At 29.7% G+C, this 126,791-nt stretch overlaps 3 protein-coding genes across 5 annotated transcripts; 1 reads left to right on the forward strand and 2 right to left on the reverse strand.

Moving 5' to 3' along the window:
- Positions 1–8,046: 8,046 nt before the first annotated feature.
- On the forward strand, positions 8,047–26,816 carry LOC142322913 (uncharacterized). The gene is made up of 2 exons (XM_075362001.1): positions 8,047–8,447; positions 26,499–26,816. The coding sequence occupies exons 1-2, from the start codon at positions 8,104–8,106 to the stop codon at positions 26,554–26,556; spliced, it is 402 nt and encodes a 133-aa protein (XP_075218116.1). The 5' UTR covers positions 8,047–8,103; the 3' UTR covers positions 26,557–26,816.
- Positions 26,817–35,219: 8,403 nt separating this feature from the next.
- On the reverse strand, positions 35,220–76,451 carry LOC142322914 (uncharacterized). Of its 2 annotated transcripts, none has more exons than XM_075362002.1 (2): positions 72,833–73,198; positions 35,220–35,394 (listed from the first exon to the last, which is right to left on the reverse strand). In XM_075362002.1, the coding sequence occupies exons 1-2, from the start codon at positions 73,063–73,065 to the stop codon at positions 35,331–35,333; spliced, it is 297 nt and encodes a 98-aa protein (XP_075218117.1). In that variant the 5' UTR covers positions 73,066–73,198; the 3' UTR covers positions 35,220–35,330. The 2 variants fall into 2 exon arrangements, 1 of the variants encoding a protein (XP_075218117.1); XR_012755960.1 differs by lacking the exon at positions 72,833–73,198 and adding an exon at positions 76,324–76,451 and having other exon boundaries at positions 35,275–35,394.
- Positions 76,452–108,153: 31,702 nt separating this feature from the next.
- On the reverse strand, positions 108,154–118,915 carry LOC142323742 (uncharacterized). 2 transcript variants are annotated; one of them, XM_075363905.1, is made up of 2 exons: positions 117,947–118,915; positions 108,154–108,389 (listed from the first exon to the last, which is right to left on the reverse strand). In XM_075363905.1, exons 1-2 carry the CDS (start codon positions 118,858–118,860, stop codon positions 108,323–108,325), a joined length of 981 nt encoding a protein of 326 aa, XP_075220020.1. In that variant the 5' UTR covers positions 118,861–118,915; the 3' UTR covers positions 108,154–108,322. The 2 variants fall into 2 exon arrangements, with proteins under 2 accessions (XP_075220020.1, XP_075220019.1); XM_075363904.1 differs by having other exon boundaries at positions 108,154–108,392; positions 117,947–118,912.
- Between the last annotated feature and the right edge of the window lie 7,876 nt (positions 118,916–126,791).

Raw genomic sequence — 126,791 nt, forward strand, 5'->3', positions numbered from 1 at the left:
GTACTTAAATACTTAACAGTTTATGAGTAATCAAGACCGATTTTCCTGATGTAATTGCTTGATGTAAAGCAGTTTTTATTACAGTCTGAAGTTTATCCTAGAATGATTTCCACAGATATCCAAATCAATATTATTATTATTATTGTGATAGACAATCAAAAACAAATCTCTTACAATATCTAACTAAACTCATTGTTGTCTAAAAATGATAAAATGATAACAAAATAAACAATTATTTTTATTAATTAACAACGTAAATTTTTCACTAACTAGAATGTAATTTCCATAGATAATAATTTATTTATTAATTTTTATATATATATATAATATACCTAAGCACATTTTATTAAAAAAAACATTTTAATTTTATAATCTTTTTTAAAGTAAATTTTGACCGTTAAATCTGGAACCGTGTAATAGTATTTAAAATTAAATTTTATTACGTTATCTAACATAAAATTATGAAGCATTTCTTTACTAAGTAAGCTATTATAGTTTCGATATAATTTATCACGTTAGCCTAGGTCAGTTCAGTCTATATTAAAACTATTGTATTTTTAAACATAAAGAACTATCATGGTTTAATGTTTAGTAATCATAAAAAAACACACAAGAAAGAATGTAAGAAAACATCCGTTGGACTATATATTTTTCTGTGAAATTTAATCAAAACCTTATTTCAGTAATATGTAAATTCTGATTTAAAATATTTAATATATTGAGCATATTTAAATATTAATTGTTAATATTTATTAAAACAATAATCAAAATAATTAGAGAATATTTAAAAATAATTATATTTAACTAATTTTTAAACCGTCAAAATGGATTTTTTTACCCTGTTTTTACAGACTTTTGGAATTAAAGTACGATATTACTTTCGGTTACATGGTGGTAATGGAGGGAAATGATTTTTTTTTTAATGTTTTGAGGTATGAGGGGTACGAAAATACCATTCAATTAAATTGTGGTTTCCTTATATATTTATTTATAGGCCTATGTATAAACGTTTGTGGCTCAAAAATCTCCAAAACCACTAGATCAATTTCATTGAAATTTAGATATGCTGTAGTAATGCATCTGAAGTTGTGCAAGTAAACATTTGATGAAGGTTGTTTGAGTCTTTCTTAAAATACGCTCAATTTAAGGTAGAAAAAATTTGAGCGGAGCAAGTTGGAAGCGTAATTCTTTATGATGGTGCAAGTTGGAACGTTGACTTTTTTTATCTGCGGTATCTATTAGCAATATTGTTCGCTGTATTCAGGTAACGTTATCTACTTTGAGGATTATGATGATTAGGTGTATATGTGTTTGAGCGGTGCAAAAGGAAACAAAATGAAATAACGAAAAGTCGGTCTTCTTGCGCAGAACTACGCAAGAGGTTTTTCTTGATCTCTCATTTTTTTTAAATCCTTAAGATTATACAAATATATATACACACGGGCGCGCACGTATTCATATACACACTTATTGTATTTTTTGTAATAAAATACAATCCTCTAATTAATTGGAATAATTTACGTAAACAAATAATTTACAACAAATTTTTGAAAAAGGAGCAGCTTATCGTGCATTAAAAATTATAAAATCTAAATAATCATTCTAAAGGGTACTAAATTCGATTTATTGATCATGGGTATACATCATAATTCATAATACAAACAACTTAGTATTAAAAAATAGCGGAAAATAATAATTTGTAAAATATAAAATTAAATTGAGAAAAAAAATAGAAAAAAGTACAAATTTAATTAGCTGAATTTTTTTTATTTAAAAATAATTTTTCGGTTTAATTAACAATCTTCATCGTTCGAATCAATGGTACTTAAAGAAAACATAACTTTATTTCATATTTCCTTTTTCACAGAATTTCATGTCCTGTCTACACAGACATATGTTAAATATTTAATACATTTTGAATCCTTAAATGATTGATTTAGAGTTTACTTTCCCCTTCTCATTGAAGCGATCTATTGATCTATCTGTGGATTGTAGGTGGTGGATTGGAAGCGTCTTGGGCTTTTATCCGGTGGTCTCGGGTTTGAATTTCGTATTCCTACGGCACAACTTAGAGCTTTAGTGGAGTGTTAATCATAAAAAATATAACCAGTCGTTATAATTCATCCTTATGTCGTTTCTAAAATGTTTACGAAAACGAGAACTTACAGCTGAGATGTCATTCCGATTAGTATAAATACAATAATTTCGTTGTATGGCCACAGAATGTATCGAAAATACATAAATCTTAATCTTCGGTAATTCTTTGATCTTTTTCCACTATACCATATCGAGCTAGTCGTCCATTAATTTTTACATCTTACGGTTTTCTCCTGTACTCGAAAAATAGTCGCTGCCAGCAGTATTTACTTGAGAAGATTTTTTTCTCTTTAGAAAAATGTATTTTGGTAATTTATAACCAGTTATTGTGACAGCAAGTATCACTCGAGTTTTCGTTCCATATTGATTAACAAGAGCTGATTTCATTTCCGTTTTTATCTAATTTTACGTTTGATTGAAATATTAAAAAATGGTATCCGGTCAGCGTTACACATATTACCAATAGTTTTATGAATTTTACAAAATTTATAACAAATCTTTGATAAGAGCAATTTTTCAATAAATCAGAAGGTTTACGCTAAGATAGCATTGTTCAACCTCGACGCCCGTGACTCATTTTTAATTTCCTTATGATTCTACACACTATTCCACGCTTTCTTTGTTATGAATTCATAAATCTTGTGCTGTCCCTAAAGCTTTATTTGTAATGGCTTCCCTATAAAAAAATGGGATATTCATTGTTTTGTAACGACGAAATCTGAAACAATTTCGTTGATTTCACCAAATTTTCTAAATTTTGGTCAAAAGAAGAATTTTCTTTGGATTTCTCCATTATGTGACATCACTTTAAAAACCAGTTAACAATGAATCATTTGTATATCAGCCACGGCATCATTTCCCGTTAGTATTTCATGTTAAAATAATAAAACTGAAGTTGTGTTTTGCTTCCAGACTGTGGATATCGTAGGCTTATTTCTTATTTTTAGTATTTTGTACTATTATACTTATGAATTTAATTCGTTTAATCGAACGTGTTCAAGACGAAGACGCCGAGATATATTTCCTTCAGGAATATGGTATTTTAAAAATTCCGAGAAGCGTGATCGCATTCATGATGTGATTTTAAGGACGGCGGTATGAGATCGGCGGATTTGTTCAAAATGCGACTGCAGACAATATAAACGATTAAGAAGCGATACGTTTTTAACAGGTGTAAAGTCCCTTTCCTTAAAATTGTCTTAGTTATTTATTGTTCGGCTAAGGAATTGTCAACTGAAAAATTTTGCGCGGAGGAGTGAGAAATAAATAACAATACTTGGGTTAAATGGGCAAATTACTTACGCAAAGTTTATGCCCATATTGTTGCAAACAGAATTTAATTGGTGGTGAAGGGTTAACGGCCGAATAGACCGTTGAATAGACCGTTTCCCTGCGGGTTCTCCCGCAGGAAATACCACCCTGGGTGTGTTCTTCCACAATAATTGTAGAGTATTGTGTTTTATGATTACGGTGGAAAACAGGAGCCCCAAAAGTTTAATTCCAATAATAAAGCAAAGAACACGACCAGGTAAAACCATAATTTCGAATGAATGGCGCGCTTAAAGGGGCATTCAAAGTTTACTGTAAAATTTTAATCATAAAATTGTAAAATACACATATAATTTCGTAGATCCACAAAAACGAGCACGTACCCAGACGATTGAAAGCACATGGAGACTTTCAAAGAATAGAAATAAGGTAGAATGTGGGACTGTTGTAAGGTAGAGCACTGCTGGATTGCTATTTGGCGAAGTTGATGAGGAGATAGTGTAATAGTAGTCGTAATATTTTCAACCATTTATTTTTTGATATTGTCGCCTATTGGCCTCTAATGGAAGCCAATAAATAATAATAAATTAATTAAAATTACTACAAATGACCTTAGGGTTTAGTTAATTGCACCTCAATATCAACCAGTCTCTCACCAAAATGGTGCCGCATAATGTTCAGATCCTATTGTTTCAACATAAGGTTCAGATCCTTTTCTTGAAACACTAAAGGTAATAAATTTTGGTCGTTCATGAATATTTATTTCTATTACGGATTTTTTCTGCTTGAACACTGCTAGCTTTTTAGTAGTTTTTATGACTTACACGTCGATTTTGTATCTTTCACGAACGTAATGTAAATACCGAATTTGGCAAAATATTTGTCAGATTAATATTTGGCAAAATTTTATGAAGGTTTCTATGAATTTTAAATGTTTGATCAAAACCTAATCAAGTTACTAAATGGAATCTTAAAAACAATCTAAAAATTGGGATTTTAATTTAAAAATTTATGTTTTAATTCTTAAATTAAAAATTTTATATAAAGTACAATTTGGAAAAACGTTTTGAATCTTTTAAAGACTAACGTTTTGTTAATTGGAAGGGAGATATTGACACCTTTAAATGTAGTATAGTTGATTATTTGTTTATATAGACCTATTCATTTTGGAAGCAACAGGCTACCATTTACACGCGAATTTCAAAATAAAGAGAAAATCGCGGTATTAAATAAAAATTTAAGGAAGAGCTGGCAAAATGCCTTGTTTGAAGAGTGGCAAAGTATGGTGATAATACTAGGGAAAGAAAATGAAAGAAGTGTTGGAATATCGGATCTGGAAAAAATGTAAAGAATCAATTAGAGATATAGAATGTTACTTAGTTTTGGAACTGGGGTCCTATAATTAATTGCCTTAATTTGAATAGATGGGACTTTCCTATACGATTTTCTTCCGATTCGTGTGTGTAATTTGACAGTACCTTGCTCCCAAAACCGGACCAGAGTAGAGAGAGATAGGGCATGCTTTCATTAGAGGTTTATTAAATGTGTGAATCTGTTTCTTGATTTAAGTAAATCAAAAGGACTTTGAGAAAATTGAATTTTAGGACAAATTGTTGCCATCAACACTTATTTTGTTGGCATGAAGATAGTATTTTTGGTGTATAAAGTATCAGTCAAGTAATGAATGATTTAAGTGCATAGTCTAAATGAGGTTGGATGTAAGAAGAGTTTTGTGTAAAACCTTCGGTGTTAGATGAAGGCGCGGGGATCGCGCTTCTGTGAATGGGTTTGTTTGATAGTTGAGTGTTGTAAGTTATGGTAGGTAGTCGTGGTTGGAGAGGCCATACAAATGCGATAGAAGGTTGCGTAAATACACTGATGGAAATGTCTGCCGAGGCACTTGCATCGATGGCATCCTGACAGTGGCCAAACTGATGACAGTGTTGTGTTATCAGGTTTAGAAGGTCTAAAAGACGACCTCCGGTAAAGCTCATCAGGGCTACGAACGGAGGGGTTGGTGTGGCGACCAGGATCTTCACAAGGCGGGTGTCTATCCCTAGGGGGGGTCAGGATGTTAGCTCATAATGACATGGAGATAATACAAAGGGTTCTTTTTATAAGAAAAATGAATTTCATGAGCAGTGGTGGCTCTTAATGGGGTAACCAGAAAAGGCTAGTCCAGTTTGAAATCTCGAACTGGACTACCCTGGTTTAGAAATGGTTAATTCATCTTTTCCTTAGGCGGTATAAAAGGTTTATTTAATAACGAATAGACAATTCATAGATTCAAAGCATGCAATTTAAAGCATTCTTAATGAAAGAAGTATCAATTATCTTGTAATGCATGCTTTACTCTACCAATGAACGCTGTGAGAGATGCAGTATTGACACTGTGCTACCTAGAACAGCGCAAGAAGTTAAAAAGCATTGAAAGTCAGCCAACTATTTAATTATTTTTCTTAGTACCTTTTGGCAACACAAAATCGAATTACTATAGTCCTACCAGTTGTACAGTAGGTGTACTATTATGATAACTATTCCTATCTTATCGAAGATGCTTCTATCTTTAAAATATTATAGTTTTCGAATGTACGACAAAATATACGATGCAAAAAGATGGCTTGTAATTTTACCGAGATGATAGCTGATGATGAATTGCCAGATTTTTTACTATCAGGAGATGCTTGAACTTAAATTGATTGTGATATCTTAGTCAGTGCTTACAGGCCGAAATATGGTTCAGTAAACTTCATGGGAGACCATGATAGATAAATACAGTTAGAATATATGTCGTACTACCATTACCCAAATAAAACTCGTCATTATTCACGTTTCAAAAAGTATATAATCAGACAATCGTGGAGAAGATTGTAGAAGATAGACGTATTATTGAAAACATCCGAAGAAGAAAACTGAATTGGTTTGACTGTTGGATAAAAATAAGTATCCTTTGATGAGGTAAACTGAAGGAATGTTGTATCTGGGAAAAGAAAATGAAAAAATTAAGTTTGTTAGATTAAGTTAAGGTTAATACGGTAATAATAATAAATTTAGAAGAACCTTGTAGTAATGCCTAAAAATGATCCTTAGAGGCACAAATGAGTTATTAGATTAGTATATCGTATTATTTCATCTAAAAATTAGAAAATCAAATTTTGAATCACCAAATCAATAAAGTTGAAATAAAAAAAAAAATTCCTCGTACGAAGTAAAGAAAATATTGTGATCGCGAAAATGTTTGGTTTTCTGGTTTCAGCAGAAATATCCATTTTGACTAGTTTCGGCGTGACGTCTGTACGTACAAATGTATCTCGCATAACTCAAAAACGATTAGCCGTAGGATATTGAAATTTTGGATTTAGAACTATTGTAATATCTAGATGTGCATCTCTCCTTTTGATTGCAATCAACTTGACCAAAAGTGTCCAAAAAAGCCCAAAATCTGAAAAAATTGGATTTTGAACTTATTCTTAAACTGCAGTAATAAGTTCTCATTGAGAGCTTTTCGACGATACCATAAATGGTACTTATTTCCATTGGTTGCAGAGTTATAGCTAAATAAAATGTTAATTAATGAAATATATGGATCTTACAAGGGGAAGGCACATCGGTTCAAATCCGATTTCATCCCCGTTTTTTTAATTTTTTTTTTTTAAGTATATTGATTTATTAACAATTATTAACCTCTGATTTAAAAAAAATCTTTACAATAAATAATTCAATAAAAAAAAATAATACGAAAAAATATCAGAAGTTATTAATGAAATAAAATTTTATGTATTTTTCATTTAAAAAAAAAATGTGTATACGAAATTTAATAGGCGTACAAGGAAGTCATGTAGTGTCCACATGAGATCTTTTATATATGATATAACAACACATAAAAATAATTTGAAAATCAAAATTATTGTGATTATTTGAACATTCTGGGTATAAAATTTGAAAATATGAGTTTGATTTCCGGGATTTTTCATATCCATGAAAATTAGAATATTTGTATGTTCAATAATTATATAAATTATAACAACATATTTTAGAATTGATAGGTAGCTCCGTCCGGCAGAAATTTCTTTGGACCGTTAAAAGAAAACTATAAATATTTTTACTCTTTATATAATATTTTTTAATTAAATGGAATATTCTGATTGATAAACATCTAATCTAAATGTTTTGAATCGTTCGTTTTTTTACAGAATTCTTAGCGTCTGGAAAAATAGAGCAGGACGGCGGTCTAGGAAAGAAGAAATATTTTAAAATAAGATAAGTAGGTAACTACAAACAATGTTGTAGTAGTACCTGTAACGTGTGTTAGTTTTCTATTTTATTTTTTATTAAAATAATAAAATATTAAATAAAAGGAGTAAATAGTTTGATCGTTTACTGTGCCAGATGACGATGAAGTTTTTCAATACAATAGTGAGTAATGCGGCTATGAGATGTTTTGGGAAAAAATTTAAATGGGATCTTGTGAAAGCATTTATTTATCGATAGATAGATCAATCAATCGATGTTTAGATATAGATATATCGATTATTTTTCCAGCCTACTACCACTACTACTGTAGTTTAAAGAATATTAAAAGAGGGATAGGATTCGATGGATAAAAGCAAAGCGTCAACGTACGAAGGTGACCTTGGCGGGTTGCACGTATTCTGAATCCGTTAGGTCAAGATATAAAGAGTGGTCGTATCATCGACATCTGGCCACTCTTATAGCGTCTTTCCTTTCATAACAATCATGAAAAAGCATCATCCATTAGTACCTTTATTAGGTGTATTAATCGGAGGGGTTGCGCTTATATTAGCAGCACCGAGTTCTGATAACGATTTTGAAGATGTTTTTTACGATCAACGACAAAACGGTTCAGAAAATTTTCGAATACATCTTAATGACGTAATGGTAGTCGTTGCACCTGCCGAAGCATTACTTAGCGTAGCTGCCGGTTCTGAACTTTTAAATCCAACCCCTAGCGACAATGTACCTTTAGATGATCCAGATAAATTACCTAAGGAATGTAAACCCGGTGGTAAAGGAAAATGTAACAAACAATCAACAACTGCTGGAAATGCCGCTACAAAAAGGTGAGCTCAATATTTATTTATTATTTAATTATTAATAAAGTTTACTACTTTTATTTATAGACAAATAAATTAATTAAAAAAATTGATCTCTTTTCATATATATATCTACATATATATATATGTATATATATATATATATGTAGAGTACACATATATTAAAAAATGTTGTTAAATTCTTTTATTATAATGTTTTGTTTTTTTTTTTTAGAATAAAATATTAAAATAATAAATTTAAAAAATATACTTTATTCATATATTTTTAAATATTATACTTATCTAAGTAAGCAGTGAAATATTTTCTATTTGTACATTTTTTTGTACCTGCAGTTTAAATATGCTTTATATTGGACGTAAGGCAAATGAGTAATAATAATAATAATTTTATTATTATTTATAATAATTTTATTTTATTTATAATGATTCAGAATTCGATGGTTAAATTATTGGAATAACATTTAAAACACTATAAATATATGTTTATTTTCTTATATATAATTTGACAAAAAATATCACTTTAGAATTTATTAATGACACTATCTCAGGATTTAGTAGACTGAGATATTATGATTTAACTTGAACTATATTTGAGCTTGATCTTTATATTAGATGGCGGTAAAATTTCAGAATTATTCCAAATAATTTATCTAGCTGACAATATTAAGATATAATTTTTATTTTCCTATTATCATAGCTCTACAGCTATGCTGCAAGAAGACTATGGTAATCAATAAAAAAGTGGGGTATGGTTTTTTTTTGCATTTTTCGACTTTTCATAACCTAGGAACCCCCACTAAAAAGAAGTAGTGGGCAATGTTCGTACTTCCATATACACATGTGTTGGTGTGTTTGAAGCTTAATAATGTTTGACTGGATAAACAGATTTTGATAAAATTTTGTAAATTCGTGTATATGGGGAAATCTGGTGATAAAAGTTTTGGTTCAATATCTCCAGGGGGTAGATAGTTTTTAGTAGTAAATTTTCCCAAAATTTTGCAAACATAGTCCCACTTTACATTAATCTCAGTACATGCATGCATGCCTATCTTACCATTTTAAAAAAATATCTTGTGATAAAATTCCCACTCTTTCCCCCAAAAATGAAAAAATATATCTTTTTACCTATTGCAAATTTTTTAACTGAAATTGTGTATATTATCCTAGGCATAGTTGTAGTGCAACTGACCTCAAAAAAAATACTTTGGGGCAATATTGTGGGTCGGGGAGTCAATCAAAGTTTAAAATGAACTATTTTTAACATTTTTTAAACTTTTTTGGTTTATTTAAGCATATAATGATAATTTTACAATAAAACTTCATTATAAATTAGCTCCACCCCAAAAAGAAAACTTAGGTAACTTTTTCCATGTATAATTATTTTTTCGCTATATAAGAATAAATAACTAATGCCAGGAAAGTATTACAACTTTGTTGTCAGCTTTTTATTCGATAATTTCAAATTTTAATTTGTTATTATACTGCGTTATTGTTTAATAATTTAAAATTAGGTTTTTTAAAGTTATAACTGATATATGATGTTTTTATAGTGAGATGAAGTATATTTTATTATGATTTCTATTAAAATAAAAATAAAAATTGAAGGCATAAAATCATGGACTATTGAATTACACCATAGTCTGATAGTGATTTATTTTTTCTTTCCGGTATAATTCCAGGTCTACCATTCAATTACAATTACCTTTGCTCCCTTTTTTACACTGACAAGATATAGAACTTGTATGGTATGAAAAAATTCCAAACTTGATTGGATTCGAACTTGTATCTTTTAGTATAAAAGAAAGAAACGCTACTACTCTGCTACGGAGACGGTTAAGTGATAATTACTGTAATCTAATATTTGAAATATTTTTTATTTATAATTTTTTATATTACTTTTAAATATTTTATCTCCAGTTGTAGATGTAAAGTGAATATGTAATTAACATGTTTAACAAGTTAGTGACCCAGTGAACCAAGAGGACTAGTGACCAGTTTTATTCTACTACTGATAAAATAATTAGTTACAGTTATAATTTTGTAACATATATTTTTATTATTTCGTTTTATTTTATTATTAATGCTTTAAGCTATAAAACTTGATAGCTAATTTCTATAAAACGTAATGGGAGGTGAATCAGATTTGTTGTATACGCTGTTAATCTTTCTACTGCTATACATTGTCTTACATTTTCTCTTCTGACGGGAAATGAAAGACCCTCCTATTTTATATAGCATTGACCATTACACCTCTCTGGTGCTTTATAGGATTTATATACTTGAACTAAAATCACACAAGAGGTCAACAAAAAATAATTGGATCATAGATATGCATTAACCAACTCCATTAACCGGTGTCCTCTGGATATTAGTTCTTTCTTAAAAAAATTTATGAATTAGTTCATCACAGAAGCCTTGAAGCTTTTACATGGGAATATGGAAAATGGAATTTTGTAGCGTATGAAAAATGCCATATCTAACTTGGATTCGCACCCGGGACCCTCAGACGAAAAGACGAGACGCTACTTCACCGCCACGGAGATCGGTATTTGTTTTGATTCTTTTTCTTCGAAATATTTATCAAAAAAAAAGATTCGCCCAGCGAATAAATCATAAAACAAAACTATTTCTGTGAGATGGAGTTGAAATTTTCTTTTGACGTTTAAGAAAAATTTCTTACGACATTTATTAAAAATTCTAATGTTAAAATATATTAGGGTACAAATCGTAAACATTTTGTACCCAGAGGAAATTAGACGCCAAAAATTAAAAAAAAAAATCTATCATTTATTAACTACGAGAGGAAGGTACTCATTATAAGGGATAACTCCAGCTGATCCAGCCTAATGGAATTATTTTTCTTTGTGAAACATATTTTCCCATTACATTTTTAATTCATATAAGCTGGTGGTTATAGATAGACCACTCGGCCAGTTACCAAAAACACAGTAAAATTCATTGTCTCAAAACAGGAAAAACAGAGTGTCAACGGGACTTCCAATCTGTTTCTGGAATAACAGATATACAACCAATTCATTACTTCCCAAAACTTATATTCTTTCTATAGTCCTGTTGTAATTTGACAAAATAAAAAGATTTGGATGAAAAAATTTTCCCATGAAAGTTGTTTAAATTATACTTTATGTGTATTTCTCTTTGTATTTTTTTTAATGTACCCACTTTAGCGTGAAAATCACAAAAAGTCTTTCATTATATGAGGCGGAAAATTTATTTATTATATTTAATTCTTGATTTTACACAATCTTTTTTCTAGGATTTATCATTAAAGTAAGATTTATCAATGAGTAAATTACAAATAAAAAAAAATAAAAAATAGCCATAAAAGAACTTGGAACTCCAGTTTAAATTTTTTTAAAAAAGTTGATTCAAAGTTGATTTTTTTAACCGCTCGTAAAAATGTTGCTCTTCTTGATATCAACCTACTAAAGGTTGACACACCTCATTAATGTTAATGAACTAGGTCATCTCTTCATCTATGTCCAGTACTTGTTTACTTTTACCATCCTAGCATCGTAGCTCTAGAGCTATGCTGCAGAAAGAAAAGTATGTTAATGAATCAAAAAATGAGGTATAGGTTTTTGAATTTCTCAATGTTCATGACCCAGGAACCCCAAAAATATAAAAAGGGGGTAACGTTCGTATGAACGTATGGATAAACCGATTTTGATGAAATTTTGTACAGAGATCGTGTGTATGGGGCAATTTGTTGGTAAATGTTTGGGGTCAATATCTCCAGGGGGTTTTTGGGGGTCAATTTTTTCAAAAGTTTGCAAACAAGTTCATTTTATGTTAAGAACAAAATATCGATTTTTTTGAATTTTTAAAAACTTTTATTGGATTATTTAAACTTTTAGTATTATTAAAAGTTTAAATAATAAACTTAGTTATAATATTACAATAAAATTTCATCTTTATTCACTCCCACCCCTTATCACCAAAAAATAAATCTTTGGTAACTTTTAATTGGTTGTTAATTTTTTAATGGAAATCTTTTTTTAAGTTTCTTCCATTTAACATAGAAAATGTAGAAAAATTAAAAAAAAATTGTTGGAAGGTGATTTTAGAGGTGGGATAGCAGAAAAACCAAAAAAAGAACAATTTTTTCAATTTTTGAAACCTTTTTTGGTTTATTTAAATAAACCATATTTTAATGTATAATGATAATTTTACATTAAGACTTCATCATAAATTTCTCCATTTTAAAAAAGAAATCTTGAGTAATTTTTTCATCATAATGTTCCACTATATTAGAATAAATAACCAATTCCAGGAAAGTATTACACTTTTGCTGTCAACTTTTTTCTATATAGAAAACTTTGAATTGAATTTCAATGAAGTAAAAAGAAAAAAAAATCAAATTTAATGGTAATTTTCTAAAATATTGTCTTTTTACAGATTTTTTTCTGAAGTGTACGAATAATGTAGTATTGGAAAGGAGCCATGACTCCAGAAAATTTCTTTTTTACTCTTTTCATTTTGAATTTAAAAATACATTCAAAATTTGATGTTTAACCGAACTTTTTATTGTTCTTTAAATTTATATTTTATCGTGAATTCTGATTAGTAAAATTATTATATAACTTGAAATCGGAAGCTTTATAATTCTATTACAATCAAATTGTTTGTTCCATTGTTTATTATAAAAATTGAATTGAGAAATAAGATTACATAAAATTTTAAGTGGTAAGTGAAGAATTAACTTCATTCCATAGTTATAATTATAACTTTGGAACTTTGGAATGACGTTAATTCTTGAATAATTAATTATAAAAGTATTTTTATTTTAAATTTAAAAGAATTTTAAAATAAGATTTTTACAAATTTATTAACATTTTTAAAAAGTTTAATGTTTTAAACTTTAAAATTGTATTATTTTTCAACATAAAATGAAAATTTGGATAAGAAATATTTCTTCTTTGAATTGTCAGTTTTTGATTTAATTCTATTAAGTTATCTCTTGCTAGATTATCTGTCGTAAATTTTCTTTTTAAGATTTAAAAATATTATACTTATTATTATCTTTACTAAAATCTATTAATATTAAAATATTGGATTAAATACATCCATAACAAAGTATTATTATTTAATCCTACAATAGTATATTATTACCATCTCTAATTATCGTAAAAAATCTTATCATGTTTCATTAGATTTAAAGTAGATCAAAGCTGTATTCATTAAATTTGTTAAGTAATGACTTGAATAATATCAATCAATCAACACTTACCGACTATTAATTTGGCACCGTATTTAAAAAGGTGAAACAAAAAAAAAGTCAGGAAGTATTATTATTATTTTACGTCATATAGTGTTTTTTTTTAGAAGCCATTCTTACTTTTTTTACGTTCAGACTACCTAAGTGTCACGTTTGCATAATTTTAGATTTTTTCTTTTCTCAAAATTTTCATTCTGATTTTTTTGTTGTGGCTCTTTCCTTTCTTCCGTCCATTTTCTTTCAGGCTTAGATTGTTTTTCTTTTTCTGAAACCTTTTATGAATTAACTTTTTAAATTCGTCTCTATTTTCTATTTTATCTTTTGTGATTCCTAAACTTCTAAGATCTTTATAAATTTCTGTGAACCGTTTAGGTTTGATTTTTATTTTATCAAAATGATTGAATATTTGTTTAGTCAATCTTATTATCTTCCATTATGTAGATATTACCAAAAATCCTAGCCTTTTTTTTATTGTTTGTTCTATTATTTCTAGATTTTAATAAATTTCCATGGTACTTAGTCTGTATTGTTGATCTTCGTTGGGCCGTATATTTTCCTTTGGATTTTCTTTTCTAATCTAAATATTACTTTACTAGAGAAGATTTGTAAACAGATCCGTATAAGACTTCGGGTAGAATTACTGTTTTATAATGTCTGATTTTTAGATGAACATTTTTTGTTATAATGTACGTTAAGTACATTATAATTCTATTACAATCAAATAATAAACGAAAACGAGCTTTCAGTCGGAAATATAATTTTCATACGTCAAAAATTAATTTAAACATTAGGAAAGCATTTTTGAAAGTATATGTTTGGAGTGTAGCTTTACATGGAAGTGAAACTTGGACGATCGGAGTAACTGAGAAGAAAAATATTACAAGCTTTTGAGATGGGGTACTGTAGGAGAATGTTAAAAATTAGATGGGTGGATAAAGTGATAAATGAAAAGGTGTCGGGGCAAATTGATGAAGAAAGAAGCATTTGTAAAAATATAGTTAAAAGAGGAGACAGACTTGTAGGTCACATATTACGACTATTCCAGGATTATTCCAAGAATGGGAGGAACAGGTAGATGGGTAAGATTGTGCAGGCATGCAACTCTTGCAATATGTAAAACAAATTGTTAGAGATGTGGGGTAAAGGGAGTATACCGAAATGAAACGACTGGCAGTAGATAGGGAACTTGGAGAGTTACATCAACCAGTCAAATAACTGAAGAAAAAAAAATTATTGTAGGGCAACAAAAACCCTATTTGTATGAAAAAAAAGCAGTTCACAAGAAATGCGAAGGCAAGAAACTAGAATCTTAATAAAAACATAAACAAAGTTAAACAATTTAAAGAAAGACTAACGTGTGTGAACTAAGGCGGTCTGGAATGCGGGAAGCTCAAATTTTCCAAATAATTTTTTTTTAATAAAATTTATGTAAGGATTTTTATGAGCTATTTAAATGTGATTTTTATCCCCTTTGGGATGAGTTTGAAAAGATTTTTAAATGGCAGTTTATCGAACCAATATAACTATCTGGTTATACACTAAATAGATTCAAGTTTTTCCAACTCTTCCGTTTTTAGTTTTTTGTCTTTTTCTAAACTTTTTAATTTTAATCTTTTAAGGGTAGTAAATACAAATATTTTTTTTCTTGAATGTAAAAATAATTTTGGTTTGATTTAATTAAAAATTTTTCTGATGAATGATAATTCTAAATTTCAGCTTTTTAGGTATTTAAAAAAATAAAGAATTACTATGAGTGAATCATTGAGGATTTTCTTATTATTTAAATGTTTTCAATGTATACCTTCTTAGTTTATACATTTATTGAATAGAGTATATTAATTTTAGGCTTAGGCTGAAATACAGCTATCTTTCTATTTTATCTTTTTTATCAAAAGAAATTAATTTGGTACGTATGAAAAATGCTTTCTTGTAGCAGGAATTTAAACCCAGAACCTTCCGGAAAGCCTTACCTTTTGCCTTAGAGTATTTTGTGAAATTTTGAACGGATTCAAACCTGGGACTAGTACAATCGTTTAGAATAATAGTAATAATTTTTATTTAAGTAATATTTTATAATATAATAAATTATTTATAAAATATAATCAGGTTATAAATTTTACAACTGAGATTTAAAATATATATATTTTTTTGTATGTTCAGACCATCTTCGGACCACGTTTACATAATTTGGATTTTTTTTCTTTTTCCAAGCCTTCCTTATTATTTCTGCTTGAATTTTCTTCTTATCGCTTTTATCGTTTCATTTAAGATTTCTTTTAGGTTATCTTGAAACTTAGATTCATCAACCAATTTTCTAAATGTATTTTCACTTTTTTATTATTAATTCCTCAAGGTCTTTCTTATTCAATCAGTTTGAACCAATTTGTTTTTTTTTTTTTTCATTTATCCACTTAAAAATGTTTCTTTTCAATCTGCTATTGTTCATTCTATATAGATGTAATATATATATAAAATTTTATATTTCTTTTTCTCATTGGTGATTCAATATTTTCTATTTATTGATATAACTCTTCCGCTTTTCTTAATTGGTACATTCCATCCTTATATTTCGGACCGTACATTTTTGCTGAGGACTCTTTTTTTCAACTCTGCTAATGTTTTGCTGAAGAATTTTTGTTGTGCTTTTGAACCATGTAAGGCTACTGGAAGGATTAATATTTTGTAGTGTCTTAATTTGGCTTTTACTGTATGGATATTTTGTTGTATAGATTTCCAATTAAGTAACTTTTTTCCATTTTCTGTACTCTACTTTCATTCATTTTTTTTCTAGACCTGTTGGGGTTATTACTGCTCCTAAATAAAATAATTTATTTATCTTTTTGATTATTTTATGATCTGCTCTGCTTTAATTTATTTGTTTTTAATTTGAGTTGGAGAGCCATTCTGTTTAATCATATGAAACTTGTATACCTATTTTATTTGCGTATATTTTTTAAAATTATACTTTTATTTTAAAGAATTAAAAATAAATATTTAATAAAAATAAATAAATAAAATTGTCTAGATTAATAATTAGGTATTTTTTTAAAAATAGTATCTTATCCTGTTCAGAAGTCAAAAAGATGTTACATTGTATTAAACAATAGAAATAATTAGTGAATTTAGGTCAGGTCATACCCAACGGGGTTAATTATTGTCATCTGATGAATCGATTTTAAGCTATTCTACCTCCTTAAATAAAAGATATCTTTATCATTATAATTATATCAGATATATTATACTTATCATGTAAATATTTATATTTTAATGAATATTATATTTTAGTGCTGTTCACAAAATTGGCCTTCATCGTTTGATATACTCTTTTTATAAAAAAAATTGTTTTGTTTATTGTTTGAAAAATATTTTGATAGATCCATTTTATATACTCAAGAAACCGAATCAAAATTAAAACAAAATTTGTCGATCTTAAAAAAATTGGAACTCATGTGTCTTGAAAATTGTTCAGTTGATTTTCATAAACATACTGTATTCAAAAGTTACCACTTTTTCATAATTGGACCATTTTTTTAAATAATTTTAAAGCTAAATCTTAAAAAAGAGCTGACAAAGTATTGCATAATTTTTCCGGCTGTTAATAATAAAAATCGAAAGAGTTTGAGTCAAAAAACAAAAAAAAAAAATATTATTTTAGAAGTTGGGAGTACATTTTAGGAAAAACTTTCCTAAAAATATTCATATATAGGTTAAGCAAATTTACATAATTAAACTTTTCTCTAAAGCTAACATCCCCCTTCAATAAAGGCAAAAATTAGAAAAAAAATTTCAAAACAATATTCTCCATTTTAGGTCCTGGGTCAATAATTTAAGAATATTGTATTCATTTCTTGATAAATCTATATATGAAGTATAAACTTACAAAAATTATTGAAAAATATTTAAACCGAAGGGAGGAAGAGAAAAAAACAGAAGTATATATTTTAATTTTAAGAGTTAGGGGTTGATTTTTTGAGAATTTTTTTGTATGCATGGTAAGTAATAAATTTGCTTTTATAAATTTTCTCTAAAATTCCGCTGGAGAAAATCAAAATTAGTTTTTTCACTACATCCCCCTGAAAGAATTAAAAAAAAAAATTAATATGATCAGTGCTCCATGTATAGAAATATTTGAGTTAAACTTGAAAAAATCGGTTCGGTCAATTCTGAGATACAAGGACAAAAGCAATTCAACGCACAAACATATATGTTTGGTTCTAGATGAACTAGTTGGACCCTAAAACTTAAAGATTTGCAAAAAATCCGATACTCCATTTTTGACATGATCATCATACTTTTTCCTTTAATATAATAGCTATTCTAGCTATATTAGCCGAGAAAGTAAAAATGATTTGTACAATTTTGGTAAAAGTTTTTATTTATTTATTATAATTTTTGTACAAAATCACTTTTTTGAGTTCAATACACCTTAAATTTTTGTATGCCACATTAGAAATATTGATAATTTAATATTAATTTAAAATTGATAATTTAACATTTTAGCATAAAAAATTCATTTAAAATAAAATATAATTAATTAGTTAAAATCTGTGTAAAAAATATTTTGTTTGAGTGGGTATATCCATGTAATATGAGATCTTACAACAAAGAATCGCGTAGAGATTTTGTAACATAAGAAAATTAATATTCATCTTTGGTATTTGAACCAGAACCTTTAGATGAAAGAGTGAGATGCTACCCCTCTACCAAGGAGGTCAGGAGTAAGTGTAAATAAATAAATTTTGTTTACATTTTACTCTTTTCTCATGTTTTTTAATTAAGAAATTATTTTATAAAACCATTTTACATTTATCGTTTTGTTTTCATTAATCCTTAATTGCAGTATATGTTACAATTTTCTTTTTATAATTTCTTTTCTGGTAAATGAGAATGAAAAAGGAGGGGAAGTAACTATGAACTTCTTATATATTTCTTTGTGTCTCGAACTTAGTTTTGCTTTCATCTTACACTGCTTAGTACAGTTAAAAAAAAAACGTAATTATTATTACGTAAAAACTTAATTGTTTAGAGAGAGATTGCCGTGCAATTTGGATTTATCTGTATGAATAGTGAGATAATTTTGTCACGCACATTATGGTACTATACACTATAATTCCATTATATAATTATCTATTTTATTTATATTATAGATATAATATTGTATATATAATTATGTATTAGTACCATTTTAATTAATAATAATTTTTCTCGTTGTAGAATATATTATTTAAAAATAATTTGATTTTAAGGGATAACAACAAAATTAATTAATTATAAAGTTATGTAACTTTATTTCCAATTTTTTAAAACTAAAATATTAATTTCAGCCTATCCACATCGTAATAATTAGATCTAATTTAATCCTTGGTTAACTCTCGAGGTTTTACTTATTAAATATCTTTCAGTTTCTAAATTAACTATTCCTTGGGTTTGTTAAAATATGATATTTCTTTTACTGAGACGTTACCACAAACTTTCCTTCGATTCATTTTATAATCTGATAATTTTTAAATTTATCAGACTGTTTTCAGGATTTTTTTTTTTGATTTTCATTCTCCATTTTTTTCCGGTACTATTGTGGTGAAATAGTAATGTCTCTGCCTTTTATCCGGTTGGTTCTGAGTTCAAATCCCAGTCACGCTTGGTATTTTTCGTACACTCTATAAAATTCATATAACATCGAAATATTGTAATTAGCCCTGTATTTGCTTAAAAAAAGTAAAAAATAAAGTAATATTTTGTTGAGGAAAATAAATTTAAAATGTTTTTAATTGACAAATCTACGTATTCGAAAAAAGTTAACTACTTCTGCATAAAATCTCTTATTTCTTGTATTAACCTGCATTTAATGTCTTTCTTACATCATTTGTCCTTTACAGTTTTATTACCACAAATAAAAAAATACTTCTGAAAAAAGATTTTATAATTTTCCTTCTAGCGATAAAACAATGTCATTTAGTAGCATTTTCCTTGTTGAATCATAAATAAATCTTAAAATGTCTTTATTTTATTCTTGGATTATTACTCTACTATAATTTTTTTATAGAAGAATATATTTAATATTTTATAAAAATTGATTAAAAAATTTGATATATCGAATAGTAATTATGATTTGTTACTCTCAGCACTGGAAATATAATTTTTTAGTCTTTTATTCTAACTAAAACAACTTGATTAAAAATATATCGTTACTTTAATTTTATTTAGTTCTTAATTTTTATTTTATTGTTTAAAAGGAATTTAATTTAACCTTTTTGTTCAACAGATTTTCTTCCATACATTTAAAATATTTTATCATAATATGCCAATCTCCGTGACGGAGTGGTAGCATCTTTGCCTTTCATCCGGGGGTCCCGGGTTCAAATTCCGGTCAGGCTTGGTATTTTTCATACACTATAAAATTCCATTTCCATATTCCCATGTACAAGTTTCTATAGTGAAATAATTAATCAAGCAAAAAGAAAAAAAATATGGTATTATAAAATGCAAATATAATTTTATTCCAGTATTACCAACGTAATGTGAAAAAATTACCGTTAGTTTTACAGAATATTAAGCTAATAGCCTATTAAGTGACTTTACTAACGGGTTTAGTCATTCAAGTGGGTAGATTAAAAAGAAACTTTATTATTATTATTACTACTACTAATGTTAGATTGTAGGCTAAAAATAATCAAAAATCATTTGTCATTATAAAAATAATAAATGGCTTTAGTATTTATAAACGTGCTAAGTCATGCTATTAAATTAACTAAAACCATAATGGTGGTGTAACACGTGCGCTAATTCTATCTTCCTAATTTATTAGATAGGATTAACTTTATCGTAAAAGTAGAATTATTCTAAGATTATAGAATTTATAGATTATTATTACTGACTGTTACTCCTTCTGATTGAGAATAATTTAAATGACTGTCATTTTTAGTGAGGGTTTACGTAGTCCGAAGTGTTCTACGTCAAAATATTTGTTTTGTTGTACCCTTTAAAGTGATTTCACAGCTTTATCATGACCATTTAACACTTTTTTTGAGTTGCCTCTCACTGGACACTTGGGGTGTGCTGATTTCCTATTTAAAGTGCATTGTTTCGAGGTAGGAACATTTTCAAAATGCGTCTTTTTTTGTTTATCTGTTGCAAAGTTATTTAAGGGTTGCCGTACTTTGTTAAAACCTTTTTGTATATATATATAAAGTATAAGTTCAAAATAAAATTTATGCTGTAAAAGAAAACTACAGGCTATAGGAAAACGAACAAAATGATAATTGAATCCGATGGGAGACAATTTTCATTAAATAAAATAACGTCGGTATAAATCGATCGGTACTTAATTCTGGTTTCTCACCAAAAATATTTTATAATAACCATTTAAATAACTTCAATATACTTTATATGTTTTTACCCGACTACGTCCATAGGAGTGGTAATTTATTTAATTGTTAAGTACGTTTGTTTGTTTATTCCCTTCTTTAGCTTCACAGATCCACTAATTACAACCAACTTTTGAGTAGTAACAGGCTATCTTAAATAGTCTATCTGTAGAAGGGGACGCTGCACTGGGGGCCAAAATTTAAAAAATACGCTATTTTCAAATTTTAATGGTGGCACTCTATATAAAGATAAAAACAAAACACTTCTTGCCTCTTGTAATGTTTTCGAAAAATTCATCGTTCTCGAGGTATAAGCGAGAAATGTGCTCAGCAAAAGGAAGCAGAAATGCATCGCGGCTAGCGCCCGCCTGCGCGCTGTATGTTACCGATATGCGTTGCTTTGCATCGCTATTAATAATGAGGTCAGAGCCTGTGCGTGATATCTCTATCTACATCATTGTACGAAAAGTTAGAACCTTTCCGAGATTCCTACTCTCATCAAATACTGAATTTAATTAAAACAATGTAGCACGTACTTCCGAGCTCCGATTACTATTTTTATTTTATTCTTCCTGTTACTGACGTTGTGAAATTATTAAAGCTGTTTTTCTTAATATTTTAATTAATTATTCTGCAATTACTGTACTGAATTATCATAACGTTAAAAAAAATACCAATATTGTATCTAGATAACTACTATATTGAATGGTAAGGTTATGAAAACAACAAAAAAGTGCTAAAGAAAATAATTATTAAAAAACAACAACAAAAAAACCGACTACTAATTAATTGTACACATTTATCAAGAATAATTAAAAAACAAAGTACCAAAAAATAAATAAGTTTTTCTTTCTTTTCTTATAGGCATTTTTTTCAGGATACAGAGCTAATATAGGAAATTTATTATTACTTCTACATTATATGATGTAGTCGAGTACCTGTGTAGGCTATATGAGATGGTGATTTTAATGGTTTCCACTTTGTTAAGACTAACAGGCGTCCAAATACAACATAAAATGTAGCAGTAATATTAAATTTCACATTACTGACTATCTTACTGTATTCTGACAGATTCACTAAGGGAACTAGGAATAAATTTCGTTGTTGCATATAATATTTTTGGTGGTATGTTATTTATTCAATTGCCTCGATTATCATGAAATATTTACGTACGAATTGGCTCCGTAAAGTGTAGACCTAGGCCCGAGGTTCGGGCTTTCGCGAACTCGGTTAGCTAGTTCAGAGTAAAACGATGTAGAACATTCAAGATGTCCGTATGAGGCCTGAAGCGAAGGCAAAAGCTGAATGATAAATCACTGATGTAATTGTCTACCGAGGCATTTACAGTGGTGGCATCCCAACGAGGCCTGGCTTATTACTATGAGATGTAAAAGTTAGTGGGCGAAAGATAACTCCCGTTAGCCCACCAAGGCTATGAACGGGGGGAGGTGGTGTCGCGACTGGAAGCGTCACAAGGCGTAGGTATCTTCCCCTACAGGGTTGGGATGTATTCTGACAGAGGCCATTCTGATGACTGTGATGTGCTATCAGGTTTATAGGGTCTAAAAGACGATCTACGTCATCAGGGCTAGGAACGGAGGGGATGGTATGGCGACCGGGATCGTCACGTCGCGGGTGTCTTCCCCTACGGAAGGGGGTCAGGATGTATCCTGAACAAATTCCTGTAAAAAAAAAGAAGAACAATTTGTTTAACGATTTTTTGTTCGTTTTTCGAAATTATTCTAGGCAGATATGTGCAATTAGTAGTCGGGATTTTTGTTTTTTTAATAATATTTTTATTAATACTTTTACTTTTTTGAATGCTTATATTTTTTAACTGTATTCTCCGTTATAATATGATTAAAATAAATAGCTGCACTATTTTTTGGGAAAATATTGTTCTGTTAAACTACATTACCATAAGTAGATTGCTATTGACATTGATAAATAATTTTTTTTGTCGACAAACTGATTGATCGTACAATTGAATAGAGCGTGGTAATTTCAATTTAATCGCTTTAACTTTTAACCATGACCAATTATAAATATTCGCTTATCATATTTGTTTATTTTTTATTTAAAAACGTTTTACGGTATATTAACCTGCTTTAAATTTCATCTATTTATTTGCAAAATAAATCTGGTATCCATTTTTCCATTATATTCTTTTGATTTTTTTTTAATAAATAAAGGATATTTTATTAAAGAATGTAAGAGTATACCTTTATACATTTTTTTTGTTAGTAATTTAACTGGTTTAATACAATTTTTTATAATTTTTTACTACTGGTTAATCATTTGACCGCAAAATAGTAACTTTTTTTTTACTGAAGAATTAATTTACCACAGAAGTTTGCAAAGAAGCTTGTACGTGGAAATATGAAAATAGAAAATTGTAGCATATGAAAAGTGTCATACCTGACCGGCATTCGTACCCGGGACCTCAGGATGAGAAGCCGAGATGCTACCACTCTGCCATGGAGTGGCAGAGTGGTCTCACATTATATTTATTATCTTATTCATGTATTCTGATTCTTTATCTTTATTTTTTTTTTATTCTTACTTTTTTCGTATTTTTTTTTAATAGAATTAATTATTTCTGGTCATAGTAATTTATAAAGTAAAGTAAAAATTATCTTATACATTTATTGTTGAAAGTATTTAAATGTTTAAGAAAATAAGGCATACATTTTTGATACATAGATTCTTCATGATATTAACTGAAGAGCAACTGATTATCGGCAATATATTTGTTTCTTATCTGCAAACGATATGATTTTGTAAGGTGAAAAAGTACTCGGTAATGATACTGATGCAGTGAATAGATTCTTATTTATTTAAGAACATATTTATAGGTTTTTTAATTTTTTTTAAAGTCCATAAAATAAGCCATCAGATTTAAACTGTTGAATTGATAGCCGATTTATTGTTTATTAACGGAGATTGCATCCTCGTCAGTAATATTCTATTTTGTTTAGTAAATTCAGCCGTGTGACTAAAGTTAAAGAATTTAAATAACATAACTATGGTATATATGCAATATTTACAGTTTAATAAATGAACCTTTATTTAATTTTTTCTTTTTTAACCGTTTTTTGGTTGTAAATGAGCATATTTACCACTGAAAAATTCCTTAATTTAAAAACAAACATTTTTTTTCAAACTATAATATAAGTAGGGGTTTTAATCATTCTTGTGGGGTTCTCTTAGAAATTTACTTTATTGTTCTATTTCGTAATATCTTTATATCTAAATTAAATTTATTTTGTTTTCTTCAGGTAAATTGTTTTTAAAAAAATTTAGATTTTTTCTTCCTTTCCCAATTTTGGATCGGCCTTCATCTTAAAAACGGTAGTTAAAGCTATTTATCCGTGCTTTGTACATATAAAAATGTATTTTTCCCGGTTCTTGATGTTACTCGACAAACACTACTAAGAGGTGACCGAAGTATGGTCACCTCTCATTTTTTAATTTTATGTTTTTTAGGCAAATAACGGGAGGCTAGTGCAGCCAGTCGCATTGCACATACAGTAATAGTGGCAGTTGCTGTGCTGGTTGAACCTTCGCACCCCTTAAAAAATCAACATTAAAAAAAAAACCGAAAATGGTTTTTAGATATTTATCTGAATAGTATTTACAAGCCTCAGTCTAGTGAATATCTCGTTCAGTATAGTCAGAAATGGGGAAAATATGCAATTATTTTTCAAAATGTTTTACCTTTCTTCACCCCTTTCAAGGTCGAATTTCGAAAAAAATTGTAAATTAGTTCTTAGATATTCACATGAAGACTGCACACGATAAAAATCAACAGAGAAAGAGATATCAGTGGTTAATTCCACGATTTACGTGACTGATTCACGTTAATTTTTATCTAATAAAAATTGAAAGATCATTCTAATATGTAATATAAAAAAAAACTACTTCCGTTTTTATTAAAATTATTTGTTATATCCCTTGAAGACTCAAGGGATAATTGAATGCAAGTGAGTCAAAAGTTCAACTTAAACTTATTCCAAAAGCTATGAATAATATAAACTGTTTATTATTGGTAAAAAAGGAGTTCTTCACTAAAAATAGTGAACTAGTAGTAAAAACTAAAAATAGTAAAATAGATAACCTGTTTAAAAGGTTATTAAAATCTTCCAGAGTGCAATAAAATCAAAAATGTAGATAGGTGAATGATCACGAACCTTGTTCATTACTCACACAACCCATTGATATTTGTGGGTAATTTTTTCATTATTTAATAATATATTATATATTATTATAAGATATTATAATTCTGAATTGAAACGATCACTTAGCCGATCTCCGTGGCAAAATGGTAGTGACTTTGCCTTTCATCCAGTAGCCCCTGGGTTCGAATCCCAGGGAATTTTTTTTATTTTTTTGGATTTCTCAACACCCTGAAAAAATCTATTTCTCATCAACCAGTAGTTACTTGAACGGTTAGCCAGTAGTTGCTTGGAAAATAAATAAATAATTTTAAGATAAATTTATAAATGTTTGATTAATTAAAAAAAAAAAACTTTTGTTCAATTTCTGATACCGTCTATAACTTTGATAACATTTTTATTCTAAAAGTGTAATAGGTTTAGGAATCTCTTGAAAAGAAATCTTAAATACTTACTCTATCGTATCACTGAAAAATGGATGATATAATGCGTTTAGTTTGATTATAACTTTTATGATAGTGGAACAAGTTACATAGAAATGAGTAATACTGAACAGTTACTTTCTATATATTTAATCATTAAAGACAATTAATTACATTTTTATTTTTAGAGTATATTATAGAATCTTCCATCGCGGCTTCGCCCGCGCTGTCGAGAAATAGTTTTTTAGTAATTATATGTGGGCTGTTGCTCTCAGAGCTTTCGGTAGTACGGATAAAATTTATGGAATATACAATATACATATATATATATTTATAAAAATATATATTAATTTGGATGAATCACAACTTTTCAGCTGTGAAATAAATGAAATGGTTGTCATTCGCTTTAATCTTATTATCAAACTAATTTGGTTTTACGTATATTACGATAGTAATACAAATTGATGTTTTTCAGAAAATGACATTAGATTTAATAAATCCCATAATAACTGTCTGAAGAAGTCGATATTGATGTAGACAATGATCGATATAGACGATGATGTTAAATTTATTAAAAGAAGTTTTAGTTTATTTATTTATTTATACTTTTTTGTCATTTATGTAGTAGTGAGATTGGTGAGGTTTGAATGTGGTAAACATTTTGGGAGTCATAAGAAGGTTATAGTTAAAATTTCGTAAACTCTGGTTCAGTAGTTTTCACGGTTAGCGAGAACAAATAAAAAAGACGTTCTCTTTATTTAGTAGTGAAATATATATGTATATTATTTATTTATTATTAGAAATAATAATCGACTATTAATTAATTAAATACTAATTAATTTATTTCTTTTTATTTTCAGGTCCAGATTGCGTTTATCAAATTTATTAATGCCGTTTATAAACAGGGCTCATCATTAAAAAAAAATCATCTGAAATTTTATTATAAAAAATAAAATAAAAAAATAAATCAAGAACATCGGTCAACAAAAAGTCAATGACCTTATAAAAATCAACAAATTGTAAAGTCATGTAATTTATTATTTATTTATTTAAAAAAAATTATGTGATATTTTAGTATAAATAATATAATTATAATATAAATTGTGCAAATTTTATTTATTATATCATACAATAAATTCTTGTTATGGTTATTTATTTATTTATTATTTAGTTATTGAATAAAAGATAGAAAAATGTATTGTCTTTATTTATTGATGTTACTATTACATTTTTAAAGGAGCATTTGATATAAAGAAAAATCTGCAGTTCGGTTATATTATTGAAACCTATTTGTCCCGCCCGGCTAATCTAGTGATTAAACTCGTCATCGCAAAATCAGCTGATTTTCAAAGTCGAGAGTTCTAAGACTCGAGTCGTTGTAAAAGCAGTTGCTTTTATATGGATTTGAATGCTAGAACTCTGGGTACAGGTGTTCTTTGGTGGTTAGGTTTCAATTAACAATACATCTAAGGATTGGTCGACCTGAATCTCTTTCTAGACTACATGTTTAGCGGTACATTTACACATACACTGCACTACATCTGCAAAGCCGGTAGCAGTAATCGCATTTGCTTATACACACACATCCAGACCCGGCAGTAACTGGAAAACTGGTTGGAGAAAGCAACGTAAAAGAAATTTTCAGTGTATTTAGAGATACCCGATTTTATTCCGGACTATAGCCAGGATATTTGGAAGTGGTTCTGCTGCCGCGGCGTTAATTCGAAGTTTTAGGTCAAGATCAGCAGCCAAAGGTGGTACATAAACACGATCTTTAATGAAACCCCACAAGGAAAAATCTAGCGGGATCAAATCTGGGGAGCGAGGTGGCATGAAACTGGATCTTCATGACCAATCCAACGACCTAGGAATCGAATATCAAGAAAATCTGGGACTTCTAGACAGTAGTGATAGGTGCTGATAGTAATGGCGTCCATCTTGGCCATCATCATCTAACTGAGGAATTACAAAATTTGAATCATGTTCAGATAAACGATACCATTTACAGTTGTCTCCTGGAAGAAAAGCGGATCGTTGTGCCTCTCTATCTTTTTCCTGTTTAGTCTCCGGTAACTACCGTTTCGATAATTCTTCAGAGGATGAATGAGGATGTTATGTATGAGTGTAAATGAAGTGTAGTCTTGTACAGTCTCAGTTCGACCATTCCTGAAATGTGTGGTTAATTGAAACCCAACCACCAAAGAACACCAGTATCCACGATCTAGTATTCAAATCCGTGTAAAAATAACTGGCTTTACTAGGACTTCAACGCTGTAACTCTCGACTTTCCAAATCAGCTGATTTGGGAAGACGCGTTAACCACTAGACCAACCCGACGGGTTGGATCGTTGTGCATGGAAAAAGAAAACCTGTCTCAACGAAGATTTTATGCCAAGAGTAAATGGTATGCCTAATAGTAGGCTCCCTACCGTACTCTCTAAAATTACATTGAACTGCAGTTGCTGATTGCAAATAGTGAAACCAAAACACTTAGCGAGCACGTTCCGCACCAGTAAATGTATCCATTTTTAACAACACTGGTGGCCAAATTTGGAAGTAAATTGAAGTATGTGAGTCAAAATTTGATGTGTTTTGCTACTAAATGAGACCTCAACCGAATCTGTAAGTTATCTCAATAAATTTTTTATTTTTTTAAAGTTGTGAAGTCCTTTTTGAATCACTCGATATTACATATTTACTGTTTTATATCTCAATAATTTAGAAATGATTTTTTTTTTATGTATGATATCTTTTGAGTGGACCAATCTGTTTAATTAGCATAAGTATTTCTTTTCCTTTTTAATTTTAATCGAAAAGGTTTTATTTTTGTAAGGATTTATTAATTTTGGGATATTTGGTGAGTGAATATTAAATAACAATAATAAAATATAGTTTTTTGTAATTGATTACTTAAATTTTATATTATTACTTTTTTCTTTTATTATTGCGATACTAAATTTCCTTTTACATAAGTATTTTAAGTATTCTAAAATCTTTTGGAGGAAAATTCAGGAATTATATATTTGCAGCATCAGTTTAAACACTGATAACGTTGTCAAAGAATTGTCGGATAACAGATTTTAATTAAATCTTTTTTGCTGTTTTTCATTAAAATTCTTTTTATTCGAAAAAGTAGCGTCAGAAGTAAGTCATTAAAATTAAAAAAAAAATTAAATTATCTTTTTTGTTTGTTTGTGTGTGTGTGCGTGTGCGCGCGCGCTTATTTAATTTATCATAATTTATCTAACTTTTACATCTGATATAAAAACTGTTCGTTTCTAAGTATCAATATTTTATAAAAGAAGATATTATGAATTTTTTTTGCAGTAATATGCTTTTCTACAAAAAATAAAAATAAATTTACATCGTTGATAAACTGATTATCATTCAATAGGAAAAAAATGAACAATAAATTTTCACTTTTTATTTTGAAGTTTAATAGAAAGCGTAATAAATGGCGCTCCTTCTTTCTTCCTTTTTGTAATGTATATTATATGTATGTTATTGGTGAAAGTTGTATAGAAAAAAGTAATCTTCAAAGACGTGTAAACAAATTAAAATGTCTTGCTATTTACTTACTAAACTATGTATTTGGTTGAGTGGTTGAACAGGACCTCTCGCCTATTCACTTTAGTCTAATAAAAATTACTTCATTAGAAAATGAGTCAAATTTTTTTTTTTTTTCTAAATAATTGTTATTTAAATTAATCCTTTTTTTAAATAAATGATTAATCTATTTATCAATTAATAAAGCTAGTTTTTCTTAAAATATTAATCAGAATTTGTAGACTGATTTGATCCTTATGGATAGTAGTTGTCATATAAATCCCAGGAAATACATTTTTCATAAAAAGTTAACATATCTCCACCAGTTAATTAATTATCATTTATATTTATTATTTCCTAAAGATAATCATGTCTCTAGGAAAATTATTAGTTTATATATGCTGAGGTATTACTCGCTGAAATTTAATAAGTGTAAATACAGAGACGCAATAGTTTTTTACCTGGGGCATTTGAAGCAGTATTGTGGTATTGCTAATGTTACAGTGGTGTGGATAATGTACTGCAACAGATCATAGGTAGCAAGAAGCCAATCGCCGGTCTAGCATCCTCATTCTTTGCATCAGCTGAGCTTTCTGAATTTTTTTTTGTTTATAACCTTCGGGACCACCGTTAGGTATTGCTTCAGAGGATGAGATGAATGATTCGTAGCGTGTATGAAAATGCCATGCTTGACCGGGATTCGAACTCGGAACCTCCGGATGAAAGACCGAGACGCTACCACTGGCACCACGGAGGCCGGCGAGCTTTCTAAATTTAGATGAGTAATTCATTACTCATTCAACTTTCTTAATTTAAAAAATAAAACAGATTTAAAGGATGAATATTATTCAATATTAAAAAATAAATTACTGTTTATAGTCCTACATTAAAAATGCTAATTCTACCTTTTAAAAAATAAATGTAAAGTAATTTTGAACATTAATATCTGTACATCCTAGTAGTTTTTACTTTAGTTTATTAATTAATACTTTATGAACTTTATGAATGTCATCATTAACCCAAAAAATGATAATTCATTTTTAATACATTACTAAACTTCAAAGTATGACATGAAATTATAATTAATAGTCATCTGGGGATAAATTGATGAATAACGTTGAGGTAATCTATGAATATTAATAATAATATTTATTGATTGTCAACTGAAAATTACATATACAATTTTATTCAACATATTTATCCTTGACGCAGGTAGCAAAATAAATCTTGAGCGCTACCCGCGAGTTCATATCATTATAATAGGATGATTAATAAAAGAACTAATTAAAAATACAATATTTAACTAAATAATGATTTTGGTAGCATGATACATAAAAAAAACAAATAAACATAAAAATTAAAATTGAAAAATTTAGTTAAAAAAATACATAGAATCAGAATATAAAATTATTTAAGTTTACACTGAAATCAAATAAAATAAACTAGAATATAAATCTATCAATCAAATGGGATGATCTACATGGTGGAGTGGTAGCGTCTCGGCCTTTTTTCCGGCTGTCTCTGGTTCATATCCCGATGAGTGATGGCATTTTTCGTGTGCTATAAAGACTTGTTTTTTTAAGCTTCTGAAGTAAATTTAATTCATCAAGGAAAAGAATTATACAAACTTAATTCTGAGTTTTTTAATTTTTAGATATAAGTTATGCATATTAAAATAGCATTTATTAAACTCTCTGTCTTACGAGAAAACTACAAACTTAGAAAATCATTAATATTTTCTATTGTGTGGATAGCATTGATAAGTGTTTACGTGTCTTCCATGTCATAAATTGCTATATATATATATATATATATATATATATATCCACACACATCTATATTAATTTGATTTTTAAAATAAATCCATTTTTTTTATTAAACAAATTCTTTTTATTTATATACACTTTTATACTATACATAGTAATTAAATAAAGGCGAATTATGAAGTTATTAGTAGCAAAATATTAAATTATTATAACATTATGACAAATTATATGTCATTTGTATATTTTGTATTCATCAAAGATAATTTATAAGTACTTAAACTCTAAGAAAAAAAAACAACTGAAATTAGGACATTTAGATTCCTTGACTGAAATAATAATTACTGAAACAATAAAAAATTGATTTTTTCAATTTGAAGACGAAAAAAGGGTTTTCCATAACTTATATATAAATCAAGTATAAAACCTTAATTATTCAAGCATTATCAAAAATGTTTATTATTAATTTTTTCTTCTTTTACCGACTTTTCGAAGAAAAGTATGATATTACATTTAGTCACACGGTGGGAGTGCGGGTGAAAATGAGTTTTCCCTACTTTTTGAGGTATGAGGAGTACAAAATACCATTTCCTTCAAATGGGACTTCCTAATATTTAAGGAAATATACACATATAGGTCTACGTATAAAATTTTGTGGCTGAAAAATTTCCAAAACTACTAAATCAATTTAATTGAGATTTAGTTATGCTATAGTAATGTATCTGAAGTTGTGCATATGAAAATTTTACGAAGATTGGTTGAGTCGTTCTTGAGTTATGTTCAGTTTACTGTAGAAAACATTTGAGAGGGGCAAACAAAATAAAATGATAAAAAGCCAGTATTATTGCGCAGAGCTGCGCAAGAGTTTTTTGTTTAATTTAAAAAAAATAAAAACTATAGTTACAAATAATTGGTCTATTCTTCTCATATTTTAGACAACGTGAGGTAAGGTAATACAAATTGATAATAAAAAAATTAAAAAAACGATTATTAAAATTATTACATTAATTTTTTTCATATAACCGAAAAGCAAGCTTTCATATAAATAAAACCGTTTTCATATAAAAACCTAAGAATTGAAATTAAGAAACATGATATAAAATTGATAAATTAATAGGTGATCATTCATTAATATCATACATTTTACTAATATCCTCTAATAAAATAATATTAGGAAGAACAGTCGATCGTAAAATTTCACTAAATTCTGAAAACTCAGTAAAGAGAGGTTAAAAAAATGTGCGTAAAAATTATTCTTTGATAAAATCGCAAATTAAATGACAAAAGAAATAATAAATGTCATTTACTTCTTTACAAGCGATTCTTACTTGGGAAGACTGAAACTTTCCACACAGCAGCGGAAAGTTAAGGAAGAAATTAATGAAATCTTTTATTTGGAGTATGATGCTCTATGGAGCTGAAACGTGGACGACGAGAAAGAGAGACAGAAAACGAATTTAGGCATTTGAGATGTGGGTATGACGCAGAATGATAAATTTCAGATGCCAAGAACATGTAACAAATGAAGAAGTGATAAGGAGAATCGGAGAGAACAGTAAAACGGTAAATGCGATTGAATGTAGGAAAAAGAACTGGCTAGGACATTATATGAGAAGAAGGTTTATTAGTGGATGCGATTGCAGATTTGGTGAATGGAAGAAAAAAAAGAGGAAGGAACAGATTTCAAATGATGGATGGGATTATGGAAAAAGGAAAATATTCTGAAACAAAGAGGTTAGTAAAGGGTAGAATAAGGTGGAGAGCAGTAGCCCTGACAGGACCTGCCTAATGATAGAACACTATGAATGAATGAACTTATATCTTCTTACTTCATGAGCCCTTTATTTGCCTTTATTTATTAATATATGTCAATTTGGTACTTTACATACTTAGATTGCTTTTATTAATAGTATAGTCATTTCTTCTTTTATGGTTGATGATTAATTCGCAACATAAGCATAAAGGTTGTGCCTTGGAATATGGAATAGAAATTTTGCAGCATATGAAATATCTCACGCCTGACCGGAATTGAAATCCGGAACCTTCCGGATGAAAGGCTGAGACACTGCATCTCCATCCATGGTGGTTGGTGGAGTGGCAGTTCAATGAAAATTGTATTACTTTTAACTTTTAAAGGATTTTATATAATGAATATTATATAAATCATATAATATTATATAAATAATATGAATATTAATATAATATTATATTCATAATATTATGTGAATATTATGGTATTTTAACCATAAAATACCTTCCTTTTTTAAATTTTCTTATTTATCATAAGTCATTACTCTGTTTAATGTATTTCTTCGTGCTTTTCTATTCTGAAATAATATCTAAATTTCAATATATTTATTACATACTTCATTCACCCTTTGTTTCTTTCTTTATGTGTTTTTTTTTTTTTAAATGTCTGTCTTTCCTATATTTCTTTTAACTTCATTATAATTTTCTTCTGATCTAAAGATAGTAAGTAATATTAATTGTTCTTTTTCAGTTGATCGAAATTATTATTTTTTAAAGGATACACAATAATAAAATTAACGATACATCCAGTTAAAACATTTTGGTATGTGGGAAACTCTATTTTAAGAGTTTACCACATAAAACGCAATCTATTGATAAAATTTCAGCCAAATATAATTTATCTACGAGGATAAAAGTCAAAGGATTAGTCAGAATCCTTTGCGTACGAGTATATTAAAAACAAAATTCGATGCTTTGGAATGCAACCTGATTGATGGGAATTTGTCTGTGCTACTAGATCCAAGCTTTAGAGTACTAACGAATGTAATATTTTTTAGCAGGATTTTATTAATCATATCGATCGTAATTTCCTCTAATTACCTTATGAAAGCGGTGTTTCGTTTTCCATGCAAAAATCATTTACTCAACTGAAATTTATCGACAGTTAATTGAAGTGTATGAAGAGATTGTGTTAAGCTAAGGAAATGGTATCGGTTATTTAACAAAGGGAAAACAAACATTCTCTACGATAACGCGCTTCTTTACTTTGCTTATAAAACGGCAGAACGGTTGCAGGTAAGTTTGGATGGAACTATTAGACTGTCTTCCACACACTTCTGATCGAGCGCCAAATGACTTTCATTTTTTCCTGAAATTAAGATATTTTTGAGTGGAGAACGCATTTAGACCAATGACGATGTGTATCAAACTGTTACTGATAAATCGGAGGAAGTACTGGTAAAGGACTTCAACTAGGGAATCGCTTCTCTATCTCAGAAATGCTTGGATATAAATGGTAATTATAATAAAAATAATTTAAGATTTATTTTCATTGTAAAAAAAAGAAGTTTTAGTTATCATGAATTACTATAAGTTTACAAAAAAAAGGATCCAGACTTTAAAAAATGAACTACAATTAATTACATGAACACCTCTAAATGGAATCGAGCCTGTATTTATCTTGGTAATTACGACACCGTGATCAGTATTTGAGTTGAGGGTTAAAGATGGGTTTTTCACAAAACATATTTTTATACTTGTGGCATATTTCAGGTTGCTATTTATAATTGCAGAATAGGAATATCTTCTCTATTAGGTAGCTACCCAAAGGAATCATATTTTAATAAGATATCAATATTAAGACGAGAAAAAGATTTAAGTAACAAAGAACAAAAATATTTGAGAATAACTGTGTACAAAAATAATAAGCGATATCATCTACCACCTGATTTTCTAGGTACGATAAATTAGTAATATCAATAATAATAATAATAACATCAATAACAATTAAATTTCCAAGATCAGGCAAAAAAAAATGTTAAACGTCAATTATACCGAAATCAAACTATATCGGATTCTTACATAGAATAAGGATTAAATTCTATATAAAATATCTTAGAGTAAAAAAAAGTACATTAATTTGTGCTTCACATTAGTCTTTCATGTCATTATGACGTATATAAGTATTTTAAATACAATAGAAATATCATGATCTTTTTCTAAAATGAAAGACTTGATGAGATACATGATGATTATGATCATTCATTCACACTTAACCGTTGCTTGTAGTAAGTAACAAAGTGAAATTATAATTTGAGGACTGAATACATCACCTGTATTTCGATAGGTCTAGAAATTATATATTTGGACCACTGAAAAAGATAATGAGAAACTCCTTTATTAATAAGTCTAGTATAAGATAATTATTATTTTTGAAGATAGATTTGTATTTTAATAATTTTAAAATAAAATTAAAATCAAAAGGAAGTAATAAAAAACAAACAAAATTATAATTAATTTTATTATTAACAAGAACAATAATTATTTATAAACAGAATATAGAATAATATTATTAACAATTAAAACAAAATATATTTACACATTTATTTGACATTTTTCATTATTTTTCAAAATTTAACGATGAGAATTAACTTGTTGAGCAAAATATGGCATCAGTAATAGAAGTCGATCAGTAAACCTGAAAAAAAAAAATTATTATTTTACCACTTAATTTAGATTTAGCCGTGCATCATTCTAGATGAAAAAATTTTCTCACATAAGTGTATAGAATAAAGATATGTATGTGCAAAGTAACAAATTATTTACACTGTATTTTTTCAGACTTTTTTTTACTACCTCAGAGTTAAAATCTGTAAAATAAAACAGTTGTTCCTTTAAATTTAATTTAATAGTTCAGCTTATACAGAGTGACACAGAGGTGTATAACCATTTTGGAATGTACCGAACACTGTTATCATTACTCCAACCTGTAATTTGTTTGCAAATTGACGACGATTATTTCCTGGTCATGTAGTTTCCCGGTTCGGAGGTGTTTCTTGGCTCCCTCTATCTCCCAACCTGAGCATGTGCGACTTCTTCCTGTGGAGATACCTAAAGAAGCGGGTGTATATCGAGAAACCTCGTACATTACAGCAACTGAAGACCGGTATTCGTAGGGAGGTACACCTTATCACACAGGAGACACTATAACGGTGTGGATCAGCTTCATTTCTCGACTTGAAACATGAATCAGCGAAGATGGTCATCACCCTCCAGATGTAATTTTTGCCACCTGACATAAATGGCATCCGTTTCTCCAGATATTCCAGCCAACATAATAAAGTTTGGTGAAACATTTCCTGTATCGTGTTTATTCCAAATGGATATACATCGCCTGTGTCACCTTTTCTAGTCTTTGACTCAATCAATGATCAAAAACACTATCTCATGATTACTTGACGTTGAAGTTGGATAAGAACAATTGCCGAACTGTGATTGGCAGCCTGTTGTAAGGGAATAAAATAAAACAAAGAATCTTCTCTTTCCAGTAGGAATACACGTATATTAGTAAACTGGAATCAGTTATACAATACTGACCCTCTCTCTTTCACTCTCTCTCTCTCTCTCTCTCTCTCTCTCTCTATATATATATATATATATATATATATGCCAATCTCCGTTGATGAGTGGTAGTTTTTCGGCCTTACTTCCGGAGGTCCCGGGTTCGAATGTGAAAGACAAAAGAATAATGAGGAGGAATTAAACATTAAAATGTGTGGTCATAATAAACCAGAACTTAGAAAAACTTTGTTATTTATAGGGTAAAATTACAAATGATGAATCGAAGTAATGCAGATATCAAAATCAAACAGCAAAAAGTAAGAAGAACTTGCTTAGGTCTGAAATTATCAAATATAGAATTTAATTTATCTGTGTAGTACGTAACTGTTTAAGTAGTGAAAAATTGAAAAAATATGACGTCACTTTTTGCGTAAAAAATTATTATTGTAATATACCAATTTTATTATTGAGGATTTTGAGAGTATTTGTTAGGATTAAAGATTTGCGCAGAATAGAAGGAATGCAAAATAACATCAAACCAATCAACTGGTTTGAAATAATGATTTCACGAAAAAACTGACAAAAAGTTGTAATAATTTCCTGCATTGATTATTTATTCTTATATAGACTAGCGGAAAAATAATTATTTATTCTCCGTCGATCTCCGTGGCGGAGTGGTAGCGTCTTCGACTTTCATCCTTTCGAATACCGATCAGGCAAATAAACTACAAAAATCCATTTCAATATTCCAAGCACAAGCTTCAAGCTTGTGGCGATATAAAAAAAAATTACGTGAAAAAGTAGATAAACATCTGAAAACCATTTTCGGGTATTTTATTATTTTATAGGGTAAAAAAAAGTTTTTTACATTTTTTCCGTTTTATGCTGCCGGTATTAAATCAGTCTTTTTGAGATTTGGTAACATTGTGATGATAATTTGTGTTTGTAATTCTGATTATGTATTTCGAGAGAAAAGTCGCGATGGGAAAACTAAAAACCTGTTAGTGGGTTCTATACTGACCAAACTGTTACTCTGAAGAAATTACAATACACTGATAGTTTTTATAAATTGACAGGCTTTAATTTTTATGTATTATTATTATTCTCACAAGCATAAGGGGTCCAGGGGGCAGGGCCCTGACCGGCTAAACAATCCCTGACCGCGACGGGAAACGCAAGTAACCATGTAGTTCGGGCGAAGCAACGAGGATGCTGATATATATGTTTTTTTTTCTTTATTTCAATGTGAAATAAGACGAATTATTTTCCGAAAACTACGTTAGAATATGTCTTAGGAATAATAATATTTGTAAAATGTTTGTTTTTATTCCTTCTTAACATTCTTTGAAATTCAGTCAAGTATTCTTTTCTTTTATAAAAAATAATGCAGGTGTCCATGCTGAGTATCATTATAAATGACTTCATCTACAAGGAAATTTTGCCCATTATAATTTAGAATAATGTCGTTGTTATTATTATTACAATAACAACAAGGACCTATCAGAAATTTTATAAAGATGACCGACAAAATTTTAAAAGAACCGGATTTGATGAGTTGCAATTCCTTGTTGGTATTATAAGAATACTTTTATTAAATATATTGACGTTAAACATTTTCTATTCTTCTATTGATTAAACAGACAGGAGAGTACTTGTGCTATTAAATCAAATAATTAATTCGGTAGTATGATAAAAAATATACTTTAAAATAATAAATTATCTTTATAAAATGTTTGACTTGGCAGAAACTACCGAACAAAATGAAACTAAGATATTGCGTTCTAGTTTAATCCCCTTTCATTATCTCAACAAATTACTGACTATTATTTTAATTAACCTTGTCGAATATTAAACAGTTTTTATTGTCAAATTAATATTTCTCATAAATTCATTTCTTCCTTGGCTATATTGTTAAAATTTAGGTGTATAATATCATTTGTTACTCATTAACTCTGGCAGTCATTCTCTCTCTCTCTCTCTCTCTACACACACACACACACACACACACGCGCGCGCGCGCGTATCCCTAAGAGAATCATCCAATTTTAAAGTTTCCTAACTATTCAATTTTTAATCTTTTTGATCGAGGAAAGTACTGTTAGAAAGAAGGAATCTCAAGTTTCACGCGGTTGCCGCTAGTTAGCACCAAAACTTCATTCACGTCTGTGTAAGAGAAAATGGTGATTCCACACAAGAAATCGTTATACGCTTCGCGCAGTGTGAGTCCGTAATTACTTTACAGAGTGATTTCCATTGTGAATACGGTGCTGAACCTCCTACCGCTCAGTGCATTAGGCGATGGTATACACAATTTTGACACGGGTTGTCTGCGTTAGGAGAAATCAAGCGGTCGACCTCGTGTATCAGACAAAGATGTATAGCGCATCCATCAGAGTTTCTCACGTAGCCCCAAAAATCAACTCGCCGTGCAGATAGAGAACTAAACATTCCCAGAATATCTATGTAGGATATTTTGCGTCGACGTTTGCTTATAAAACCTTACAGGATTCAGTTACTTCAGGCTCTTTATGGAGATGACAAAAACACGACGTGGGGAGTTTTGTGAATTCGTCCTTTACAAGGTGGCAGAAGACGAAAATTTTGTAACACACTTAGTGTTTAGTAACGAGGCTACGTTTCATTTAAATGGGAAGGTAAACTGCCACAATCTTAGAATATGGGGTACGGAGAAGCCACGTGAATTTCTACAGCATGAGAGAGACTCTCCCAAAGTTAATGTTTTTTGTGCAATTAATTGGGAAAAGATGTACGGACCCTTTTTTTCTTAGAGAACACTGTTATGGAAACAATTTATCTCGATACCCTTGAAAACTGGCTTTTCCCTCAGTTAGAGTTCGATTCGGAAGATTCCATTTTCTAGGAGGACGGATCACCACCTCACTGGAGACTGTACCTTCGAGAATCTTTGAACTAGAATTCCTCAACGATGGATCGGCCGTATGGGGCTAAGGATTCAGCTTTGCATCACCAAACTCCCAGATCACCAGACTAACTGTGTGCGATTTTTACTTATGGGGGTTTTAAAAGATTCCGTCTATGCGCCTCCCCTTTCAGATACACTCTAGAACTGCGGAATCGCATAACATCAGCCGTGATAGCAGTGAGTAGAGAAACGCTTGCTAAGGTGTGGGACGAATTCTACTACATGTGGACGTATGCCGTGCATCCCAAGGGAGGCATATTGAGTACCTATAACTTTTATGTAAACAAACTTCATGAATAAACCTTTAATACAGAATTAATTTTAAGTTTTTATATTCAATAGTTTCCAAAATATAAACAATTCAAATCGAATGATTATTTTAGGTGATATAATTTTTATATGAATGATATATATTACTTGAATGTTAGGAAGGTTTTTATTATAATACCTAAATTCTATGAAAATCGTAACGTGAAATTACAAAAATGATTTTATCTGAAAATAAAATATTTTTTCACATATTTAATACATAACGCAAATTTTTTCGGTAATGTATAATAATCATTAAAACATTTACAGATCTATAATAACTCTTAATTATAATTGAACCGTAATTTATCAAACGCATTAAATCGCCACTTTATTATAAAATATGGGTATTAGACTGAGATGAACTAACGAATAACAGTGTTGGTAAGAGGTTTTATAAAAGTAGAAGGTAATTCGGAAATATCAACAAAAAAAAAATTACGATTTAATAATAATAATTAATGAAAATACGTTAATGAGAAACTATGGTAAATAGTGTTATAATGTAAAGTGTAATTTAATTAACATACTAATAAATTTTGTATTAAAAAAAATCTCTTTCGCACTAAGTGCATCAGAAGAGTGGATTTCCGGTTTTAGTTAAGAAAGTAAGAATGTAGCACTGCTGTAATGACTTTTGAAAATAATATTGCTTTCGCTTTTTTTGTATTTCATGTTATGCTAATGTAATATGACGTTTTATAATATGCGAGATACTGTCTATTGTCCAATAAATACATTATTCTTGTACATTTTTATGTTTTTCTTCCTCCTTTTCACATAGTTGTTGAGTTATGACTCTATCAATTGCTTAACACACTGCTACCTGCCAACAACCCACTCTGATACTGTTACACATCATTTTTGTGATTTTGGTGCCGTGATCAAAAAAAAAAAAAAAATTAAAATTGACCCAAAACAGACTGAAAACGATTAAAACTTCAAAACTTATTTTTGGACATAACCCCCTTTCTTTATACTAGATAATATTTTGGATTTAGAGATATTGCGAAACGAGAATAACAGAACGAAACTAGCTCAAAAAAATCTAATTTTGGGTTCAAACGTGATATTTTTTATTTGATTCATTGTAAAACTAGTTTGCACCTGGTGGTGATCGCAAAAATCTGATTTTACCTACGAACTTAATGTTTTGGGACCAATGAGAAGCACTGTTGGTGCTTGCAAAAATTTAATCTCGGCTTTCTAACATGTCCCCCTTCAAGTTACTACATGAAAACATATTCCATATTAACCCACATTTTTGCCTCTAACTCCGGTTCTGCGATCCGATTCACTTGAAAGCAATCTATTCTCAGTAGGTTTACATCATCCTACCAAATTTCATCAAAATCGGTTAAAAATTACGCCTAGTAGAACGAAACAAACTGAAAATTTACCCAAAAATTCAATTTTTTTGCTCTAATTCCGGTTCCTGTGAACTGATTCGTTTGAAAATCAATGGAGCTCTATTCCCAATAGGTTATCATCACCCCACAAAGTTTCGACAAAATCAGTTAAGATTTGGGTCTGGTAGAGCGGATGACAAAAAACCTTATACAAACGTATGTATATAAACACTGCAAAATTGCTTTCAGGAGACTCCAAAACGTAAAGAAAAGTTGGTCCTACCTTCCCCACATAGAAAATCTAACCGAGCACAGTATCAATATCTACAAATTTTTGGAAATCCGCTAAAAAGCCATCTTATGCAACTCCTGATACCGAGAATTTTACGCTCGACAGACTATTATTAATTATGAAAAATTAAAGTATATAAATATGCATATAAAGAATTATATAACAGGATTATTATACTCTTTAAGTAAAATTTGACATAACCCCCTCAACCAATTGCAACGAAAATTAAACGGCATCAGTGACTCATATTCTGAAGTCATCATACAAAATTTCATTAAAATCAGTTAATCCATTCTCAAAATATCAAGAAAAACAATTAATGACGAGAAAAAAATTAGACTTATTATTCCCCATTCCTGACTGAATTTGCTCAAATATATAACCAAGTGATATACATAACATGTCACACAGTAAATTGTCACGTAATTGATCGTGCGCTTATGTTAACTTCCCTGAAAAATCTGATATAAAATGTGGGTGGCCAGAATTCTTTTCTTTTCATTGAAAAGATCGTTTTCTCCAACCTTTCTTAGTATTTTTTCTAGTTGAATGTTTGATTTTGTTGCAAGGGTATGTAGCTTTTCCATAGACATTGGCTGTTGTAATATCAAAAAACCAATATCAGTCAACCCGGCGTAAAATTATCAAATCGTTAAACAGGAACAAAGCAACACCGTGGAAATAGGAGGAGTTTGAATGTGATGTCTAGGCTGCTCTCTCTTTGAGAGTGAGTAAAAAAGATATAAATTCTACACAATTCGGCAACTAGACAACTACGTTATTGTGCCTAATCCAATTTTTCCATTCATCTAGCATTAAACTTTTTGAAATGTAGTAGTAACATTTCTTTTACAAATTGTCTTCTTTTATTACCCTTCACAGAAAAAGTTATTAAGAAAATTTTTCAATTTGAAATTAATATTATTTGTATTAACCTGATTTTAATGTAAATCTTAATTTTATTCTTTTAAAATAACGAAGCTTTTAATAAATGATAAATAAAGATATTTCATCTGGAGGTGCCGGATTCGAATCCCGGTCAGGAATGACATTTTTTATACCCTACAGAATTCCATTCCCGTATCTCACGCACAAGCTTCAAGATCATAGACAATATTATCAAGCAGTAAAAAAAAAATATTATTATAAATAAATATTTACTCTAATCAGTACAAAATAATACCTTATAAATAGAACACTTTAGGTATGGGTAGATATGCTACTCCATAGAGTTTGAGTAGCTGACGGTTGATGAAAAGTTTCTAGAATGAGTACTCCCCAAAGTGAAAGGCATACCTGATCATTTAACGTGTCTAGTAAATTTAATAGTGCACTGATCAGTAGACGAACTATTTGTGAAAAATTGTACGAGTTCGCGCGATTTTCTAATGTCTTTTTCGGGTGTTATAGTGTTTTTTATATTATGTATGTGCGACCACGTAGAGCGGAAGTCTAGAGTTTAATAAGGTCTGTCAACCTTTAGCGGGATCTAGACTGTGTGACCAGCTGATCGGCTTCCCGCCTGAAGGACTTGGAAAACCTTTCGTATATTTCTTGGTGAGTACCTAGTTGTATTTTTCTAAGTGCTACGGTCTATATATAGTAGGCTATATAAGTGCTACTGGACGAATGGAGATTTTTCTTGCCCGACTACTAACATGGAGGAATCATCGGAAGGCATGATTGAGAGCACTCCGGAGCCGTCGAATTCGTGTACGACAGTCATGGAGGTACCCCTTGTCCAGATAACTATTGGAACGCATTTGGCAGAAGTACTACCTGAGATGCTTCCCCCTATAACAACTACCGACTGCGGGAGGGGAGCTAAAAGATTGAAGGCGAGACAGTCCTCCAAAGAGGAGGAGGAGGAGGAGGAGACGCTTACAGAGATGGAGGAATTGGTTCATAAATTGGAGCGCCTGGCCAAGGCACTCCGCAAAAATATAGACAAAAATGTCAAATAAAGAGTGGTTAACAGCGCTTATGACCGTATGTTCAAGAGACGGACTGCGGAGGTGAACACTCAGACGTGGGTTGCTACTGGCTGCCCAAACATGAATGCCCTGGATAACGGGGTACCCACTGCTCAAATGATCGATTTTATTAAGAAAGATTGGCCTTGGAGTGCATTTCATAACACTAAAATTGGTGCTCCAGGTAGAAGAATGGGCGCACTGGGCACTGTCGCCATATTGGATAAGCACGCTGTGAAGGAAGGCAGAGCTTAAGACACACTTGCAGCCAGGCACCCACACCTGGTCTGGCTCTTGGGGAAATCAGATATCGGAGCTGGAAGTGTTGTTTCGGCTACATTGGAGGCACGGCTTATTGGACATACCAAGAGGAGACGAGACGTTATTTTCAAACATGTTTCATGTTGCCTGCGTTGATTCTGATGACGCGGAGGATGTTGTCGGGGCTTTCGTGGACGTCTTTAACAGAGTCAGGGCAAATAGTGGTGGCTGCTTGGGGAAAATACAAACGGAGATCTACAGGCAGAATACTGCGATCTTCGTAGGAGAGATACTAGAATGTGAGGGCAGAGCGTCTGGGCGCTGTCTAATATAATCGGGCCGGATGCCAGATTTTCATCTGCTTGGAGTACCGATTCCCTTCTTGATGTCTCCCAAGACGGAGACTACGACGATTAAAAACACTACGGCGACTTATGCCAATTTACTCATGGGCACACTTAGACCAGTGCTGGTGGCAGGCGATTATAATTCCTGGTCGACCGAGTTGGGATCTGCCAGGACAAACGCAAGAGGTTCGATGCTTATGGACATGACTGTGACACTGGATTTAGTAGTCCTAAATGTTGGCGATGCATATACATTTTGGAGAGGATCTTCGGGCTCTATAATCGACGTGATCTTTGCTTCCCTGAGCTTGCTGCTCGCATTGCAGACTGCAGAGTATGGGAAGGCGACACGGCCAGCTATCATCAAGAGATCTTGATGACGATCGCTGGCACCGGAGCTGTTGTGATGAACCACCTATATTCACGGGCTGGAGCACCAGGGATTTCGACCCTGGTGTTTTTACCAAACGGCTTGACCTACGTGTAGTATATCGGGTTCGACATATGTTTTTCTCTAGTATGTTGGACCGACCCTCTGGAACATGTCTTATAATGGAGTGTTCCGGTTGTTCTCCCACAATCGCTTACATTATTTGGCTACGCTGATGATATAGCGTTGCTAGTGGAGGCAGAAACAATATATAGGCTGTAGGCAAGATAACTGGAGTAGTATACAAGGTTTAGTGAGTGGATGGTTGGGGTAGGACTGAAATTGGCTCCTGAAAAGACGGAGATAGTGGTGATCTCTGCCGTCAGGAGGAGGCCAACTTTACGTCTGAGTCTTGATAGCAGAGATATTGTGTCCCAGGTGGCCATAAAATACTTTCACTTCAGACTAAGGTTTAGCACTCACGTACTTCGGGCTTGTGAGAAGGCGGAGAAAACGAGGAGGCTTATTGCTAACCTACTCCCGAATATAAGAGGGCCCACCCAACAAAAGAGAAAACTGCTTACTGGTGTGGTCTATTCAGCTCTACTATATGGCGCTGAGTTGGGGGCGGGCGTTGTTAGAATTGTCAAGTACAGGGGTAAATTAGAATCCATCCACAGGAAGTGTTACATCAGAGTAGCTGCTGCCTATAGGACGGTGTCCAGGGAGGCGGTTGAGGTGATTGCTGGACTCCCGCCTGTAGACTTGATGATAATGCAGCGTAGCATAACTAGGGAATTGAGGGTATTCCCATTAGATGAAAGGAAGCGCTTTGCTGAAGAACTAGAAGAAGAGATCGCATTATCATAACAGTAGCGGTGGGACCGGGCCACGAAATGTAGGTGGACTCATGACCTTATTGGGGTCAGAGGGTGATGCCGGAGAACTCATGGCAAGCTGGGTTTTGAGTTAATACAATTCCTGGCAGGTCATGGGGGATTCAGATCTTATTTTTACAGATTCGGGCTCGACCTGTCTGAAAATTGCCTGCGAGGTAGAAGAGAACCCCCCAACATGTATTCTTTCTGTGGCCGCTATTCGCCATAGAGCGTACAGAGATGCTCAGCAACCTGAGGTGTGAGCACATGTTTCGCCCTCAGGATACCTTATGGATCTTATTACAAGGTGAGGCCCAGTGGAAGACTGCGGGTTGATTCGTTGGGACGGTCATAAGGAAGCTGCATTTATATGAGGAGTCCCGCAGAGGAGAATGGCGCCGGAGAGCCCGGGGGCGGACAGGTTCTCGGCTGAGAGCCTAGGGGGTCCCCAGTACGTGTGCGGGTTGCCTGGGTGCGATGAGGTCGGGGATACTCTGCTCGTGCGTTTGATGGTGGCCACTGGTAAGTGGTGTGACTGTATGAGATTTCTGTCTTGACTGCTGTGTGGGTGTGTATTACGTGGGTGTTATGGATGTTAAAAGCTTTGTCCTGTTTTCTGCATCATTCTTGTGCGAAGTTGTTGCCGCTGTTTGTATTTGATGTGCTGTATGTGTTGTTTCCAGTAGTGTTATTTGTGTGGTATGTGACATCCTGTTGGTTTGTTATGACTGTGTGTGCGGGCGATTCCCCTTTCTTCTGATGAAATTCTTTTATAAACTAGGAAGGGGGGAGCCAGGGGTAGAGGTTTAGTCGGTAGTGCGCAGGTATACGTACGCCCTTGGTTATAATTGGCGGAACCTGTTAGCAAGCCCGACACTGCTTAGGCGCTCGTAAATGGGGTTCCTCCACTTCTTAAAAAGAAATGAAATAATATGCTACTTCATGGATAGAAAAAAAACTGTCCCAACATTTACCTGGATGGATCAAGGTAAACTTTAGTCAAGGTAAAACCTTGAGTATCACAGAACACGAAATTAATTATAGAATAAATATACATACGATTAAATTCAATATTAATAATTTAAAATATAAACACATGAAATAATTTTAAGGCAAATTTAAAAGATATAAAAAATAATTTATAAAGTGTTAATGGAAATTATTGCACAAATTTATGAACACATTGAACGGGTTGTAGAAAATGCAGGGTTTTTTTTATAATTAGTATTATTAAAATATTCATTGACAGACTAATATTACTTCTGGAAAAAAAATCTTTTAATTGTATTTTAAACACAATTAAAAGGTGGGAAGATTTAAAAAATAATAATTAGGTAATCTGTTAAAAATGGCAATGGAAACAGAATAAGACCCTTCCTCGTAAGCTCAAGTATCGTGTGGAGTTCACGAAAACAGTTTTATGTGGTTTAGTAGAAGAGAATTCGTTATTTTACCTACTTTTCGAAGAAAACTACGGTATTAATTTTGATCGCATGGTAAAAGCGAGGAATGAAAATGAATTTCCTTTTACGTTTTGAGGGAACGAAAATATCGTTCACTTAAGTTGGGGGTTTACTTATTTATTTATAGGCCCATGTATATAATTGTGGCTCAAAAATCTCCAAAATTACAAGGTGAATTTCATTAAAATTTAGATACGCTCTAGTACTTTATCTGAAGTTGTACAAGTAAAAAATTTGATGAAGATTGAGTCATTCTTGAGTTACGCTCAATTTAACTTCTAAAAAATTTCAGTGGAGCAAGTTAGAAGCGTGGTTCGTTATGATGCTGCAGGTTGGAACCTTAACATTTGTTTATCTGCGATATCTATTGTTAACAATATTAAACCAAATTAAAAAAAAAAAAATTAAAATCAAATTAAATTGTGCAGAATTGCGCGAGAGTTTTTTTAAGATTAAATTACTATGCTCATTAGCAAAGTACATTTATTAATATAAAAAAATAATTTAAAATTTTTATATTTTTTGGAATTTCGGTCTATGTGTTTTATGTAAGTTATTGTTACACATTTAATTTATCATTTTTCAATATCGTTTACGAGCATATTACTCCTTTTGTTTATTGATAGTTCTCCTCAATCTATACTTTTCAAAATTGACTGTCAAAATTTTTTTACATATTTTTTTGCAAGAAATTCTATTTATGGAAGTTAAAACAGAGAGGAAATAGATCATTTATTTACGTATTGTAGCTTACCTATCCAGGCCTTCTGCTCAGGTAATAATAATAATTATATATTATGAAATAATTTTTTAAGATCTACGATATACCTACCTATGATATACATTTTTTTCAGTTTGCTAAAAAATTCTACCAACTACTTATAAAATTAGAGATCTAATGATAAAATTAGTAAAATTCTACTAAGAAAACAAGCTATGAAAATCTGATAAATTACAACACGTTAATAACGTAGTAATTTCTTGATTTTCTAGATAAAGGTAATTTCTTTTATATTTGGTCATCCAAGTAGAGAGAAAATATTTAAAACATACCAATGCAATTTATTATTCTGTATTAATAATTGTAATTATAACGTGTTTTAAATGTTGTATAACATTTTATGATATCCACTTAATGTATCGGATATCAGTTTATGATATCCGATACATTTTATGCCTTCGTTTATGCAAAATTTCACCAGAAAATTATGGTTTAGAATTTTTTTTTGTAAGATTTTGTTAAATTTCATTAAAAAAAGTAATTATTTACATAATATAAGTCTCTGGAACGTAACTTCCGAGAAAATCAAGGATTTTATAATAATTTCTTTATTGTATTAATGTACTTAACGATTTTGGTCACTTATTTCATCTTGTAAGTCGAAAACCTTTTATAAATTTTCAACGAACGAACATTTCGTTATTGAATTCAATATGTTTGTGTGTACACACTTTTTGTTTCGGATTCGGATCGTAGAGGATTACAGAAATACACGTGTGGTTGCGATCCGCCATCGGGATTCACCTAAAAATGGCCGCCAAAATTAAATTTTTGTAATAATCATTACGTAATAACGGTGTACGCTATCAAGTTAGTTGAAATGTATTAATGTGAGGTTTACTAAAATATATAAATATCAGTTTTGTAAATCAAGTATAAGACCCCAAAATGGAGGAAAAACTAACTTTTTAATAATTGAAAAAAAAAATGCCGTAAGACCTCCGAAATACGAGATAAATAAATTACATAAATTTAGCGTATGTAAAACTTGAAGATATCAATTATGTTGGAAATGAGTTAATAATTGAGAGACCAGTAAAGTATGTAATTATTCAAGGAACGTGTTTTAAACTTTGTATAATATTTTATGAGATAATGATATAATTACAACGAGATTATATGGTTATTGAGTATTAATGATTTAATTAAATAAATGGAAAAACAAGAAAACTCTAAACAATTTTTATTTAAAATGAAAAAATAAGTTATTGTTTACAATAAATTAGTTTATTTTCCAATTTATCATTCCTCAAATCTTTTATTTTACTGCTTTTTTTATTCATTGATTTTCCTCAGTCTATACCGTTCAGTTTCTCGTTTTAATGAGTAAATCGTTTTTTTCTTCTTTTTAATTCGACAACCAAAATTTAGTTACAAATTCTGTTGCAAGAAATTCTTTCTATTGAAATTAAAAGAGTAGAGAAAATAAATTATTTATTTTACTTTTTAAAAATTGAAGAAAAAAAATATAAAATCGCCAAACACGAGATAAATAAATTATATTAACTTAGCGTATGTAGTGTAAGTAAAAGTTAGATATAACTATATTAGAAATTAATTAATTGCACGTCCCCAGTACAATATCTTCTCAAGGTAGATAAAAACATTAAAGGAATGTTTTAATACTAAATTTCCCTCTTAACTCCCGTTAAGCTATCAACTCCAAATTTTAATATCAATAATTATCCATATATAGAAGTCGACGTGCACACAAACAATCGGGGTTTACTATTAATACTATTTTGGGTTTATTTTGGATTTACTGTTTTTGGGAAAGTCTTATTAAATTTTTCATTAATAATTGATTTAATCTGTCATCTTCTTGTTTTTAGATTTTTGTAAAAACCTTTTTACTTTATTTTTAATAAAAATATTGCTCAAATAAAAATTTTAGGTTTATTGAGAATATCATAGATTACTTTTTTAAATCTGTCTTATTTTAATAAAGTAGAAATGAGAATGAACACTCAACGTTTGACAAAAATGAGAGGAACAGTTTTCTGGCTAAAGAGAATGCGAGGGCAATATTTATTGATTATTTTATTTTACAATTAAAAATGTTGATTTTATAATGTTTCTTAAGTATTATTTGGATATTATTTAAACAATTTTTTTTTAATGTTAACTATTTCCTTTATATCAAATGAGAATGATCGTTTTTCTTTCGTAATAATCATCAAATTTATGATTTTAAATAAAAATTATAGATAGTTTTCTTATTTTCCTTCTTATTTAATTAATTCATTAATTATTCCTTCATTTACGTATTATGTATATTTTATTATATGAGCCATCATTCTTATATATATTATTACAGATAATAAAATAACGTTTCATTTTTCTTTCTTATGAAGGATATTTTGTTCTGCATGAACATAATTCTTTTAGTAGATTGGTGTTATTGTATCCTGCGGTTGTTGTTAACCTGTTTTAACAACTAGGAAGAAGAAATTGTTGACACGTTATAAATACTGTTAACGCAATGGGAATGTTGTACGTGTCCATGTTGTTTCCTGTTTTATTTTTTTATCCATAAAATTTTTAATGTTTCAAAAGGTGGAATTTATTTACTCGTATTATCTTTTATAACCTCTGACGGATATAATTTAAACTGTAATAAAATATGTTTAAATTAACTAATTTTAAAGTTATTCATTATCACTTATTGAGCTTTAACTCATAATTGATATTATTTTTGTGCAATTTTAAAAATTATATAAATTACATACTAAATATTGAACTTACAAAATAAGAATATTTAACAAATTAGTAAATAGTTATTATTAAAAGTAAATATATAACTTTTATTATAATTTTTTTTGCATGAAAAATTTTCCTGTGTGTGTGTGTGTGTTAGTAATAATATTCAATTAATACACTAATAAAAAAAAATTAACTACATTTTTGCTAACCTTTCCCGGTAAATGATCTAAGACCTCCCTCTATCAAACGATTTAAATTTCCCTCTTATCATCCCACCCCGTTAAGCTACCAACTCCAGATTTTAATATAAATAATGACCCATAAATAGAAGTCGACGAGTACACAAACACACATACATACAACAAACAGAATTTACATCACTTATTTTGTACATTTCTCGATATTTGATCATGTATAAAAAAATAATAATATAATAATAAAAAACTGGAAAGGAAAGGCGTTCAGAGATTAGGGGTTATCACAAAAAATCAGTTTGATTTCTTCGAAAGCACTTTAGAAAAAACTTTACTTTTGCAAATTTGTTACCTACATTGCATATATATATAAATAATCCAATTTTTTTCAGAAAACCAAAACCCCCATTTCCTAAAATTGAAATATAATTTTTTTCGCTTTTTGAGTCTATCTGTCCTCGGTTTTAATATTAAAAAACAAATTGGTAATTTACACATGATATATAGAGCTATAAAAAATATCTACAATTTTCCAAAATTATAAACCCCGCAATTAAACACAGACAAGCTTTTGAAAATTTTTACTTTTTTTGTTTCAGCCTTTATTGGAGGGGGTGTTAAATATAGAGGAAACTTTATTTAAGCAAGCTTACCCTAAATATAAAAATTAAATAAAAAGTATTCCCCATTCTAAAAAGATATAATACTCTGTTACTATTAATGTAACATCTATTATTAACTTAATACTCTTATAATGTACTATTATATAGCTTTTGTAAATGAAATACTTTACCTGCATATTCAAGGTACTTGCCTACCATACTAAAAATAGGTTTTTAATTCTATTATTTTTTTCCCAACATACATACATATATATATATATATAATATATGTACAAATTGTTCATTTCCATAATTTTTATAACATACTAGCTCTACCCGCCACGATTCGCTGTGGCACATTGTGGGTGCATGGATGAGAAATGAGAAACAAAACATACGTTTCATAGAAGTTTAATTTTGGAATACTTGTTGATATACAATATTTTTTGTTTTTCCATTGTCTGCGTAGATATAAAGGCTATCTGGTTTGCCGGCTCGGGAACACGCACATACAGTTGTCCATGTGAGAAGCAATTCGCATCTAAATCTAAACCACAGAATTCTAAAGATTGAGCTTGAGCTTTACTGATTGTGATTGCAAATGCCAATCGAATTGCGAATTGCAATCTTTTAAATTAAAATGGTGTATCGGTCGGGATTATGGGTATTCGAGGAATGAGGACACCTTTGAAAGGCCCCGTTAAAATCGTTGCTTCACAACGTTATTCATCAATTTCTTAACTGCAAGTCGCGTGCCGTTGCAGAGTTTTGGCTGATTAATATTCCGCAACAGGATAATTATCATTTTTTGATCGAACCGTTGCTAGAATCAATCTAATGAGGAATGTTTTCCCAGTTCCTTCTGGCGCATCCAAGAAGAAGGTCCCCCCAACTCCGTCATTTATCATTTGCATTATGCGATCATAAATGCCTTTCTGTTCACGCGTTAATTTGGGAATGTTTGATTGGACATATGACTGAAGATCACCAATGTTGTAACTCTGTTCACGGCGTAAATCCACATCAAATGAAGCAATCGCAGCTCGGGTGGGTGCTGGCATTCCCAATTGACTAAGAACTTTATTTGCAATAGCTAAGCACTTGTCTTCAATATTTATCAATGCTTCGTTGTAAATGCCTTCTGTAAATTCCATGGTCATATTGGTATTTTCTAGGCGTACTCTATGCAAAATATCCTCAGCCATATGCGATCGATATCTTTCCCATAACTCTGTGGGAGATGAAGGGAAGCAAGTGGTCAATATAATTGCGAATAATGCGCGAATTTGGTTTGGATGTGCAGTGTTGCATGCGTCATTAATACATATATCCCACTGTTGGTCGTTTTCTAATAAATTCAGAGCTTGGTGAAAGGCGCAGCTCAATCATGACACGATCACACAAAAGTACCTCGATTAAAGTGAATATTTAATTCAGATTGTATAATAATATGAATCAGATGCAAGTGGATACGTTTTTTTTTTTTGTTAATAAACAATGTAATTGGGAACAGGTATTGTTTCACATGTGACTGCGGTTGTCGTTAGCTAGTATGGCGAGTGTTCCCCTCGCTTCCGACAGATAGCGCGGTCACTGGTATACAACTGACCGTTAAAAAAACTGTTTTCTCGCGGTCGCGGGTATGTGACTGATGCGAAAATAGATAAAAACAATCTTTGATGCGGGTTATATATCGTGCTAAAATTTGAGCTCAATCGGTGCAGAACATTTTGAGTTTTTGAAGCGTATACAAACAAACTTAACATTTTTATATATAACGATTTGTGGACTGCGAAAAAAAGCCCTTAAGTCGTGCGAAAAAAAAATCATTTTAAATGCTTACAAAAGCAGAGTAATGCTTACAAATTACAGAATAATCAAACGGCGTTGATTTCAGATGTTAATAAACTGCTAATGTAAGTAGAAGTTGTGCTGCTTCAGTGTACGACGTGATTCTCAAGTATGAATGTACTAATGAATTACGGTCTCCAAAGAAAACAAAACCCCGCAGGTCAATTGAGAAAAAGGTGAGATTTTGATAAAAACGCGATTCGTAAAAAAATTACACGAATTTGAATTATTTAGAAATAGTTTAGCGGTGTATTATGTCTTTTGGAAGAGAATTCGGTTATTGTCTTCGACAACGCTTCTTATCATTAAACGAAAAGAATTCCAGCCGTGTTATAGAAAAACAATGATATCAAAATGTGGCTTAGTTCAAAAGGAATAATTTTTGAAGAGGTTTAAGTTAATGTTAAATCATTGCAAAGGGTTTCGCGTATTAAAAGTAATTATAGTCCGTATAAAATTGGTTTGACACACAACGCCATATTGGTAAGCAAGGTGTTTTTATTCGGCTCCTAACGAATATGTTTGCCGGCCTCCGTGGTGCGAGTGGTAACGTCTCGAACTTTAATCCGGTGGTTCCGAGTTGGAATCCCGGTCAGGCATGGCATTTTCATAAGCTATAAATCATTCATATCATCAACTGCGGTTGTCCTTCTTGGTGGCTTTTCTTTTTGTTTTGGTGTTTTTTTTTTTTTTAATAAAGTACAGATGCTTTAGCTGTTAAATATAATTCAAAGAAATTTGGTCGTTGCGTTTGACAGCGGCCATCTTGCATTGATCTGATTGGTTTTCCTTTGTTTACATTTCCAAATTAAAAATATACAAATTAAAAATAGATAGATTTATTAAAAATAGATGAAAACAATCTTTGATGCGGGTTATATATCGTGCTAAAATTTGAGCTCAATCGGTGCAGAACATTTTGAGTTTTTGAAGCCGTACACAAACGAAATTAACATTTATATATATATACATTGAATGATTTGTTCAACGAAACTTTGACTTATTTAATTTTATCTTTTATTTAAACGGTATTTTTAAGGAGGATATTAAAATTATCTTATATGAATTTCCCAGTAAGTTTATAATTAGAATAATTAAATTTTGACTAAAATTAGCATAGGTTTGCAAAAATTTGAGATAATGTTTGCTATTTATGATAAGATTTGGGCTAAACACTTCGATGAACATCTCAGAAAAGACAGCGTTTATGAACTAATAATGTTAAGATATTTTTTCTTCAATTACCAATACTCTGTATCTTATTATATTTTGTTTATGCATATAATATTTATCGTTGTAATTTCATAATGAGTTTAAAATAATGTTTAAATTCAACACTATTACAATTACATTCCATAAATCGTTACCTAGAGAGGCAACGGTATTTATTTTTTATTGTAAAGACATAATTACCAATTATTTTTAAATAACAATTATTATTATTGTGATAGTCAGTAGAATCATAGACTGTATTACACAATTTGTATTAAATTATACCTTTTTTTTGTTTATTACACAATTTTAATTTATCAATTAAATTACTTTTAATTATAAAAGAGACTTAGCACTATTTTTTTTAAATTACATTTTGTAAATTCATATTTTATTTATTTATTTATATATATATATATTATGTATTCTATTTAAACCGTCAAGAGAGTTTAAAAAATGGAGCAATAAAACCACAGGACTACTTCAGAATACAGATTACACTAGAGTATTTTACTTATAAATATTTAACTCACTAGATGGGTTACCTTTTCGCAGTTGAACGTATACAACAACATAAAAGAAAAATCTTCTGAATTATTCACTACATGAAAACTAGGTAGATATTTCTTTGTGATGTTATTTATCACGATAAAGAAGAATCAAATTTTTAAATTTAATTTTAAAATTAAAGTTCTTTTAAATACAATTTTTACTAATATTATGTTTTGCTATGTTTTATTTATTTATTATTTTTACTTCCTTGTACGAAGTAAAGGAAATACTGTGACCGAGAAAAATTTCGGTTTTCAGATTTCAACGAAAATATGTATTTTGACTAGTTTCGGCGTGACGTCTGTACGTACGTATGTATCTCGCATAACTCAAAAACGATCAGTCTTAGTATGTTCAAATTTTGGATTTAGGACTGTTGTATCATTTAGTTGTGCACCTCCCCTTTTGATGGCAATTAACTGAACCAAAAGCGTTCAAAAAAGCCCAATATCCAAAAAAATTTGGATTTTGGACTTTTTTTAACTGCAATAATAGGCCCTCATTGAGAGCTTTTCAACGATATATATATATATATATATAAGTGGTTCTTATTTTCATTGGTTCCAGAATTATAGCCAAATGAGATTTAAATTAATGAAATATTTGGATCTTAGAAGGGGAAGGCCCATCGGTTCGAATCAGACTTCATCTCCCTTTTTTTTAAATTTAAATATATTGATTTATTAATAATTATAATCCATTATTGTAAAAAAAAATTACAATAAATAATACTCAATAATAACAATAAAAAAATTAAAAAAACAACTTGAAAAAACGTCGTAAGTTATTAGTGGAATAGAATTTTATCTACTTTAAAAATGTGTATATGTAATTTAATAGGCATTATTACATATGTGTATATGTAATAGATTTGGTGAAATATCTGATTATTTAATATTAATTGAAAATTATAATTAGGATCCTATTATTTTTGCATTTTCTAGTTTAATTTCTGTTTAATCTTATCTCCATTAAGGTTAACTACAGAGTGACTGAAAAATAGACCCTCACAAGAACAACATATACACTGAGGCATACATGCCCGATCTTTAACAGATTGCAAAAAATGATCTTTGCAAAAAATTATTATCTTTTAGTTCATTACTCCTCTGCTATTGTCGGACAATATTCTCCCTAAGTCGGAGTTGATCATCATTTTGTTTATTTGTTTTTTGTTTCCAATCATTTAATCGCTCTTTGGTTTCATATAATTCTTCTGATCTAAATAATTTGTATACATGTTCTCTAGTTTAAAATTTTCTTTCTCTTTATATCCATCATCCTCTCTTAATCTTTTTATTATTTCCTTAGTCTTAACGTTGACTTCCTCTTTATATTTATCATATTCTCTTAATTTTTTTATTCTTAACATTTTATTCCTCTTTATATTCATCTTCTTATCGTTTTTTTGAGATATATTTCTTCATATTATGTTTATTTTTCCTGTATGATTGTTTTTTTTTTCATTATTGATTATGCACCAAATAATCCAATAATAAAAATGAATATTTTACACCGTAAGGTCGAAATTAACATTTGTAACCAGTATACAGGAGTTCACTAAAGGGAATAGTTTAATTATTATTAACTGTTATTTATACGATACATTAGAAATCTGAAACTATTGTTAAACAGCAACTCAGGTAGATACGATTAATATTTTGATCTAGTAATACGAGTAATAAAGGAACTTTTAGTCTATTCTAATATTTCATGTAAGATTATTGAATTGATAATTGTATAAATATTTGATGTTAATAAAAACTAATATTTCATTAATTGTGTAACTGTCCACTTTATTAAAGAACTGGAAGATCGTATCTCACTTTCAAATGAAATAAGTTTAAATGAAGTGCAGCAGAGAATGTGTATATGTAATTTAATAGGCGTACAAGGAAGTCATGTGGTGTTCAAATCAGATTTTTTTTACCATAGAAAAGTTTAAAGTAAGTATGTCTATATGTATACTGGGTGTTAATAAAGTATAGCAACTCTTAAATACTTTCCAACAGTTTTACGCATAGAAAAATTAAAATTAGTGAATTTCCTAACTCAAAAACGAACTTTTCGTTAGAAGACCACCCATCCCAAGCGTTCAAGGGACTTCCATAGATTGGTAGGGCAATTCAGAAATTTTAAATGAAAAGTTTAGGGCTATTTACACATCAATTTAAGAGCACTGAGGAAAAAAAATAATGTAAAAACTTCAGGCTGCAACCCAAAATCAACAATAAACCTAATCAAAATGGCGGAAATTTAATATTTTTCACATGTAGTTTAAAAACGGGCGTTCAGTAAACCACAAGTAGTGATATCACATCAAACCCACCGGGTTGGTCTTGTGGTGAACGCGTCTTCGCAAATCAGCTGATTTGGAAGTCGAGAGTTCCAGCGTTCAAGTCCTAGTAAAGTCAGTTATTTTTACATGAATTTGAATACTAGATCGTGGGTACCGGTGTTCTTTGGTGGTTGGGTTTCAATTAAGCACACATTTCAGGAATGGTCGAACTGAGACTGTACAAGACTACACTTCATTTACACTCATACATATCATCCTCATTCATCCTCTGAAGTATTATCTAAACGGTAATTACCGGAAACTAAATAGGAAAAAGAAAGTGATATTACATCAAAAATTAGATCTTTAAATGTAGACTAATTTTTAAAATTAATTCTCAGTTATTTGAGAAATACAGTTTTTAATAAAAATCAAATTTCTTAAACTCTTCTTAATGTTTGGGTTGACGTTACTTATATAGATTAGAATTATATTCTCAATAAATTTTATTACAAAAATTTAGTTAAAAATTGTGTTTTGCGACATCATTTTTTTGTTTTTTTTTTTACACAATTTTCCAAAAACAATTACTTGAGGTATGGTACTGAGACTTGTTTTATTCAGTTTTTCAGGTCATAACCCATATCAACCCAGTAAATTTATTCTTTAACTTAAGTTTCAAGAATTTCAGTATGGCTTCAGTTTTTTCCTTGGAGGAAAACTCAAGATTTGTATGAGATACTATGTAACACACAAAATATATAAATAAAGCTACTTTTTTATATTTTTCCGCGTAGGTTACGGGCTTAGTTCATTTTCTCTTCTAATTGATAAATAGTGTTTTAAATCTCTAATATCAAATTAAGAGTTACCTTAAATCAATATTACTAAGTGATGCAAAATTTCCTTACCAAAGGAATTATTAACAAAAATTTAAATACTATAAATCTTCATAATTTTTTTCTTTAAAAGAATTACTAAGGTAAATATTTTTTTTAAATGATAAAATTAAAAAACCTACAAATGTATATATCTGAAGAGTAAAATTATCAGTTTCCTATTTATAACTGAACAGGCGTGTAAAACAACCGATCTTTACTAAAAGCTATCACGGTTGTTTATTCATCTAAGTGACTTAAGTATTACTCAAATTATAATTAACGATAATGAAAAAAAACGCATTTCTAAATGTGTAAAAAATTCCAAAAAAGTGACCGGGATTCGAACCGAAGGCTTCCAGATGAAAGCTGTAAATTATCAAGACAGCAATAAAAGAGCAAACTTCATTATGTAGTTTCGATTATCTAAAAGAGGTATTTTTTTATAATGCTTAGAAAACTAAAATAAATGTTCATCGTGCTACTACTATACGTAATGAAAGATTTCTTTTTAAATTAACTACTTTCTTATTATTTATGAAGTGATTACAGTGAAAGGATTTAGGAACAACAGTGATATTTGGGTTTGAAAAGCTGAAAAGTTGGAATAAATATGAGGTCTTTGTGTGGTAGGTCCACGAAATTTTAGTTGGGAGTTGAAATTAATGTATAAGGGTTCTGGAAAAAAAATTAAAGTTGGAATTAAAATTAGTTAAAATTTTTTCTTTAAAATTTTCTGATTTCCTTTAACCTCCGGGACCATCGTTAGGAATTACTTCAGAGGATGAGAGAATGACAATTTTTATAGCGTGTAAAAATGGCATGCCTGGCAGGAATTCGAAACCGGGAACTCCGGATGAAAGGCCGAAACGCTACCACTCGCGCCATGGAGAGAACAATGTTCCCGCCAGATAGCTGTGACTCGGCCTTTTAGGCGCCATGCCTCTAATGAAGGGTCCCCAAAGGATCCCCCCCACCGGGACTCGGTCTTTATGCCTTGTCTCTAATCGAGAACCCCCGAAAGGATCTTCCACCGGGACTTACTTTTCCCTCAACGATACTGCAAGGGAGTTCCACCCGAACATCATAAGTGGGCGACTGAGGCCTCCTAACTTCTCTCGGATGGGGCTGTCCCTCAGAGGCACCATGATGTTCCTACCTTGAAGCAGTTCCAGATGCCGATGGAGCCATCTTACATCCCCGACTCCCAGGCGCATGACCATGTGACATGCAGGTTAAGCACCTAGGGTCCTGCTGGCAGTCCTTGCGTAAATGGTTTGCCTTACCATATGTAAAACAGTGGCCACTTCTGTCTGCGCCAGAAACGAACTTGGCCCTATGGCCTGGATTCCAACATCTGAAGCAAAGGTCGTCGGATGTACGCCGCACCACTCGACAAGCCACCTATTCAATCCGAACTCGCCCATCAGATAGTAGTTTGTCCACCAGGATTGGCGGCACTGCCAGTGTAACCACTTGAGTGGAAACAAAACCCGGCCGCATTGACAGGACGTCAATAGTGACCGACTTACCTATCGTCTTGTGAAGCACCGGAAGAAACTCGCCCTGTGACGTGAAGGCATCCACATCCTTAACCAGGACTTGGGTTCTACTGCCACCCCTTACCAGCCAGGGCCATTGTAGTACCCTCCACCTTTTCGGCAATATCCTTGCTGAGTTGGTCCGCCTCGCCATTGCCCTACCGAACCCGTAGAGGTTCTCCCCTTGGCTCTGCCAGACGGAGAGGACTCCGGTTTACCCTGGTGAAATTGCCCCTTTCACCTAGCGAAGAAGATCTACAAAGGTCCGCCCATCCTCCTTGACCACAACTGTAGTAGTCGGCGGACCCACGGGTCGCTTCTTACCTGTCAACATAGATGTTGGTGATGCTCGTGTCAGATGAACGAGAAGGCGTCTCACCATCCTTCTCTTTGCGTACTCCACGGACTGCCGTAAGACTTGTCCGATCCGTCCTTGTGGACCGCAGAAGCCCGCCGATCTTACCCTTTCTCTAACACCCGTAGGATGGACCTGCAAATAGCAGAGGCCACCCCTCGAACCCCCGCAGAATCGATGACCAGAGCGTAATCGATCCGCCCAAGTGCGACCTCACAGCTGTTATCCTTTTAGGAGAGGTCCCAAGTAGTTGACTGCAAAAAAAGGACCTGACCAGGTTTCAATCTGCCAGCAGTGGCCTAGTCCCTAAGCCACAGAGCCTTCCGAAGCACCGTCATATGCTGAAAATGCTCAATTCCAACCACCATGTCAACAATCCAGATGGAGCCAACTCCTTCGTCCAGACTGTGGAGACCGGAAGATGTCTTCGAGCCAACCCCTAAGGACTAGGCGTTCAAGATCGGAATCTTGAACGGTTAGACCGCTGCAGCTTCTCAAGCGACCAAGTCGTAGCTCGTCCCAATCCCCCATCAAGAGTTTGAGTTGCCTCATCAGAGACAATTCGGTAAGTCTGTGTGGCTTCGTCCTTTACACTTGGCCGAACATGTTGTTGCCCCTGAAGTCCCTCTTCTAGCCGGCCTATAACTTCCTCAAAAAACTCCAGCATACAAACGCTGTGGTCCATGTCTCCGGAGCACTCCTTAATCTCGATCTTAGTGGTCGAGTGTTGTCGGACCAACACATTCAGCTCTCTCACACTACGAAAGAGAAGCCTCACATTATGGGCAAAACACTTCTTCTGTGTCACAAGAGCCGACTCTTTACTACCACACGCCATTGTTCTGCAGATCCTTCTTTCTTCATACCGGAAACGTCCATCGACGACTCGTATCTCTCCAAGTCACAGGCTTCCTCCGCCGAGTACACGGAACTCCAACCGGCCCGAGACTTCTTCTTCCCCTCAGAAGCCGGAGGAGAACCACGTAGTCGACGTTTGCCTCCATGCTTAATCGACCCCTGTTTTGTCACCACTTTTCTGATTTGAATACAATGAATGTAACAGCTAATTATTATTACTTAAAACAGTATAAAGGCTTAATTACATTCATACTACGTTTATAATGTTCATGTTCATGAATACGTTTATAATGTTTATAATATTCAACCTTTATTTTAGCAATTTATAAAAAAAATCGTTAATAATGAATGATCTGGTAAAAGTGAAAATAGTTTAAATGGAATGTGTAAATCTCTCTGCATGTATTTAAGATATTCCATTTCATTTTTTTACATTTTGTATTTCCATTTTAGATATAATGGAATAGTCTAAATGGCTTGATTACATTCATACTACGTTTACTTATTTATATAACGCAAATATTCATCCTTTATTTTAGCTACTTATAAAGAAATGATTAATAATGATCGGGAAAAAATGAGAATGGTCTAAATGAAATGATCTAACAAATTAGATGGTTAATGATATAAATGGTTAATTAGTGATCGATCGATGGGCTTCTTCAATTAAAGTGAATGAGGATTTTATGTTTGATTTACTTATACATTTATTATTTTAGATTATTAATTAATCACTTAATTTCGAAGCTTGGCATGTTAAAAGTATTTGTTCTGATTCAGATTTGAACCAACGCCAAATAAAAGACTAGAAAAGTAGGAGTAAATTTAAAAAAAATTACGTATCTTGAAACTGTTTTATCATTAGGAACATAATAGTTTACTCTCTGTTAATAAACAAATAATAATAATAATAATAGCAGTAGTAGTAGTAGTAATAATACATTTTTATTAGGACTCGTATAATAAATTAAGCAGTAGCATTCTGAAAAATAAACCTACAGGATATGAGGAAAGGATTCGTATACGAAACGAAGGAAGTCAGTATCTTTATATCACTGAAATTAATAAAAGGAACATTGATTTCAACAATTTTCCTTGGCTACATGACTAAATTCTGCTTGCATGCTGTAGTATTGGGTAATAACTGTTACATTAAATAAATATAAAGATAAAAGTAAGTAAATCGAATAACAACAGTGAAAATAAGTTATTAGAATTGTACGAGTGTACTCTAATTTATGAATGTACGTTTAGTTTCAAGGTCATGAGGATCTAATGCTTTAAAGTTGTTTATTAGTTAACCAAGTTTAACGGGTTTTATTTATTGTAGAAGATTACGGAATTATACAGGAATAAGAATATTTATAACTGAGATATCTTTTGCATCTGTAATCATACAGACAAATCATTAAACCGAGAATAGTAATTATTTTATAGTTTTTTACTAATATTTACTTTCTGTATTACTTAATAAAAATATTTGTATTAGAACATTTTTTAAATTTTGTTTTTTATTTTATATTTTTAAGCAGTTTTTTTGTAGAAAAAAATTTCGTTACCAACTCTTTGTTACGCTGCAAGAAGGAAAGTACGGTGAGCAGTCAAAAAATGGGGTAAGGGATTTTTTTTCATTTCTCAACGTTTCATGACCCATGGACCCCAAGAAACAAAAAAGAGGGGGTTATGTAATTAATACGTATGTACATGCGTTGGCGTGTTTAAGCATAATTCATTTTAACTGGATAAATCGATTTTTATGAAATTTTGAAAAGAAAATCGTGTATATGGGTGAATATACTATGTGAAATTGTAAAATTTTGGTGCCAATATCTCAGTAGGGGGGGGGGGGGGTCGCGAGTAAATTATTTAAACATTTTACAAACATAATCCTACTTAATATTAAGCTCAATACATGCATACATGCTTATCTTACTATTTAAAAGAAAAATTTCCCAATATTTTCCCTTCCCCAAAAATCGAAAAAAGCGATTTTTTTATTTACTGCATATTCTTTATGAAATTTTTCTTTAATGTCTTCCTAGGTATAGTAATTGTGTAAATGACCTAAAAAAATGTTTTTGGGGCAATGTTGAGGGAGGGGAGCCGATCGAAGATTAAAAATATTGATTTTTTGAAGTTTTTCATAACTTTTTGGGTTTATTTTAACTTTTAATGGTATAAAAAAGTTTAAATAATAAACTCTAAATTGTTAAAATTTAAGTGTTAATGAAAACGGTTGATAAATTAATAAAGCATGAAATGCTTTTTAGTAATTTATTAATACTTTCATGCTTTATTAGTCATTTATTTGTAAATTTTATTGTAATAATATTTCAGTAAAATTTCATCATAATTTACCTCCACCCCAAGAAAGAAATCTTACGTAACTTTTTATTAGTTTTTCCTTTTTAGTTGATTTTTTTTAGTTTTTTACAATTAACATAGTAAAAATAAAAAAAATTCTTAGAAGGTGATTTTGGAAGTAGTGGACAAGAAAAACAAAAAGATACCGATTTTTAGAATTTCTAAAACTTTTTTTTGTTTTATTTAAACATATAATGATAATTTTACAAAAAAAAAACTTCATCATAAATTACTCTTCCCCAAAAAAATAAATATTAAATAATTTTTTTCATAAGTTTTTTCTTCACTACTTAAGAATAAATAACTAATGCTAGGAAAATATTGTTAGATTTAAAAAAAAAATTACCATTAAATTCGATAAAGAAATAAAATAATTATCGGAAACTTCCTGGAATAAATAATTTAAGACGTAAGTTTAAGGCTCATTTGATATTGTTAGAATGTAATATGATCTTAATTAAAATTTTAATTGTTTTTCAAAAATTGATAAGTTCAAAATTATAAGAATGATTTAAAAAATGTTTTTTTTATTCGATGATGAGAATAGATTTTTATTTTATTTAAAAATCAGTCAACCTTATGACAGTGCCATTATTTGTCACAAATGTTATTTGATTACATAAATCCTAATTATTTTATTAATTATTAATAATCATGTAAATTATTATTAAATTTAAATCGGTTAATGATTGATTGAGTATACTGTGTTATAGAGCAGTGTAATAGAAAATTCCTTCGAGACACTAATGGAACGGAAGAAACGGGAGCTGTGAGACCATTAGTGTAATGATGAATTGAGATGAGTTGGTACATTGTCACTTGTTATGGATAATTTATTAGTGTTGGCTTTGAAGAAAGGAAAGGAACTGACCATTAAATTAATAACTTTATGAAGTATATAAATTGTACTAAGTTTTTATCTAATAACGCAACATATGACTTTGATGAGAATTAAATTTAAACTCAGACTAATAATTTTAAGAACGAGATTCTCAAACTTGATTAAAATATCTTTAAAATTTCCCCTTTTGAATATTTGTTAAGCCCTTGAGATCGACCTTCAAGATCCTGCACATAGTTTATTTTTATGCACTGGTTAATACCTTGATACAACAGCAGGTCACATTATTTTAAAGGTTTTCACAGGAAATATTTGACAAGTGAAAATCAACTTTCAACCCTTGAAAAAGACAGACAAGTCTGTCTGGATTGTCTCTTGCTAGATAGCCAGTTGTTTAAAAATAAAAAAAAAATTTAATTATTTTCTAAGACAAAAGTTGAAAAATTATTTTCCGACAATTTTTATTTTATTATCAGCTACACTAGTATAGCGTATGCAAATTCCAATGAAATAGATCTAGTAGTTTCGGAGATTTTTGAGCTAAAAATTTTATACTTACGTCTATATATATATATATATATAAAAATAAAGGAGTTACTAATTCGATCCGGGTCTACTATAAATTTTTTTTTCTTTTTTTCTTTTGTATGTTAAGCCTTACTGATCACTAAATGGACCTATTCCTCGATTTCATGATTATTTTTTTTTACCGATTTTTTGAAAAAAAAAACATGGTATTACTTTCGGTTACATGGTGGAATTTGGGAATAAAACTGAACTTTCGTTAGTTTTAAGGAATAAGGACTGCAAAAATACCATTCACTTAAAATGTAATTTCCTTATATATATAGACATATACACACACACACATATATATATATATATATATATATATATATATATATATACATTGATAATATTTTCATTATAAATAATATAGGCCATTTCGTAGCTAAAAATAAATAAATATAAACCTTACTTGTCGAGGCCAGTTAGATGTTTTGTAATTTCTTGATATCCTCGTCCTAGAATTTGAAAGTGTTATTAAATATACTTGTATAGATTTTGATTAATTCAACTTTGTTTTTTTTTCGTTTTATTATTCCTACTCTGATATATGAATAAAGTTTCGCAGTTACAATTTAATATATTAGTCATATGTTATATTTTTATAAAGTATTGACTGGTTATTTTCCTTTGATGTGTTATATAATAAGTATTTATAATAATATTAAACAAATAAATAAATAAAATTCTACTAAGTTAGTTCTAAAGATAAGTGGCTTGTTTCTAAATATAGGCCGACCTTATTCTATTAAATCAGCTAGATTACCTTCTATTAAATAGGTAATTAATTATTAAGAAATGCATTGTTTAGTTACTTTGGTATCCTTTCATTAATGCAACGACTAATGCACAGAAGATATATGTAATATAATAGCACATTACTAAAACAGTATTATCTTTAATAGTATTATTTTTTTATCGTTTACATACTTAGAAACGAATTGCTTATGAAAGAATCATACTATTAATAGAAAAAATAATACGTACAGTATTTCTATTAATTAACAGTTAGAATCAAAATTCTTAAATAAATTTAACTCTTAATTTAATTTAAACTTAATTCTTAACACCTTTTTCGTTTGTACTCTATTATAGCTATTACAAAAAACTTTCTTTTCAAGGGTTTATTGTTTAAAAAAAAAAATAATCCCAATATGGTTATTGAAATTCATTCTAATTGAATACGAGTATTTATTTAAATTAAATTTTGATGAGTATATGATGAAATATTGCCAAGCTTATAAAACTCTTAATTTAACTCTTAATTAACTCTTAATTTAATTTAAACTTAATTCTTAACACCTTTTTCGTTTGTACTCTATTATAGCTATTACAAAAAAGCTTATAAAACTCTTAATTTAACTCTTATTTAACTCTTAATTTAATTTAAACTTAATTCTTAACACCTTTTTCGTTTGTACTCTATTATAGCTATTACAAAAAACTTTCTTTTCAAGGGTTTATTGTTTAAAAAAAAAAAATAATCCCAATATGGTTATTGAAATTCATTCTAATTGAATACGAGTATTTATTTAAATTAAATTTTGATGAGTATATGATGAAATATTGCCAAGCTTATAAATAAATGTTCACAATAGCCTCATTTTTTAAATATATAAACCACGCCTACCAGGAGAATCAATATTATTAAACAGTTTTCTACATATCATATATTGAAATTTTCTTTAGTGTGTTAAATTACTTTAAATATAATTTGATTTGTTATAAACTTTTGCGGTGGTCAATTTCTATGTCCGAGTGACAGCATTTCCGGCCATTCATCCGGAAGATTATAGGTTCGAACCCTGATGAGGTTGAGCAATTTTACAAACTACGAAACGTTAATTTTTCGCTTAATGGATTTTTTTTCAATCTTCGGATCCACCGTTAGGTACTGCTTCAGAGGATGAGATGAATGATTTGTAGCGTATGTGAAAATGCCATGCCTGACCGGGATTTGAACCTGGCACTTCCATATGAAAGGCCGAGACGCTACCACTCCGCCTAAGAGGGTTGTAAAAAAACTCCATCTTTAGTACTTGGGTTTTTAATCGGAAATTAATTTTTAAATTTAATTTCTATTTTTAATAATAATTTAATTATAAATTTTTGCAGATAAAATAAAGTTCAGATATATTATTTTGTAGTAAGTGGGAAAATTAATAAGTTTCAATGGAATTTTTATTTTTTTGTTTTTCTTTTGAGGGGGAATTACAATTATTCGATTTTTCACTAATTTTAATGATTTATGATTTTCCTTTTACCTATATTATATATAAAACTTATAGTGTTGTGTCTTGGCCTTTTTCTGAAGTCCCAGGTTCAAATCCCGTCAGGCTTTGCATATTACATTCGCTACAAATTCAATTTTCATTTTCCCACGTTCAAGCTTGTATGGTGTATTAACTCATAAAACAAAGAAACGAAAACTACTAACACATTTCTAACAAAATAAAAAATGTTTCATACATTATAACGTTGTAGTAGGACTCACGCAAACGAAATGTACGAGGCATATTCAAAAAGTAAGGGCCGTCGGCTTATATTTAAATATTAGCGGGTCTGAACACAGATTCACACATGTAGGGCCATCTATCGGCTACTTACGAAGTCACTGCAGTTATCGTTTTGATTTAGTAGTCGTTTGTCTGCCGATGAATGCATATCGCAATGTCCGCGAGTGTCGTTTCTCTCGCCAGTCGTGAAGTGAGCGCGTGATTCAATTTTTGTGTACAAATGGATTTTCAGCTGCTGAAATTCATCGGGAGTTGTGCCTAGTGTATGGACCTACAGCAATGAGTGAAGGAAAGATTAGACAATGGTGTCGAGACTTCAAAAATAGCTGCACAAATGTGCATGACGAAGAGTGGAGTGGCAGGCCCAGTATTCAGACCGATGAAATCGTTGAACAAGTGAACAGAATACTACGATGTGATCGGCGATTGACGATTGATTAGTACTCTGGCTGATGAATTTCCGCATGTTGGAAGCATCTCTATCTACATGAGTGTCACAGAAAAACTCGGATATCACAAATTGTGTGCAAGGTGGATACCGAAAATACTCACCGACCAACCCAAAGAGCAAAGAATGCGCAGTGGACGAGCGTTTTTGGACCGCCATCGACAAGATGGAGATGATTTGTTTTCCCACTTTGTTATCGGTGACGAGACGTGGATATCCTACACCAATGCAGAATTGAAACAATAGTCACTGCAGTGGTGCCACTCAAGTTCCCCAAAACCGAAAAACTTTAAGCAATCTCCGTACTCGAGTCGAAAAACGTTGGCTACCGTTTTTTTTTGGGACGAAAAGGGCATTATTTTAGTTGATTTCATGGAACGTGGATCAACAATTACAGTTGACGTGTACTGCGAAACGCTCACCAAACTGAAACATGCGATCCAAAATCGACGACGCGGGAAACTGTCGTCCGGCGTAATCCTCCTTCACGACAACGCGCGTCCTCACACCGTTGCCTTAACCAAGAAGAAGATTCAAAATTTCTTTGGGATTTTTTTTACTACCCTCCATATAGTCCCGGCCTTCCACCTAGAGACACTTCCTCTTCTTGCATTTGAAAAAGTGGTTCGGTGGACAACGTTTCGAAAACGACGAGAAAATCAAGACTGCCGTTGTCAACTGGTTCAATTCCCAGGCGGCGAACTTCTGTGCAGATGGGCTAAAGAAGCTGGTGCAGCGTTACAAAAAATGCTTAGAACTGAATGACGATTATGTGGAAAAGTGAAGTAGATATATAGTAAACTAAAATTCTAAGTAAACACCTTTTACATTAGTGAATTTTTTTTAATGACCAAGTCCACAACTCATTTACATGTCATAAATATGACCATCATCTCATTGCCCTGTAGGGGGGGGGGGGGTTGCTTATTGTTCATTAGCAGTTTCAACTTACACATTAGGAAAATAAGATATAAAAAAAATATAAATAATTCAAAATATATATGTCGAAGTTGTAGAGAAAAAATCCGCTAGAATGCGAGTAATTTACAATCATCAATTAAATATGTGTTTGCTGATTAAAAACGAAAAAACTATTAAAAATATTTGAAGCACAAATGTAACATTTCATTGATTATGTTTTTCTCGGTTAAATAATGTTTGTGTGTTTTTATAAATTATAAATTTTTGATATGTTCATATAATTATATTTTAACTTTATTAATTAATCTATTGTAAATAACAAATAAGTATTTTAAATTAATTTTATGAAAAAACAAGACCATAATTATTTATGTACCTAAAAAAATTCATTTTTAATTTTAATTATTAATTTTAATTTTTCGCAACAAGAAAGGTGATATATTAATTCGTTGCTTTAAGAGAGTAATGGTTTTTATTTCATTGTACTGCCAGTTCTTACGTGAAAAAAAAATGTAAGTGTAACTGAACTAAAAACTACTTGCATTTTTGTGAGCTTGGCAAACATTGTGATGTGTAATAGTATTTTCAGCTCAATGGAACAAAACAACGGGAAACCACTTAATTGTTTACTCTCTCAATATTAAGCCTAACATGGGATATTTGTTGTTCTTGAAAATGGCTGTGCTATATTTTTACACAAGCTGTTTTCTCGTGTTAGATCACTTACAATCATAACGATTATGGTTAACATTCAATCTTGGTTTCTTGATAATATTATTACAGAAAAGTCATTCTCATTTCTAGAAAGAGTTTATTGATTGAATTTTTAAAAAATTAATTTACTTCAACAATCTCTTTATTTCGGTTTCTGTTTTTTTTTTTTTTTTTTTTTTTTAAATTTTTACATGAAAGTAAGAATCGCGGAGTATTTTTTTGTAAGTATGATAATTCATTCAGTTTATCTGTATTAATTTCTTCTAATAACTTTCTACAAACAGATAGCTGTATTGTAAGAAAGAAGTAAGCAAGTAATTTCAACATTGTTTTACAGTACAAAATTTAAATTATTTTCATGATTATAAAATAAATTAAAATTATTAACTAAGATAATAATAATGATAATAATAATAATAATAATAATAATAATAATAATAATAATAATAATAATAATAATAATAATAATAATAATAATAATAATAATAATAATAATAATAATAATAATAAAATAATAATAATAATAATCGCTTTCCTTATATTACATAATCGAACACTCAATATTATTATTATTAGTATTATTGCATTATTATCATCTTAACCCGTTTATTAAATAAATAAGGATTGCTGCTGATTTATTTTATAATTAACAGAGGAATCTGGAATCAATTTATTTAAACGTACAATTACTATTTTAATTGGATTGAAACATTTATCAGTATAACCTTTTCTTTGGAGTTTAATTAAAGTCATGAACATTAAGGAAAGGTTGACGTACAACAGATCAAGATCTAAAGAAAGTTTAATATATACGGATATATAATCTCAAAATATCAAAAAGGTACAATGATATTGCTGAACTTTCCTGGAATTTTCATAAAAATTAAAATTTAATTCCTTCCAACTCCTCCCAACCACAATTTCTCTCTCACCCTCTATCTCTCTCTGAAGTGATAAGTTGAAAACTGCTGAGAAAGTTATCAGTTGATACTTCTTTAATAACCAACAAATTTTTTCTTGGTTGAAGAAAATTTTTTTTTTAAAAACCAAAATAATGAATATTATAAAAATAAGCTGAATTAAAATCGTGCGCTAAGGTAATCTGTTTATATTTATCATAAAAATGTAATAAAAAAATTACAATATTTTAGTCTATTAAAAAGAAATTTTTAATCTAGAAAAAATTAATTTTTTAGTTTTGCGATTACATGTAAAAAATAATTGAACAACGTAAAAACTCATTAAAAAAAGTTTTGAAAAAACATTTTTAAATCGATAAAATATAGCAGTGAGAAGAAAAATCTTGCGCAGTTCTGTGCAAGAAGACGACTTTACGTTAATTTAATTTGGTTTTAAGATTTTAATATTTTATTAATTTGCTTTAATATTGCTCAAAATAGATAACGCAGATAAAGAAATATCAACGTTCCAACTTGCAGCATCATAACAAACCACGCTTCTAACTTATCTCGCTCAAACCTTTTGGGTTTAAATTGAGTGTAACTGAAGAACGACTCAACCAATAAAATTTTCACATACACAACCTTAGACTCACTACTACATCATATCTAAAATTCAGTGAAATTGAATAAATAGTTTTGGAGATTTTTGTGCTAGCTACAAAATTTTGTACATAGCCTATATATATATATATAAGGTATGATTAAACACAACGATGTTCTCTTTTTAAAAAAGGAACATTAATTTATTTCAATTCATATTTTACAAATAATATGCATTTACTTAATTAATATTAATTGTACAATTATTCAATATTCCGCGTACGTGCTAATAATGCAATAATGTAGAATAGGACGTTATTAATTTAACGAACGAGTACAGTAAAAATACGTACATGGATCTATTCTCAGCAATATAACTTACATATATATATGTATAAGGAAACGCCAACTTACGTGAATGGTTTTGTCGTACTCCTAATGGGGAGTAACATTTTTCCACCATGTGACCGAAAGTAATATCGTACTTTTCTTCAAAAAGTTGGTAAAAAAGAAAGTTTTATAGAAAGTCTATTCTATTTGTTAAAGAACTAAGTTTTCAAGATTTTTCTTTTCTTTAACATTTGTAAAATTAAATGATTCTCTTTCTTTATTTAGATAAAAGTAATTTAAAAAAATATATTTCTTTTATTTAAACGGGAAATCAAGTGGAAAAATAAATAAAATAAATTTATAAAAATTTAAATATTTTACGGTGAATAAGCTAGCCAAGATTATATTCTAATTTTATTAAGATATAGATTTTTGTTAGTTAAGAACTATGCGCGTGAAAAATTTTCATGAAATTTAACCCCCACCTGTCCTGACACACTCGTCAAATTTTTTCAATATTTCAACCTTTCATAAAAATACAAGCTATCATATCCAATTTCATTATTCCCTGAAATATAAACTAACATATTAATATAATTAATATCTATCTACACTCAAATGCACAAATACAAATTTTTTTAACCATGAATTTTAAAATTTAAAGACCTTAGAACGTCGAGAACCTTACTTTTTTATTTTTTGTGGAGGGGAGGGTCACTGTTATTCCTAGCAGAAAATAATATAATTATTTAACTCACATAGATAACTAACCAATATTATACTGGTGTCCGTTTTATATCCCAAACAGTGATTTTTGATTTACATATTAATTAAATTCATTTCTCATATCATATCATATGTTTTGTAATAATAGTTGATTTCATTAAGTTACTTTTTATATTCTTAATTAGAACTAAGCTCGAATATGGAGCTTTGATTTGGAATCCCAGTTATGCAAAATATAATAATTTTCTTTCTAAAAGGATTCAAGAAATATTTGATTACGGTACATACTCAGTACCTTAGTCACATGTTAACTGATCAGTTTTAAAACAAAATACCATTTAAAAACTAATCTTTTATGTTTTCTTTAATTCATGTTCTCGTACTGTACTGTATTAACCAAGAATTTGAACATTTTTGGGAGAAAAGCTTAGCCCCATCCCCGTAATTTGCATTTTTAGTGTAGTGTATGAAGAGTTGAATTTGCTTTTTTGTTTAATGAATTCATCTAGGAATTTACCTTCATCTTTATTAAAACTGTAAATAAAACTTAAAAATTAAATTCACCCTTGAGTAAATTATTCTAATTACTAAAACATTTATTTATAAAAAAAGAATTTATTCTATATTGTAATACAATAAGTTAGTACAATGAAAAAAGATCGGATGTACCTACTTCCTGCTACGACCTTCGTGTTGGAGTAGCTCTACCTTTAATACGGAAAGTTTTAGGTTCGAATGTTTGTCAGGTATTTTTCACCATCAAAATAAATAAATTTTTTATTATTAAATGAAACTGTAATATAGGTATATCTGTGGTTACTTATATATATATATATATATATGCACAAAAAAAAAAAATATATATATATATATATGTATAATAAGCAACTACAGGATAACGCTCAGTTATAGTCACTTACTAAAAACAAATTTTTGTAATCATGATAAATAATAAGCTAAATGAAGTTTGAATTTAGAACCTTCTGGATGAAAGATGGAGACGCTATAAATCTACCACGAAAGTTGAGGGAATAACGGAATTACGCAAAAACGGTGTAAGCTATCAAGTTGCATTTTTTAAACGCACTAATGTAAGCTTAACTAAAATGCATAAAATATATAAATATCAATTTTGTAAATCAAGTGTAAATTCCAAAATGGCGAAAAAATTAACTTTTTAACCATTGAAGAAAAAAATAAGCCATAAAAACCGTCAAAACACGAGATAAATAAATTATATTAACTTAGCGTATATAGAAGTTAGAGATAATAAATTTGTTAGAAATGAATTAGTAATAATAATAAGAATGTTCGTTCGGGAAAGTCTTAATAGAATTTTCATTCATAATTAATTATATTTTATTTCTCTGATTTTTTGAGCTTGAACGTAGTCTCTGAAAAAAAATAACAATAAAAAAACAACAACAATATATTACGTAATTTTGAATATCTCAAAATTAATATTATTGAATTCTTTAAAATGATTAAGAAATTTTTATATCATAAATTTATTTATTGATTTTTAATTTATTTAATGAATTTGTATTCAGTTGTGTTCAAGATTAACTTAAAAATAATTTTAATATTTTGTAATAATTTATGTGTTATATATAATATTTTGGTAAAAATATTATAATTATAAATAGAAAACTGACTTTTTATTTGATAGAAGAAGCTCTTTGCAGTGTCTTGTATATGTATTGTATACAAATCCAGGTGGGCACTTTGATCCGTTGATCGGTCTTTCACCAGATGTGGGTATAATATTATCTTCGATATTAATAGACGATTTAGTCGATGATAATTGTTCTCCCAAACAGAATTTAAAAAATACAAAAATTAAAAGTGAAATAAGAACTACAGATAGCATTGTATGTTGTTCACTCATACTGATATTTTAAATAATTTTTTTCGTAGCGAATTCTCTTATGAAAAAATGAAGTAATAAAGATACTTATTCATCAATCCTCATACGTGTACTAACTGCCGACAGAGTAAATCTTGTATCTTGTCATTAACAATACGACCTGCTTTCTATACGTGAAAGTATCAAAAAATTAATCCCTCTTCTTTATAAATTTATCTCCTTCCATAGTGAAACTACATTTTGTTGTACGTATTAATTCCCCTCCCACCAAATAAAATTAGTTTTGTATTTACATATGCTACTTTTTTCTCCATAATAAATAATACAAGGTGAGTTATTTTTCTGCAAGGCTATATATATATATATATATAAAATTTTCTCACCTTATTTAAAATTTTACATGAGTAATTTACATCAATTTTATTTCTTTAAACACTATATTTATCCATTCGTTCAACATCTTCATATTAAAACATAAAAACGATAAATAAATAACAAAAATAAAAAAGTGAACAAAATTCGATTAGGTTATTTGAAATATATTTATTAAAGGAAGACGATACTTTCGATTCTTAAGATTTTGAACAAAAATTCTTTTATTTTTCTAATTCAGCCTTTCTCAACCTGGGGGTCGCGGTGAAATGAAAGGGGGTACAACTTTACACGTAAATAGTACTGAAATCAACTTATGAGGAAAAATCATTCATTATAAACATTTTACTTACATTTATAAATACACATGTAAAGAAAATTAATGAACTGGTTGCGTCTGTTTTTCATTTAAAATTTTCTCCATATGTGGACCTACGTTAGAAACACATAAAAGCAAATTGTTTTCAAGTGATAAAAGACGATTTCTACATTTATTTTTTAGCATAGCCATAAACAAAAAATCCTTTTCATAGAGGTGAGACGTGACGAAAGGGATTAATATTTTCAATGCTTCTGCGACTAAATTCCATATTCACTTCGGCGAGGAAGCCAAAATGTACCTAAACCTTCATATATGAATTGTACTTTTTTCCTGTTTAGCTTCCGGGGATCACCGTTAGGTATTACTTCAGAGCATGAATGAGGATGATATGTATGAGTGTAAGTGAAATGTACAGTCTTGTAATCTTGTACAGTCTGAGGTCGACCATTTCTGAGATGTTTGGTTAATTGAAACCCAACCACCAAAGAACACCGGTATCCGCGATCTAGTATTTAAGCCCATGTAAAAGTAACTGCCTTTATTAGGATTTGAACGTTGGAACTCTCGACTTTGAAATCAGCTGATTTGCGAAGACGCGTTCACCATTAGACCAACCCGGTGAGTTATGTGAATTGTAACGTTTTATCGATAGAAATTTCGATCAGCTGTTCGTGAATTTCAACCGGTAACATAGCAGCTCAACAACGTTTTCACTAAATGGATTCAGCGCCCATCTCTTCGAGAAATCATTTTAATCTTTCAGAATATACTCCGCCAACTGAATTTTTTTAAGTTCAACATAACGCTCTCAGAACGAATATTATGCAAACAGACCAAATTACAAGGAGCAAGTTCAGATAAAGTTAGAATCTGTAAATTGCTGATGTTTGTACCCTAACACATGCGTATTCATATCCGTTGCTATCAACGCAGCTTAATAGTTTTATCTACGTTTGATTGGGTTGGGGTTGAGGGGTCGCGAAATATTCATTATAATTTTTTTTTACTTTTTGGAGATTGTGGAGCTAAAAAGGATGAGAATCATTGTCTAATCTAACGGGAATAAAATTATTAATGAAAGAATTTCAATCCTGAACCGCGAATTGTACATAGGATTATACAGATAACAATACTTTACCAACTAATTTGTAGAAGCTAAATAAATTAGAGTAAAATGTAACTAATAATAAATTATAATTATCAGAGCTAAATTTAAAGTTTGAGATATTTTCATCTGTTCTTAATTATCTTAAATTTCATTTTACGATAATAAAGATTAAATTCTGCTGATAAAATCTGTATTCATTGTAATTTTTCCCGTGGAAATTTAGTGTCTGGAATCACGGATGGTTGCTAACTCCTAGTGATGCAGAGATAATATCAAACTATTCACTGTTTCAACTGAGATTTGGATCGTGAAGCTGGTAGTGTTCCATAATGCTTAGGGCAGGCAGAAATTTACTTTTAAAATTAGGGAATCTATGCCGTGCTCGGATCATCTTGTGTTGCCAAACATTACTAGACAGAAACAACTGAATAGCAAACTGATCATCACTACTCAGTAACTTGTTTAACTTCCTTCGTAGTTCTTGGTAGGAGGAGCACAATATTAAAATCACTTCTCAGCGTTAATTGATAGGAAAATTAAGTACGTCACAGTACATTTCTTTCATTAAAAATAATCTTATCAGAGTTATCCTAGCATACCAGTTACAGTACAGAATACAGATTACAAAGTATCGTACTGGTATATGTAAAGAAGAGGATCAGAGTATACTATGGTTTGAGAAAGGAAAAATTATAAAATACGGCAAGGTAAAAGAGACTTTAATCGCTTTGCTTTCTTTATAGCAAACTAAATTTTATTGTATAAGTATAATCCATTTTACGGCGTACAAAAAAGAGTGAAAATATATTGTATTCAATATGGAGAATATTCACACTGTATATTTTATCTAACTCCTTCCATTTTAAACGCCTTATCCATCCTTGGTCTTCCATTTTATCTTAACTTCACCTTATCCTATCAACATGTCACCCCCCCCTCTAACTATTCTCCCTACATGTGTGATAACTTTTTTCTTGTTTAACCTCCGGGATCACTGTCAGGTATTACTTCAGAGTATGAATGATTTATAGCGTGTGTAAAAATTGACCCGTGTCTGACCGGGATTCGAACCCGGTACCTCCGGATGAGAGCCCGAGACGCTACCACTCGCGCCATGGAGGCCGGCACCTGTGTGATAAATGCGCTCGTATAAGTTAACTGTATTCACTAGCACAAATCATACGTCTATAAAATATAATTTGATTACTATTAAGGAATTTAAGTATTGAACACTTGTTTAGATATTTATTAATTATGCGACATCGTAATAAAATCTGTCATAATGAAATATTTATGATAATGAAAATATTACATGAAAACTAGATATTTATTTGGGATCTAGCCAAAGAACACCTGATTTCAGGAACTGCCAGGTCTACATATAAATTACTATGTTACAGTATGGTTGCATTATCAATTATTTATTTATGGTTTTAAGTGTGTATAGAGAATAAAAGTATCTCCTGTTTTTACTTACATATAATCGGATGTTGGCAATTCAACAGGCAATTTTAATGTTGTCAGCTTCATCGCAAAATAGTCCACTGATCGTCCTACCGAACAAGGTCTTCAAGTTTCTTAGCTAACAAATCCTTCTCGTTTCAGATGATCTTTTTTCTTGGAATGGAATAATTACATCCAGTTTACCTTGGTGTATTAGTTACCTGAGGCAGTTTATGTTTCTGAATGTTAAAAAACTGCGTAAAACGATTTTTTAATAAGAATCCTAAGTTCATTAATCAGTCTTTATATTCGATCTTGTAAGTCTCCATGTTTGTTACGTATGTCTTCTATCAAGATCCATGGCTAAATTCCTTAAAAACGGGATTTATTCTTGTATATTAAAAGTTAGTACAATATTAAAGCTTTGTATTATTAATTTTTCATTTAATAAAAAACATTTATATATAAAATGACAAGTTTTTTAACGGAGCTTCTGATGTATACTTTCTAGTCTTATTCAGTTTAATTTATGAAAATCTTGTAAGCAGATTGATAAATCTGGTCAAATAATTTAAACAACTGCTGGATATTTATATTTAAATTTTGTTCTTTGTTTTTTTAGCTTTTATGTAATATAATTTAAACCTCTGATGAAATAAACCTTGTTAAATCTTTTTTTGCAGTAAATTCAATCAACTTGTTCGTTTTGAAACAACATTATTCATAAGTAAAAATCATTATCATGTTGTTATCAAAAGATAACTTAAAAGTGTTCAAAGTATTAAAACTGCTAGAAAAGAGTATGAGTTTAGAAATTAGTCAGAGAAAAAGTAATTATTCTTAATTGGAAGAAAAGGAGTGGTGAGAGTGTTGATAATTTTATCGGGAAACAGTAGTGAAAGAAGTTTTGAGAAAAAGGAAACTAAGTATTTAGGAACGCTTATAATAAAAGATAGTTAACTATCAGAAGTAATAATCAGAGAGAATAGCTAATGACACACATCGCATAAAATATTATCTAATATCTATGTATCACTGAAAACTACCATATCTAAAAGTGTAGCTTGTATTACAAAGCATAATCGTCTATGTGCTGAGACCTATCGTGCTTTTTCAGAAACATGAACGATAACAACAGCAAAGAAGGGATTGAGAAAGCGGGAAATTGAAGTATTTAAAATGATTTAGACTCGTAAAGGGAAGAGGTACGAGGAGGATAAGGAGAAATAAAGAATTGGAGTAGCCGTATAGAGAATCAGATATTGTTGCTGAGATAAAGAAGGGGAAAATTCATTTGCCAGGCATTTGCAGAGGCTAAAAGGAGTCAAGACTGTGAAAAGAAATATCTGATGGAACACCAGAAGAAGCAAAAGAGGAAGGTCTAGAAAGCGGTGCAGAAGAATGTTGAAGATAGAAATTAGATGACGGTGGGAGATGGCGAAGGGTAGAGATGATTAGAGGAACGTGAAGGCAGTCCAAGGGGTGTAGTGCCAACATAAGAAAAAAATATTGTAAATAAACCAAACCTTGAAATAAAAACATCTTATTACGTGGTAATCAAATCAAAATTTGAACACATTCAAAAACAATAATCTCAGTACTTCGTCGCAATATTTCCTTTGCTCATGGATTGAAATCAAATGCTGGATGTCGAGAGAAATACAGGATTATCATAAAAGAATGGTAAGGTTTAACGCATGAATTAAATAAAAATAAAATTACAGTTATTTATTAAGTAAAGTTAATCAATAAATTTCAATATGTGTACTCTTCATTTCTTGCCAAATTTACAATCAATATTCAGTTTTTGACCATATACGATGTAACATATCTTCTGTTGTGGTTGGAATTGCTTCTTTAGTTCTTTCTTTAAGTAATTTAGGTAACGTAATTTTTGTGAGTAACCAATGTTTTTAATGTATCTCCCACAAGAAAAAATTACAAGGGATTAAATCCGGATTCTTGGAGAACAGGATAGAGGCCTTTCTCATCCTGTTCATTTATCTGAAAACTTTTCATTGAAACCTGGTTAATGAATGCATTAAAATGTGAATATGGAACATCTTGTTGGAAATAAATTCGATGCATTTCTTCGAGTTCATGCGGTTGAGGAAACTAAAAGGAATTTAATATATCAAGATAATAATTCCATTAGTATTCTTTTCAACAAAGAAAGAATTGCCCAATTACAAGATCTTTTTATTAACTACACCAAACATTAGTGAAAGCTTTCTCAAAAATTACATTTTGGTTTTCGGAGTCTCATATTTGAGAATTTTGTCTATTAAGGGGAAAAATACCTTAATCCGTAAAAGTTTCATAATTAAAAACGGTTCGTTTTCACTAATTTTGGCTAAAATTTCGACAGCGAACTGGAAAAGATTTTTTTTTATCAAATCGTTTTATTTCTTGCAATAGCTGAACTAATTATGTATACAAGAGCAACCTTTTACGTGTAAGTTAATGAACATTTGTTTTTAGAATTTATGTAGGTCGAGGCTTTGAAACAGTTTTGAAAAAAGAGATATAGTGAAATGTCAAGTATTAATTACTTGACATTTAATAAAGCTAACTTTAAGCTTTATTACTTATAAGCTAAGTTTTTTAAGAATGCGAGAATTTGTATATATATTTAACATCGAGTTTTTCCTACTAATTATCTTGAAATTCTCTATGAAAATACTTTGAATACCAGAATGAAGTTATACTGTTATACTATAACAATCGTTAGCATTACTATACCAAGTAATATTGACGACAAATAAATATAAAATATCTATAGATCGTTTACATGATCACGTATTTCGTTTAAAAGTCTTCCTTTAATAATATGTGAAAGAAACGTATAATAAAATTTAATTTAACTTACGAGACCACCAAAGCAACTTCTTTTACTAGATTCCGTTTTTAAATCAGTTAAAAATGATGAAATCATTTATTACGCGTGGCGCAAAAAAATCCAAAAAAAAAATTGAAAAATTCAACATGTTTTACTGTAATCTCTATAAATAATAGATTATAATTCCTCATCTGTATAAATTAACAATTTAAACATTTTATTTAAGTAAATGTTTAAAAACTGTTTTGCGCTACACTGCTGTTTATTATAACCTGATTTAAAACATACTCTATTTTAAAAAATGTTTTAAAATATTTTTCTTTTCTGATCGTATTTTTTTAAATTTTCCCCTCAAAATTTTAAATCTGATATTCTGAAATATTAACTCAGATTTTTTCTAATGGTAAGCAGATCTAATGGTAACCATTCTACTTGTGTGAAAGTTAGTTACATTAATAAGGAAATATTAAAAACATTTGATTTTTTTTATATAGTTCTTATAAATAAATATGCATTAATAGATGTTTACATTTAGTTTATCCGGGTGATTCAAAAAGAACTTAACAAATTTAAAAGAATATAAAAATCTATTGAGATAAGTTACAGATTCGGTTGAGGTCTCATTTTATAGAAAAATACATCAAGGTTGTCACCCAACATTCATTTTGGTTTGGTATCGCTTCAATTTGTAATGCAACATACATCCCAGTTGAAGTCGATTTCATTCCAGATTGTAGCCAGTAAGTCGGGCGTTACCTCTGCAGCTGCGGCGTTAATTCGAAGTCTCGGCTCAACAAGATCAGCAGGTGGTACGTAAACCAGATCTTTAATGAAACCTATAAGAACAAATTTAGCGGGGTCAAATCTGAGGAGCGCCAGATGGTCACGAGCACTGATTCACGAGCAATCCACTGACTTGGGAATCGAATATCAAAAAAAAATCTCGAACTTCTAGGCGGTAGTGAGGAGGTGCCCCGTCTTGCTGATAGTAATGGCATCCATATCAGTCATCAACGTCTAACTGAGGAACTAGAACATTTTGAAGCATATCCAGATAAACGTTACAATTTACGATTGCCTCCTGAAAGAAGAATGGGCTGTTCTGTTTGGAAGAAGGACGACCAATCTCAACGAAGGGTTGGTGCCAAGAGTCAATTGTTTGTCTATTAGCAGGTTCCCTCTACTACTACTTTTCTCTCTAATGTACTCTCTACGAAAATTACGTTGAACTGCAGTTACTGACTGCAAATCGTGAAACAAAAGCGCACAGCGAGGACTTTCCGCACCAATAAATGTATCCATTTCTAACAACACGGAAGACAGCGCTAGTGCCCGAATTCGGTAGTAATAAATTAATGAGTCAAAACATGATGTGTTTTGTTATGAAATGAGACCTCAACCCAATCTTTAAGTTATCTCAATAAATGTTTACATGCTTTTAAATTTGTAAAGTCCTTTATGGATTATTATATTCGATTTACATGTAATGCTATCATGAATTTTCGTAATTATTGATTAATTGAAAATTTATTCATACTGGAAAATGTCTGCCCTTTAGAACTTATATTTTTGACGTTTATATCTTCTCTAAACGTTACACTTCTACAGATTTTTATTTTTTACCGTCATAGAATGGATTCTGTCATACTCGGTAAAATGACTCAGATATATAGTTAAAAAAACAGGTGTATTTCTTACTAAAAAAAAAACAAACAAAAATCTCCTTTTTTTAGTTTTATTTTTAAGTTAAAAAAATACGATCAACTTTTCTGCTTTCATTAATATTAAAAATAAATTAATTGCTGAAGTAATTGAAGTACAAATGACCTTATTTCAGTTTAAGTTGAAATAATTAATACCACAATTATAAGTTTGAATATAACATGTGGTTTTAAAAAAAATAAATGGAAACTTTCCAATTTATTTATTCATATAAGTTAAGTTTAATAATGCTGAAGTACAACAAAACAGGTATTTGATTATATTTTCTTTTTTTAAAAAAAATGACCTTGTTAAATCACTGATCGTAAATAAATACAGTCTTACGCTTCATAATTAAGGATTTTTTTCTAATACATATATTAAAGTATATATTATGCATATTTTCTTATATTATAGCATTTAAATCCAAAGAAAATTTCATACTGACTGACATACTGATGATATCTTGTAATTATTATTTTTATCGTTTTTTCACGCAACTTTTATTTTATTATAGGTTACTCATGTGAAATTCCAAACCAGTTTACCGTCTTTTCCTTTTTGTAAAGCTATAGGTGAATTTATTTTTACTCTATATCAGATGGAATGTAATACACAATTCCAAACTCAATGGACCATTATTATATTAAAATTTATATTGATTAAGATTATTAATTAATCATATCATTAATTAAATTAATATTATTATAAATTAATTTTTAACTTTATTATCAAACTTTCAGTTAAATAGGCTTTAATTTGTTATAAAACTGATCTCCTTATACATTATCATTATAATTAAATGCCATAACCGTAATGAATGTAGGTGATCTGATAAGTTATGAGTCAGTTCCAAAACTTACGTAATCTTTTTCAAGAAAACAAACATTTTCTTGTTAAGTTTACTAGATGTAGTTTAGTGGTTTCCTTTTATCTAATTCACTTATCCAAATATATAATTGCAAATTGATATGCCAAGCTCGCCGAAACCCAGGTAATATTCAACCTTACAAATGACATCTTTATTCTGTTTACCACAGACTAAAGTGGTTGGCTGTATAATAAACAACAACATTACTCTAATAGAAAGCAACTCAAGCTGGCGTTTATTATACTACAGGTGCTTTACATGTGTCACAGTCATAAGAAAGACTAAGACGGAAGATGGGACACTGACAAAGTGATTTATTTGTATTGAGCATTCTAATTTAGTCTTATCTTTCGGACTATAATTGAATACTACATTTGGAAATTTGTTTCCTATATTCTTGTAATGTGCTTCACTCAACTCAGACTATCTTCTATATTCTGTATTTTTGAATTCAAACTGTATATTCCAACGTTCCTTTCTACGTCATCATGTCTTTTCAAATCAAGTAAACGATATGTGACTTCAGAAATCTTATTTCTAGCCTTTGTATTCTAGGTGTATCAAATTCATGATCCATTTTTGCTTCCATATAAATATGTTAGAATAAAAAACGGAGTTTTCCAGATTCTCGCGTATGATCGAGAGTAGCACATTATCTACACTAAACAAGCTATATAAGCTTTATCAAATCAAGCTATCAAGCTTTATCAAGTGGGTGGCATAAGCCACCCACTTAATGGTGCTTGTTGAATCACCTACGAACCGTAACCGAGTAAAATTATTCGAACTTCCGCCTGAACTGACAAATTCAGCGTCAATTGTTGATAGTGTACACACTCATGCTGCCTTGAGTGCAGAACAAAGAACAAGGTTTAATTATTTGTTAGAAACAACGAATGTTGGTGCGTGAACAGGACAAAAATCCAACAAATAATAAGCATACCCGTTCAATGGATTAGTTAATCCTATCCGCATTCAGTTGGATATAGCTAAAAGCAATGAATTTTTGTTGGGGTAGATCTGTTTTGTAGCACTGGTTATCCTTCTGGAGACTACGGTCATTCGCTATTCGTTGAGAGACCCCATTTTGAAGAAGATAAAAATTAAAGTTTTTTGAAAATAAAAATTATCTTCAACAGAGTAGAGTAAGGTTGAATAAACCAAATTTGATCATAGCAAATTCCGTCCCAAGACAGAGATTTAATCCTTAACAGCTTGATTGATGTGTACATCAACAAGAAAACGTCAACCGTATAAAAAAAAGCGTTCGTAAGTAACAAAAAATAGATGGGAAATTTATAGAAATTCTCTATAAAAATAAGATGAAAGGGAAGAAAAAGATTTCAAAGAAATAAACTACAACTGACTATAGTTTAAATCTATCTAGAAAGTAGAAGTATGTATAAATTTTAAGTTTCCCAGTAGTTTATTTATCTTTAACATAAAATTACCTTTAAAATTAGATTTGGCGTAGACTGTTTTCATTGTGTAATTACGGACAATCATGACAACAAACAATTAAAATATATCTTTGAAATCATCCACAGAAATCATGTAACTTTCGTTTCACATAAACCGTTAAATTTTTTACATCTATCAGGATGGAACTTATTATTTAAAACTAGACTACCAGATGAATTTTCACTATAAAGTAAAACAAATCATCGAAATTTTGCGCAAATGATTATATATGTCCTGATTTATTCTAATATTTTAAGTATTTTGCACAAAAATTTAAAAACATTAATCAAAAACTAATGGTAAAAATGCCAATATATATCTTTAAATTCAAAGAAGCTTTAAATTATGCTTAATACTTACTTCCAGACTTTTTTTCTTATTTTATTTGTTTTCTTATTTTTATCTAGTCCGTTTTTTTACTTAAAGTATATGCAAAAGATTTTAATTTATACTAGTTGTATTTTCTGTAGATCTACATATTTCTAAAAATTAAAAGTAAAAAAATAAAATAAAAAGAATATTTCTTATACATAAATTGACTTGAAATTGGCTTTCATATACAGAAATGTGTTGAAAGTAGAAAAAAAAATCTGACGTGGGCACCACATAACTTCCTTGTACACCTATTAAATTACATATACACATTTTTTAAAATGAAAAGTACATACAATTTTATTCCATTAATAACTTCTTATATTTTTTCATATCTTTTTTATTCTTATTATTGAATTATTATTTATCATAAAGATTTTTTTTACACTCAGAGGTAAATAATTATTATTAATAAGTCAGTATATTCAAATTAAAAAAAAAGAGTTAAAAAAAGGAGATAAAGTCAGATTCGAACCGATGTGCCTTCCCCTTTAAGATTCAAATATTTCTTTAATTAAAATTTCATTTCGTTATAACTCTTGAACCAATGGAAATAAGTAACACTTATATCGTTGTAAAGCGTTCAATGAGGGCTTATTACTACAGTTAAGAAAAAGTCCAAAATCCAAATTTGTTTGGATTTTGGGCTTTTTTGGACACTTTTGATCCAGTCGATTGCAATCAAAAGGGGAAGTGCACAACTAGATATTACAGCAGTCCTAAATCCAAAATTCTAACATTCTCCGGCCAATCGTTTTTGAGTTATGTGAGATACATACATACGTCAGGCCGAAACTAATCAAAATGGATATTTCCGTTGAAATTTGAAAACCGAAATTTTTCGCGATCACAATAATTCCTTTACTTCGTACAAGGAAGTAAAAAATGAAAGTAGAAAATAAAAAAAAAATTTAAAAAAAAGTTATTTTTTTCTATTCTTTAGTCATAATTAAATGAAATTATCAAATTTTACATTAGTTTTATAAATTACAGTATATATTTAAATATAGTATTATATAAAAATATATATAAATATAATATATATGCATAGTATTATATAAATGCATGGTAAATATAAAACACATAAAATACCCATGAACGAGATACCGAAAATCCCCATGTTATGTTCAAGTTTTCAACATATTCCGTAACGACCCCAATCCCTGCATCTTCTATTGACCTATGCAGCATACGTGCTAATTTCTCGCTGACTTCAAAGATGTACTGGGTGAAAAAAACGTCTTGTCCTTTGAAGCCATACTGCCCGTATAAACCATCACATTCAATGATCTTTACGACTGGTATTGCCGCGTGACAGTAATCGTTGTTCTGATTGCGAGAATATCTTAATGGTACTGGTTGAAGATTGTTTCAATAATCCTTTGGTGGTGCTGTATTTTTTCGACTTGCATGTGAGTTTTATACAGTAATGCGAATGAAGCAATTGAGATTTTTTTTAAAATTTGTTTGGCAGATATGATGGTTTGGTTGTTGCAAATCCAAGTTTGAAACCTGGTTATCGCATCATCTTGTACAAGTTTCGCAAATGCTATCACGAAACGTGCTGATTGCATTCTCGAACGCTGTAAGATGAAGCATTGAATTCACGACGTCGTTGAGGCTTAAACTTTAAACTAATTTCATGTTCTTGTGGCGTTGTATTTTAAATGACGTTGATGTTGACTTTCTAAGAAAGCTTTGCGGTCTTGAGATGTCTCTATTCCACGATACTGCAATTCGTGCTGGCGTCGATGTGCCAATCGAACTTCACACTGTTCCGGTATTTCGGTGGCTCTCAACTGCACTTTGTGTTGATTAATTCATAACCAAAACTGGATACAAACTTGGACTGGATGGATATTAAATCCAATCTTGCCCACTTGACTTCTTTATTTCATTTTCTTTCTTTTCTTGTTATATTTGACGCACTTTCTCTAACCGCTTTTTGGCTGAGTCTCTTTCTTCATTGTTGTAGAATTTTATTTGTTTCCTTTCCTACATGCTTGCTGAGGTTCGGTGTCTTTCGACACTTCTTTAAAAATAATTTCTGAGGGATTATATTCTTCCATTTTTAATTTACTCTACGGAATTGAATTGTTTGAAATATATTTGAAAAAAATAAATTTTCTTAAGTTATAAAATGTTTTCATAAAGGTTTAATTTTTTTTTTTTTAAAGTGTGTAAAATGACAAGTAAGTTTTTACTTTTAGTTGTTTTAATTCTTAAGCAAAAAAAAAAAAAAATATTTGTATGCAATTTTATTCTATATTATAACTAGGAGAATTAGTTTACATTATTATAAACGATACCTGCCAGTTTATTTATAATTAAATTAGATGATTAGTGTACATAAATTTTAAAATGTAAATTTACACTAGTTACATTAAAATCCGCTTCAATAGCACCTCATGTTTTTTTTTCTTTAACCTCCGGGAGCACCGTTAGGAATCCCCTTGAACAGCATCTCATACTACCTTTTGCTAACCCACCGGGATGGTCTAATGGTTAACGGGTCTTCCCAAATCAGCTGATTTAGAAGTCGAGAGTTCCAGGATTCAAGTCCTAGTAAAGGCAGTTACTTTTACAGGGATTTAAATACTAGATCGTGGATACCGGTGTTCTTTGGTGGTTGGATTTCAATTAACCACACATCTCAGGAATGGTCAAGACTACACTTCATTTACACTCATTCATATCATCCTCATTCATCTTCTGAAGTAATATCTGAACGGTAATTCCCGGAGGCTAAATAGGAAAAAGAAAGAAAGCACCTCATACTGAATCGATAGTCAAAATCAATCGGATCGATAGTTACAGCTTATCGATTCTGATCATTTTCTCTTATATCTCCGATAATTTATATATAAATATTCTATTTATAAAATACAGAAATACATGAAATTAAAAATGGAATATTCTATTATCACCCGACTTATGTTGCTGTGTAAAATTTTACTGTTGTAGGCCGCCGGGAAATGAATTTAATTAAGGTTACAAGATTTGAGGACCTAGTTGAACCATTGTATGTTAAAGAAAAGCATGTAAAAACTAAGATACCTAAAATAGTAATGAAATTTACTGAAAAAAAGTAAATAAATAACGCTTTTTCAATCCTTCTCTAAATTTCAACTTTCTTTTCAGAGTTAGTAAAAGTAGTTATTTGGCAGTTCTTTTTAATTTTTTATCTACTTCAATAAGTCGATATTTAACGAAGAATTGAAAGATAATATTTTTTTAAGTTATTTATTTTTCAATTTTTTTGTCACATTTATTAAGATGTAATGTAAATTTACTTCGATATTTAGAAGTTAAAAATTTGTTATAATCACATTTTAAAAGTCATAAAAACACGAAGAAACAATAAAACTTTTTTTATAAACACTAAGAGATTAAAAATTTATTCAGTTTAATAACTGCCTGTAAGAAGAATTTTACATGAGAATTGATGTCGATTCTACATTTTCTGTTTGTACGAGTAAATGCATTTTGTATAACAGAATCAAATGTTTTCAATTCTTAAAGTGAAGTAATGGTTTTTCAATGTCTTTGACATTGATAGTGAAAGTTAGTTACATGAATTCAGAATTATAAAACGTAGTGTTACAATGGTCAATAATAAAATTACCACATTCAATAATGAGTTGAAGAAATTTCTTAAGTCATGTTTCTTTCACCTTCTTGTCTTTTAGCCAGAGTATTAAGAGTTTTTTGTTGCCTTTTATTCACCTTATTTATTCTTATTTATTATTATTATTATTATTATTATACTAATTTTTTTTTTAATTGTTCTTCTTTAACCATTCACACAAAAAAATACTTTCGATTCGTGTGAAGAAATGCGTATGTTACTCTTTCCACCACAGCACAAACTCACGCACGTTTATATGAATGCACATTACTTATGAAGGTGTAATCATAAATATTTTTCAAGTAAATAAGTGATAAAATACAAATGAAGTAATTTAACAAAAATATTTTTGCTTTGTATGAAAAATGCCTTAGATAATTACTATTTTTTTTTCTAAAAAAAAATATTAAAATAATTAAATCTGTTAATGTAAAAGTTTAAACTTACTTTATTTATTATTTCAGAGTTTTTCGCAAAAAAATTCCTCATAACTCCTCCTCCCAAATGAAATTTATTTATATCTAAGTGTCTTTTTCTAAAGAATAATAATTTGGTCATAAATCACCAATTTTTTTGTCTTACGGTATTTGTTTGGTTTGATGCACTTATGCATTGCTTTATGTTCTGTACCAGTTGCATTATTAACATACATACCTCTTACATACTCGTCCTCAGATTGTTTTATGTATTTCAAATTTTATCTTCCTTTATTATTTTTACTTTCTACACTTATTAAAAATGTGAAAAAAAACACATTGGGAGAATGAAATGTCGCACAAAGCGATAGGTGCTGCCATCTTGTAGTTTCATTCCCCTATTTCTAATATTCCAAAACTCGTTTGCAGATGCTCTCTCATTTTCTATCAGTCACTGTTGTAATAGAGTTAATTACGCCTGCTATGTCAACGTGTCTAAAACAACGTACAGTAAATGAATTTTTAACATCGGAGAACGTGAACACTGGTAAAATTCATGATCTTCTAAAGACCTGTTTATGGTGATGAAACTGTTGACCAGAGTACTGCGAGTAAGTGAGCAATAAAATTTCGAACATCCAAAGGTGAAAAACCAAATACTGAGGATAAACCTCTCAGGACCGACCTCTTTCTTTGACTAATCAGAAGTACCAAAAAGAGGTGGAAACGCCCTTTTTGATACTTCTAAAACATCTTATGAGACTTTTGTGTCGTGTTCGACAAAACACGGAGACGATAATTCTACAACACGATAATATTCGACCACATACGTCAAATGCAACCATCGAGGCTCTTGTGAGGTAGAAATTTGAACCTGTTCCATTCCCTCTACTCTCACCAGGTTTGGCGGCCTCCGATTTTCACTTCTTTCCGCAATTAAAGAGGGATGTTGAGGATTCATTTCACTACTGATGATGAACTGAAGGTCGCAGTAAGGTCATGGATCAAGAAAAGACCACCAGCATTCTTCATTGCCAGAATTAAGTGAATGGTTCACCGTTGGGAGAAATGTGTAGCTGTAAACAATGAGTAAGTGAAAAATATATATATAAGTTTTTGTAGCAAGTAGAATGTACTTTTATGCCAGATTTTCTTCATTTGGCTGTTTCTTTTCGTTTATGACTTATGAGCGACTATGCATTACATTTAAGTCACTCCTCATACTAGAACCAAATTCCACTAACCGTGTTTAAAATATGTACCCCATCATTTAATATTAAAAGGGTAAATGGGTGAAATTAACTATCTGACCAATAATATTTTGTATCCATAAAAGCCAAAAGAGGTAGAAATTAAATCAAATTTGAAAATTATTTTATAATCAATTCCTATAATACAAAATCAAAAATTCGGATACTGGAAAATTTACAAGAGTACCCCTGATTACTACTAATAAATTTAATAGAAATATAAACTCTGAGAGTCTTGTCACTGGGTAGCGTTCAGCATACAAAAAATCTTATCATTCTTTATCAGTATATTAACTTGTTATAAATGTTTACAGATGTGAATTTATTTAAATAAAGAAATCCCATAGATTATATTAACTTTATCATTTTTGCAAAACAAGCTAGCAAATGTTTCTACAACTACAAAATATTGTTTTACGTGAGCGGTTTTCCTTTTACGTTTTATATTGCTGTTTTTTATATTAAAATACGAAATAACACATTTATATTTTCATTAAAGTAAATAAATCTGCAATTGAATAAGAGTGGTATGCATTTAATATGAAAATGAACCAATTTTAAAAAATCGTGATATACTAAATAAAAGTGAAAACGTCACGAAACTGTCACAATAACAATTATTAAGTATAATGAGAGAAATGAATAAAAGTGAAAATGTTATACATTGAAATTGATAATATACTCGTATATTCTTTTTTTATTACTGAAATAATTATTATGTTACACCTTAGTGAAATCTTGGTGAAACATATTTTTAATATTTCATATAGGAATTGGTTTTAATCAGAGATAAAAACAAGATTTATTCATCGTATTCTGAAAATTAGAATTCATCAGTAAAATACTTATATCTAACATTTTTCTCAAATATTATGGAAATAGGATGTACTTTATAATTTTTGGGAAATATTTAAAATTTTTCGAATCTTAAAAATTGTTTTTTAATTAAGAAAATAATTATGAAAATTAAGTACTCTTAAAAGCAGATATAAAATCGATGAAAATTGCTTTTTATCGGTAAAATTGTTCTAGGACGAGTATCTATTTTTATATTCTTGGGATGTTATCTATATATCACCCCCGAGAAATAATGAGTAGAAAAGATAAAAGCCAATCAGATTTTCTGCAAATAAGGAATGTCATATGCTACTACAATTTTAACTTAAGTTTGAATAAAAAATTGATAAAGTCGTAATATATATTTTCTATGCTCCTGTATGGGGGTTGTGGATTTATAAAATATATTGTTAAAGCCGACTTCCGTCTTTATTTAAGAAAGAAAGAATGTTGCACTGTTGCAATGATCTTTTGAAATAATATTGCTTTCGGTTTTTTTCATGTTATGTTAGTATCATTTGTTCTTTTATAACAGTGCGAGATACTGCGTATTTTTCCAATAAATACACTATACTATACTTGTGTATTTCTGTTTTTTCTTCTTCCTCCTTTTCACGTAGTTGTTGAGTTGTGATTGCATCCGTTGCTACACTGCTAATTGCCAATTACCACTTAGATAATTTTACCCATATTTTTTGAGAATTTAGAGCCGTGCTCACTAAAAAAAAAAGGTTCAAATTGGCTCAAGACAGACCCAAAAAGATTAAAATTTCAAGACTGATTTCTTGGACAACAAGCTCCTTTCCACATTTTGGATTATTGCTAAAATTCTATAGCGAAACTAGCTCGCACCTGCCGGTGCGAAAAAAGTCCTATTTTGACTTCAAACATAATATTTTGAAATTAAATCATTGTGAAACCAACTCAGACGTAGAGGTGCGCTCAAGATCTAATTTGGGCTATAAACTTCATGTTTTGGGATCATTGAGAAACAGCTTGCACCTAGTGGTGGTCACAAAAATTTAATTTTGGTGTTCTAACATGTCATTTTTCAAAACGTACCCAATAACCCACTTTTTTGCTCCTAACTCCGATTCCTGTGAAATGACACGGTTGAAAATCAGTAGGGCTCTATTCCTAATAGATTTATCACCCACCTTGGTAGGTTGATACCTAACAAGGTGGTAGGTCAAATTGGTTAAGATTTGTGTCTGACAAGACGGTCAAATAATTTTATACATGCATACATATGTATATAATCATTGCAGAATCGACTTTAGGAGACTCCTAAACATAAAGAAAATTTAATCCCCCCCCCCCCCCCCGACACATCGTAGAAAATCTGATAGAGCACAATAGCGATTTCTACTAATTCTTTGGAAATTCGCTAAAAAGAAATAATATCCTCTATCAAACTAAGCAACAGAGCTATTTTTGTATTACTTTTGTAATACTTCAGCTTATGAGAAAGGTCCTTATTATACTTCCGTTACTATTTTAATAAATTACCTAACCGTATAAAAAATTTCCCACCAATTTATTTAAAGTGTAAATAATAAATAAAGATTTTCTTTTACAAAAACAATATTAATCTGTGTTTTTTTAATAACAGTAATTAAAAACTTAAAATAACACTGAATTTTCTGCATCCCGTTCAACGTGTACATATATTTTTACTCAAATAATTTTCATTAATGTTTTCAGAACTGTGAAATATTTTGTAATTACTTTTTATATTATATTCATATATTTAACTTAAAATTATTTCACGTGTTTATATTTTAATTTTAAGTAATTTAAATCACATCTTTTTTACTTCCTTGTACGAAGTAAAGGAAGTATTGTGATCGCGAAAAATCTCGGTTACCAGATTTCAACAGAAATATTCATTTTGACCATCGCTGAATCCATTTTGACTAATTTCAGCGTGACGTCTGTACGTACGTATGTATGTACGTAATTACGAATGTACCTCGTATAACTTAAAAATGATTAGCTGTAGGATGTTGAAATTTTGGTCGGGCTGTTGTAACATCTAGTTGTGCACCTCCATTTTCGATTTCAATCGACTGAACCAAAAGTGTCCAAAAAAAGCCCAAAATCCAAACAAATTTGGATTTTGGACTTTTTCTTAACTGTAACAATAAGCTCTCGTTGAAAGCTTTACAACGATGTAATATAAGTGTTACTTATTTTCATTTGTTCCAGAGTTATAGCCAAATGAAATTTTAATTAAAGAAATATTTGAATCTTAACGGGGAAGACACATCGGTTTGAATCAGACTTAACCTCTTTTTTCTTTAATTTATAATAATTTATTAATATTAATTTAATTTATTTATATATATTTCTTATATAATCTTTCAAAAACTATTTTTTTGCTTTAAACGCCTTCTTATCCGAACTATTTGAGGTTTATATTTCGTCTAGAAATAAACCATTTTCATGTTTATTGTTATTATTATTATTATTATTATTATTATTATTATTATTATTATTATTATTATTATTATTATTATTATTATTATTATTATTATTATTATTATTATTATTATTATTATTATTATTATTATTATTATTATTATTATTATTATTATTATTATTATTATTATTATTATTATTATTATTATTATTATTATTATTATTATTATTATTATTATTATTATTATTATTATTATTATTATTATTATTATTATTATTATTATTATTATTATTATTATTATTATTATTATTATTATTATTATTATTATTATTATTATTATTATTATTATTATTATTATTATTATTATTATACTTTTTACAAAATAAACAACAATAATTTTTGAATCAATTCTTTAAAAAAGAATGGTTCAAATAATTACACAAAACAACACAAAAGAAAAAATAACTTTATTTTTGGATAGTATTGTATTATTTTTATGTCGTTTTATATTTGACCTAACTGTATAGAATAATAGATACGAAATAGATTAATAAATGATGTGTGAGAAGAAATAATAAAAATAAAAAGAAAGATTTGAACCCCGAAGTAGCGGTTTCGGTACGTGTTACCGCTGTTTTAAAGAAAAGAAAAGATAAAAAAAATAGAATGAAAGAAGAGAGGAATAAAGCAAAAGATCGCGTTAAGTACGAACGTGATTTGATTCCAACCAGTTACAGCTTAACTCTCTTGTCCCCTTCAAAAGATTCTAACTGATATAACGGTTTTGAAGATCTTGAATTGTCCGTTCTTATGTGGATTCGTTTTTCTTATTGAGAAGAGTGGAATATTTATTTGTTAAGTATAAAGGGTCAAGTGAGGACATCGACTTACTTGGTTATGTTGATATACGTGTAAAAATTAAATGCTGCTTTTTATTTGTTTTTTTTTTTTTAATTTAAACTTAAACGCTGATTGGTCGGTTAGTCAGTTACAGTTTTTTCAACCTATCAAGATATTTAAATGTAACAACAATTTCTTGTTTAATATCTTCTCGTTTCTTGTTGCTCACCCCGTTTAATCTTGATTTTTATTTTTTTTTTAACTTGCCTCTTATCATATACTTGATTTAACTAGTTATTTATGGTAGGTCATGTGAATTATATTCTCTATAATTTACTACATTTGTATAAAACCTGTTTTTTTATCGTTTGCATTTTTTTAAACATTTTTCTAGTTTTTTTGTTTTAAATCTTTTCTTATGGTAGTTATTTTATTTAATTAAAACAATTATTTACAAAAAAGATATTTAAAATTAAAAATTAAGCTATTTAAAAAATATATTGCTATTAATTATTTAAATTTTTTATTTATCAAATATTTAATATTACATTAAAAGTTTTATTACATACAGTGAATCGTTTCAATAAAAATTAAATGGTTAATTCAAATATTTCAGAAAATTTAGCATAAACCAACCACCAGTTATAATAAGTACTACAATATAAAACATAAATCAGTGATAGATTGCCCAACATTATCTTGATAAATATCAATTTTTTAATTATTTTTATTCTTCCTACAATAATTCTGTTTTGGTTTTTGAACACATCTTTTTCGATGCCGGAACGGAGTATGATAGTTATATAGAGTATACATATATTTTTTATCTTTTTCTTTTTACATTGATATTTTAGTACTTCACAAAATGATCAGAGTTAGAATATTCTTTATTTTTATTTTGTAAACGAAGTTGCTCTTTTTTTCCTATTGTAAGCCTTTTCCATATAAATTAAGTGAAAAACTTTTTAAACAAAATTTACTTTGTCTTCATGGACTACTTTATCGATATTCATTCATTTTTTGTTATCTTTGCTTAGTATTGAATCGTTATAACATACCCTGACGTTATTCTAAGTATTTTCACGACAAAAAAAAACAATTCTATAAATCTATTTTTAAAATATAATACGTATTTAATTTTTCTAGGAAAGTTTTAGCATTGAGGTTCGGTAGTAAACTGTTCTCGTCGTTTTTCTGGAATTGGTTTTAATATAGACGCAGTTTTTCGTCTTCTAAAGGCCGAAATTTAGGCATATAATTTTTGGTCCGTGATACTATACTCGGTTTGAAAGGAACAAACTAAATCAGAATTATGGAGTTTATTAAAATTCATATCATAACATTTTTAATCACTCTTGTTTCCAAATTCAACGACTAATGCTGCTCTTCTTCATCTGATTATTTTTTGAGTTAGAGATACCAGAACATTAGTAAATAGTCAAAAAGTGTTTGGTCAAAATTGTTGGATCTGAAAATTTCAAATTCAAGATAAACATCAACATACTTCTAAACTCAACATCAGCATCGTTGACTTAACATATCATAAACTAATATTCCCCTTTCTTAAAAACAATTTTAAACATTTCAAAAAAGCAGTGAATTTGAAAACTCAATAAACAAGATAAACCTAAACATTAGTAACATCTATCCAAATATGACAAAATACTAAAAAGAACTAACTCAAGATTAACCGAATCCTGGTCAGGCATGGCATTATTCAAGCCTTACAAATTTCCGTTCTCATAGGGCAAAATGACAATAGCGATCAATGCTTGTTATCTAAAAAAAAAATAAAAAAAAAAAATTTCTAAAATATTATTACAAAACCAAAATAATACATTAAAAAAAAAAGATTACTTACAGTCGATAAAAATTTTGAGCTTCCCTCCCTCTATTTCTAGATTCAAGAAACATTTGTCATACTCATTCCCTCAAAAAAAAAAAAAAATTATAAATAAAAACAAAAATATACCTATAATAAAAAAATACATTCCACTTAACAAACTAAAATACTTCAATCAACTATTATACATCTCAAAAATACATAACCTAAGACTCTAAAAAAATAGCTCATAAATTTAAAAAATGTGGGAAAATATGACCTTCAGAACAAAAAACAAAACATTTATATACTGTAAACAAGTTAAACAAATACAATGCCCTTGAAATATATATGATGGGTACAGGGGAGAAAGGCCTTTGGCTTTTTATCCTGAATTTTGTTTTATTGTCTCATGAGAATCTTAAAGATGATTTGCATCATCCTGACCATTTACTGCAAAAAAAAAAAGAAATGGTTTTATTCGCAAGTAAATGCAAAAAATGAATTGTAAAAACTCGAACATGCAAAGGAGGTAAGTCTACATGTCATTCGCTGTGCTCTGGAAATTTATTCTATTTTCATGAAGGTTATCGTTATTCATAGTACAATTTAGTCTAGAGTCAGCCACATAAAACAACCTGGTTTGTTGTTTGTCTAACTGCTTTACAATGAAGCTACTATAACTGTTATGTAGTTCCATTTTTAGTAATATCAATACATGAAGTTGAAAGAAATGATAGAAATACACAGTGTAAAAGATATGACAGATTACACTGATAAACATAATTTTTGTTTCCTGAAAACACAGCTACGTTGTTTGTATTAAGCACTGGATTTAGGAATGAATTAATTTTGTTCTGCCTTATTGCTGTCTTAAGTTTGTTAACAGTGCAGTGTCATAATGCCTCGAAATTGTGTAAATGATGTGGATGCCTTTTATTATTATGTGGTGAGTTTACTGTAAAATCAAATAGAAAACATTACACTTATAATTAAAAAAGTATATCATTTGTACTTTCAATTCAATAATTGGTGATCAGGACTCTGGGCTTCTCATATTGTATGCACTAATTGTTCTGTATATTTAAGAAGATGCCTGAAAGGTATACAGAAGGCTTTGCCGTTTGGTGTACCTATGGTTTGGCGTGAACCTAAGGATCATGTAACCGATTGTTACTTTTGTTTAACAAGTGTGTCTGGAATTTCTAAAAAAATCTGAACATACTGTAAAATATCCTTCATTGCAATCTGCAATCAGGCCTGTACCTCATAGTGAAATTATTCCAGTTCCTGAGCTATCTGAGAATGTATGTTTCGAAAGCAGCGATGAAGAATCAGGCAGTACTGAGAAAGACAACAATAATTTTGATTTTGAAATATCTTCCAATAAGTGTCGTATATCACAAGGTGAATTAAATTACTTGGTTAGGGATTTAAATTTATCAAAAAATCAAGCCGAATTGTCAGGATCAAAGGTTGGAATTTACTTCAAAAATATACAAAAATCTCAGGCTTTCAAAGCTAACAAAAAGAACTTTCTCACTACTTTACTGATAAAAATAATTTGGTTTATTGCACAGATATTGATGAGTTTATGTTGCATTTATGTTAGACAAGTTCATAAACCTGAGGACTGGCGCCTTTTCATAAATTCGTCCAAGTATAATTTAAAAGAGGTTCTACTACACAACGGTAACAAATCTCCTTCAATACCAATCGCTTATGATATTAATTTGAAAGAGACTTATGATGTGATGAAAGACATTCTTCAAAAAATAAATTATAAAAAATGTAGCTGGAATATATGTGGTGATTTGAAAATTATAGCTATTTTGTTAGGCATGCAGTTATGCTATACTAAATACATGTGTTTTCTTTGTAAAAGGGACAGCCGAGCTAGGGATAAACGTTATGTTACCAAAGAGTGGAAGAAACGAGACAACTTAACTCCAATTTGGAAAAATATTATTCATGAACTCTTAGTTGAACCCAAAAATTATTTTTACCCCTTCTCCATATCAAGCTAGGACTGATGAAAAATTCTGTAAAAGCAATGAAGGATACTCCCAGATTTTTGTAAATCAGGCAGAAATTTCCGAATGTAAGTGAAGGAAAAATTAAAGAAGGAATATTTGTTGGTCCTCAAATAAGAAAGTTAGTCAAAGATGATGTAAATGATGTTAAATAATGTAGAAAGTGCAGCTTGGGCTTCATTTAAAGATCTTTGCAAACATTTTCTCAGTAAACAAAAATCTGACAATTACCACGATATTGTTAATCAGGTTTTTACTTTATACAGAGCTATGAGATGTAATATGTCTTTGATTATACATTTCCTCCACTCATATCTGGATTTTTCTGGACACCCTCACAGACATAAGTGACGATTACGGTGAACATTCCACCAAAACATTTCAGGGATGGAAAGCCGCTATAAAGGGAAATGGAATACTAACATGCTAGCCAATTACTGTTGGACATTAATTCAGGCTGTGCCTGAGGCTTATTAAAAGAAAAACATCAGCGAAATCATTCTAACACAGGTATGGCCATGCAAAATTATAAATTGTAGACATTTTAACTATATTTTCCCTTAATTTTTTTTTATCCATAATTTGTTTAAAACTAAGGGTGGTAGAAAAATTGTATTTACAGGTCTGTAATGTATGTAAAAACCAATTCAAGAAATGGTATCACACTTAGGAAAACATTAAAAATTTTGTCAGTGTTATCTGACACAAGTAAAGAGTAGATTAATTATCAAGTCATAAGTTCAGTGATGATTGGCAATACAGATGAATTAACTGTTTTGAGGATGCACCAGTTAAAGGTAAAAAACTTATTCTTAAGCATTTTAATGAGATGAATAGTAATGATGCACAGAATTCTTATTTATGTTGGCTAACAAGTGCCATTATCTAATTGTCATCCAGGAAAAATGTAATCCGCAATGTGAAAATTTTATAGATACAAACTTTCATTTTACTATGAATTGAAAAACAGTTAAAGAGATTGAAATATTCAATAAAGCATTGTTTTATTTCTATTCATTGAATAAGTTAGAAAAAATTGATTTCTTGCAAAAGTTGATTAAATTTACTGAACGTATCCTAAAAATCAACAAGGTGAACAAATATAGGCCATATCAGTAATTGAGAACACTATGGTAAAAATATAAATTTAAAGTATATCATACAAATTTACAAGTATTATTTTTTTCAATATTTTTGTAATTTGTAATTTCATTTACTCCATTTTTACACTTTAATGTATTACTAAAAATGTATTATTATATTTACTGACATTTTTCACTGCTATTAAAATTATAATATTTAAATTTTTTTTTTTCATTTCATGACTAATATATTTCATTTATTATATTCTGTCAAAGGAGAAGAGGGTGGGTGCAATTTGATCCCTTTTTTGCGACTAAATTTTGTATGAAGATAATGAAAATATTTAATTATTTTTCTGTTTCTCATTTCCAATTCTTTTGGGACTGGAATTTTTAAAAAAACATTATTTATTAGCAGGTTACCATTAAATAAATTCAAAAAAATTAATGCAGTTAATAATTTCAACAAACATCAACATTTACCAACCATTTTATGGATATTAGTCAAAATCCATTACACTGACAACAAGCTTGAAATTTAATGCAGATAGAAAAGGACATTTTAATACACTTGAATATTATGAAATATATAAATAAACATTAAAATATAATATGCATTTTAACCACATTCAAAATAATTGTCTGTAAACTCAAAACAGTTCTGATTCCAGGGTGGCAACACCAGCACCAGTCATTAAAGATGGTGATAAGAAAGATTATGAGTGTTATATGCTTACCCCATGTTACCACACTAACCCGTATTATAATGAGGATTTTAAAAGCTTTTTAATAAATTTGGTTTGGTTTGTTGTTTAAAATAATGATTGAATAATAATTTAAAAGAATAATGAAAAGTATTATTTTTTAATTTTTATATTGTACTTTGATTTTAAATTGGTTTAATTATTAATTTTTAAATTTATTTTATTTCAGTCACAGTAGTTGACAGTGTTTTAACTTACTATAAATCCAGCAAAAAAAATTGATGGCTATATGTTTTATATATATATATATATATATATATATATATATCACTAACTTAAGCATTCTGAAAACCTAATTCATATTGGTGTTAATTAGATATTGTTAAATTATATTTGTTATATATAATATAGCCTACAAATTAAACTAAGTCCAATATTCACAATTTTTTTTAATATTTAATATATGTTATTAAAGTATTGATCAATACTTTAAGTATTTTTTAATATTTAACCTATGTATAAGTTGGCTGCTTTGAAGTTTAACCTTTTCTGTTAATAGTACATTTACTTAAGAAACGGAAACCTTCTGACAGTCTTCTTATAATACACAATATTTTTCAACCATTCCTTTTTAAATATCACCCCTTAAAAATTATTTATGCTGTATAAGAAAACTTACCAGACTCCTCCAAGTTTTGGTATCTATATTTCCTTTGGAAACTCTTTTTTCCTTGGAATTTTTTAATATGTTATGTTACTCGCTTAGGTTTCTTCTATTTTATAATTTGTTTATTATTAATTTATGCTAACAGAATCTAATGAATGTTTTAGTTGTATGAAGATCTGTTAATTTTCCTAACAAATATATTAGTAATTTTAAGTTTTTCATTCAATCCTTAAGAGTTTATTCTACATATTTATCTTTCACTCATGCCCTGTTTTGAACTTCTAAGGGTCTACATCAAGAGGATGTTTAATAATTTCAGCCAGAGTAATGACTAGCATGTTTTCATTCAGTTTTTGCATTTTTTCATCATATACTGATGCTTGATACCAAAATACTTGCTGATTGATGAAGTACCTCTGAAATTCAATTTGTACCAATAATAAAATGGATTTAATATACCAGAAAATGTAGAATTCAGAATTCATACATGCCATTACTACTGAAAACTAGTAAGGTGTTTTTTTATGATTAGAAAGCAGACATAAACAACCACTGCTAAATATGTATGCATCCATACATATTTAAATTTAACAACTTAGAAAAACAAAAATTGTTTGTACTAATTTGGCAATAGCTTGTAAAGAAGTCTTATTTGCAATTATATTCTATTGACATTATAAGCACACCTATACTTTGTTAATTATACAATATACATACAAGATATTTTCTCTGTTATAACTTTTTTATTTGTGTTAAAATTTTGTAAACTACTTTTGTAACTAAGCTTTAAACACACTATTCCTACTTTCAACTGACTGAATGTAGTTTCTTTTATTTCTGAATTAATGTTTAAAACTATTCCACTGCTAACATTTTCCTACTTGATATGATTAGTATAATGCATGTTATGTCTCTTATTTCCTTATAAAAACATAATTTTTATCTTCTAGATAAGTTATATATTTAATATGGATTAAATATTAAATACAAATAAATTATTTAAAAAAAAATAGTAATTTTATTTTAAACACAAAAGAATTGAAAATTGTGTATTTTTATTGTTTTTTAATTTAATTTCATATTTAGTCTTAGAATAAAATATAATTTTCATCAATGTAAAACTCATAACAGTATATTGATTCATAATAATCTGAAGTCATTAAAGACCAGTTTAGAGCTAATCAACAAACTTTCTTTCCACCGTTTTCTAATTTAATTACTTGTAATCATTTTAAACTTGTGTTGAACCATTAGGGCTGCATCACTCAATCCTCTCTGCATCTTTTTTCCTTTTTATTCAATTCCTTTATATGTTTCAGTTAGATTCTAAATATTTCTTGATAAAGTTTTCATAATACAGTCATTTCTCTGATAATTTATTGAATACATCAAACTTGGTTTATTTATTTTTTATTATTATGAATCCAAAGAAAGAGGAATAAAATGAAAAACTGCATAAGAATTTGACCTAAAATAGAATTACTTTTACAAAATATTACATTAATTTGTTGTAAAAGTATGTTTGGTTATCTGGTTTAATTGATCCATTGTTATTGTTATCTGCTATACAAAACTTACAAAGCACAAGATTATAGAGCTTCTTGCTAATAATTATAAAATTGTGTCCAGATCTTTCTGAGCAAATTGTGTATATATTACTGATTATTGGTACATAAGATGGATAAATATCTAGACTGAAGAATTATTAACAGCATTCAAAAGCTTAAAAAAGTATAGAACCTTAAAAAAATATTTATCAACTATCAGCAATCATTATTGTACAACTGAATATTTTAAACTGATTCTTGGTGTCATCATCAAGAGTGAAAAACGGGCTTTAAATTAGTTGAGAAACTAGTAATAACATCATGAAAGAATTTAAATGTTCAGAGAACGAAACTTCAAAATGTCAAAGGGAAGAAAAACAATCTTTAAGCGCCAACAAAGAAAACATCTTGATTGAATTACACAATTCAATCACATGACGGATTTGCACAACTCATTCATTTCAGCCTTCAGACTCAACTTCACCATAGTTACACATACACACATCCTCCCCAAACATTCACCCCCATATTTAGTGACACTAGCACTCAGCACACATGTATTCAAACACCTGACACATCTAGTCCACCCATCCTCCTATAAACAGATAACACCAAATACATTCATCTCAATCATCCACCTGACCCATCCACAATCACCCAACTCATTTAGTTGACTCATCCACTTAACACACACTTACCCACCCAACACATTCAGTTGACTCATCTATCCACCACACACACAACACATCCAATTAATGTAAACACCTGACAGATACATCTGACTCATTCGGCATTCATATCAACCAACATATTCATGAGACTCACTAGCCCAATATTTCCAATCGGTATACAATGACACATCAATCTTCACCATTTTTTGAACACATCCATTCAGTATGGTAACTAAATGTGTTTTGAAATTTTAAACACAACAAAATACATTTATACACATGCCCAACTTCTACTTCTTTTGCTAAATGATGTCATTACAGATTTCAATTTTCTGTTCTTTAATGAGAAGAATTTTGGCTTTTTTGTTTTTGACCTTCCTAAGGAAAGTAAAGAACAAAAAACACTTGAAGTCAGGCAATGAACAATAAAAACTATTTATGTGATTTTATGAAAGTAGGAATATAGTTTTCTAGTTGGTACTAAAAGAAAGTATTGAATGTTTACGTTATAATAAAAGAATAACAAGTACAGAGTAAGTAATTTTCATTAAATGTATTCATCGCCTGACAAAACATGTTATATTAATTACACTATAAAGAGAAAGGGATTAGTATGAAGGATACTGCATATACCGGATGATATTCTGGATGGATATAGGGCTAGCTCCATGGTCCCCTTAGTGACCTCCATGCATAGAAGTTTATGGTATTATCTAGTGAATGCAGATTATAAATGGGTAAGTAGCTAATAAAAACATAACAGTTCCAAAATGTTTTAAATTAGATTTGGTTATATTTTTGAAAACGTTTTGGATGTATGACCATCTCTACATGAGATAGGAGCTAACACTGATGTCCTGCTCTACTAGGTACATCATGTATGAATACTATTCAGGTTTTGTATTATGAAAAGAAAATGAACCTATACTATACCCTGAAACAATTAATAATGACAGCAGCTCGACTACAAGCAAGTTATGGTTCTTAATTATAATTATAAATCTTGAAAATGTTGAACTTAAGTTTCTTATCTTGGATTTTAAAAATAGAATCCTAATATTAGTAGTATTAAATAACTAAGTCTTTTACTATACATTTCAGCCACACTTTGTTCTTTTGTATTATTGAAGCATATTTTGTAATACAACTATAAAGTTTAGTGATAGTTGTATTTTATGATACTTTAATACAATTATAAAGACACTTCTTGTAATAATAGATGATTTCATTACACTAATTTTCACCTAGGTTATGTATTTGGTAATGTAATTTATTAAGTTAATTTCCTCAGTTTATATTAACAATAATATTAGTAAAACAATATTGATATCTATAACAACTTCATATTAATTTCTTTGGTTACAAAATTTAATTCAGAAGACGGGGATAATAAATCTTTTATTCTATTTTTTTAAGTTAAAAGATGTTCCAGCATAGCCAAGAAAGTTTTACAACTCTTTACTAGCTTTTAATTTTTGTTAATACCATCTACTGACAATTCTGTACTGCCAATTAAAAAGAAAAAAAGAAACTCTTTTATAGGGAAAAATATTTTTTAGTTAACTTTCTTTAACTTTTGTATTATCACAGGTTTTGATGTGAAGAAATTAATAAATTTTGACCTACTTATGATAATTTACATTCAAATACAGTAGTTCTATGAATCAAATAAAACTATTTTATTCCGATTTTCACTCTGTAAGTTTTTTCCATGTACTCTTATATGTTGTGTCTGCCTAATTATTTACCATTTGATAAATAAATAAAAAATGTAACACCTAAATTAATTGTAGATATTTGAAATGTTTAAAGTTTAATATTTTCATATTCGTACAGTTTTTGTGTTTACATGTTTTTCTGCAGTTGAAAAAATCTTTCTAAATTTTATTTATATGTTAATCAAATGTGTAGTGTAGCCTACATGAAAAATTATCAATGGAAATTTTTATTTAAATTGATGAAGTTCACTGAGGTTAGTATTATCTTAAAGTAAAAATATTTGTGCTTATTTTATTTCGAATGCAATCTGCTTGGTCAATCTTTAGGCCAATGGACTTCTTATTATCTTTATAAACTGGTTTCTTTATGAAACTGAATTTAAATGCCTTCAGACACAATTAGCAGACTGGCCAAATGGATGTAATTTTTATATGTATAGTGTAAATGTATATTTTACAAAACAGAATGACAAGAAGAGAAGGTAATCGTCGTGATTCGTGTGTCATGATTCTTTTCTTCTTATTTGGTATAAATTGTTCAAAAAATTTGTATTAAATAGAATTTTTATGACATAAGAATGTAATTTTTATAGCTAACTTTATATTCTACAGTTTATTTTCCTCTATATGTAATATACATACATTCCATGGATACTTGTTTTCTAAAAATCCATCTTGTAAGTTTAATACTCCATAAAATGTGAATACCACATACAACATTTTGTAATTAACTTTAAGATTAGAACATTAAAATGTTGACTTTACAAATTGGCTGTATAAGAAATAAAAGGAAAATTTATAAACAGTAAAAATAATTTCCTACAAGAAATTATTTCAAAAAATAAAATATAGTGATTCAAAAAATACTTCATAACTTTAAAGCATATAAAATTTTTTTTAGATAACTTAAAGATTCGATTGAGGTCTCATTTCATAGCAAAACACATCAAATTTTGACTCACGTAGTTCATTAGTACCGAATTTGACCACCATTGCTATCACCAGTGTTGTTAGAAATGGATACCTTTACTGGTGTGGAATGTGCATGCTGTGTGTTTTGGATTCACGATTTGCCGTCAGCAACTACAGTTCAACATAATTTTCGTAGAGAGTATGGTAAGGAGCCTCCTAGTAGGCATACAGTTTACTCTTGGCACCAAACCTTCGTTGAGAGAGGTTGTTCTGTTAAAATGCAAAATCACCAGGACGCTCACGCGTCCATGAAGCTGCTGTGGAACAACTCAGAGAAAACTTAGTACATAATCCGAAGAAATCAACTCGACGTTCGTCACGTAAGACTGGCATTCCACAAACAACAGTTTGGCGCGAGCTACGTAAACGATTCCACTTGAAGCCATGCAAACTAACCGTGGTTCAACACATTACAGATGACAACAAAGTTGCTCGGCTGCAGTTTAGTGTGGAAATGATGGATAGAATTGTAGACTACGATACATTTTTAGACAATTTAATTTTTAGTGATGAGTCAATGTTACACATCAATGGTAATGTGAACCCCGTAACTACCAAATATGGGGTAGTGAAAACCCTCATGAAACATTGCAGCACATCCGTGAGAGCCCTAAGGTCATTGTTTTTTTGTAAGTAAACAAAAAATGTATATCCCGTTTTTCTTCCAGGAGGCGACCGTAAATAGTATCGTTTATCTGGACATACTTCAAAATTCTTTAATTCCTCAGACGATGATGACCAAGATGAATGCCATTACTATCAGCAAAACGGAGCACCAGCTCACTACCGCCTAAAAGTCAGAGATTTTCTTGATACTTGATTCCCAGGAAGGTGGATCGGTCGGGAAGGTCTAGTTGCATGGCCACCTCGTTCCGCAGATTTAATCCCGATAGATTTTTTCTTGTCGGGTATCATTAAAGATCGGGTTTATGTACCACCTTTGCTTGCTGATCTTGTTAAACTAAAACTTTGAATTAACGCCGCAGCTGAAGAGGTAACGTCCAGCTTGCTGGTTGTAGTCTGGAATGAAATCGACTTTAGGGGGATGGTGTCTCATTAAAAATGGAAGCGATATCGAACGAAACTGAATGTTGGGTGACAAACATGATGTGTTTTTCTATGAAATGAGTTCTTAATTGAATCTATAAGTTATCTCAATAGATTTTTATATTCTTTTAAAGTTGTGAGGTCCTATTTGAATCATTCGATACTACATCATAATTATGTCCTTTAAGAATGACAGAAATTATTAGATTATTTTGGACATATATCTTGGTACAACGAACAGTTTTAATCAATAAACAGGGTATACATATTATAATTTTAATAAAATTCAAAAAATGTTCGAAAAAGTAGAAATTTAAATTTGAATTAATGGTCTATTTTTATTTAATTTCTTAGCATTTTAAATTTGATTTAATCTTTTTTAAGCTTATTTTATTTCATAACCAACACCAAAAAAATGAGGAGGTTCTCTTTTTCATTTTATGGTTTTTGATTTTGATGAATCAGCTTTTTGTAGATGGTGGTCCCTTTGCATGTCTTTTTCCTGATAGCCTAAGTTATGATTCTTTTAACAAAAAATTTTAATTATCTACGCAGACGATTTCTGCCATTAGATTACTTAGATTGCTATAGTGTTATTATAAATGCCCTGTTATCAGAATGTAATTCTGATATTCAATGTTTTTTTGGATGAAAGTTTGAGAAAATCGATTGAAAAACATTATGTAAAAGAATAATACATATTTCTGCATTCCAGGGAGTCTTAGTTCACTACTGACAACTGAACTGGACCGAACTATTTATATCGTTTCCCTCGCATTATTTTTTAAATTATTTCCAAGATTCATCTCTTGAATTCTTTTCGAGAGTGGCTTTTCTTCATTCAGGCGTAATTTTATTTACGTCAGCTTAATTTAAATAAAGAAAAGGTTTTAAATAAAAGTAAAGGTGGTTCTTATCACTTAGATTAGACAGGAAGATACCTGATCAAATTCGGGGTAGAAAAAATATCTGCTAATTTCTCCTTTACTCGGATCACAAAATGTGACCACTTTATTGCATCCCTATACAGAGTGGCGCTACTTACCGAGTAACGGGTAGTTCTGGGCTGGGCCAGATTCTTATAGTTGATTACTCATAGGTGTAATGGCTCTTCTTGAGCAGTAAGTGGGCTGGAGTCAGGTGGCTGTATCGGAGTAAATTTTGATCGTACCCATAGACACTGGTGAGTCCTAAGTTAAGCTCGTCCAGCAAAATTCGGTTACATTCGATGTCGAGTCCGACCTGAAATGAGAAGGATTAATTCACGTATCCCCCGGGTGGGCACACTAAGTGCGTACTAGACTTTGGTTGATAACAGGGAATCTCGTCGAGTGAAAAACAGTAATTCTAATTCCGCAACCTACCGAGACTTTTAATAATAAAGACGGTCTGCAGTCTATCAAGGTGACACCTGACATATGTTCGGTTGGGTACTATTAGAGAGAGGGGTGATTTTACTAGGTTGATGATTATCATACTGCGGTCAGGGTGTATCGGGCGGTACGTGACATAAATGCTGGCTCCACGTTCTTTGTGGATCGTCTGAAGTATTGTTATCGCGTGGGGAGCTCACAAGCATATTCCAATCTTCTTGTTTAGGTGAGGTAAATCATATTTTCGTTTTGTGAATTTATTAAATTACTTTCAGCACGTGGAAAGTAAAATTGTCATAAAATATTGTACTTCATCTTAGGAAAATTAAATCAGTTACTTTTAATGGAAACGAAATATCAATTTGTTTTTTTTTACGATGCGATTGAAGGTTTAGGCAATAGACTCGATAATTTTACATCGGAAAAAGATAGAGGTTCCACAAATTTATGACGACATTAGGGTTATCATTAGACAAATACGGAATCAGATAAAACAAATTAAATCTAATGTATTCATTAATTCTACCACTTATTATAATTTTAAATCTAAAGAAAACTAAAAAGTTAAAAAATAAAAACCCAACCGATAACATGAAAAATTTATCATGATTTTTGCAAAGATAAACGATTTCAGCTAATCGGCAGTCGAATCACCCGGATATATTTTTAATATTGGTTATTTCACTCCCTTTCACTTTTAAATATAATCAAATCTAAATCGTCTATTTTATTTAGAAACTTGTAGAATATAATGGTAATTTATCAATTATTATCATAATACATTTATTAATTTTATTTGACTGGAACAGATACGATATTGGAATTAAAAATAATATGCCACCGTTAAACTCAAATAAACGGGTAATAAAATCTATAAACTATAGACATGTATAACAATTGACGAATTTTAGTCAACCAATATGATTGAAAGGAGGTTGTAAATAAACTAGATAAACGACTCTAGCCAATCAGCATTCGAGTTCTACCCACCCTCTTCTTTGTTCAGTAATTTCCCCCGTGTTCTTTGAAATACTATAAAATTGAAATAACATGATTATTTTTGTGTAGAAACTGAAACAGTATAATAAAACTATTTTAATAACTCCAATGAATTGAAATATATTATTGAAGTGCTTTATAGCAGATAATCAGCAATGTCTTCAGTACTTTATGCCTCAGTTTAATTTTTATCATGCGATAAAATTTTGGTATAATTACATAAATTGATATGGTAAAATCTTATCAATAAAATTTTATGGATTTCTGTTTTTAATTTTTAACACTGATAATTTTTAAACGGTTCTAGAATGTTTTTATTAGTTATAAATCAATATTTTCCAAACAATCAGTTTCAATTTTTTAAAATTTCAGTTTCGGATCAAATACGTCATAAATCTACTCCAACTAAGTTTTATAAGTGGAAATTTTAATTAAATTCTTGAGCATATGTTAACTGGTAACACTTTTTAAAGATATACCACTATCAGGAAATCATATTTCACTTTGCATTAACTCAAAGACTTAGAATGTTTAAAGACAGGCAATATTCCTTAATATAGTAAATACGGTACTTTTTAAATAAAACTATACATTACGTTAACAAATTATTTTATTTTAAATAATAATATTAATAACTTACTAAAATAGAACTAACTTAATAATAATAAAATAATAATAATAATAATAATAAGCAGATAAATTAATACACTAAAAATATCAATGATAGTTTTATATGAAAATAATAATCCCTATTAATTTATTTAACTACTATTCGCAGGTTGTACACCAAATCTTAATAATGATAAAAGGCGCTCCATCTTTTCTTGTCTGCTGAAAAAAACAAAAATATAAAAATAATTACATTAATAGAATATCAGATAAGTAATATTAGAATATATTAATAATATTTAAGTGCTATAGCGACGCGGGTTTCTTATTTCCAAAGAACTCTGAGTAGCAGGCTGACCTTCAGCGCTTTCACCTAATGTACCTGAAGTACAAGTCTACGGCATAGTTTCAAGATTGCTCTCAAACAACATTTATTGGAAGAACAAAACATATGTCACAAGACACTTATTTTGTTTTTAAAATAATCTGATAAATGTAGCAAGTATAAATACTAGTACTTCGTATTTTATGATTTTTTAATTTTATACTTAGATTTAAGATTCGCGTATTTTCGTACAATTATAGTCTTTATACGTTTCCTGTATGTAATTTTCTTCTTCCTTGAAAAATTATGGGTAATTATCATTAGTTTTAAAGAAAGGTGTTAGTAAATATGAAATCATTCACAAAAGGGTGCACGTAGGAAATTGATTGATTGCAATCTTATCCATTTGTAGCACATCATATTGGTGTTTACTTTTTTGGGGGTCTCTATATTTATTTTATTATATAATAAAGATAAATTGGATTTTTTTCTATAAACAATTTTTAGATCTATTTTGTTATACCCTGTGGAATAAAAGAAGCCAACCTATTTAAAAAATTCACACCTTTTCGTTGATTTTCGTTAAGAGAATCTGCGAGATTAATGATGGAAAGAAACACAATTTACTCAGCAAACGAAAATAGTAGAATTCTATTTTGAAAATTAACATTCAATAATACGGACTCAACGAACTTATTGCCGCCATTTCAATATAAGAAATTCACCCTCCAATTACATGATATGCAATTGATGAAATTTTTTTGGCTGCAGGGTTCAGTAAGGGACCGGAAGACCACGTACAACACGAAGAGAATATCCACCGATTACGAGAGAGTATTGAAGAGAACCCAGAAACATCAAATCGAAGATGTTCTCTTCACTTAAATTTACTCGGAGATCATTGCTGTGGATAAGAGTAAGGGATTTACGACTGTCCTCATAAAAAGTTCAACTCGTGCAAGAATTAAAATCGAGAGTTCTTGAACAACGCCTAAATTATGCGTACACTTTCAAGAACTGGCGTGAGAAAATAAAAACTTGATGTATAATTCGATAATGAGCGGTAAAGCCAAGTTTCCATCAGCATGGGTTTGTTAACAAAGTTGCCAAATATGGGGAACTTCAAATTCAAGGGTAATTCACCAGAGAGAATTACATCCGCTTAAATTTACAATGTGATAGATCCCAAAGAATTATTGGCCATATTTGAAGATGTTGACGGGAATGCTACAACCGTAATCGCTGAGCGATACCGGCGTATGATTCAAACTTTTCTGCGATCTACTATTGCTGAAAAACAAGTGATGTGGTTCCAATTTTATGGAACCACTGCACACACGGCTAAATTCAGTATGCAGCTCTTAAGAGAGATTTTTGGTAAACGAATAATTTCAAGGAATTCTGCAATAAACTGATCTCCTCGTTTGCCAGATTTATGAGCCATATTATTTTCTCGGGTTATATCTAAAGGAGAAGGTTTATCTTTATAAGCCAACGACCATCCAACGATTATAAAATATATTATAGCTGAAATTGAAGCCTTAATTCTAAATGTTTTAACCGACTCTATGGAGAACTTTCTAGAAAAAGCACAACCTTCTGAGACAGAAAATGGGGTTAATTTACGTAACGTAATGTTTCACTAGTAGCTTAAAAAAAATGTCCATAAATTATAATTTATAATTCCTCATCGAAATATTGACGAATATATCTTCTATTTTATTATAAAAATTTTAAAATTTTCTTCGTGTAAACGTTTAAAACCCATTTGCTTTTATTGAGCCATCCTGTAGTTAGGCAAACGGAGAGTATGCAATATGACGTAACATTAATGGACCCACCCACGGACCAATCCGCTGTTTAGGTTTTTTTATTATTATCTAAGCGATAAATTTATTATATACATTTTCTGATTCCTTTGTGATTTCAGCTCAATAGTAAAATCAGCTATAGATAAAACTGTTTTTATAAAACAATTTTACTTTTAATATCTAACTGCCATTATTTAAGATTGGTAAGAATTATTATATAAATGCAATATTACTACTGGTAAGATACAAGAGTATATGCCAATTTGCTCTGCAGCACAATCAATGTAAAGGTGAATAAAATTAATTGCAACTATAACAAAATAAGAAAAGTATCCTTCACTAATCACTTTAGAACTAATGTAATGAAGTAGTAATAATAACTTCATTTCATTATTACAATGTTCAATAAAAATATAAATTAATCATTTCAGGGATTATAATTTTACAGTAATAATTGTAGATATGTACTATTGGACCAATTATTTCTATATAAAAGAAAATAAAGTAATAAAAGTAAAATACTTAAAAAAGATACACAACTGTACTCTTAATGAAAACTCTAGTCAGTTGTACTCTTTATTACAACTGTCATAATGACTAATGTAAAAAATAGACAATATATGGTGTGTTCAGTTCTTGCTGCTACTCCTCCACTTAGTATCAATGCCTCTATTCTCGCATTTCATCTTTAGTAACTTAATGTCTCTTTTTTATTTTCTGCTCTAATAAATATTCACATATTTTCTTGTTAAAAAGTTTCCATACGTAGCACACATTGATACAATAGAATGTTGAGATGTCTATGCTATCAGTCTAGTACAACTAACAAAATTATTCAATACAATCTTAAGACGGTATTGTAATAACTGAAATAAATTTTCGTTTAGCTCTTCCTCAACAAAAACACTACTTACGAAATTTCATAATATATATATATATATATATATATATATTTACAAATAAGAATATATTAGTTTATTTTAAGTAGTAATCAAAGGAACATATGTGTCAGTGAATTTATTTTCAAGTTAATTTGTCACTTGAGACCTTTTTCGAAGTTGTTGCAGACTGCTAAAAATATACTTATGAATGTTTTATTTTTCAATTCATTAAGGGTGGGAAGGTGTTTAATGTTTTTTATTGCAAATCTGCAAGAAAAAAAGGTCTGGAGTAAGAAGTGATCACAAACCTTAAATTATTGGTCGGTCACCAAAAAAAATCAAGCAAAATTTGTATAGATGAGAAGCATGCGGATTCTAACAACACTGAATCTATTTTTGATCGGTTATGTACCCACTGAAGGGAAATTATTATTTTCTTTTAATAAAATAAACTATATTTAATAAAGTGGTGATATTATACCTAACAAAACAAATGAAGAATTGGCAACATAGTAGTGTTTTCCCTTATTTAATTATTGTATTGTATTTGTTACGCAATTTTTTTATAAAATTCCAATAAACTTGTTACTGTCTGAATATTTCCGTAAGATAGTTCACTTTATCCAGAAATTCTTCGTAGAGACTTTCTAGGAAAACAGCAATGAAACCCAAAAAATTTCATAAATCAAAATACTTCGTATCACAAGAAAATGAGAAATAAATTCGTAGATTGATTTGTTTTGTACTTCATCATGTAGATAAATAAATTTAAAAAAAACTATTTTCAAAACTTTTTACACAATTGTGATTTTTAAATAAATTTCAACAAAAAAGTCACACTGGAACTTTGAGAAAGAGATCTCTGCTAAACACAATATGGCAACTATTTAGAAGACGAGTAAGTGATTCTGATCTCTTACTGTTGTAAGACTCGTAATACTGTTACAATATTACAATACTTGTAGATAAAAATATAAGGTCAAAATACATTATTTTGAAATTATCCATTTTTTTTTTTTTTTTTTAATTATTATTATCATTATGTTGAATGACGTTTTTGTGTACATCCAAAATGTTTATGTGTGTAAATCCTAAATGGTGAAACAAATTTTCATAAATAAGAAAGTTAAAAAATAACTAGATATAAAGAAAGTAGAAATTGATTGACTAGAAAACTAAAGTAAAAGTTATTTGATTATTTCTTTTTTACTAATATTTAATGGTTGTAAATTATTCATTTTATTAGCCAAAACGAAAAACATCCGATTTTATCTTTAGAACAGGTTTATTTGTCATTTTTTCTGGGAAAAAATATTATTAAAGTGTTTTCGCCTTATTTATATGTGACAAGTTACTACCCATCTTCTTTTTAAAATTATTATTACACTTCTTTTATTTCAATTTATAACATGTAAATAGTTTTTTTAAAAGTTATAATTTATATGGTGAAATATCAGAGTGTACATTAGAAATGATCAAAAAGTTTATAGTTTACTGTTAAGTGTTTTCAAGAAGCTTATTTTACAGCTGCTTGAAAATAAAAATTTATTCATTGTTTGATACTGCAGTCATATATATATTTTATAATTTACTTAAAAATAAGTACTAATAATTATTAATAATAGTACTATAACTAATGTAAAAAAAAAATAATTTGTGTGTGTGTGTGTATCTCTCTGTGCGCGCGCGTGCGTGTGTAAATATGTTACTTGCCGATTCCCGGCAAAAGTCTAGAATTCTTTCACGTAACATTACATCCGCCTATTTTTCTCGTTAAAATAATAGTGTAGAAGTATGACCGAGATTGTATTTCTAAACTGAAATAAAATAGATGTAAAAGAGAATTACTGTTCATAAAAAGATTATCGGCTAATCATTTTTAGTAAATGTTATTCTATGTCTTCCTTTAATATTAACAAAGAATGTAACAAACTTTCAGGACATATTCTACCAGTAAAAATAAAGTTCAAATAACCATATGTTCGGAAATGCTTCGTTAGCGACCATCGGCTGGAGAAAGATTTCTCCTTAATTTCTGCACCTTCGGTAAAATTAACCAGTTTATCATTTACCACAGATTTCTTAAAATCCACTAAGAATAGGTTCTTCTTCTTTTTCAGTTTAGCCTCCGGAACTACCGTAAGGTATTACTTCAGAGGATGAATGAAGATGGTATGTATGAATGTAAATGAAGTGTAGTCTTCTTGTAGGGTCTCAGGTTGACCATTCCTGAGATGTGTGGTTAATTGAAACCCAACCACCAAAAATCATCTCTAAAATGCAGTTCTGGGACCTATTTGTTTCAATTTTTCAGATCAGAATTCAAATAAAACCACTACATTTACCCTTTAATTTGGGTCCCAAGAATTACAATCTGGCCTAATTTTACCGAAGGCGCAAACTGGCTTAATCGGACTTAGATTAAAAAATAATTGACTACTTTTGTTTGGTTTTCTTCAGTTCTTTGAAAAAATGTCATTATCTTATTAAATTAACTTTGTTAACAGAAAGGACTAAAATAAGACCATAATCAATTTTTTAAAATTAATTTAATTAATTTCTTAATTATGTTATGATGGTTATTAAGATTCAAACTCATTGGCAAAAATATATGGCGGCCAATTAAAATTTCATATATCTGTGCCAAAGCGTCTGTATGATATGCAAATATGCTGTTAAAAAGGGGACTTCAGTCTGAAGTTAATTCCGAAAATGCAAATATATTTCTAAAGAATTCCTGTCTATCTCTGTAAATATGTAATTTATCAAGATTTATAGAAAAGGTAACTGATTCGTTTTAGTTTACTGTAGCATTTATCTTCAGATATTAATAACTGTAGATTACTAAGAATTTGATTTTTAGATAAAAAAAATTAAATTTAATTTCAACTGCTTCAATTTAATTATTGGTGCATATTATTAATTGTTAATACTTCATAATATTAGTGTGTTTAATTACCTGTGTTTATGGTAATTATTAATGCTTAAATCGATTTCACAAATTCATAGCTAAAATTTAATTAGAAAAATTATTTCTTATCTATAATTCATAGCTTAGTACGCCTCACCAGTGCTACCTAGGTTTCAAACAATAGATTATCAAAGAATTGAAACGATCAAACAAGTCTGCTTTATAATTTATTCACTCACACACACTTACATTTTTTTAGTAATTACTAATGCCGTTACTTAAAGCAAAACGGCCAAAATAAAGTAACGACCAGAATTAATATGTAGTTAAAAATTCTGTATATATACATTTAAATCAATGCCAGGAATTTATCCCGGAACCTTTGGTTGCATTCAGTAACATCCAAGAATACTAACTAGCAGAAGCATTAAGATAGTTTTATAATTTCTCCGCTCCGACTTGATATTTTTTTTTTTTTAATTTTAGTTGGCCACTTAGGATGCAATATAATAACAACAACAACAATAATAATAACAATAATATTTACAAAAGGTTAAAGTTGACACACAATTAACGCTGATATAATTTTTAAGAACTTTCGCATGAAAAAGGTTTTTGTAATATTCAACCAGGAAGGAATCTACCGAAAGTTTCAAAAAACATTTTTACAGTTTTTTTTTCACATCCTAGGCACTCAGATCTATTCCAGTTTGAGAAAATATTATTCTCTCTCTTATATATACATATATATATATATATATATATATTTGGTTAAGGTTCTTCCATCATTACGTGATTAGATTATACCTTAAAAAAGGCATTAAAAAGATCCAGAAAGAATATATTTTTCAGAATTTTCACTGAATAGAGGATTTTATTTGAATGATCTAATTTTAATTTACATAATAAGCTTTCTATGCGTCTGGGTAGCTAAATACATCGTGGTCAGTACCACTTTAATTCTATTAGCTCAGAATAAGCTAACTTAATAAAAATTGTTAATAAATTAGATTTAGAATTGGATGTGGTGACTTTTATATCCTTATTTAAACATTAATGAGATATTTATATTATAGTAAAACTGTAGAAAATTTCAACAAGAAATTGAATGGACTCCACTCTTTAGCACCTTACACGTAAGTAATTTAAAATTTAAACTTGACTGTTGTTTTGCATATTTTTAACTTAAAATTTTATTTGGAAAAAATTAATTTTCTAGTATTAATCATGGATTTATTAGCTCGATTCCACGTTTCATTAAAAAGATCACTTCTGTATCAGTGCATTAAGCATGTGACAATCTCTTCTTAAACCTATATACATTATTTGTTTTTCTTCTATTTACCGTGTACTTAGCCTATAACTAACGTTTCTACGGAGAGCAATAAATTGATCTATTTAATGCTTTGACTGAGAAGTTATATATCGATGTGCATCTAATGTTCAGTTGTATTTGTGATTAAATTTAGCTTTAAATTTGTGTTTAACAAACACACTCTTGTCAATAATGTTTATTTAAGAAATAAGAAAAAAACATTTTATCGGATCTTTATAAAACATTAATAATAACAATAATGTCCTAAGACAGACAATCCCCACGGTCGGTATCACCTGGTGCCGGCCGCAGAACATGCCTGGTATTGGAGAAGGAGAAGATACCATCAGAGGCATCAGACATCTTATCATCAGAGGTGAAGGACGTCAGGAGAATGGAGAAAAGAACTAAGAAAGGATGGCGTAAGGGAAAGCCTAGGCGATAAACAAATGTGATAGATATGAATATTTATAAATCAAGGCTTTCTAATTTTGTGATATTTTTTAGTATTAAAAACGATTGATAGTCCTCGATAATAGTCGTAAGTTTTTAATATCAGAGAAAGTTTTTTGGGTCTTCTTTTGTTTCATAAAAGGGCTAATGACCAAAGTAGTCGATGCCAAAAATATTACTATTATACGCTCTAATCTTTTGTCATTAGCCATTTTTATAATGAAGTAAAAATTGTGCGTCACTCTCTCACTATCTGTCTCTCTGTGTGTGCGCGCGCGCGTGCGTGTGAATTATAAACCGGACTTGTTTGATCGTTTCAATTCTGTGATCATCTATTGTTTAAAACCTAGGTAGCACTTGTGAGACGCACTAAGCTAAGATCCGTAGATAAGCCATTTTTTAATTAAATTAATTCATCAAATTGTAACTGTAATTTTTAACTTGAAATTTTATATTAAATTTAATTGATAATGAAAATATTGCGATTTAAATGGTAATTAAACTTCTAGATTAGCTAAAAATGAAGCATTGTAATTTTTAGATTACAATTCTAACACTTAAAATGTAATACTTTACTACAATTGTATTTAATGTATATTATCTAGTAGTAAAACAAAATATACTTAATACAGGGTATTTTGTTTTATATGTTATATAATAATAAACAATAATATTTTTATTGAACAAAGAGTGGTGTATGTACGTAGTATGTGTGAAGTGCGTTTCATTCATTTCAACGAAAACACAGATTATAATAATAATAATATTATAACCCTCCCTCCCCCCCAAAAAATAAAAATAATTATAAAAATAAAACGTAACACCTTTATTTACCACAACATTTTTAGAATGACTGTCAGATGTATATTACTTATTTGTATAATACGTATTATAACTTGTTAATCATTATTATAAACACTAATGAACATGTTTGAAGTAAACTTAAAATAAAATTAAAATAAATTGATTCTAAGTATATTTATGTCTAAAAAAACATTCGAGTAACGTTGAATAAAAAAAAAAAATCTTGATGCGGATTGGCCCGCTCTGGTTACTTGCGTTTCCCGTTGCGGTAAATTTTTTTTTATTTTATGTTTTATTGTCAAGTAACCGAAGACAGGTGCAACCGGTCCCATCGCACATACAGTGACAGTGGTTGTATTAGTTGAGCCGCCGCGCCGTACATTGTCACACCCCTTAAAAAATTTTAATTCAAAAAACTCGAAAACGATTGTTAGATATTTATCTGGAGAGTAATTGTAAGCCCAAATCTACTGAATATCTGGTTTAGTATAGTCGAAAATGGTGAAAATTTGCAATCATTATTCAAAATCTTTTACCTTTCTTCACCCTATCAGTCCCGAATTTCAGAACATCTAGAAATTGATTTTTAGATATTTAAATAAAGATTACGCACAAGAAAAATCAGGTTGATATCTTCATTTATTACCGAGAAATTAAAAAAAAAAAAAAATAGCCGGGTTTAAAAAAAATTCAAAAATCCATTTTAACCTTTAAACCTCGGAATGTCAAAAAATCATTTCTTAAGTGCATTTTCACCGTAAGAAGAACATGTATACACATTTTCATCAATTTATTTTCAGTAGTTTTTGCTGTGCCTTGTTTAAGAATCGCTCATGAAATTTTATTTTATATATACACATATATCTTATGAATAATCTATATGAAATTATAAAAAAAAGTTATTACTTACGCAGATTTTTTTTTATCCATTAATTTAACGCTTTCACTAGTTATCAATATCAAATATTTTTTTTTCCAAAATATGAATTTTCTTAATCAAAAAAAAAGTAATCACTGATAAAATTGCTAAAAATTAAACATTACTTTTAGTTATAAACCAAAAACTAATGTATGAACATAAAAATATTTAAATTTTTTAATTTACATATGTAATACACTCGTGTTTTTAAAAATTGTTTAGTCTCTTCCTTAAAAATAAGCTGAAGATGACGGCTAACCACTAACCATCGAAAGCGTTAAATGACTAAATTTAGAAAAAAAATATTATCAGATACGTAATAAAAAAAAATTAAAGAAGAAAAATTAAAATGCTTACCTTTCTCTTGACGTATCAGTTTCAATACAACTTCCGTTTTCCGTTAATCTTTGTCCAGGTAAACAATGAGTAAGACCTGTTTGAAGAGCTTTTAATTTACGTTCATTTTGTTGTTCATCTGAATCTAAATTTTTTGATTGTTTATTTGTTGGTAAAATATTGGATGATGATTTTGATGCCGCCGATGATGTTCGAACGAGTGTTTTTAATTGCGATTCAATATTTCTATTTTGTTGCGTTTTTAATGAAGTTTCTGATGGTGATATAGTTTTTGGTGGAAAATTTTGTAATGTTGATGTATTTTTTGTTATTTTTTCTTTTTCTGATTGTAATGATTTAATCGGTGTACTAGTTACGATCGATTCAGTCGTTGTTATTTCTGGCTGTTCTGATGATAATTTTGTTGTTGTTATATCTTGTGGTATTATTGTTGTTGCAATTATTGATTCTTCTTGTTTAATTTCTGATGTAGCTTTTTCTTCAATTGTTTTTTCATCTTCAGGTAATTTTTGATCATCTGACTCTTTATTTTCAATTTTTGTGATCGGTACTATATTATTTAATGCATCGATATCAGATTGTAATTTATCGATCGCCGATTGATCTATATCGACTTTATACGGTGAATCTTTCGTCGGTAATGTTCCACCGACGATCGGATTTTTACGAGAATTACCAAATATTTGTAATATGCTTCCAATATTTGGATTATCAACTAAACGTAAACCACCAGATGGTATAAACAATACTAAAATATTATTTAAATCGGCACGAATATTCATTTCACCTTCTTGCCTTTGATCGTATTTTGCCCCTTTTGGTACCGGTGAACTCGAAACAACACTTAAAATAACTGATAATATAAATAAATATTTAAATAATATCTTAATAAAATTTCTTGTTGTGGTGGTCATTTTGCTAAGACTGAACAAACTCGACTGATTTGAAACGAGTCTTACGAACCTATTACTACTAAAGAAGCAAAAGACTGATCTTCAGAAGGTCAAGTAAACCAGTTCGATTACTTGTTTGGTTTTTTTTATTCATATGTGTATAACTAAGTACTTCCCTCGTTTTACTACAACCTTTCTTCTTTTAATTTTTAAATGATGACCCTTCTTCCCCTCCCCCTTTTTACAAAATAATAATAATCTTCTATAAATTATACCTTAAGATTTTATTCCATCTCCTCCATTACATTTTTTTTTCTCTTATAACTTCCTGTTTAGATTTATTCCATTCTACAATTATTATATATATATATATATATATATATATATATATATGTTTTTCTTTAAACTTTAAGACTCATGGCATATTTAATAGCATAAACAGTTATATTAACCTTTTAATAAATCTACGTGTAAGTTTAAATTTTATAACTTCAAACAGCGTTTAATCTAACGGTAATTTTCCAATTATTTAAATGATATCAGAGTATTTGAAACTAGTTGTGTTTATTATATTTAATTAAATAATTAATCCTATGTTTGATTTTAAACAGGTTTTATTTATATAACCTGACATGTTTTATTTGATAAGAAAAGTTTTTATCTTTAACCATTCCCTAATTCATAAAAATTGGATATTCGATAAATATATCATTCTTCACTGAAACAGATAAAAGTAAAAAAATTATCATAACATTTCTATTTTTAAATAAAATTACCAATAAGATCTTCATTTATTAAAAATTGAGCTAATATTACCTTACAAAAAGTTCAAATTTTATTTGTTATGAATATGTTGCCGTGAACGACCGAAATTAGAGAATGTCATTATTCTCCGGTGAATGTCGACACATACCGATACGTCTGTGAAAGACCGAAATATTTGCTTATATTATTATACATTCGGATTCTTGTCGATATGTATCGACAAACACAGATAAACTCTGGTGGGGGTCAAAACAATAACTAGAAATTAAAAAAAAAACACCGGATACCAATCTCTAAGGTAAATTGATTACAAGAAACCCTTGTAAAAAAAAGGAAGCTTGAATTTGAATCAAATATAACCTACGCCCTCTTCGCTCGCTAACCTAATCTAATTAACGTTAAATATACAAATGATATATTTTATTCTCCAACATTGGAAATGATTAATCAAATACACCTCAGTCAGCTTGGACTGACGGTGAAAGTTGAATAAAAATATTTTTATTATATAAGTGAACAAAGGGGAGACCATCTGACCATTTATTTTTATCGTTATCGTTCATCCATGCAGTTAACATATTTTTTTCATATCCTGATTGGCCTTGTAAATTTATAAAATGCTGAAAATTTGACTAAATTTTTTTATAAATGCGGTGAATCTGATTAATCGCCTCCAATGTTGGAGAATAAAATATATAATTTGTGTATTAAACGTTAATTGGACGAGGTAGCGAGCGAAGAGAGCGTAGAGTGATGTTATGTTATGAAGCGAGCGTGTTATGTTTAGATTAAATTTAAACTTCCTTTTTTTACGAGGGTTTATCGTAATCTATTTACCTTAGAGATTGATATTGGGTGATTTTTTTTTTAAATTTCTAGTTATCGTTTCGATCCCTACCAGAGCTTATCTGTATTTTTCGACATCCGGTAAAAGTCCGAATAAGCAAATATTTCGGTTTTTCACCGAAATATTTTTTATGTTTCGACATTCACTGGACAATATCGACATTTGCCAGATATCGGTCTTTCACGGTAACAAATATACTGTATATACATACATTTTTTTATTTATATTTTTTCTGCTTGATGAATTAATTGCAACAGAAATTTACAGAGAACGTGGGAATATAGAAATTGAATTTTGTAGCGTATGAAAAATGTCCATGCCTGATCAGGAATCAAATCCGGTACCCCCGGATGAAAGGCCGAGATGCTACTACTCCACCACGAAGATCGGAAAAATATTTTTGCAGAAAGCAAATCACTTTTAAATTTAAGATATATCTTATTTATATAAATGTATGAAAGCGGAATAAAAGAAGTTTTTAAATTTTTTTTGTAAAATCTACTTCATAAAAAACACGCTAAAAAGTAAAAAAAAAATATTTTTTAACCTTATTAATTTTTTTTTTTAAATTCGACGCCAAAATAAAACAAACATTTACCAACAACTTATTGACCCAAAGTTTAACAGCTATTTCAAAATATTGAACTTTGAAGAACTGAAAATAAGCTGGCATGAAAATATTGACATGACTTCCTGATTAATAATAAAAATTAAAAGAGAGTAACAAAAAAAACGAAAAAAAAGAATATATATTTTTTAGAGGTGGGGAAGGAAAAAATGTTAAGGAAAATTGTTATAAAAATATTCATGTATAATTTAAGCTTAATAAATGTGCTTGGAAATTTTTCTCTAAATCTAACACCCCCTTTGATAGTGACTAAAATCAGAAAAAGAAAATTTTCAAAAATATTTTTCTGTATTTTAGGTCCGGGTAATAATTTAAAAAAATTGTTGACTGTTCTTGATAACACTATGTATAACGGATAAACTTTCAAAGAATTTGAAATTTTTTTAAACTGAAAAGAGATAGAGCAAAAAACAAAAAAAAGAAATATGTATTTAAATTTTAAGAAATAAGTTTTGATTTAAAAAAAAAAAAAATTTTTACATACGTTTTAAGTAACAAATTTGTTTTAATAAAGTTTTCTATAAAATTCCTCTAAAGAAAATCAAAATTAGTTTTTTTCACGATATCTCTCTTCCATCTGAATGAATTGTGAAAAGAAATTATTGTTAGCAATGCCCCGTATATAGAAATATTTGAGTCAAATTTGAAAAAAAACTGTTTGGTCAATCCTGAGGTATAAGGCCAAAAGCAGTGCAAGGCACATACACACATACATACACATGTTTCTTTGTTCTAGATGAACAAGTTGGACCCTAAAACGTAAAGATTTACAAAAAAAAAGTTTTTTGACATGTCACCGTACTTTCCACTCTAATATAGCTGTATTTGTTGATAATTCTAATGTGGTTTTTAACGTTGATTTTATTTATTTTTTTTTTGTAATGTTTATTTTCTTTTTATAAATTTCATTTAAAATAAGAATCGAACTAAAATAAAATAATGTTTACATGAAAGAAATTTAAAACAAGAAAAGATGTATCTTTATAAAAATAAATGTAGAGATTTAATGATGTGCGTGAAGTAAGAATATTTAAAATGAGAAAATATTTCAATTTAAAGTTAGCTATTAGAATTACGTATAAAAAAGAATATTAGTTTTTACCGAGCGTCTACCAGATTAGTTTATCAAATAAATTAGCAATGGCTGGCAATCTTATTCTGATATAGACTTGTAGTTAACAACATGAGATTATAAAGTGTTTTTTTTGCAACTGCTTTCGCGTGGTCGACCGCAGCACAGATCCATAGTTTTATGTATTTCTCAAATACCATGACCAGAATGTTGTTGACCATTTTGACATATACAAATTATTCTTGAAATTACACATCCGTTCTTAAAAATGACAAGCATTTTATGTTAGCCGTACTAAAGAAAGAGTAGGATTAATCGGTTTTCCGTAGTTTTCTTTACTTAGCGAAATATACAAATCATCAACGTATCACTAAATCTACTGAAACTCAGGTGATGTTTAACTCTACAAGGGATACGTTCACTTTGTTCATCAATCCATAAGAAATACTGGAACGTGTAATGTAAATTAATAATGTAATGTATTCATTTCTGGGATGCACATTTCTGGGCCTAAAATTGCAAAACTATAATTGAAACGGTAGATAAAAGATAGCAGGTTGTAATTTTGCAGCAAGTGGGTCATAAACGAAGATAAATTTACAATCAATACGCTTTTATATCAATCAGTTTGCTAATTATCTTGAACAAATATGTTAGTAAAAAATCTTTACGTGCATGTTATATATAAATAAAATATATATTTCAGTTGCCTATCGAGATAATGTAGTTTTTTTTTTTTTTTTTTTTTGTCTTCAGTCATTTGACTGGTTTGATGCAGCTCTCCAAGATTCCCTATCTAGTGCTAGTCGTTTCATTTCAGTATACCCTCTACATCCTACATCCCCAACAACTTGTTTTACATATTCCAAACGTGGCCTGCCTACACATATTTTCCCTTCTACCTGTCCTTCCAATATTAAAGCGACTATTCCAGGATGCCTTAGTATGTGGCCTATAAGTCTGTCTCTTCTTTTAACTATATTTTTCCAAATGCTTCTTTCTTCATCTATTTGCCGCAATACCTCTTCATTTGTCGCTTTATCCACCCATCTGATTTTTAACATTCTCCTATAGCACCACATTTCAAAAGCTTCTAATCTTTTCTTCTCAGATACTCCGATTGTCCAAGTTTCACTTCCATATAAAGCGACACTCCAAACATACACTTTCAAAAATCTTTTCCTGACATTTAAATTAATTTTTGATGTAAACAAATTATATTTCTTACTGAAGGCTCGTTTAGCTTGTGCTATTCGGCATTTTATATCGCTCCTGCTTCGTCCATCTTTAGTAATTTTACTTCCCAAATAACAAAATTCTTCTACCTCCATAATCTTTTCTCCTCCTATTTTCACATTCAGTGGTCCATCTTTGTTATTTCTACTACATTTCATTACTTTTGTTTTGTTCTTGTTTATTTTCATGCGATAGTTCTTGCGTAGGACTTCATCTATGCCGTTCATTGTTTCTTCTAAATCCTTTTTACTCTCGGCTAGAATTACTATATCATCAGCAAATCGTAGCATCTTTATCTTTTCACCTTGTACTGTTACTCCGAATCTAAATTGTTCATAATGTAGTTATTCATTTAAAAAAAAGTTTTTTATAGCCTCCTCTTAAAAAATTATATTTTACATTATTTATTACGTCTTTGGACGTGCTACACACTTAATCTAACGAAGAATATGTATGATAAATATATAGCAAAGTAACGTAACAGACCCGTTTCAGCAATCGTATCCGTGATCAACTGACTAAAACATTGGTAAAATCCCGGTAAGCATGGAACCTTTTCATACGCTACCAATTTCCACCGGGCTAATAACTATAGCTGGTGATGCCCGGTTTTTCATAAAAAAAAACATTTATTTTATTTTCTGTTTTTTTTTTTGTTAATCTTTATAAAAATATTTTTTCTGTTTAACACACACACAATAATTATAGAAGGCACATTATTCTTAGTTTTTATTTTAATCCGATCGAAACTTTGAATGATCTTTGTGTGTGAATTCAGAATAATCGGCCCTTCTTAAAAATAGTAGTTATAGCCGGTTATCCGTTTTTCGTACGAGTAAAAAATATTTTGCACGGTTCTTTGTGTTATCCGACAAAAACCACGAGAAGGTGACCGTGAAACTTCGTTTCTCTCTCTCTCTCTCTCTCTTTTTTTTTTATCAAGTGACCGGAGGCAGGTGCAGCCAGTTGCCGCACTATGTTGGTACCTTTAAATCTAATTTTCTCGATAAATGAGAAAGTTATCGGAAAGACAAAAAAAAGAGATTTTTATTGTAAAAAATTTAATTTCAAATACTGGGAGTGGTTTCCAAATTCGATTTGATCTACGGTTTGCCCATAGTAAAACTGAATATCGGCAAAGAACATAATCCGGTCATCACAAGCTTGAAACGGTGAAACATTTCGTAACGGCAATAGTCTTACGTTCTTTACAGGTACAAAACCTATATTCATGCAAAATTTCAATTCAATCGGTAGAGCAATTTTTGGGTGGAAAAGTAACAGACTCGCAGAAACCACTATATATATATATATATGCATATAGCTTTATAATAATATTAGGTATTCGTATAGTTTTTATGTTTTAAAAATGTTTTTAATTTAATTTTCACAGAACTTTCTAATGAAGTAGAGATCTTTGCAAAAAAATTAAATATAAAGGAAAAAATAAAATAGTAATTAGAGAAATTAATTTTTATTAATAATAATATCATAATTATATTTTACTGCTAGGATTCACCTTGGTAGATTATTTATGAAACACGTTAACTGGCAAATAAATAATACTTTTCAAACTTTATAAAATATGTACTTCAAACAATGTTTTTAGAATAACAGTAAAATTAAAAAAACCAGTAACTGTTGTTTTTTTTCTTTCTTGAATTTTTACGGGCATCGACTACTAAGGTAGCCCTCGTCACGTTCTTAAAAAGAAATTAATATCACCATCAGGATCGTCATATGTAAGGGTGTAAAGGGCCCTTACAATTTATTTAAAAGTACAATCTACACAGAAACATTAATCACAAAAACAAGACAAAACAACACTTATGGGCTGTAAAGGGCCCCGTTATTAAAATTTGAGATAAGGTTCTCAAAAGACCATGAAATTAAAAATACAAGATATCAATACCATTTCCTTCTTCTACGTGTCTCGTTTATAGTTTGTTTAAGCACCCTCGGGGCGACCAGAACCGCCGTTGAGCAGTATATCAGTCGCGCCAGGACGCCGTAGCAGTTGACTTCTCCTTATAAATAAATAGGCTACAGGCATGCACCACGCACACCCATAGCCTCGCGCCCTCAATCCACCCTTGAGGGTCCCCCATGCCATCATCGGAACACCCCGACTCCCTGCTCTTGAATGCAGGCGAGCCAGGGTGACCTAGGCAAGAGGGCTACCTCCCGTCACTACACGTGCCACGCTTCGAGACTTCCACATTTAAATGAAACTACCTCTTAGAGATTCTTTAACACAGCTTTAAAATTTTTCACTTTTGTAGACTTCTAAGAAGTCCACTGGCGTGTAAAAATTCAACTATCTTTTCTTCATTTCCATTATCCAGATCCAACACTAATATCATTTCTAAGACGGAACCTCTTTCTGAGGTCCTCATATACGGTACACTCTTCTATTAGATGCTTGTCTGTCAGTGTTTTATTACAAACACCGCACATTGGTCTCTCTTCGCCGGTTAAAAAATATGAATTTGTTAATCGCGTGTGACCGATTCTAAGTCTGGTCCAGCTACTTGTTCTCGGCGAGTCAACTTCACGTCGCTTTTCCATTTATATGGAGAAGTTTAACAGAGTTTAATTTTGTATTTAAACTCCTCCATTCAGTATTCCACTTGTTTTTAACTACGTTAGTTAGACAGTTTTTAACATCTGCCACTCTTACAGGAAATGCATCCAAATCATTGCAGACTGTTGCCTTTCTGGCAGCTTCGTCTGCGCCCTCATTACCTGTAATACCAGCATGCCCTGGAGTCCATACAAATACGCATCACTGTCCTCGTTGATTTTAAAACGTATAAAATAGACAGTATGTTTGAAATTAGGACATCCTTAATGTTTTTGTTCCGAATTGTAAAAAATGCACTTAGAGAATCGGAACAAATTAGCACTCTCTCTTCGAAATAATGTTCTGTGAAGCGAGGAGCTTGCTGAATGGCAGTAAGTTCTGCCGTATAAACACTGGCCATATCTGGCAGTTTCCAAGAATGGGCTTTTCCATATACATATATAGAGCATCCAACACCATGTTCGGTTTTAGAACCGTCAGTACAAATTCTAATATGTTAACTACTGACGGTTGCCAAAAATTCCTGTTGGATGATCACTGCTGGCTTCTTTTTTATTTCTCCCTGAGAGAGATCCAACCTTGTATTTACCGCTGGCAAAAGCCATGGCGGTATTTCTCTTGTGGAAATTGCTATTGTATCTGGAATAGCAATTTCGTATTTTCTTCTTAATTCGTGGTACCTAATTCCGGCTGGTCTGGAATAGGTAGCACGACGTTCATATACTGCAGCCATTGGATGATTCATGAAAAGTTTATTATTTATATGGGCAGGAAAAGCCCATACGTTTGCTGCATATCTTAACAAAAAGATCTCTCTTCT

Source organism: Lycorma delicatula, chromosome 4, assembly GCF_047948215.1.
Source record: "Lycorma delicatula isolate Av1 chromosome 4, ASM4794821v1, whole genome shotgun sequence".
NCBI classification, from domain to species: domain Eukaryota; kingdom Metazoa; phylum Arthropoda; class Insecta; order Hemiptera; family Fulgoridae; genus Lycorma; species Lycorma delicatula.

Coding starts and splice junctions, on each gene's coding strand:
- LOC142322914 (XM_075362002.1), bottom strand. CDS start 73,065: ATGAGTGAACAACATACAATGCTATCTGTAGTTCTTATTTCACTTTTA. Junction 35,395..72,832: donor CTTCTTCTATCAAATAAAAA/GTCAGTTTTCTA, acceptor TTTTTTTTTCAG/GTTTACTGATCGACTTCTAT.
- LOC142323742 (XM_075363904.1), bottom strand. CDS start 118,860: ATGACCACCACAACAAGAAATTTTATTAAGATATTATTTAAATATTTA. Junction 108,393..117,946: donor ACTGATACGTCAAGAGAAAG/GTAAGCATTTTA, acceptor TGTTTTTTTCAG/CAGACAAGAAAAGATGGAGC.
- LOC142322913 (XM_075362001.1), top strand. CDS start 8,104: ATGAAAAAGCATCATCCATTAGTACCTTTATTAGGTGTATTAATCGGA. Junction 8,448..26,498: donor GGAAATGCCGCTACAAAAAG/GTGAGCTCAATA, acceptor TTTTATTTTCAG/GTCCAGATTGCGTTTATCAA.